Source organism: Corythoichthys intestinalis, chromosome 10 (assembly GCF_030265065.1).
Source record: "Corythoichthys intestinalis isolate RoL2023-P3 chromosome 10, ASM3026506v1, whole genome shotgun sequence".
NCBI lineage: Eukaryota > Metazoa > Chordata > Actinopteri > Syngnathiformes > Syngnathidae > Corythoichthys > Corythoichthys intestinalis.
Window position 1 is genome coordinate 27588794 of NC_080404.1, and position 124961 is coordinate 27713754.

Below are 124961 nucleotides of genomic sequence, written 5' to 3' on the forward strand. Positions count from 1 at the left end.
ATAAGTTATTTCATATGAACATCATTTGCGATTGTGTTTAATTAAAGTGATTTTTTCCCCTTAAAATTTTCAAGTTGACCAATTACATAATTGGGGTATTGCATCAATTGCAGATAATTACTAAACATGGTTTCCATATAACGAACAAAGCATGGACTCAAAATGGTGCTGCACCACGCTACTGGTCTGAAGAATTGTGAGAGGTTCAACCAATGAATATACTAGTAATACACATCTAACAGTGAGACACACAAGTGTGCAGATCATAGAGAAAAAGAAAGTGTACTTTTTGAGGACTTGAACAAGGCACATTCCAATTCCGCTCATCAATGGGGTCCTTTGTATACAGGTCAAAAGATTACACATTCACATAGATCCCCAAGAATATAGATTTTTCCATTAAAGAGGATATTAAGGGAACGTTTTCTCTAAACTTTGGAGTCAGTGGTCGTGCATGAACGGAGGAGGATACTAATTTGCTTGTCCATGTAGTGAGCCACCTATTTGGTTGCAAGTGCAGAGGCAGTCCAGTGGACAAAAGGGGCCTCACAGTGGATTCAAATGAGGGGTGAGGGCTCAGAGGGATGGGTACATGGGGGATTGAATGACAGGGGGAGGGGTGATAGATGATGAGAAAGCATAGAAAACTGGGCGAGGTGAGCAGTTGGCCCGCAACAAAAGTCACGGGAAAGGCGCCACTTTGGGCCATTGTGATGTGTTCAAGTTAAGGATAAAAAAAATCAACTGTCCGGCTCACATCTGGCAAAGTTTGTGTGGCATTCAGATGTAGTCAAATGAGGACAGGAAGGTCGGTGAGCGAATGCAAATGAGCCGCAGGTGAAGCTGCACTTCTAAACGCAAGCCACTTTGAATACACATACTTAATATTTGAACATTTTCAGAAAATAATAAAACAAAATGAATTAGAAAAAAAAGTTAACATTTGCAAATTATGACAGAGAATCTACACAGAGAAAAAACATATTTTTAGCAAGCACATTTGTATTTTTCTTTATTGATATTGTGATAGCAAGTTTAAAGATCACCTTGGCAATTATGCCTGTATGCTCATGATATACAGTATATACACAGTGGTAAGAAACTAATCCTCATTTTATGTTAGTGAAATTTCAGATTTGGTTAAATTCACATATATTCCCTAAAATTTAACAACAGCCAGAGATGAGATTTTTCAGGCTGTAGAAGCCAAACTGATCTGAAAATGGCGAGCATCTGTGCACAGCCTTTCAACCTGATGGATATGCCGTGAAAAGTGCCAAAAGATACAGTACGTTAAGGTATGCCAGGCTCGCATTGTAGTCAAGATAAACAAGATTTGAAGCAGCATTAGGCAAAGGTTGATACTTATGTACATGCCATTGAACAACAACGCCCCCCCAAACTTTCAGGTTTTGTCCGTTAGAACCTGTAGGGGATTTTTGTTTGTTTTTGTTTTGATCTGAGAACAAGATTTAATTTTTAATTTCTACGCAGATTGACGCATTGGACACTTGCTATAAAGTACTGTGTATATATTTATAATTTAGACATAATACAAACTCCGAATATACCGGAAAGCCACACTTGTTTCAGTTATTTAGTTTTCCATGATTTCCAGGCTAAGAGCGCCATCTTGTGTTCCCAATGAAACATTGAAATTATGTCACCATTAAGTCATCTGTCTATAAACGTCTGACATTTTATTAAATGGCAGACATATAACATTTTATCATCAATTAACTCATCTTCCGTTTCGCTTATTCTCATGAAGCCACGGAAGGTGGAGTGCACAGGCCAACTTACCTTTGTGTTGTTTCCTGTAAGTGACTGCCGGCGATCCCCTGCAATATAAGGGTTGAATTCACAAATTACAAACGAAAGTGTATGGCATGTTTTCAACAAATCATAAATAGAATTAAAGATACATAATTTTTCATCATATTTCTGGCCATGGTGAAATTGCCTCGTTTTAGGGATGTAGGCCCTATAGCTCATTCAAGCAGGATCCACATATTGCTAAATCACCCAAAAATATTTACTAATTTAGTGAAGCGGTGTGGCACATGACAAGTCAAAAAAGAATGTTTATCACACCTCAGAAAGAAATCTACTAAAGCCAATTGAGATATGGTAAAGAAAGATTATCAATAGCCGCCTAGCATTAGCTTTACCTAGCAAACTAGCACAGCTGATTCCAAATGATATTTGTTGACCCTCAAAGAGAAATGCCAAATAGCTTTCCGTTCATTTTCCCTGGTAGGCCTACACATGTGTGCCAAATAGCTTTCCGTTCATTTTCCCTGGTAGGCCTACACATGTTTTTATAATAAATAATACATAATTCATACATACATTATAATAGGCAAACCACCGTTTTTGCCTATAGAGTCTACCCACGTACCACGTGTTCGCGTAGGGTTCCGCCCACTTGTCCGTCAAAACATAGTGTTAACCTATTACGGCTACGTACATTTCTCCTATTTACGGCGTGTTTTTCTGCTCCTTAACATTAATAATCAAAATGGTGAAGGCGTGTGTGGCTGTTGGTTGCACTAACAGAGAAGATGGAAGGAGAGACTTGAAATTTTACCGTATTCCGAGGGATCCAAATAGAAGAGCGAAATGGACGGCTGCAATTCGACGTGAAAATTGGACACCAAAAAATCACCACAGACTATGTAGTAGTCATTTTATATCCGGTAAGATGCATTTAATATATATTTAGAGGGTTTTGGCCTGACAACCACAATTAAGATCATTGCTAGGCTAATCGCCGACAACATACGACGTAGTACGACATAGTTTCAAATTCAAGATGTTTGTGACTTCCCTATCTTCCACCATCGTTATTTTTTGAATAATATTTAGCTGGTACCAAGTAAAAGAAACTGGCCTCGTCTACGGGGCTGACAAATAACCACAATTAAGATCATTGCTAGGCTAATCGCCGACAACATACGACGTAGTACGACATAGTTTCAAATTCAAGATGTTTGTGACTTCCCTTTCTTCCACCATCGATATTTTTTGAATAATATTTAGCTGGTACCAAGTGAGGGAAACTGGCCTCGTCTACGGGGCTGACAAATAACCACAATTAAGATCATTGCTAGGCTAATCGCCGACAACATACACGTATGTATGTAGTGCGTGCTATCGCTAAACCATATAAACATTAAAAGCCTTAACTCCATTGACAAACGACATGAAATACATTAGACTTGACAGTGGATGTTAGCAATAACAAAAGAATTCGAATTGAAAATTTCGTAACTCACCTTTCCAAGCACAAGATAGATTCCTGCCAAACGAGGACCTGTTTCACCCAACCAGCAACGAAGTATTTATAAGCGTCCAAGCTCTTGAAGTTTTTCGTGAGAATAGGCTGATTTTGTGTGGACAAGATCATTTTAAATATCAGCGTAGGAGATGTCAGGCAGACAGGGCGAAGACAGTGGGTCGAAAAACATCGATTTGGGCATCAAATATGGATCTGGCGACTGTATAGAACGAAGCTTTTCCTCATAACGCCTTTTATGCAACAGATCCAGTGAGTTTGCGGCATCAGAAAGCACCGGGTCTTCCATGAAATGCATTTTAAATTGCGCCATCAATTGAAATCAATGCAAATACAGAGTCAAAATGACGGACAAGTGGGCGGAACCCTACAGTGAACACGTGGTGCGTGGGTAGACTCTATAGCTACGAAAGGAAGAAGCTGCCCGTCACATTTGAATAACAAATGGAGGCAGTTGAATCAAGTGTGGTTTTACGCTCCACCATGAATTAATTTTTTTTTTTTTTTTTTTTTTTTTTTTTTTGCGTGCGCGACAAATATGGATCAGCGACGTTCCAGGGATTTTGGCAATAAAACTTTAAAATGACATGGATTGTAGTTAGTTTAAGAGGAATTTTGAGATATTGTGATACTTGAAAAACTAATCATAAACTACTAGTCCTTCTAAAAAAAAAATCAGCATATTGTGATAAAGTTCATTATTTTCTGTAATGTACTGATAAACATAAGACTTTCATATATTTTAGATTCATTACACACAACTGAAGTAGTCCAAGCCTTTTATTGTTTTAATACTGATGATTTTGGCAAAAAAGTAAAGAAAAACCAAAAATCCCTTACTCAAGAAATTAGCATATTTCATCCGACCAATACAAAAAAATGTTTTTCAATTAAAAAAATAAATTGTATCAACTATGCACTAAATACTTGGTCGGGAATCCTTTTGCAGAATTGACTGCTTCAATGCGGCGTGGCATGGAGGCAATCAGCCTGTGGCACTGCTTTGGTGTCATGGAGGCCCAGGATGCTTTGATAGCGGCCTTAAGCTCATCCACAGTGTAAGGTCTGGTGTCTCTCAATTTCCTCTTCACAATATCCCACAGATTCTCTATGGGGTTCAGGTGAGGAGAGTTGGCAGGCCAATTGAGAACAGTAATGCCATGGTCAGTTAACCATTTACCAGTGGTTTTGGCACTGTGAGCAGGTGCCAGGTCGTGCTGAAAAATGAAATCTTCATCTCCATAAAGCTTTTCAGCAGATGGAAGCATGAAGTTCTCCAAAATCTCCTGATAGCTAGCTGCATTGACCCTGCCTTTGATAAAACACAGTAAATCAACACCAGCAGCTGACATGGCACCCCAGACCATCACTTACTGCGGGTACTTGACACTGGACTTCAGGCATTTTGGCATTTCCTTCTCCCCAGTCTTCCTCCAAACTCTGGCACCTTGATTTCCGAATGACATGCATTTCATCTGAAAAAAGTACTTTGGACCACTGAGCAACAGTCCAGTGCTGCTTCTCTGTAGCCCAGGTCAGGCGCTTCTGCTGCAGTTTCAGGTTCAAAAGTGGCTTGACCTGGGGAGTGCAGCACCTGTAGCCCATTTCTGGCTCACGCCTGTGCACGGTGACTGTGGATGTTTCTACTCCAGACTCAGTCCACTGTTTCCGCAGGTCCCCCAAGGTCTGGAATCGGCCCTTCTCCACAATCTTTCTCAGGGTGCGGTCACCTCTTCTGGTTGTGCAGCATTTCCTGCCACACTTTTTCCTTCCAACAGACTTCCCACTGAGGTGCCTTGATACAGCACTCTGGGAACAGCCTATTTGCTCAGAAATTTCTTTCTGTGTCTTAGCCTCTTGCTTGTGGGTGTCAATGATGGCCTTCTGGACAGCAGTCAGGTCGGCAGTTTTGCCCATGATTGCGGTTTTGAGTAACGAACCAGGCTGGGAGTTTTTAAAAGCCTCAGGAATCTCTCACAGGGGTTTTGAGTTAATTCGTTGATTCAGATGATTAGGTTAGTAGCTTCTTTAGAGTACCTTTTCACGATATGCAAATTTTTTTTAGATAGGGATTTTTGTTTTTTCTTGATTTTTTTGCCAAAATCATCAATATTAAAGCAATAAAAGGCTTGACACTTCAGTTGTGTGTAATGAATCTAAAATATATGAAAGTAATGTTTATCAGTACATTACAGAAAATAATGAACTTTATCACAATATGCACATTTTTTGAGAAGGACCTGTGTAATCCAAGGAAGATCTTTTGTTTTTTGTTTTTTTTTTGTCACACTTTTGTTACAAATCATTGTCCATGTTATTTCGCCAATCTATTCCATCCATTTTCTCCCGGTTATCCATGGTCAGACTGCAGAGGCAGCAGCTTGAGAAGGGAGGCCGGGATTTTCCTCTCCCCAGGTGTTCCCAGGCCAGCCGGGAAACTAATCTCCCCAACGTGTTTTGGGTCGGCCTTGCGGCCTCCTTTCACCAAGTGGGACGTGCCCGGAGCACCTCACCAGGGAGATGTCCAGGAGGCATCCTAATCAGATGCCTGAGCCACCTCATCTGGCTCCTCTAGATGTGGAAGAGTAGAGACTCTACACTAGGCATGTGCCCGTAGGAGATTCTGATGGTATGACAACTTTAAGCCAAAATATCCCGGTATTGCAATTACAGCTCTAAAGTGTTACTTTAAGATATTTGGGTTTAAAAAAACAAAAAACCTTTTCTCTATTGAACAGGATGTTTATTTTTCAAAACATTAGCAAATTGGAACATAAGTATAATGTTAAAATAGTTTTTAAAAACAAAACAAACATATTGTAAATAAATGCAGTCCTTTAGGTAAGTGTAAACCCACAGCCACAGCTCAACATTCTTACCACATACCTGTCAAGTTGTACTGTTTGGGCGTAATTTATACAAGTGAGCACTGATTTTTAAATGTGTACGCTGTACATTCAAAATCTGTACGTTTTTCGTGCATTACGTTTTTTCTTCGGACTTTGTCACCGTTTCGGCAATGAGACAATACACTGAAAAGGTGTGGGGTACTATGCGTTACCACGTTTGTTGAATGACGCAAGAAAAGTCAGAGACACGAAGCGAGAACAGGAGTGGGAAGGAGGGAAGAGTGTTGTGACGCTGTTGCAAACGCAGTGCTAGGCTAGGTGGCTCCAATATCTCCTGACTGTAGCAGACAGCCTACGATCTGCGCCCACTTGATGCTGCGCTTGATATCACACGCATATAGAACTAGAGGCGAAATGACAGACTCGGCGGCATTAGTAAGCAGCCACCATCTTAAAGCAGTAGACTTCTCAGAAAGGCACTGTTGTAGTTAACCTTCCTATAGCGAACCTAAGTAACTTTTTATCTAAAGTACTCCTAAATTGGCAAAATATTGTCTTGAATCTATCTTTAAATGATGAAACAGTCTTAAAACTTTCAGATGTCGAAAATACAAAGGGGAATTAATGCAAAAACTGGAGCAATTTTAACAACTTTAACGGTTGATTCACAACATTAAATGACTTCCAAGCATAGCAAAGATTACTTTTTTTTTTTTTCTTTGAATGAAAAAAAACATGAAAGGTAACACAAGTTACTTTGCCAAGTAACTAATTACTCTTACATTCAGGTAACTGAGTTACTAACTCAATTACTTTTTGGGAGAAGTTATTTATGTGTAACTGTAATTAATTGCTTTTTTAAAAGTAAGAGTAACAACACTGGTCATAAAGATGCAGTCTGCAGAATGAAAAGCTATGCTGTGACGAAAGCGGAGATTTTATTCTGCCAATTTGTTGCCGAACACAATTTGACTGCAACTACTGCTGATCACTTCGCAGAATTAGCTAAAGAAATGTTCCCTGACTCAAAGATTGCATCGGTAAGTTCATTTTATCAGTTGACCTTTTTAATCTATTATTGGACACACTAATGTACCACCTTCAAGTCAAACTGAATTGAACTGAGCTTAAGTGCTATGAAGTGCAGCCATCAAAAGACATGATAGAAATTGCTAAAAGTGCTACATACAATTATAACAAGTCACTGTTAAATTTTATTAATCATGATGTAGATGTAGATGAAGATATTGATTGTTCTTTGATTGTACCAGGTTATGTGTGACAATATTACCAATAAATTCATGTTATTTTAACAATTGAGTTTTATTTGTTTCATATTGCAATATAAAACAAAAAGCATGTGTGTATATGACTCGTATCATGTTTACATTACACACTCTTTCTCAACACAGTTGCCAGAGAGAAAAAAAAAACATGTTTTACCACCGCTAGACACACTAAACAGTAAACACGCTGGAGTTAACTCTCATAGCTGGTGGGGAACGTTGATGACAGTGCTTACTAACAGTAAACTTTATATAAATGCAAAATCATATTGGAGGTATTGCCTCCTCAGCAGCCAACCTCCACAAACATATTTTACATGTTGGTTGGCCCTCATTCTCTAAGCCGCGGCAGTCTGTAACCTTTCCGTAACCAAAGTTTTCTCATACCAGCAATGTTGTTTTCTTGGATGGGGGGAAAAGTTCAGGAGTTTTACCTCCTCCAGCAATCGTGTCGCACAGCTGAGTCACTGACACTGAGCAACAACCGGTGCGGGAGGGTTGAGCTTTGCAGCTACAAGCGGGGGATTTCTTGGAATTTTTGGGACAGAAAAAATAGCTAATACCGTAGGGATGGTATGACGGAAAATTTTTGCGGTTTTGAAACGTTTGACGTTTTCATACCACGGTATACCTTGAAACAGGTAATCGGCACATGTCTACTGTACACCAAGGATCCTTCCTTTGACTGCCACCCAACTGCCTGTGGACCTGACCTCTATGGCCTCTCCCACAAGTGGTGAGCCCATGAGAAGGGGTGCAGGCAAGGCCACCAAGTACACGCCATCATGCCCCAGGCGTGGCTCCAGAGAGGGGCCACAGTGACCCACGTCCAGGCGAGGGAAAACGAAGTTCATTGTTATTACTCATCATAAGAGGTATTTTGAGCCATTCTTTGTCTGGTCCCTCACCTATACCCATTTGCCATCTAAACAGGTTGTAGGTGAGGGGCCACCAAGGACCTGTTATATTTCATTGTCATTATTATATATTCATTATATTTAATTTGTCATTAAGTATTTGCCAATAACTTAAAAAACTATTGTAATATATATTTTATTATACATATGTGAAACAAAACATGCAGGTTTGGGTTTAATTGTGAATAATTTTTGGTCAATTCATGTAATTGTTCATCAAGACTATCATTACCATTTCCCTCTCAATTCTGTAAGTTGACATAATAAAGTATACTATTATATCAGTATATTATACAGTATTCAGATTTCAAATCAGTGCAACATTATGGTTCTCCACATTTAATTTGTCACTGTAAAGACAAGGCTTTAAATTCAAGATGAGAAGTGTCAAGCTCCAATATGTCTGGCTCCATAAAACAATTTTACAGTAAATCACCCCCCAAAAAAGTGCAATTGTAACAAGAGCGAGTTCAAGAGTTAGACCTGATTCTGTGAGGTGGTTAAAGGGAAACTCACTCATTGAAAAGAAAACATTACAAAAAACAAGATGCATGCATGTTAAAGATTAAAATATACAGTATAAGGCATTGTCTTTGTTTTTTTTTTTTGTTTTTTTTTACTGCAAATAAGTTAAATATCAAAAGATCCCTTTTACCTTTATGTCAAACAAGTGCCACATCCACCTGACTGACAAAATATAACACATTGTTAAAATGGCACGACAGACTCAGGCACAGAGCGTTTTAAAACAGTGAGGGTGAGTTCATGTTAATGGCGCTGGTGTATGCTGATCTTATTGAGGGTCTGGTCCAAATGGCTAATGAGGTTTATAATCCCAGCATGGCAGCAGTTCTGACCGTACAATGTGTAGAAGCCTTCACAAGTCAAGAGTCCAGTCGGGAATTGAAAGAGTCAAGTCAGGTAGGCTGTGTGCGTGAAGATGTGAACAGGATTTTTGCTGGGTCTAAAAGAGCTGGATTATGGACTCTCGAGACTTGCCCACGCCGATCCATTTAACTGCAGGAAAATACAAAGATGACATTTAACATCCAGTGGATTGGTTCCTGGAAACTTACAAAATGGATTCCGGTCTTTGGATGCAAACATATCTACGATAATTTTAATAGAAGTATAACGATACATCGATCTGAATAGATATATTGATCCAATGCTCTTTTTTCAAATTGCGGCAGATCGCCCAGTTGTTCTAAGAATAGACATTGTTTCGTCAGGAAATTGGTGATTAACAACCCTAATTACAACTAGGGGTGTGAATCAATAATTTTGATCTAATAATCTAATCAAACAATCTAATTATATCATTTAAAAAGCTAATCATTGAACAATAACTTCATCAGTTTAATTAAAAAAAAAGGAACTCATTCCAATGAAATGTTTAAGCAACATTACTGTCAAAAACGTCAACAATGCTTTATAGTTTTTTAATGGCTTTTGCCTAATTGCTAATATCATGTAGAAATGATCAGAGACTTGACTTGAATCCAAATCAAATTGTGCACTTTGTAATACTGACAAATATGTTGTCGTCCAAAGTATCGTATTTTATCATCATGAAATTGACGATTACATCACTACAATTAAGCAAATTCATTTTCAAATATTGTCGTCCATAATATGTAAACTAAATGTACCAAAGTAAAATAATTACTTTTCCTTTTTTAAGTTGGATCATATTTTGTTCTATTCTTATAACACGGGTTTGTTTTTATCAAAGTGCAGCTAATTCTCCCAGTACTTTCACATGTCGACTGACAAAAACTGGGCTGATTGCAAATTTAGAATACGGTATTCTAGCCAGCTGCTGGCGGTTGAGCAGCAATAATTCTATTATTTTTTTAAATTTTAATTGAAACAATCATTTTTGCTTTCTGTGCATCCATACCAGGCACACCAACGTGCTCCTCGACGAAGCGCACATATTTCTGGGCGTTCTCTGGGAGTTCATCGAAGCTCCGAGCGGCTGCCGTGTTGCTGTTCCATCCGGGCAGTGTCTCATATTGGACTTCCACCTGCATAAGCACTTCCTGATTGGCTGCACACACATGAATGTAGCTTGATTACCATGTCATCACTTTCATTAGCTTCTTCTAGCATCACTCACCTGGGAAGTGCGGTATCGTTTGGCCATCGATTTTGTACGACACGCCCACTTTGATCTCTGGGAGGATGTCAAGTATGTCCAGTTTGGTAAGTGCTAAACTGTGAAAGTGCAGGGATTTAGCACGTACAGTACAGTATTGCTTTAAATGTGCGTATAGAATTTGGGTAACTTACGCTGTGAAGCCGTTTATCATGTGCGCGTATTTGATGAGTACCAGGTCAAGCCAACCGCAGCGCCGCTTCCTACCCGTGGTCACGCCAACCTCCTTGCCACGGGTCTGCAGTAACTCGCCAATGTCCTGAAGGCACATATAAGAATCCTGAATGTCTACATTCATAGACAGAAGAACTATATATGTAATATAGACCAAAGTCAAAAATGACTGCCATAATCCTAATTTTAAGGCTGCGTGAGGTGCGATTTATAGTTAGGTGGCACATAACGAGAAAAAAAATATACATATAAACGCAATGATGTTTTTCATTTCAACCAATAAGCAAGGTTGACATTAAACAAGGAGTCCCCTATAAAAGAGATACATTAAATAAAATATTCAAAAAATATATTTTACATGTCAAATGCTTGTTATGTATTATGAGAATATGCAAAATACTGTATGATTTTGAGCAGTAACCCACATTGAAATGCAATAATGAAAACAATATGAAATGCTATAAATGACAATAGTTAATGGTGAAAAATATTTAACATTTTCTTTATTGCATTATTAACATTAGATTCAAGGGGGACAATCAACAACAAATGTGATTATAAAGAATTAAACAGGATAACTACTCTTCCTATACAAAAAAATATGGAATAAATGAACATAAAATTTTAAAATAAAAGCTAAATAGAAAATAAGAATTATCAAATACAATAGATAAATATGAATTGAAATACTATTTTAATATAGTAAATTATATAATACTAATGCAATCTTCTGTTTATCGCTGGCTTAACTGATGTAACTGATAGCAGTGCCACCAGACCGCCTCTAGATGGTGGTGTTTGATTGCAAAAGACAAACGATTACAGACGGTTATCGTATCAACTAATACAAAGCCTAGTCTTGAATTGATTGAGCCATTATAAAGTGTATTTCAAACCTCCTAAAGTCAATTCTAGCATAGTGCGGAGTTAATTTTTTAAATCTGCAACGCATGTTATGTTCCACTTAACTTAAAAAAATTCTATTGACGTACATTGTTCTGTTCGGAGGGGAAGGCCCCAATGCCAACCCGGGTGGTGTAGGCCTTAACCACGCCATAAACCTCGCCAACATTCTGCGGCGGCATGCCGAGGCCAGTGCACACCCCACCCACCGTGCAGTTGGACGACGTCACAAATGGATATGTTCCTGAAAACCACATAAGGACATTATTATTAACTTCATGTGTGGTACCCTTGTTTGTTTCACCATGACTGCCAGTCAAACTAGAATAGACATCTAGCGCAGTAAATGGGATTGAAAAATTAGCATTTTTCGTAGTACGACCCATGAAGGGGGAAAAAAACTTATGGTAAAATGAGTTTTTTGTAATGCTTTTGTATTTCGAGGGACTAGTTTTTATATATAGTATATACAGAGTATCACAAAAGTGAGTACACCTCTCACATTTTTTGCAGATAATTAAGTATATCTTTTCATGACACCACTGACAAAATGACACTTTGACACAATGGAAAGTAGTCTGTGTGCAGCTTATAGAGTTAATTTATTTTCCCCTCAAAATAACTCAAAATATATCCATTAATATCTAAACCCCTGGCAACAAAAGTGAGTACACGCCTTAGAAACTACATCGCTAAATGTCCTAATTGAGTACTGCTTGTCATTTTCCCTCCAAAATGTCATGTGACTCGTTAGTGTTACTAGGTCCAGGGGCGCATAGGAAGCAGGTGTGTTCAAATTTGTAGTGCAGCTCTCACACTCTCTCATACTGGTCACTGAAAGTTCCAACATGGCACCACATGGCAAAAAAACTCTCTGAGAATCTTAAAAGACGTATTGTTGCGCTACATGAAGATGGCCAAGGCTACAAGAAGATTGCCAACACCCTCAAACTGAGCTGCAGCACAGTGGCTAAGATCATTCAGCGTTTTAAAAGAGCAGGGTCCAATCAGAACAGGCCTCGGGTTGTTCGTCCAAAGAAGCTGAGCGCACGTGCTGAGTGTCACATCCAAATGCTTTCTTTGAAAGATCATCGCAGGAGTGCTGTCAGCATTGCTGTAGTAATTGAAGAAGTGGGGGGTCAGCATGTTAGTGCTCAGACCATACGCCGCACTCTACATCAAATTGGTGTGCAAGGCTGTCACCCCAGGAGGAAGCCTCTTCTGAAGACGGTACACAAGAAATTCAATTCAATTCAATTTTATTTGTATAGCCCTGGATCACAACAAGGTTGTCTCAAAGGGTTTTGCAGAGGCAATATGATACACAATCAGAAACAGCAAATGAAGCAACAAAGATGAATAAATAAAGTTCAAGTCCTGGGTATCCCCCATCCTTAGACCCTCCATGTCGGCAAGGAAAAACTCCAAAAACTCCAGAGTCTTGGGGAGAAAATGAGAAACCTTGGGGAGTACCACAGTCAGGAGAGATCCACTCCCAGGCCGGATAGACAGGAAGGGCTTCTGTCAGGGCTGCTAATGGGAATTAGCAGGCGAAGTTACAGTCCGTAAAGATGCAGTGGAGTAAAGGAACAGGAAGAGGTCCATCAAGCCAGATGAGACGGGGTAGAAAGCCCGCATACAGTTTGCTGAAGACATGTCAACAAAGCACATGGATTACTGGAACCATGTCCTATGGTCTGATGAGACGAAGATTAATTTGTTTGGTTCTGATGGTCTCAAGCATGTGTGGCGGCGAGGAGTAAAGTGTGTCATGCCTACAGTCAAGCATGGTGGTGGTGGGAATGTCATGGTCTGGGGCTGCATGAGTGCTGCAGGTGTTGGACAGTTACATTCTATTGAGGGATACATGAACTCCAACATGTACTGTGAAATTCTGCAGCAGAGCATGATCCCCTCCCTCTAGAAACTGGGTCGCAGGGCAGTGTTGCAGCATGACAATGACCCCAAACACACCTCCAAGATGACCACTGCTTTAATGAAGAGGCTGAGGGTAAAGGTGATGGACTGGCCAAGCATGTCTTCAGACTTGAACCAATAGAACATCTTTGGGGGCTCCTCAAGCGGAAGGTGGAGGTGCGCAAAGTCTCAAATATCCAGCAGCTCTGCAACGTCGTCATGGAGGAGTGGAAGAGCATTCCAGTGACAACCTGTGAAGCTCTGGTCAACTCCATGCCCAGGAGAGGAAAGGCAGATCTGGATAATAGTGGTGACCACACAAAATATTGACAGTTGACATGTTGTATGTTACTATTGACAACTTTCACTAAGGGGTGTACTCAATTGTTACCAGGGGTTTAGATATTAATGACTATTTGAGTTATTTTGAGGTGAAAATAAATTATTATATAAGCTGCACGCAGACTACTTTTCATTGTGTCAAAGTGTCATTTTGTCAGTGTTGTCCCATGAAAAGATATACTTAAATATCTGCAGAAATGCGAGGGGTGTACTCACTTTTGTGATACGCTGTATATATTGTGTATGTATATTATACATATACACACACACATTTAAAAAATACAATAATGATTATTTCAAAAATAAATTTCAGACCTGTCCATATTTGGAAATGACATTTTGGGTCATGTAGGCCACAGTTGTATACAAAATGTTAATGATTGTATTGTCCACTCACATTGACGTCTTTATGGGGTTAATTTTTTGATTACCAAAACTCGTCACTTGCCCTAATAAGGATTAAGTATATCACTTCCCAACATTAGTAGGGTGCACCCCACGTTAAGAGAACAGACGTTTATTTTAGCGTTTCCTGATATAGTTGGCAGGCCAACTGGGTCGTGTCGTGTGACCGAGAACGGACACTACTCAGAATGCAACGTTCCAAGAAGCCGAGCTACTGCACTATAAAGTCCACAATTATATCAAACATTCCTCATAATGCTCTTGTGACAGTCTCATGTCAGATTACTCTTTATAAGAGAGAAGGTTGCCTATAGAGGACCAAACCTTTACGATCAGTAGTGCAAAAGCCTTTAATTACAGTGGTGTGAAAAAGTATCTGAACCTTTTGGAATTTCTCACATTTCTGAATAAAGTCACTATCAAATGTGATCTGATCTTTGTCAAATTCAGACAGATGTAAAAATAGTGTCTGCTTTAACTAAAACCACCCAAACAGTTATAGGTTTTAATATTTTAATGAGGATAGCATGCAAACAATGACAGAAGGGGGGAAGTAAGTATGTGAACCCTCAGCCTAAGGAGACTTAAAGAGCAATTGGAACCAATTTTTACAAAACAATTCAAGTCAGGTGTGTGCCCAATCACTGATGAGTTGTTTAAAGCTGCCCTGCCCACTATAAAACACACACCTGTAAGAATGGTCTTCATGAGAAGCATTGTCTGATGTGCATTGTGGCTCGGTCAAAAGAGTTGTCTGCAGGACTGCGATCAAGGATTGTTGATTTGTATAAAACTAGAAAAGGATACAAAACAATCTCTAAAAGTCTGGATGTTGATCAATTGACAGTCAGAGAAGTCTACAAATGGAGAGTTTGGCACTGTTGCTTCTCTCCCAAGGAGTGGTCGTCCACCAAAAATGACGCCAAGAGTTCAGCGCAGAATACTCAGAGAGGTAAAAAAAGAACCCTAGAGTGTCTGCTAAAGACTTACAGAAATCACTGGAACAGTGCAATATCTCTGCGCACACATCAACTATATGTAAAACTATGGCCAAGAATGGTGTTCATGGGTGGCTCCATGGAGGAAGCCACTGCTGTCATTGTTGCTCGTTTAATGTTAGCAAAAAGCTATTTGGACGCTCCACAGTTCCACAAGTTTTGGCAAAATATTTTGTGGACTGATGACACCAAAGTTGAATTGTTTGGGAGTAACACACAACATCATGTGTGGAGGAAAAATGGATCAGCTAACCAATATCAACACCGTAAAGCATGGTGGCAGGACCATCATGATTTGGGGCTCTTTTACTGTCTCAGGGCCTGGACAACTTGCAATCATTAATGGAGGAATTAATTCAAAAGTTTATCAGGATGTTTTGCAGGAAAACCTGAGGCCGTCTTTGAGACAGTTGAAGCTAAAAAGAGGATACATGCTGCAACAAGACAATGATCCAAAACACAGAAGTAAATCAACTTCAGAATGGTTTCAGAAGAACACAATACACGTTTTGGAGTGGCCAAGTAGAAGTCCAGACTTGAACCCCATTGAGATGATGTGGCATGACCTAAAGACAGCGATTCATGCCAGACATCCCAAGAATCTGACTGAACTACAGCAGTTTTGTAAAGAAAAGGCCAAGATTAGTCCTGATCGATGTGCCAGACTGTTCTGCAGCTAAAGGGAGGGTCTGGTTGAAGTTATTGCTGCCAAAGGGGGTCATTGTTCGCATACTATCCTCATTAAAATATGAAAACCTATGAATGTTTGGGTGGTTTTAGTTACAACAGACAGTTTTTTTAATCTATGTGATTTTGACAAAGACAAGATCACATTTGATGGTGATTTTATGCAAAAATGTGAGAAACTCCAAAAGGTTCAGATACTTTTTCATACCACTGTAGTTGCCTGAGGAAAAATATCTCAAGATCAGCCATCACGTAAGTACATACAGTGGAAGCTTTATATGGTCAAAAACATTTTTAATAGTACAATCGAATTGGCTTAAAAAGCAATTGTCTTAAATTCAACGAGAAGATGTATTTTAATTTGGAACTCAGTCACTTCTTTAATGTTTTGAAAGTCAAATTTAAACACAGTAAAATTTGACATTTTACGACAGTGTAGTGTTCGAGTTGAAAATGTAAAAAATTTGGGCACACACAGCTAAAGTTTTACATTCTAATTTGCATGCAAATGTAAAAAAGTAATGGTCAAATTAGAAAACAATGAAACGCTCAGTCTTAACTAGGAATGTCCCGATCACATACAGTGCCCTCCATAATTATGAGCACCCCTGAAAAAGATGTGTTTTTTAGCTTCTAATATTTTTTTTTTATTCAGATAATATGGGACCTTAATGGAAAAAAAGAGAAAAATCCAACCTTCAATACAAGTGCATTCATTCAGTGGGGATAAAAATCCCACATAAAAAAAATTATTTGACATCAAATAATGTGTGTTACAATTATTAGCACCCCTGGTGTTAATACTTTGTACAACCCCCTTTTGCCAACAAAACAAGGTCTGGGGACTGAGATGGCCATGTGAGGAGTGGGTATGAGGGTATAAGTTGGGTATAAGCTCAATCTTGGTCTCACACAAAAATACACTCAGTCCCGGGCTTCAACAGGGGCCGTGTGCTTTGGTCAGATGAGACCAAGATTGAGCTTTTTGGCAACCAACACTCTAAGTGGGTCTGGCGTGCCACGAAAGATGCGCGTGCTGAAAAGCACCTCATACCCACTGTGAAGTATTGGGGTGGGTCAGTGATGCTGTAGGGCTGTTTCGCTTCCAAAGGCCTTGAGAACCTTGTCAGGGTGCATGGCATCATGAATGCTTTGAAATATCAGGACATTTTAAATCAAAATCTGTTGCCCTCTGCCCGAAAGCTGAAGATGGGTCATCACTGGGTCTTTCAGCAAGACAATGACCCTAAACATATGGCCAAATCCACACAGAAATGGTTCACCAGACACAAAATCAAGCTCCTCCCATGGCCATCTCAGTCCCCAGACCTTGTTTTGTTGGCAAAAGGGGGTTGTACAAAGTATTAACACCAGGTGTGCTCATAATTGTGACACACATTATTTGATGTCAAATATTTTTTTCTTTTTGAATGTGAATCTTAGTTCCTACTTGTTTTTTTTGTAGTAGGAGGGTTTTATATTGAACACGGGGCCGTGTTGGTTATTATCATAGCAGAGAAGACAGCAGTAAATCAACAAAGACAAGACAACTGTGCCCCGATCTACCACTCAAGAGATCTGATGGACTCAAAAAGTGGGTTACGAATACATATTAGTTTGAAAATCAGCCGGATCTACCGTATTTTTACGCGAGTCACTTCCGGCCCGATCCTAGCTACCGGTAATAGTATTGATGCAGGAGGGCGGCGTCTCGCGTCAAATAATGAACTCTGCCGTTCTTTTCGCATGTGTCGCGTTGAGCCGCATCTGGGACGCATCTAACACGCGGCCGCACTGCGACTGGTGTGCATTGGCTGATTGACGCTAACGCCCGCGTTTCACTGCGTTCTTGCGGCGGCCACGTTGTCGCGCTGTTGACGTTTCCGTATTATACTATCCTACCGTGTTGGTCCTCATTATAGTAGAGAAGACAGAGTAAATATAATCTACACAAAGAAACTGTAACCTGATCGACTCACAGCCTCGAAAAGTAAGGGTTATATTACGTCAGAAACTCGTTCGGTACGCGTCTGTTCCGAACCGAGCACCACGAAGCGAAACGGTACAATACTATTACATGTACCGCTACACCCTTATTGCTCAGTATATTTTTCTGTGCTCAAAACCTATTATTGCTTGCTCAAAATCTATAATTGCTTGATCAAAATCTATTATTGCTTGCTCAAAATTTATTATTGCTTGCTCAATATATTTTTATGTGCTTGCAATCTTTTTCTGTGCTCTTTTTCTACCATTGCTCGCTCAGCATTGTGACACAAATATAACGCCATAAACGCGCTGCCTTCAAAATGTGAATTATTTTTAAACATGAATAACGTACAGAAAATGCTTGTCTTTATGAAATGGTTCTTTGAGTGAGTCCACTCAAATTCACTAACGCTGCAGAGAACAGCCTCTCACTTGAATGAGTTGCCACAGACTGGTGTCAAACAAGCTAAACGACGATTTGTGCCTCGGAACGTAGAACGACCGAGCCTTCTCTCGCTAGGTCAAAGTCACAAACCTGTCAATAATCGTTAACTTTAAGTACCAAACAGCTACATTGTTGACCAAGAAAAAAAACAAGTTTGGCACACTGCTTCGCTATTATGAGGGATGGTGAAACGGTACAAGCATGAAGCAGAAAAACACAAATATTTTTTTAAAAATTAAAAACCCGATCCTTTTCACTTGATTCTGATCCTCTGAAAAATGGCGCGATCGGCCTGATTTCCGCTCATGTGATCGGAACGAGACATCCCTAGTCTTAACTTCAAAGATGAAAAATTGAGTGACACGCAACACAAATGTGATTTCGGTTGAAAATTTGCCTCACACATCTTATTTCCTGCTTCCTCAGGTTCAACAAAAATAAACTGTTCACTTATAATCAGTATTAACCAAGATCAATGACATCAGAATCTGATGTGAACATGCATTCTTATATCATCACGCAATTTTAAAACACATTAAACATTTGTGAAAATTATCAGAAACTAATAAATAAATAAATAAACAGAAATGATAAGGTGTTTATATGTGTGGAAAAAATTTTTCTTTTTATGTCGCTGCAGCAGAGTGACCGTAAACAATGTGTTGACACCTGCATGAGGCGCTGCAAAGTGTTGTGCCATCAAAAGGACACAGACGGGTTCAGTAACCTTAGAGTTCCACCAAAAATGCAGCTTTTGACTCGTCAAGAGCGCATGCATTCGTCGCCCACTGGATATTAATGACAATTAACGCAAAATCACCGCAAGACGTTAAATGATTTCGGGAAGAACAGTTCAATGTATTGACTTCATTTACAGGGTTTACCCTGCCTCCTGCCCATAGAAATCTGGGATAGGCTCCGTGAACCTCGCGAGGATAAACAGTGTGGAAGATGAATGAATTTGGTGTATTCTGGAAAATGTTCATGCTAATTTAATCTAATAACGATGCAGAATTACTTAAGTAAAATTCATAATTAAAAATGTCAGGATAATGGAACGTTGAACCGGAAAAATGTTGTTTATGGAATGTTTAATGAGGAACTCTAATAAGTAAAAAAAATTTCACCAAGTGAAACATTTTTGCCTTTTTCTTGGAAACTGCGATTTTCCTGCTTATTTTCCAAGCCAGGTATTGTATATCAAATCACTTGTCCCTGTTGAAATGTACTAAAATGTAGTTGTCCAATAATATCGTAGGGTATCTACACAACTAGCCATAATATGTTGATTCTACGATCGCTTATACTGGTATCGGTTTGATATTGTTATCCGATTTTTGGAGTGGAACAATATTGGGATATCAATTTTCGGAAAAAAGTCATGATGAGACAACTCTACTAAAACGCCAAAAGTTAGTTGCCCCTCAAAAAAATCCTGTTACCTATTTTTGCTCAACACCACCACATTTTTTAATATTCATATGAAATCATAATTCAAGAGAAAGAAATAGCGTGTTGACTCATGTGGTACATGCACATAGCTAATAGAGAATACATTGTATTCAATTAATGTATGCCTATAATGACCCATATCATTAAATTGTTAAGCAATTTCATATGCAAATGTGTAGTTCAAACAAGCACCTGTAGTAATTTGGTACATGTCTGTTAAAATATTCTACTGAATTAAACAGGTCTACTGAATGCTCAATTTCTTTCATGACAGAAGCTTTTTGCGATTAGGCAATAAAATTTCCTTCCTGCTTGTTCGATAATCAGGAAACATATTGTCATTTTACATTGACTATTGAAGGCATGCAGCCCAGAATTGAATGCTTCGACGACGTAAATGGTTGACAGAAAAATCCACACTGAGTGAACAGCATTATAATGGGAGATTACTGTACATGGTTAGGCATACACAATCATGGCAGACATGCACGTGCTTTCCCATGTGCGTTTGACTACTGACCAAAGTCAATGTCCAGAAGTGCTGCGTTGGCCCCTTCTACCAGGATCTTCTTCGGTGGCCCGTGCAGAGCCTCGTACATGTAGTGCACACCATCCCTCACCATGGGCTTGATCTGTTCCACGTACGCCTGGGAAAAAAAACAACAAACATTTATGATTTTTCTCATTTTTTGGGTGGTAATAATATGCATTCTTTCCAGCCTTTACCTTTAATTTGACCAGCTCCCCCTCCACATCTATTTGCAGACTGGGGTACATGGCCTGGTACTGCTGGGCCAATAATTTATACCTGCACCATTCAATAAGATGGTCTTCCTCAGCCACATAATATTTTACGTATTACATTTTATTAAAAAAATATTTTTGTTGAGTGAAGCACTTTCTGGCAAGTAAAACAATCCAGATAGCGGCATTCACGCTTGTAGAGCAACATCTAGTTGTATAAAACTAAGAACCTAACACTGCAAAAGTAGTTGTGTAGTGCCAGTGTCTTACAACAGACTCTAACATAACCACTATATTGACAAAAGAAGTCATAACAAACCTTAAAGTTGCTTTAGAGGGTTTAATGCAAACACGCTATTCTATTCAGAAGATAATAAAGCCTTGCCAACCTGTCAGAGAAGTGTGTGAAGTCCGCTAGCAGGTCGCATATCCTAAGGCCACTGCGTGCTGCCTTGGTAGAATACACTGGACCAATACCCTTCTTAGTCGTCCCCAGGCTTAGAAACGTGAACACAAAGACAAAATTAACATTGAATCATTAATTTATTTATTTATTACCCGTACACGTTAACCTCATTATGGTCATGGGGCATGCTGCAGTCTATCCCAGCTAACTATGAGCCAGAGCACCCTGAACTGGTTGTAGTATATTTTAAAGCAAATTATTACTTTATTGCTGCAGATTTTTAACAACATTGCATTTTCCCCTTTTAGCTTGCTTGCCACTTATATAGCACTTCTACTATTAAAAGAAAGGGTAAGCATGCGGGCAATTGGCTGGAGTGGACACACACACAAACTATCATTACACCTTATTGGGTTTCATCATTAACCCCAGCACTCAGTGTAACTATCAAAAGCACAGCAAGACAGTTCGCTCTGTCAGCTTAATTAGACATTTTAAATATTTCTATAAAGTAGAACTCTTTAAAAAGTAAACATGCGCCGATCGACCCAGGCCAATTTTATAAATTTGAGGGCATTTGTGTTATTCCGTTCATTAAAAATATAACTGATCTTGTCCGCCGATCACATCTGGCACATTTGTTCACGGGCATTTGTGGTCATTAATGTGAGCATATAAGTGTACTAGTTAGGTATTTTTATACTTTCACAATCCCAAACCTAATGTTCACGATTGTAACGTCTGCCACTCTTTGCTACATTAATAGGGGAAGGAGTGGAACATTTATTAACATCTTTCCTTTGCGAGTGAATTCAGTCAGATAACTTGTTTAGTGAATGTTCACATTTGGCTCAAATTGAAACTCTTCAAGCTTCAAGTTCAAGATACAAAAAAACACACCAAGACTTGATATAACTTAGTAGTTCTCTAAAGAATTAATTTCTAAATTTCCTTTTAAGCATTGCAATTTTCTTTTTGTAAAGCAAAATACAGCTACATTCATTATTTATTTTTGAAAGGAAGCTATATTCCAGTTGCTTTGAAAAAAGGGTTTTAGGTTTTCAATTTTTTTTTTAGAGAACTACTGTATGTGCAGTTAAAACAAACAGTCTTGGTTCACAGGTAATGATCAGTGTTTTATAGTAAAACAAGATTATTAAAGGGGCATTCTATCGGTAATAGAAATCGGGATTCGCAGAAATCAAGACCGGCAGGCCAGGCTTTTCCAAAATCAGGGATAGCGGATTGGCCAGAAAATTGTGATCGGTGCACCTCTACTTAAAAGTGGTAGATTTTGGAGTGCAACTCCAATTTTGTGGAAAAATGTCTATAAAAGCAACGAGTGAGCAAAATTACATAGTGTTTTTCCTGATTATTTAGGTGTTTGTTTTTTCCAGATGTCATGGGGATACCAGTGAAGACAAATGGGAAAAGCGTAATGGTACCCACAGAACAAAAACTTGACGGACTTGGTTAAGATTCTGTAGCGGTTTTCTTTTGATAACATATTGATACTGAGACAACTACAAAAGTAACTTTTTAAAGACGATGAAATATTACACCAACAACAACAACAAAAAAGTACGTAACCCATAGCTTGAGCTGCACTGTACAGTATTTGTTAATAGCAGTTAATATTTGTTTCTTTTAAAACGTTTTATGTGGGAGCTTTGAATGCCCCACAAATGCAGTAGAACTACAACCAAAATAGAACACTCAGTTTTGATTGATAGTGTTGATCATGTTTTCAATATGGATTCAGTTTGCACCCTGTAAATGTAACTGTGTATGCATTTTTATTGCTTCATGTCTGTGTTCGTTAGCAGTTTAAAAGTTCTGGCAATGTGCGACTCATGTTACTTTGAGACATCGGAGCGCTGAAGAATGCCTGGAGATGTTGGAAAGACTCCAGCTCGATGCTTGAGCCATTTACCCGAGCCTTTAAAAGGATTCACTTTCTAACACACAAACACACACACACACACACACTCTGGCAGTGTTCAGGGTTTTAAGGAGACGAGGATAGGACAACTTTCAACAGGAATTTACTGGTGTCTTTCTTCATGCTAATGCTTGGAATGCTCCACAGGCTGACGCTCTTCATTCCCCACATACACTCACCGGCCACTTTATTAGGTACACCATGCTAGTAACGGGTTGGACCCCCTTTGGCCTTCAGAACTGCCTCAATTCTTCGTGGCATAGATTCAACAAGGTGCTGGAAGCATTCCTCAGACAGTTTGGTCCATATTGACATGATGGCATGACACAGTTGGTGCAGATTTGTCGGCTGCACATCCATGATGCGAATCTCCCGTTCCACACCCAAAGATGCTCAATTGGATTGAGATCTGGTGACTGTGGAGGCCATTTGAGTACAGTGAACTCATTGTCATGTTCAAGAAACCAGTCTGAGATGATTCCAACTTTATGACATGGCGCATTATCCTCCTGAAAGTAGCCATCAGAAGTTGGGTACATTGTGGTCATAAAAGGATGGACATGGTCAGCAACAATACTCAGGTAGGCTGTGGCGTTCCAACGATGCTCAATTGGTACCAAGGAGCCCAAAGAGTGCCAAGAAAATATTCCCCACACCATTACACCACCACCCTGAACTGTTGATACAAGGCACGATGGATCCATGGTTTCATGTTGTTGATGCCAAATTCTGACCCTACCATCCGAATGTCGCAGAAATCGAGACTCATCAGACGAGGCAACTTTTTTCCAATCTTCTATTGTCCAATTTCGATGAGCTTGTGCAAATTGTAGCCTCAGTTTCCTGTTCTTAGCTTAAAGGAGTGGCACCTTCCGTGGTCAGCTGCTGCTGTAGCCCATCTGCCTCAAAGTTTGACGTACTGTGCGTTCAGAGATGCTCTTCTGCCTACCTTGGTTGTAACGGGTGGTTATTTGAGTCACTTGCCACGTTTACATGGAGCCAAATATTCCAATTACAATCAGTTTAGATGTTCAAATCGAATAAATGTGTTCCATATAAACGCCTCATTCGGAATGAACAGGCCCAAACCGAATGGAATTTCATTCCAATTCACAGGGGTGGAATATTCCTTTTCCCAAACCGATTATACCGATTAGAAGTAAAATTATATCATGTAAACAGGGAAGCGGAATGGTGTCTGGTTGCGTTCTTTCTGCACATGCTCCGTACTGACGTGGTGACGTAAGTAACGTCACTTGCAACATGGCTTCCAAGCACAGCGCACCTAATTGGAGTCCGGCGGAAAGATTGTATTTAATTCAAACGTTAAAAGAATTGAATATAATTGCTCGAGGAACACGAAGCCGGAATAGACCGGAGCGTTGACCAGATTAGAAATGGTGGAAAACGCTGACAACCGGCTACTACAAGGCAAAAGAGCAAAACAGCAGAAGCGGATATGACCCCACAAACACAACAAGTGGGTTAAAGTTAAAACAGCAGCACTCTGACGGTCGATCTCCACGTTTTGCAACGTGAGGCTTTGTTTTGATTAATCTGCGCATGTCAGACGGCAGTTGTCAAACGTCCTTTCGGAATAAAGGCAGACATGTAAACGCTGGATCGGAATAGATGAAGTGACATGTAAACAGCTGATCTGAAAGTTTTCATTCGGAATGATTTGAATCGGTATGAATAAAAGTCAGCATGTAAACGTGGCTACTGTTGCCTTTCTATCAGCTCAAACCAGTCTGGTCATTCTCCTCTGACCTCTGGCATCAACAAGGCATTTCCGCCCACAGAACTGCCGCTCACTGGATATTTATTCTTTTTCAGACCATTCTCTGTAAACCCTAGAGATGGTTGTGCGTGATAATCCCAGTAGATCAGCAGTTTCTGAAATACTCAGACCAGCCCTTCTGGCACCAACAACAATGCAACGTTCAAAGTCACTCAAATCACCTTTCTTCCCCATACTGATGCTCAGTTTCAACTGCAGGAGATTGTCTTAAATCATGTCTACATGCCGAAATGCACTGAGTTGCTGCCATTTGATTGGCTGATTAGAAATTAAGTGTTAACGAGCGGTTGGACAGGTGTACCTAATAAAGTGGCCGGTGAGTGTAGGTTGTTAACAGTTTTACAATTAATGACAAAGTAGAAGTTATGCTGTGAAAAAACATTTTAGTTCTGCATTCAAGTGCTTGATCCAGAAATTCATACTCTTTTCACCCCTCCAAAATTATATTTTCTGGAGATAGTCAGCATTTTGGGGTACTGTGTGAAAATTATATTTGAAGATATCAGTGTAAAATTAAGGCTTCAAGCTGATGTCCTGCTGACAACACTGAAGTTTGCGTTCTTCATTGATGTTCTTTTTTTTCATTTCTGCAAGGGCTACCTCCAATTAGAACTTCAGTGGGCATAATGCATGCTCTACTAGGTTTAAGTCAAGGGATTGGATTCTTTTGCTCACTTAAACATGCAGTGTTACAAGTACTGCTATTAATATGTGCACTGAATCCACTCAGAGCTCTAATGTGTTTTCTGATCTACATCCAGCTAATTCACTTTTCACATTTAAAAAAAATGGGTAAAAGAAAATGATATAGAAAGAGTGATTTTAAATGTATTACTCTCTTAAGAATATCATTTTTTTTCGTGCATGATGATGTGTGGTAGCCATGGAGGTGCCTTACTTTTTGCCTGCTTGCTCTTGCCTCAGCTGCTCCTGAACACCATCCACGGCTTGGTGGAAGTCAAACACTGCAGAAGAAGGAGGTACGGGATGTAAACACACACTAACACACAACTCAGAGAAGGTCACACAGATAGGACGTACCAATATGTGCCCTGTCTGAAATGATCAACCTTTTCTCCCATCCTTTCAGACCTAAGTCCCAGAATACAGTTTGACACTCAACAGACTGCAGTGGCATCACAACCTGCCAACTCAAACTGAAAACAACTCACTTTTGCCTTTTCGCTCGTTCTTTGCGGCCTCTTCGAACAGGCCCGGGAGGTGGATCACCACACCGTTACCTGGTGTAGAAAAAAAAGAACAGAACGCTTACAGAAGGATAGATACATACTGTATGTACGTAACTACTTAAACTCTTGGAAATGTTCAGGGTTCTAAAGGGAAAAGCATAAAGCGATTAAACTAACCTAAAACACTGTATATGGCTCAAAAACAGGCAATATTAGTTTCATAAAGTCTGTGACAAATCAGAGCTTTAAAACGTGTTTAAAATATCGATATATCGTTCATCTGCACCTAGAGTGCATGCGTGTAAGAGTAACATTGGATCCCCATTAGTTAATGAAGTTACTGCAGATAAATTGACGTTTGGCTACAAGTCAAAATCATTAAGCTGGAGGCAAGTTGAACAAAAAGCACAAGCACTAAAAAGGATGCAAGTAAGTGGTACTAAAGGGCATTGTTTCTGTGGCACTAAAGGGATTGTGTAAGTGGCACTAAAAAGAGCGTTATCAAGGGTACAAAAAACATGGTCATGTAGACAGCACTAAAGGGGTTGAGTATAGGTGGTCCTAAAGTGGTGGGGTGCATGTGACACTAAAGAGGCAGCGTGTAGGTGACACAGAGCGGATGTAACGCACCAATAAAAGCAGTGACATCAGGGTTAATGATGCCACTGGGGAGGAGGTGAAAGTCGTACTCCACTGAGTCAACCACCACAGTGTGTCCTGCGTTGTTGCCGCCCTGAAGAGGAGACACATGCACACACAATATTTTATGTCCTGATGGGAAAGCACAAATACTTTGTCCTGCTGGGAAAGTTCTTAACAATGTTTGGCTGAGCTAGAATGCAGATTTAGAAGATGAAAAGGTAGCATTAACTGAAGTTTGTGAGATCAAAATACTCGTATCTAAATGTATTCAGATATCTGGAGCAGGCGAGCTGCTGTGCAATGTCATTTTGAGAGCAGAACTCTCCATCAAGTTCGAGCATATTGCAAATATATTTCAATAGCTGTAGTGTTCTGGCACTTGTTGGGACAAATTCAGTGTTGAATACTTTCTCAAGAGCGGCTGAACCGCCCCGTGACATGGGTGTGATCCCTTTTACGAAGGAGCCTGAGGTGATAAATGGATCACAGCATGTGCTCTGACCACATAGTAGAGTGGGGGTAATAGAGAAAGCAAATGGTTTGCTTTAAAGGCCACATATTATTTTTTGAAACAAGTTAAATTGGTTTGTTATCATTTAAAGACACTGTCTGTAACTGAATTTGTTCCCAAAACCTCAACAATTTAAAATAGAAGCACCTTCTTTGCTGTTTTGACAGCGTTTTTTTTCTTAAACGGCTCATTTTCTGATTCTACTACCTGGGTGAATGAATGACATACACGTTGGACCAATCAGGTTGTCCAATTCACAAGTCAAAAGATTAACATACGAGGCTAATGAACCACTTGGAAGCGTATTACCTTATAACCACTGAAGCGGTGCTTTTATCCAAGGTAGTAAACATTTTACTAACATTTGCATCCATTTTTGTTGTTGAACGGAAGCTACAACTCCTGCCACAAGTATCACAAAGCCTCCCATCGTAAATAGAATTAATCCATCTCTCACATAGGCTATGCCAAATGAGTTGCATGTAAAGGCAGAAACACACTATAATAGGGTCTAGGCATGTGCTGGTATGAGATTTTGACAGTACCATAACCGTGAGCAAAAATACCACAGTTTCACGGCATTGCAATTATAGCTCCAAAATGTGTTTGTAATATGAGATGTATTACAAAAAAAAAAAAAAAAAAAACTTTTTTCAACTGAACAGTTTTTTTTCAGAACATATTTGCCAATTTGAACATGAATATAATGTTAAATTAAGTATAATTTGCTTATAATTCAATAAATAAGTAAATGAAATCAAAATAACAAATATTTGAAATAAAATTAAAATAAATAGAACAAATAGAGTAGGGTCGTGCAACTTGCGAGACTTTTTGGAATTTCACTACTAAAGCCGATGTCCGACAGCTTTAGCCTGCCTCAAGGGTTCGCATCATTACCCGCTCAGCATACTGTGTCCTTGGCCATAACGGCGCTTATTCAATGCTTGGTAACTAGACAAGTTGGAGGAGGCAATAACTCACCATTTGGTTAGTTTGCCAACCACCATTGACACCCGAAGAAGAAAGACAGAGAATATTTAATAGGGGTGCACAATATCCATTTTTTAAAAACCGATACCGCTAACTTCCTGCTCCTCAAGGCCGATACAGATACGAGAACCGATAATTTATATATAATTTTATAACCCTAACCAGAATTTTCATGATGACATGAACATTGTTATAGTGAACAAAACAAAGACAAGAACAGTTTTGACTTAAAAAAAGGTGGCCATATTTATATTTTCAAAAAATATCATTTGAGTCAATCACAATCAATCAGTCAATATCATTGACGGTGTGTTCCACTGAACAATGAGCACTGAACTAAAACGAATATAAACCAAACAGGTATTGTGCTTTGTCAGGAGATAAAACATTTGGTGCAAATGGAGAGGAAGCCTTTGTGGTCCTGGCCCATGAAACAACTTTCTTAACCTGGCAATTATAGGACAGCAAATGTGTCAATAACCAAAAGGCCTCTCTAAACATAACACTAAAATGCAAAGATTTGCTAATTGCCACAGTAAGGTTTTTCACTCAGTGATGGAAAAATATGGCCTCTAGAAAGGTAACAAAACTCTGTTTCCACTTCTGTTTTGCCAGTGCGCAAACACACACATCCCAATCCACCAACACCGTGCCAAAAATATGACATATTATCGGGCCTATTAATATTGTTATCGGATTTATTGGGATGATGTTATAATTCCTATTATTGGACCCATAATTATCACCCACCTCTAATATCTAACCAATTAGAAGAAAGCAACTACAACCAAAATTCAACATGTGTGGGTGGAGGATGGGTGGGGGTAATGGGTGCACGCAGGTCCGTTGTGTGCATTGCATGTGAAACCCCCCTTCCGATGCCTTCAAGAGAGCATGCTGGCAGCTATAGCTGCTAGCCTGGGCTTTTGGCCTAGTGTTTAGTGCACTCCTGCACTTGGGGCAGGATCTCATCCCCGACCCGGAGAGTGCATGCCACCCTTTTCCAGGTGAGGACCGTGGTCTCGGATTCGGAGGTGCTGACCTTTATCCCAACCGTTTCACACTCGGCTGTGAACCGCTCCAGTGAGAGTTGGAGGTCACGGCTTGATGAAGCCAACAGCAATACATCTTCTGCAAAAAGCAGAGATGCAATTCTGAGGCCACCAAACCGGACCCCCTCAACGCTTCAGCTGCATCTAGAAATTCTGTCCATAAAAATTATGAACAGAATCGGTGACAAAGGGCAGCCTTGGCGGACTCCAACCCTCACTGGGAGCGAATTTGACTTACTGCCGGAAATGCGGACCAAACTCTTACAGGCGGATCAGTGCAGCGTCTGCAGTGAAGCGGACTCTGCAACAGTCCGTCGTGGTGAAGACCGGCGAAGCTCTCGATTTACCAGTCTATCTACGTTCCTACCCACACCTATACTCACAAGCTGTGGTTTGTGACCGAAAGAACAAGATCCATGAAACAAGCGGCCGAAATTAGTTTCCTCCGCAGGGTGTCCGGGCTCTCTCTTAAAGATAGGGTGAGAAGCACGATCATCTGGGAGGGACTCTGTGTCAAGCCGCTACTCCTCCGCGTTGAAAGGAGCACGTTGAGGTGGCTCGAGCATCTAACTCGGATGCCTTCTGGACGCCTCCCTGGAGAGGTGCTCCGGGCATGTCTCATCAGCGGAAGGCCCCGGGGACAACCCAGGACACGCTGGAGAGACCATGTCTCTCGGCTGGCCTGGGAATGCCTTGGGATCCCGCCGGAGGAGCTGGTTGAAGTGGCTGGGGAGAGGGCTTCCCTGATAAAGCTGCTGCCCCCGCGATCCGACCCTGGATGAAGCGGCTGATGGATGGATGGATGGATGGATGGATGGATGGATGGATGGATGGATGGATGGATGGATGGATGGATGGATGGATGGATGGATGGATGGATGGATGGATGGATGGATGGATGGATGGATGGATGGATGGATGGATGGATGGATGGATGGATGGTTAGTGACACTCTCATTTTCATTAGACCATTGTCTTCATGTTTTTACAGCTTCTACAGCGTTCCCCTTTTTTAACAATGCCTTATATATTTAGGTTAAATTATGTGAAAAATTATAGGGCCTTTAAAGACTTTAATGACTCGGCCGAGCACCCCACAAGTCTAGGTGCGCTCACAAAATGTTACAAAGTGTACAGAGACTAGATCTTGCTGATTTTATGATTGTTGATCGAGGAAAAATTGAAGTTGAATTTCGTAATCAGCTGTGACATATTTCATTGTTCCTTCTGCATTTCCACATAATCACTTGTGGAATTTGTGTTAGAAGACTTACAGGTAATTGTCTCCGGTCTTTTAAACTGTCATTACTGACATAACTGTCATTATGTCAAAAATAGCATGCAGCTACACACCGGATATTTTTTTTTCCTGGTGGTGTTTATGCCAGTTTCTTGGCAGCGCTGTAGTGTCATGGAGAACAGATTTAAAGCGACGGCCTTGGCAACTACCTCCTCTTGAAGTATTGTTTGACAAGTGGTTGAGGGCATTTGTCAGGTCAATGTTGGCCTATTATAGCCAAAACATTGTCAGTATGTTCTTTCCGGAGTCTATTGTGTGAAGATGGCAGATTGTCTTTCTAAAGACAGAACTTGGTGTGTAGAATATTAAGTAAAAATAGTTTAGAGTAGGGTGGGGGAGTGGCAGGCTTTTCTGGGTTAACTAGTAATGGGAAAGTGGGCCGGTTTCTGCTCCTCCCAGGTTGCATGAAGGTCTAGGTCCACTTTTACTCTCTAGAGTCCAAAATGGGTTATGTAATTTTGAATAGGTGTAAGAGTAACACATTTTGCGTTAGTGTCAAGGCGTAGAGTGCAGTCAGGTCATGTACATGTATTGTTTACCACTTCTCTTTTTAACTCCACTCAAGCACAGTAGCTGTAGAAGTAGGTGTACAAAGCACAAGGAGTAGCATTAATTTTACTGAATGTAACTCGATCAGTGTCTGGTATGAAAAAAGTTTGAAAAATAGTATTCCAATTTGGTGTATGTGTATATATATATATAAGGAGTATTAAGAATTAAGAAAAAGGGCATGGCTAATAAGTTGCCTTTCCAAAGTGTGAATCCACACAACATTGTTGAGTGATCACTTGGCCAAATCCGTTGTTTTTTTTAAGGAACTCACTTCAGATGTCCTAAACAGTCAACTATTTGGTTGGTAGCTGTCTGTGAAAAATGGAAACTGCTATAAAGTGATCACAAAAGACTATGTGCAGTGCTGTCTTTTTGGTTTTCAATGTGAGTTTTGTATTACTTACTCTCCATTAGAAAACAAGTGCTAATACACAGTCAAACTATGACTCAATTTTTCCTTTGGGAAAAAGTGAACTATATTTGAGAAAGAACTAGTCTTATGGGAATTAAATCAAAATGGCACAATTTAAGGAAATACAATATTTCTGCTACAATTATATTGGATCAAGACGCCAATTCAGTAAGTATTTGCAGAAAATGATTAAATAAATAATTCTCAAATAAGCAAATAACTGAAATATTTATAAGTAGTACAAATAATAAAATAAAAACATGACAAAGATAAAAAAAAAAAAAACATGTTAAATATTGTCTTCTTTGGATAAAGCCAAGTGATCCGTAATAGGCCCTAACAGATTATATCCCTTCAAACAAAGATCAACATAATTTACTGCCATGTTGCCAAAGCTTATCGCTGACCAAAGGCTCAGTTAGCTTCTGTATATTTGTTTATGGAATTAACGTGGCAAGAGCCAAAAGCAGTTACAACTTGTGCCTGTTACGTAACATGAGGTGCAAGAACTTTGTAAAATATTGATATTCTCTGCTCTAGTTCGATTCATACTCTCGAATCTTTTGTCATGAAAAGAAATATAATTACCCTTTGCAGCCAATGTAAACTATTTGTGAACCAGACATGTTGAGTACAATGTTTCCATGGCTCTTGGTGTATCTAACCATCACGATGCAATGACTGCACCGTGACGACCACTGCTCCGTCTCGATTTCTAAACCTACCCCCTCCTTCTCTCCCTTTACTGTTAACGCCATGTGACTTGCAGGTTAGTAATGAACATCACAGAGCAAAGAGTGCTGGCAAAGGCTGTTTTATAAAAAGCTCTTGAAACAACACCTGACACACACCACAGCACTCCAATCCAATCATCTCACGCTGCAATGCAACATGCAGTAGTGGGTTACATACAGCCAGTGCTCCATATGAAAACATTTATTGGTATTTAAAGGGATAGACAACAACTTGACAGAATTTCAGTTTTCCATGTGTAATAGTAGAGCAAAATGCTTCAGACTTTAGCTTTCGGCTTTATGAACAGGACAGATGATAATACAGTAATTCACTGGACATTTTCTTTCGCTCTTTGCATGATGCATGCTGGCTACACACAGTTGGTAACTGTTTAAAAGCCTCAAAAGTTTGTTCGGCACATTTTCTGCCCAACTCTTTTATGGTAGATGACTAGATGTGGATCGGTCATATCAGCCGAAAAACAGGAGCAAAGAAAAGCAACGGCCTAATTTAAGGACGACAGAATTCCATTTCGGCTAAAATGTTAAGCAGCCTTCATCTGCAATCAAAATGAAAAACAGAAAGTATCTATCATCAGAACAGGTGTAGTAACCCTAAAGCGTGTGCGCCTATTTTAGTTTTGCTTTCTTTTTCTTTGTTCGAGTCTGTCAGTTTTGTGCTATGCGCTAAAAGTGGCTGGTAACATTTTATCGTGGAGAGTGCACAAACATCAGAATTAGGAGTGGGAACCTCTTGGTACCTCACGATACGATACGGATTGCGATACAAAGCTCACATTAACGATGATTTGACGATATGGCGATACAACTATTATCGATACACTGGTCAGGAAATCATTCTAGGATATTCTCAAAACAACTAATAAACAGAAAAACAAGCTTCTTCTGTGCATTGGAATGAGTTTATCACTAGTAGACGTTCAATCCGTTTGAAGTGGGAGGGATGACAGCCAGCCTCCCAGTTCAAATGGATTGAACGTCTATGGCTGTCAGTGGCAGCCAACGGTAGGCAATGAGGTAATGCTGGGCCCAGGGGTCGCGTTAACCTAATATTTTCCGTCGTTGACCGTTTTTTTACAACGGTGACGGAAAAAACTGAAGTCCATCTGTCATTTTGACAGGTTGCAATTCACACCCCAGACCACAAGGTGGCGAGTGATCATATTAATTAGCTATTGTCTCTCTTGATGCATGACGTCGTTGGCCTTACTCGGAAAAATGTCAAGGCAACTGAGCGTCCGAAGTTTCTTCAAAAAGCCCCAAAACGACGATGGTGTTGATAAAAGAGGGACTGATGCAGTGAAGGATGACAACGAATCAAGTGAATCGCCGGTTCACTCCTCACTGCGGCGAGCAGTTGAAAACGCCGCCAATAACCAAGAAGGGCAGAATTGGTAACACGATGAAAGCGGCATAAAGCCAAAAAAGCGGACCAGACTAGCCAGAGCCTGAAATTATTTCAAGGAAAATATGGAGGGTGCCACCACTGTGTGTACTCTTTTTGCTAAGCTGAGCTCGCATACCACGGTAGCACGTCGGCTATGAACGAACATTTGACGCGCCGTCACCCAGGTGTATTTCGGAAGACAATAGGAAACAACAAGCTACCAGATTGTAAGTCCATACAACTTTCTTACGATTTTTTAAAAAATTGGAAGTTGCCTTCATGTGCGTCGTATCAACGTGCATTTTTATTTAATAATAATAATAAATAAAATAAAATTTAAAAAAAAAAAAATGGAATTATATAATATTTTATTATTATTAAATGTATTAGGATCATGGAAGGTCCCACTTCGGGGGAATATATATATATATCCTGTATATACATAAAATAATAAAAATATATATGGAAACACAGTACTGGCCTGCTTACTGTAATCCATGACTGCACTGTTAGTTACTTTATATTATAAAGTATTATTGTATTATTGTGTATATACATATAGTGACTGCATCAAGATATAGTCATTTTAAAAATTTAAGTGACGGGTAAAAATAGATTATGACCGGATTTTTATGACCGTCAGTCAAAATGACAGACAACGAAAAAGTCTAGCGCAACCTCTGGCTGGGCCATTTAAGGTCATTTACCTGTTGATTTTCAGTTACTTCCTGTTGATTTTGGGGTATTTTATGGGTCACTTCCTGTTTATTTTGTGTTACAAAACAGGAAGTGAGCTGGAAATCGCCCCAATGAATAGGCAGTGACTCAAACTCAACAGGAAATGACATGGAAATGACCTAAAATGAACAGCAAGTGATCTCTAAATACCCTGAAAATCTGACAGAATGTCTGTGAATGTTATGGTTTCGAATGATTGAATGTTTCTAAATGGATTGGGTGTCGAGCACCGTCGAGGCAGCCTTAGAGTTAACTGAGACACTATTATGGTGGAAGATTATGGTAGCAACTTGTTGGTTCCTTTTTTTTTTTTTTTTTAAATAGACATTGACACCTTTTTAAAACGATATCTCGATTCTTGCAGGAGCATATCGATAACCTTTTGGGATACAAAGTATCATGATATATCACCATTTCGATATTTTGTACTACCCCTAATCAGAATATTTGTCAATATGTAACAGTGTGTAATATGTATGTATGTAAGTGTAATAAAAAAAAATTGTCTCCAAATTGATTTCTTTGAGGCTTTGTTCTGATTGACACGCTGGCTCGGCTCAAACTGTTAGCCGTCAGCCCGTTCTGGCTTTCCAATACATAACTTTACATCGTTCACCCTATCTGAGTTAAGAACTTCATCCACCATCTTATTTTGCTTTGCAGCCCAAAACTGATAAGCCCGCATTCTTCTGTTGTTCAGACATATGGTGTTATGCCTGTCTGGCAGTCCGTAAATTACCTCCAGCATAAAGGAACGTGGGTATAACTGACATCACATTCATCCCACAATGGCAGCATCCCTGAGTTGTGTCATTTTCTGTGTTTAAAGATTATTTTTAATTATCATAGCTATAATACATTTGTGTTTTGCATTATTTAGATTATTTGAGCAACCATCTTTCACATGGAGGTAATTTATAGCTCTTCTAGTTTAAGGCTTGCACTGGTGACTCCTGCTGAGCCCAAAAGGTGCATTCAAAGACCTGCAGCGGAAAGGTGAGCTACATTTGCTAGCAAGACTCCAAGGTGACATTAGCAGTAAAACACACCATATTAACAACTGAATTTCTGGAGTATGGGCAGCAAGCCAGGAAAAAAGGTTATCTTATTGGGGACGTTGAAAAAAAAAATCAAGGAAATGAAGCCAGCAAGGCGGGAATTATTTTCACATTTTCCACGCTAGCCCTGCTTCCTCGACAAGTGAACACAACACCAACCTGACATCTGCACACCATGTCCGCGTCTTGCGCTAGCAGGTCCACAACTTTGCCCTTGCCCTCATCGCCCCACTGCGCGCCCAGCACCACCGTCACTCGGTTGCCCACCGGCGGTCTGCTGGGCCGCGTCGACGGCTCCTGGCTTCCACTTTCCGACATATCTCACCGCTGCTGGAGCTCCGGAGCTGAGTAGCGCTTAATTTGTGACTCGGCAATGGAGCTGAGAGAGGGGTGGCGGCAGCGCCAACCCACTCCCAAGGCAACGTTAGACGCCAGGAAGTAACACGTCTTGCGCATGCGCACAGGTGTCAACAACCAGGAAGTAGGTGAATGTCAAACTATTTGGGGAGGGAAATTATGAATTAACTTTACCCCACCTGAGTATAAAGGTCAACGGAAACATGTTCTTCCAACAAAGATGTGGCCTCACCATAAAATGTGTTTACGTTCCATTTTGGGGGTATGATTGTGTTGCTGTTTTTTTTCAGATTCATACAGCACAAGATGTATGACGTTTGCTCTTAATTCAACAATAAGGCTTTATGATGATGAATATAAAACGTGTCACCTGCTATGTTTTAGAGTGTTATGCACGATTTGTGTTGGAAACACATTGTTTAGGTTTACACTGTACAGTATGGATTTGGAAGTTAAATTATCAAGATTAAAACAAACATCTTATTTCAATAAAAAGTGTTGAACGTATTTGCTCCACGCGTTGTTGTTGTTGTTGTTGTTGTTGTTGTTGTTTTTTTTATTTAATTTTATTTATTTTTTAAAAGAGTTTTTATATTAATTGTATGATGTTTACTCAATAAAACTCATTTTGAGAAGAACGCACGAGCCATACTTAATTTCATGTCAGTTTCCACTATTGCATGCAATTGCAATATGGGGGTCCAATTTAAAACTGAAATATATGGCTTACCTTGATTTATAATATGTATTGTAGCCCGATGTGTGCATTGTATGAATGCACATTCTGTTGCATCTCATGATAACAGAGCGACTGATTACTATATATATATTCTATTTTTTACATTATAACAAGATGTTATTTTTAATGTAAGTAGTTAATACCCTGCATCCAAAATGTCCCCCCTTTACAATTAGTATTACACTTCTTGTCCAAGCAGCTATCTATTGTTGCGACAATTACAGGTTTGTTAAGTAAAGGTGAAATAATGTTGTACTTTTAGAAGATTTGAATTACGGTGATGAGTTAACATGTTGTAATTGTATATGTATGTAGGTATGTATGTATGTATATATGTATGTATGTATGTATGTATCTATGTATGTATGTATGTATGTATGTATGTATGTATGTATGTATGTATGTATGTATGTATGTATGTATGTATGTATGTATGACAATGTTCATTCAGGGAACCACAACCAGAGTAAATCTCTATAATTTGTAACTCATATATATTAATTTGTCATTTACTTTTTCATAAAATGTAAATAATAATCATGATGAATAACAATAACGATTAATATGAAAAAATAGAGAGCAGACTTCTGCCAAGCTCCTTCACTGGCTTCTATGACCTTCGAGCTCATTACCCCAAAATGTAATCACCTCTTCCGTTGTATTTCCAAACATACTGCAAATTTGATAATAATCCCTTTATTCGTTCTTGAGTTATCTTGACACAAACATAGAGACAAACAAACAAATGAACCAGCAGACAAACAAGCATATGGAACTAAATACATAACCTCTGCTTCTGTTGGCTGGTTGGGGTAATAATACAGTATAACTACTGTACAGTGGTATGAAAAAGTATCTGAACCTTGTGGAATTTCTCACATTTCTGCATAAAACCACCATTAAATGTGATCTGATCTTTGTCAAAATCACACAGATGAAAAAAATAGTGTCTTCTTTAAAGGGCAACTGAAGACCTTTCCGGATTTTGGTGTAATTTTACGAATATAAACTTTGGATGAGTTCGTCAAAACAACCATGACATTATCAACACGTAATTGCAAGGATAATTTGCGTTTTTTTTTTTTAGTTTTTTTTGCACTTAAATGTTAAATGTCCCTTCCCAAACCCGGAAGTGTGACGTAAATTCCCCGACGCAATAGAAGACTAGTATCTACAGCTAGCATAGCAGCAACAACTATCAGTGATATTTCCGCCAAAGGTAACCGTTCAGGATCGCTCTTTCGTGACGCTACCGTTGGCAAAGGCTCCCAGGAAAGATGATCTACAATTAATCCCAACATGTTTGAACCTGAGGCGTCAGAGGACGATTTACTTGACACAGCAGATGTCGTCATGACGCCAATTGACAGCTCGACACTTCAAGAACGGGAGAGTGAGTGGTTAGCCTAAGTCCAGCATTGTGATTTTTCTATTTGAGAGAATGCGATTACATGGTTGTATATATTTTCCATGCTCTCCACATAGCTAAAACTGGAAATTAGGTTATGGGACAGCTCCTACCGATCTAAATATGGTAAAGCTTGCCCAAATGTGGCTAAATAAATGATATGTTATTGATTTTTCAAAATAAATGACAAAACGATTTCATTTTCCAGGTGTTGCTGTAAACCTTCAAGTAATTACCCTACCAAGAGTATGCCTGTGTCGTCAGGAGATCCCAGACATGAGAGCCAAACTTGAGGAGGCTGAAGCACTGACAGGGGCATGAATTACATTAAAAAAAATAAAACCATAAATTGTAAACATTGACATATTTTGTTGACTGTTTAATGTATTCTATTGGTATATACAGTAATATATTGTAATTATATTACATTCTGAAACAATTTTTAATAGGCCACAATAATGATACCAGATTTATGTTGAATCAGCATCAGCTTTTGCTGTCAGATTGTGACACAACATAGCAATGGCACACATCAAAGAACATAAATTTAGTAAGCAAAACAAAGTTAGGATAGCAACGGACTAGTGCAACATTGAAAAATGATAATGCAAAAGACTGAGAAGCAGTTTAGAGTGGGAAATATGTATTTACTCTTTTCTGTAGCATTAAGTGTTCTCTATACAAAGATAAATCATTATTATCAAAATATGAAGGTAACTAGATTTTTCTTTTAAAAATGTGTACTGTATATATGACTAGTTTATGATTTCATTTCATCAAAATTTGCTACATTTATTTCTCATCGTCTTATCATCGTCATCTGATGTCGCAGACGGAAGAAATTAAGCATCTGGCAGGCCTCATAGGATGTCTTCAGTCGTCATCGCTGGACTTGCATCACTTGTGTCATCATATGACTAGACCCACTCTCTCTTGATTTTGGGAAACTGGGTGGCGACTGACTTGCAACGCTTTTTTCATCGTGTTGAGGGTTTCTGCCGCTTAGTTTTTTATGTTTGGCTTCCTGGAAAAAAAGGGGAAAAAATCACAGCAGCATGAAAATATTGGATGAATCCTAATTTTAATTTAATAATTTTTAATAATTTCTTGGTGATGAAATAATAATCAAAGCAGCAGCTATTTGATGCTATTGTTCCCTCTTCAAGTAGGCAGACCTTGATGTTGATGTTGTAGTACAATAGTCATTGTTTTATTGAGATGTATTTGGTACATTAGGGCCTGGCAGTTGGATTGTTTTATATTTAGGCTTTATATTTACCCTGTGACAGGCCAAAAAACAACGAGCCAAGGACCTATTTGGTCCTGGGGACATTTGAATTTACATAATGAATGAATGAATGAATGAATGAATGAATGAATGAATGAATTTATTGTCATCGTCATCATCATCATCATCAAAATCATAAATACCTATTGATATAGTAATAAAATCACATGAGTAGACGACCTGTCAACAAACCTATCTACTTATGACAGGCCAACAGCAACAACAAAAAAATGTCGCACTTCAACAAACAGGCAGTAGGAGTCCCCCTGGTTTGTCAAGAAAAGCCAGCAATGGTCTACTTTCGCCTTTGTAAAACCAAGGTTGCATTGTTGTAGGTTTTCAAAGCTGTCGTCGCTGAAATGATGAAAACTGAGCCGATAGGGGACCTGTATGTATGCTCACAAAAACGGTCCAAACCTTTGCAGGAGAAGTTTTTTTGGACCACTCATAGAGTCTCGAGTCTTCCTGTGAGCAATTCATCGCTACACATCGAGATGGCATGACGGATCTCGCGAGTAAAACCCAGAAAATGTTTGCAATATATGGCGAGGATAGCGTGGTGCTATATTTCCGTGTTCAGAGTGGTGGCGAGGCTCCCTGGAAGTTACATCATCAGGTAGCGGTCGGCAGGGCAGCGCGTCCCTCGTTGCTATGGTGTTGCTATAGCCATAACTCAAAAACTACGCGGTCAATTTTTTAATTATTTTTTATGTGACTTTTTGAGACAGCGAATGATGCATTTAATACAATTCAACCGAGTAAAACACTCAAGAACGAAATCCGAAAAGCTCTTCAGTTGCCCTTGAACTAAAACCATCCAAACATTTATAGTTATTTATATTTTAATGAGGATAGTATGCAAACAATGACAGGAGGGGGGAAAATAAGTAAGTGAACCATCACATTTAATATCTTGTGGCTACCCCTCTGGCAGCAATAACTTCAACCAGACACTTCCTGTAGCTGCAGATTAGTCCTGATCGATGTGCCAGACTGATCTTGGCCCATTCTTCTATACAATCTGCTGTAGTTCAGTCAGATTCCTGGGATGTCTGGCATTAATCACTGTCTTTAGGTCATGCCACAGCATCTCAATGGGGTTCAAGTCTGGACTTTGACTTGTTCACTCCCGAACGTGTATTTTGTTCTTCTGAAACTCTTCTGAAGTTGATTTGCTTCTGTGTTTTGGATCATTGTTTTGTTGTAGCATCCATCCTCTTTTTAGCTTCAACTGTCCGACAGATGGCCTCAGGTTTTCCTGCAAAATATCCTGATAAACTTTTGAATTCATTCCTCCATTAATAGCAAGTTGTCCAGGCCCTGAGGAAGCAAAACAGCCCCAAATCATGATGCTCCCTCCACCATGCTTCACGGTGGGGATGAGGTGTTGATGTTGGTGACCTGTTCCAGTTTTCCTCCACATATGACTTGTGTGTTACTCTCAAATAATTAAAACTCTGGTTTCATCAGTCCACAAAATATTTTGCCAGAACTTCTGTGGAGTGTTTAAGTTCCTTTTCGCGAACATTAAACGAGCAACTATTTTTTTTAGACAGCAGTGGCTTCCTCCGTGGAGTCCTCCAATGAACACCATTCTTAGCCATAGTTTACATATAGTTGATGCGTGTTGACACGCTCGGTTTCTTTTTTACCTCTCTGAGTATTCTGCGCTGAACTCTTGGCATCATCTTTGGTGGACGGCCACTCCTTGGGAGAGAAGCAACAGTGGCAAACTGTCTCCATTTGTAGACAACTTTTCTGACTGTCGATTGATGAACATCCAGACTTTTAGAGATTGTTTTGCATCCTTTCCCAGTTTCATAAAAATCAAAAATCCTTGATCTTAGGTCTTCAGACAGCTCTTTTGACCGAGCCATGATGCACATCATACAATGTTTTTCATCACGACAATTCTTACCGGGTGTGTGTTTTATAGTGGGCAGGGCAGCTTTAATCCACTCATCAATGATTGGGCAGACACCTGACTTAAATTGTTTGGTAAAAATTGGATTCAATTGCTCTTAAAGTCTACTTAGACAGAGGGTTCACTTACTTATTTTTCCCCCTTCTGTTTGCATGCTATCCTCATTAAAATATGAAAACCTATAAATGTTTGGGTAGTTTTAGTTAAAGCAGACACTTTTTAAAAAATTTTTTTTTACATCTGTGTGATTTTGTCAAAGATCAGCTCACATTTGATGGTGATTTTATGTAGAAATGTGAGTAATTCCAAAACGTTCAGATACTTTTTCATACCACCGTATAATAATCGAGACCTGACATCCACATATCTGGACATCACATTTTGAGTCATTGTAGGAGACAGTTGTATAGCAAATGTTAATATTTTGGCCGTCATGAATCAAAATGTGATGTCCACATATGTGGAAGCCAGGTCTTTATTTTTTTTTTAATTACGAAAAACAGACACTTGCCTTAAGGGTTTAATGCAGGGGTCCGGCCCGCCTCCACATTTGGTCCGGCCCCCTGAACAATACCAGAGAGCATTTTGATTTTTTTTTTTCTTTCAATAGTGTTATTTATTTCCTGGCTTTTTCTGTGAAGAACCCAGAGAGGGTTATTTGGTTATTATCTATTTAATTAATAGTGTTATTATTATTTATTATTATATTACCGTATTGGCCTGGATATAAGACTGTTTTTTTGCATTGAAATAAGACTGAAAAAGTGGGGGCCATCTTATATTCGCGGTCTAGACATTATACCCTTTCACGACGCTAGATGGCGCCAGATATCATTGAAGCGATGTTCTGTCATGCAAGATCTCAGCTACTCTCAAGTTTGACCAGTTTGCATTATTTTATTGCAATGTTTTTCCTTATTCAGATTTGTTTCAAGACTACAGTTACAGTTAGACTTCACGCTGATGGTTAATGCAGTTATTGCAATTTTGTTGTTTTATCACAATAGATTGGTTTATTTACATTTCAAAAACCAGAAGACATTAATTTACGAATATGATTGCACTTTAGTTTACATATTTAAATGTACAGATATTAAGATTTGAATGAGGCAAAATAACATGCTTTTTCTCTCAAATACATTGTTATAATCATATGTTTCAGATGTACTGTAATTATTTTCTTTATGAAAATTAATTTGGTGTTCAAAAAGTCTTTTTTCAAACTTGAGTCTTGAAAAAGAGGGCGTCGTCTTATAATCAGGGCCGTCTTATATTCGAGCCAATACGGTATATTATATTATATTATATTATATTATATTATATTATATTATATTATATTATATTATATTATATTATATTATATTATATTATAATTTTTATTTGATTTACTTTTGTTCCGTGAAGAATCCAGAAAGGGTTATTTGATTGTGACTTTCTGAAAAACAATAAATTTTTACATTTAGGCACTCCTGCAATCGTCACACTTTTTCTGTTACAAACTGACCCCGCCCCCTCATCAGAGAAGGGAAAAGTTATGTGGCCCTCACAGGAAAAAGTTTGGGGACCCCTGGTTTAATGTGTAAAAATCGGAAAATCCCGTTTTGAAATCCCCAAAAAACATCCATCCAGATGAGGGCAGTAAAAGGCTTGCCAGATGCCTTTTTAAAAAGGAGGTGGTCTGTTTCATCTCGTCGGTTTTTACTTCCGTTCACTACAGCTGAGCTGTATCAGCCTATCGGGAAAAGCCTGGAATGTTTTTGTCAAAACGTGGCCAAAATTAACATTTATCCATAATGTCACAGCTACTGCTTTTCACGACCTACGTGAATAAACGCTTTGCCACTGCCGCTGGAGAGATATTTGATATTTTTTAGCTAATAATTGCAGCGTACGAAAAAGAAGCTTATAGTTTACAGAAGCAAGGAAATAAGATGCCTGCGAGGGGAGCTATTGGATTCTGTGTCATAGCAGAAAACAGGTCAGTTTATTCATAAAGCTTCGCCAATTGACGGTTTTATACCATTTTAATTAATGTTAATGACCAATTATAAGCTAGCAATTTGAAGTAATACTGGCACATTAATGGTAAAATGTCATATTTCGTTGCAGCCTACAAATAATATTAAATGGAAATAAAGAACTACATTTAAATGCATTTACATTAAGAAAATCCCACAAGGGAAAAAGAAATATCTGTTACGAATAAGGTGAGTAAAGGAGAAAATAATGATTAAAATCATTAAATCCAAATTTTGTGAGAAAAATGTAATACCCTGCATTGGTGCCAGTGTGAAAATTGCCAGTTCATTTGGGTAAAGCACCTTTGTGATCCTGGGAATCACAGTACTAAATGTTCTCAAGAAAATTTTTTCTGACTTATTTCTTTCTTCTGCAGAGTACAAGAGAAAAAATTGGAGAAATTCCCTTGAGGCACATTCATGTGAATGGCAGTCAAATAGAACCACTGATCATCTGGATTCAGGGCTGTTTTATATTAAACAGGAAGCCGTCTGGTTCGTTCCACAAGAAGAAAACTGGGTCTGAAATGATTGACCTTGTGTGTGCCTTGGGAGCGAAATGTGCAAGACCGTGACTGTTTTACAGATCTGCAAGACTAAGATGGAGGAAGTGGAAATTGAGTCATTGCCACCCCCCGTTGCCGGAACAGAACAATCGACATTCTTGGATGTAAGACAAGATGCACATAAAACGGAGTAAAACACTTTTTTCCCGCAGGCATCAGTGACGGAGGATTGTTGTTGTCATCTTTGTGACAAATCTTTGTGCCACCATCATCACTTGGTAAATTACGCCTTGCAGATTCATTGGAAGGACTGCGCCGTTAGTGGCAAAGTAGTGGACTCTCCAGAACTTCTTGCTGAGCACCTCCAGTCCCATGGGGGCTCCAAGACATGCTCGACATGTGGCAAGCGCTGCAGCAGTGTGAGTGCGCTGGCTGAAAATATGACCGGACACATGGGTGCCAAACTGCACTGCTGCCACGTGCGAAGCAAGGAGTGCAGCCGCAAGGTAGACCTGAGGATTCACACTGGTGAGAAGTCCTACTTTTGCGCGCACTGCTGCAAGTGCTTCACACGCAGTGGCCATCTCAAGAAGCACCTGTTGATGTGCACAGGCGAGCGGCCGCACACGTGCGATGTGTGCGGGCAAAAATCACTTGCGCTGGCATCTTGAATAACTCGTTCTTCAGGCACACTTTTTTATTTTACTATAATGGTAAGTAACAGAGGAACTCAACAATCAGTTTTGGGACTAACTTTGGGTGTTTAAATTGTTGCTATCTGTCACTATCTTTTTTTATTTCTTTTTTTTTAATGGTAATTTAAGTATAAACAGACCTCGTGGTTCAAACGGATTGGGTTTTCATAGCAGCAATAGAACCGAAACATAATCATACACTGCCAACTCTTACTATTAAATAAATTTGGCGTCCGTTGCTATCAATAATGGCTAATGAGTTAATTTTCTATAGGAATGAGTGTGAACCAATCACTGCCCAAAGTCATTATGCATATGCAGTAGGTCTGTTTAATAACGACCCTAAATAGGACAAGCAGTACCGAAATGAATTGCTTGATTTCTCTTTCCTTTCTGGTGCAATATATGAGATAGCCATATATGACCACTAGGTGGCCCCATGGTATTCCTTAAATTCTTTCATCGACTTCTACCAAAACACGATTTCAGTTGACTCACATATTTGCAGTTAAGGGCAGAGTTCACCAAATGGGGTGTGTGTGTGTTTTAAGTAATTTGAAAATATTATTTGCTTTTCTTTAGGATGAGACAGCCTGTGGAAAATACTTAAAACCACCACACCTCTACAGAAATTTGGGGGATTTTTAATTTGATTGTTTAATATTCAGGGTTTAAGTAATATTTTTTCAGACTTAAAATTTAATCGATTTTGACTGTACACCACCAACTGTGGTTGTGGTACCTCACTTATGAGAAGTTTCTTTGTTTTTTGTTTTTTCTAAACTATTTGACTCAAGGCTCAAGAGTTACTCTGGCCCAAAAGTTGGCTTCCTTTGACAGCGATAGATAGATGTAAAATCTATTTTAACTGGGAGCAAATGATAGTTGCCAGCCCCTCCTAGTTTAAAATGTATTTAGTGTTTATTGCCTCCAATGGCAGTGAATGGAGCAAAGGGATGGTCTGTGGACAAAGTCAGGATTTTCTTCAAGATCTCCTATCTACCAAGTTTCTGTAGTTAATGATGACACTGACACTGAAGGCCCAGAAGTGTTGTAAAAGTGCTGTACCTAAAATAAATAAAGTTGAGTAAGCTAATAATGACATAACCGCTGCATCACTTGACACAGTAGAAACAGAACTCTATTGTAAATCTCCTGTACGGTGCAGCCTGTTTTAAGAATGTCAGATCTGAATGATATTGTGAAAATAAACACCAAAATTAGACTACAGTATTCTACTAGCAAGGTGGCTACTAGTGTGTCCTGGCTTGGGAGCGATCCTAAACCGTGCTGTACTAAAGGAAAGGAAAAGCGGAGACTCATCCAGGATCAGGTGCAAGCTGAGTTGGAAGTAGCCCGCTTCAGCAGAGTAGTTGGCATGTCGAAGCCTGGACCAAGTAGGAGCCTATACTGTAGCAGGCTGCAGGATCACGTGGGCGGACCTCCTGAAGGTGGAGGCACACCATTTCAAGTATCTGGTCCAGTCAGTGTATGAAATCCTGCCAAGCTGTTCACCTGGGCCTGGTAGACTCACCGGCATGCCAATTCTGCCAATAGAGGGGATCTTTAGAGCATATACTCAGCAGCTGCTTAAAGGCCATGGGAGACGGCCCGATGGGTATTATCATTGGTGCCATGACTAGGTCCTGAAGGCAGTAGCAGACATCATCTGCTCTGGCATCAACATCAGCAAGCAGCAACACCCATCCAAGACCACAATTACCTGAGTTTAAGCAGGTGAAAGCCTGAACCATCCTAGAAGACCCAAGGGGTCCTGCTCGTGACATCAAGAGACTGGCAGCTCCTGGTTGATATAGGGAGACAGTTTAGATTTCCAGGCACCATTGCTATTAAATCACTTTGACAGGACATGGTCTTGATGTCCTTAGCAAACAAACAGGTGGTGCTGCTTGAATTTACTGTCCCATAGAATCATCGGGTAGAGGAAGCTCAGAGGAAGAAGGCCAAGTACGCAGACCAGGTGGTGGAGTGCAGGTCAGTCTCTGCACCAGGTCTTGGGGATTTGTGGAGTGCACAAGCAAAGAGCCATCAAAATCATTTTGGAGGCTGCTGAAAAGGCTTCACTGTGGCTATGGGGGGACGTGGCGAAGTACCCTGCCAGCATGGACACAAGTCAGGGCGCCTGATCACCCTCAACTGGGTCTCCCAGGTGAATGTGTCTGATTTAATACCCAAAACACCCTATGGTGTACATCATTGATGATGTGTTCAGGTAGCACAACAAGGTGTATTCACATATCTTGCATTTTTAGCTGACTCCGAGATTTCCTCTAACCAAAGTCTGATTTTTGGATTGCTTGGCAGATAGTTGCAGCTGCTTGGTTCTTTCATAAATGTGTTCTACAATGAATACCTGAACGATTCCTCTGATATTTAACACAGGTGGAACACATAGGACAGTAGTAGCGTTATCCAGATTCTTTGAGAGGTAGCTTCAGTCTAATTAGATTGTAGCTGGTAAACAGATGAGCTAATCAGGTCCCTGTGACACCCCTCCAAAAACAACTGTAATCTTATATAACCCGCTGCTTATGGACTCGTCTACCACTGGGAAGACTTTCCCACGCAGCCCCTCAGCTGGTGAATGTAACCTTATCAAATTTGCTGGTTCTGCTCTATACTGTGGTGATCCTTGTCCATTGCTGTGATGTAACACTGAAAGAACAAATTGACCTAAACTTGTCCGATTAGAAGGAGGCCAAGAGTTTAATCTGGGAAGTCAAATTATGTGAAACGGGCTCAGAAGGAATTTCAGAAAAATTTATATTAATGTGGGTCAGACTTGTATCAGAGCGACCAGGCAGAACAGCCTTGATTCAAAGTGTCAAAGAGCACAAAAAGGCAGACTTGGTTTTGGTTTGCTGTTGAGGAGAATCGCAAATATCTTGGTGTATCTTCACTGGAATGTAAAACACTGCACTGGAAACAAGTACGTGTTCAAGCTCCATGTAATCTCATAGACTGCCATTGATAGCTAGACGTCCAATCCATTTGCATTGGGAGGCCTTGCAGGGAATGAACCACAGTTCAAATGGATTGGCCATCTACAAGTGACGATTTAATTTAAATTTACAGCAGAAAGACGAAAAGAGCCGCATGAATGACGCCGGTTAATCGTCAATGGCACTGAAAGATTTAATATTAATAATGTAATGTATCCATTATTACATATAGTGGCCTAGTGGTTAGCACATCCATCTTACATTTCAGAGGTTCAGGTTTGGGTACTTATTTTGGATGTTACAATTAATTCTGAAGGACATTTATTAATCTACTGTGATAGAAAATGCTGACAAGGAAGGACGAATAAAATAGTGTCATCTAATTAAAATTAACACCTCCCTTTATCATGTTCTGCCCACATCGGATGGGACTAGGCTTAAAAACTTGGCAATTTCACATCGCAGATTCGTCTAATATCATTTGATTTGGTATCTTTTGATTAAATTCCAAGTTGCGGTAAGTCAAGGTATGGGCCCTAGAATTCATGGGATTTAGTTGCTTTAGGACAAACTGGTCGACTTTCAATTGTATTTCAAACATTCACTACGGTTCAAACGTTTGGGGTCGCTTAGACCCCAAAACATTTGAACGGTAGTAGTGTAGGTCTAGTTAGAATAGAAGTGACTACCAAATTTCATATTAGAATGCAAATCAGAACAAATAAAATCTAACTACAAGTTTCCCAATATGCATTATGTAACAATAAGTGATCCAGTTCAGCCTCTGATATGTCATTTAAATTCTGGCTAAGTAGACTTTGGGACAGCTGCAGTAGGCCTGAGTATTAACTGCCATCTACCACACTAGAAATCCACCCAGTGACGAGAAGACAGAAAAAATACCGTAGGCAACAGTGTTGTTTTATGACTCACAAATAATACATTTCGATCATCCGCCTCCCAACAGGTGGCTGTATGGAGGTTGCATTTGGAAGCAGATCAGGTGCTGCTGGTTTAGTGAGAATAATCCCAAAATAAGCAGCTGGCCTATTTTTTAGTAGACACAGCCCCTCCGCCTGACCGTTCTGTGTTACTTCCTCTTTCTCTGTGCCACCTGCATGAATGCAGACGTTTTTGTTGTTTTGTTTTTTTCTTGCAGCTGACCAACACGTGAAAGAAAAATCGAGAGGCCGCAACCACACATGATCATGAATTCCATGTCATACGATGGATCTTGGAAGTAAGTGTGCTCTTCTCATCTTTCTCGTATGCCTCATAGTCTGTTGTCGTCATGATGGAGGCAAGGTCAAACGGCAACAGTGTAGGGTGTCTGCAGTGCACATCACCTCCTTACCTACTAGTATAGTTTGATAGTGCTGGGGTTCTCAAAATTCATTGGCTTGAAAAAGTTAGAAGGGTGAAATTACCACATACAATCTGAATCCAAGGGATTTTTTACCCCTAAGTATTGATGAATTGTTTCATGGGATGGAACTCGGCTGAATTCAGTTTTATGTTAATCAATTTTCGCTGGCTGATGTCCACTGCTTTCACTTACAAATGGGCTTAGAGGGGCTGGGCTGGTTTACACTATAAAAGTCAGTCAAATTCACAAATAGCGATTTAGACAGACACCATTTAACAACTTTTTGTAACCACTGTAAAATGAATTTTTTTTTGTAAAGGCAACTAGTGAGTTACTAGTATAGAAACGTATTATGACAAAGAAAAAAAAGACTAGTATCACTTTTTAACATGCTACCTTTTTAATATGACAGTAATATGTAAAAATCTGATCATTATTATGTTTTAACATGATAGTATGTTTTTACATCATATTGTAACATTGTATAGTACAGTATCACTTTATTACATGATAATAATATCATGTAAAAATGTGATTACTATCATGTAAAAACTTGATTTTGGACTTTTTTTTTTGGTGTGGCAGCGATATGCTTCTATATATTATCCTTTTCACATTGTGGTGTGACACCCATTGAAAGGCAATTATAGTAAGTTGCACTTGCCATGGCAAAACTCAAAATTATATGCATTTCAAAAGCAGAGATTTATCGACCCAAAATATGAGCTTCCAGTATCACTTTACTTGTGACTGTACTTTAGAAAACGACACTAGAGGACTTGGAAAGCTGCTGGCCAGCAGGATGTTTGATTTTTGTAATGCGACACAATCATCAGACTTTTTAATTGAGCTAAAGCTTTGGTAGGACGGATTTACTACTACACCCTAACCACCAAATACTCTCTAAGCTACTGTATTTAAATGACATAACAAAAATAAGGTATTGTAAAATTCTGCATAACAAGTTTGAGAACAACTGCTGTAGTCTACATTAGTCGCATGTTGCGAATCGAGCCAGCAAGCTGGGAAATGCATGTTGTGATAGCTGAGCAGGAAGTTGAAAACTGCCCTGTAGGCCTCTGGAGATGTAGCGTCACAGCAGGTGACCATGTGTCATTGCAAAACCAACATAACGCACGCACAGTGATGGTTACAAATGCACACAGCAAGGGTGCTCATCAAAGACGTGGGAACAGACCCCACTGAGTCAAAAGCAATCACTACTGTATCATTTAAACGAGTATGTATTCCCATGCTCGGACTATGCTCACACAGTCACACCATCATGAGGATTATGAGAGCTTCATAATGGAAAAAAGTAAACTAGTTACATCAAACTTGGCTGTTTTCATGTTGTGTTTTGTAATACAAATAATCTCTCATGCATGTCACTCATGCATGACATGCTTTATCATCTGTCCTGTGAATACAGTGTGATTAACAACATTTCGTGTCACCGATATTTCGGTATATTTTTGTTACATACTATGTGACGAAAAAGCTGAGTAGCACTATGTTGTGATGTCAAGGTCAGTTTGCTGTTCTCCATAAATGTTCTGCATGAGCTGTCCATCATCAGTAAATATATTTCAAATAATTTCCTCCTCCTGTGATTGTTTTCAAAATCATATAACTGAAGCCGGTAAGCACTTGTGCCTGATTTTTGTTGTTATATAATTTTCCTTGGGAGTTTTGAAAGTCTGCATAGCCCCTGAATGTCTCAGAATGTGATTGAATAAGCAGTCGAGGGACACGCCCATGAAGAGAGCAGTTTAGAGGAGGGAGGATCAAATTACACGGCTTTAAAGTACGCACGACAGGATAAAAAAAAGTCTAAAATAGCATTATTATGTGAATTACAGTTAGTATTTTTCCCCGATTGCTAAATAAATTGTATGGTTATGACAAATAAGTCTTGTGCTAAATAGAATATGCAATAATAAAAATGCAATTACGACATGGCAAAATTACTCCATAATGGTCAAAAAAGTCGACTTCACCTTTACTGTTGCACCTCCCGAACGATATTTTATGCCACTGGAGTTAGTCTGGCTTTTGTTATTTCCCTGCCCCGGCTTCGGAGGATGTAAACCAGGCATGTCCAAAGTCCGGCCCGGGGGCCAAATGCGGCCCATGGTCAAATTTCATCCGGCCCCCAGCCTCTGTCATAAAATCAATAACGTCTGGCCCGCACACAGACTTAATAAATTGGTCAGCAGTACTGCTACCAGCATATGAAGTAGCGTACACACTAAATGCTGCTCCTCATTTAACCACTAAAAGGCAGCAGCACTCTAAGCAACATTACCCCGTGTGACCTTTTACTCCCAATTTTCTAAAATGGCGTTAATCAACAAAAAAAAGAAAGTTGACTGCGACGGCTGACGCTTCAAGGATAGGTGGAAATTCAACTATTTCTTCCCTAAAATACGTAACAACTGTGTCTGCCTCATTTGCAAAGAGCCAGTTGCTGTTTATTAGAGTTCAGTGTGAGGCGATATTACCAAACATGACACGCTGACATGTACGACAAGATTACAAGGAAGATATGTAGCGAGAAATTGAAGCAACTTGAAGCTAGTTTCATTTTTCAGCAGCGGTATTTCGCAAGATCCCGAGAGTCGAAAGAGAACGCCACATAGGATGGTTGCGAGATTGTTGAAATTATTAATTAAAAAAAAAAAAAGTAAATGTGACACACATAATGGATTGCTAAAATTTGCTTAAATATATTGTTCTACGTAAAGGAGGTCAGTCAAGGTCGGCCCCCACCATTTTTACCACACCAAATCTGGCCCCCTTTGCTAAAAGTTTGGACACCCCTGATGTAAACAAACCAAGAGGCATGACAGCTAGGTGACATGCTAACCCGAACCGAGTGACGTCTCAGTCTTAAAAATCACAGAAAACTAACCCGGATTATATCACACGGCAGCGTTGTCGATTGCCTTTGCCGATCGGCAACCTGTCCGGCGGCGAGCAAGTTACAGCTCTTACACCTGCTGCGGACAGGAGAGCTCGCCAGGGAAGCAGCTGGAGAATATGGCCGGAAAAACCGGCCAACATTGGAGGAGTGCGCAGCTGCCACATGCTCAACACGAATTTGGCGTAAAATAATGCTTTACTACACAGCGAAGACGTAAACAGTTAGAGAGCGGCGTGCAGTGGTTGTGCAGCTAACATGGCAGGATGTGTCTTAGGAGAACTTTTCTACATGTCCGTCCATGATCGAACATAAGTAAGTAGTCCTTTATTTAAGAAAGTTTGTAGTGTTTACTTTGTAATTGCTGTATTTGGAGCCATTTTTAACACAAAGTTGCAATTTCTGAAGGGGTTTAAAATTTGACAGAACACCTGGCACACGAAGAGGGCAATAAGCCGAGTGTAGAGGGGGGTGTGCAAGCAAGCCGCCAGTCGCCGGCCGAGTGGAATTCTCGGTGGACAATCAGCCACAAAATGCAAGCCACCGCCGTATTAAAACGTGTGCCATGACTCCAGTATTTGACATGATACAAAATACGAGGTTTACCCACTTCCTTGATAGTCCAATGGTCCCACAGTTGTAGGGCTTGTTTTGGCCAATATCCACGGTGAACGGGAACCTTTTGAAACCCAAAAAGGCTCACACGCCTCTCCCTGGTGCAGCAACATTTTTCTGCAGCCGTTTGGCTGGCGTGATGCGAAAAATAAACGAATGAATCCGCAAAATCGACTGAATCCACAGTCCATCTGCATACTATAAAGCAATGCTGTATTGTGAGATGCTGACACGGGTGATGTCACATTCGCATTCATCCGAAACCCGAGACTGAAGCCGGAAGTCACTAATTTTTATGGTGCGAGATCCAAAAATTGAATATATAAAACGATCGCCTCCACAGAATCCAAGCGGTCCATTTAATTCAGGAGCATAAAACACCGCATGAAATATGAAAAATGAGAAAACAATAGATACCAAAATCCTACATGATGACGTCACTAATTAGTCGAGTCAACTGAACTATCATCACATTTTAGTCGACTACAAAAAGATCTAAGATCGTTCAACACCTTATGCACACAGACTGACTGGCGACTAGTTGTAAGGCTTCAAGCTCTACAGAAAATAGATGGATGGTTATGACCAGGGGTCGGCAACCAAAAATCTTGGAAGAGCCATATTGGACAAAAAAAAGAAAATTGTCTTCAGCCGCAAAACATTAAAAGCCTTATATAAGCTGTATAATGAAGGCAACACATACTTATGTATCTACTAGTATATTAGCCTATTATCAAAATGACTACCGGTAAGTTGGCTACAAATACATATTGAGCCTTCATCATTATCGTATTTTTCGCATTATAAGGCGCAACGCATCATAAGGCACACCTTCAATGAATGGCCTATTTTAAAACTTTTTTCATATATAAGGTGCACCTCCTTATAGGGCGTATAGAATAGACACTACAGTAGAGGCCAGGGTTACATTATGCATCTATTAAATGGAGCTGCGCTCCGAGTTGCTGTGAGACCGTTTGCAGCTCAATTTCGATTCATATACTAGTATAAGGTGCACCGGATTATAAGGCGCACTCTCAGCTTTTGAGAATATTTAAGGCTTTTTGGTGCGCCTTAAGGTGCAGAAAATACAGTTTATTTTCCCTGCAGTGCATCCTATAGAGAATGATGCGTGACAACTCTGTTGAATGATGCCGCCTCAACTTCGTTACTGTCACGGAATGCGGGCAGCTGGGTGGTGTGGACCCAAATGCAGGGAAACAAAACGCAGCTAGGCAGGTGGTGGTGAACTAAAAAAACGCTTTAATAATAACTAACAAAAACACAAAGTTCAACCAAAAGGACTGGGGATCAAAAAGGCAATGTTCAAACAAAACATACTCAATCGGAGGGACCGGTACACGTGGGCTTGGACAGGACTTGACATCGACATTGACATTGACAATGACACAACAAGGAGTGAATAGAAACTTGGAGTTTATATACACACAGAGACAAGTGGTAACGAGACAACGAAGAACAGATGGGTGACACAGGAGGATGCAGTTTGGAGGATACACAAAGAGCGGGCACAACAGGTGAAATCAATGGGCAATCACAGGGACACACAAGGAGGGAACCAACACAAAACCTAACAATTACAATATTAATAAATTAGAATCATGTTTGTCCTCCTTCAAAAACCATATAGAAACAAAAAATAGATTTCCCTTGCCCATCTTTTTCCATTTTCGCTCATTTTTTAAAAGCTCCAGGGAGCCACTAGGGCAGCGCTAACGAGCCGCGGGTTGCTTACCTCTGGTTATGGCTGTGTGGTGGTGAGCTTGTCAGCAAGTTCCACAGTTCCAGGGTTTTGGGTTAACTAGTATATATGTACGTAGGAGTATATATAGTATAGTTTGCATTTTTATTCAAGGATCAGTATTTGTAGAGAAATGGGTGACACTTATTATCCAGGAATTAATGTTTTTTTTGATATGGCAGAAACTGGGTCAAAGGTTGAAAAACCCTTTATTTAAATCCCGATTTTCCTTTTCGTAATTTAGCCACCAAAGCCAGTGTCATTTAGTTTAGTATGCCATCTGTCAGGATGGGCCTAAACAGACACATGAAGACTGCCATTTTTGTTTAAAGCGGCAAATATGAGCTAATTTCCTGCAGTCTTTCAAAGAAAAGCTTTTGTCCGATATTGTCTGACTGCTACCAAGTCTACCAAGACAAATGGGCAAAGCTAAAATGTCAGGAATTAAATATTTTGGCCCTTCTTGAATAATTCCACAAATTTAGAGTTGAGGTGTTTTTGATTTATATATATTTGGTTGTTGAATGCTGCAACAACACATCCCTTTTTTTTTTTTTTTTTTTTAAACAATCTACTAATCTGCTGTAATCTGCATGTTTTTCTCTATTTAAACTGAAGGAAGGGGAAATGAAACTAAAAAAAAAAATCTGTTTAGCTTAAAAAGGCACTTCAGACAGACAAATACACAAGGTAACTACTTACAGGAAATTGCATTTGAGTCTCAGGACTTCGTTTTGGGCATGCATGCACTTTTCGGGAGCATGTACTGCCCCAAACACATATGCACACAAACGCTTGTGTATAGCATGGTCAGCTGACTTGACTGCTTTACTTTTTCTCATGCATGTGGTATGTCACGTGTTGCACACTAGTGCGGCAGCCCTACATACCATAACATTCTCAGCAATGTTGTGTTCACTGGCCTCTGTTTGTCTGTTTGCCATATTAAGGCCTTTTTGCACGGGCGCAAGTAATGCGCAACATGCCGTCGAAAAGCCCGCTAGTTAAATTTGTGGTGTAAAGGAGCCATTCTGCGCATACAGAGTCAGGCAGTGTGGCAAGAGTATATTGCGTTAACGGGAGGGTCCTCTGATAGAAACATGTTCTCTTCCAGAGCGGTAATGCTCTGACATCACAAAGGCTAGGTTCATACTACAGGTCTTAATGCACAAATCCGATTTTTTGTCATCCATTTTTTTTGGCGTGCCCGTTCAGAGTGGCTTTGTCCTTTGAGACCATTCAAGTATTACGCATGCGCTCTAATTCGCAGTCCGACACGCGCTGAGCAAGAAGACCCGCATGCGCAGAAGCATCAAAACAAATCACACACATGTCATCCGTCATTCCAGGGATATCATATTTTTCTTTTCAAAAAGAGGACACAAATATCGATAGCATGCACGCAATGTCCATGCATGTCACACACACATACGGGCAGTTTACCCTGACTCTCGGCCGTGTAGGCAATGCTGAAATATTGCTCACATAGAGCAGAGAGAAAACTGATCATTCTCAGGCTTATCCTCAACCCATTTTTATTTTTTTTATGACTGTTGTCAAGCCTGGTCCTTCCCCAAAAGCCGTGTTCACTGCAAGCTAGGCGCTAATAACGCACAGCTGCACCGCTACTGTAGCATCTCTCTCGCTATTTGATGACGTAATTGCTGCATGAATTCCGATTTGGGAGACTGGACAGTACAGACCGCCACAACAGTCAGGAAAAATGTGGCCCAGATCGGATTTGAACCACATACGAAAATGACCGAGATCGGATTTGAAATGGTCCAGTTCTATGCGACTTGTCAGGTTCAGACCGTCAAGTTAATGCCTCACTCAAGTCGGAAAAACACGAAAAAAATTGGTTTCATGCATTAAGACCTGTAGTATGAACCTAGCCAAATAGATGTGTAACGATACATTGAGATGGATTGATTTATCGGTTTATCTCCTTCCCCACAAAAATTGAAAGGAACCATACTGATTTAAAATCACCAAACAGGTGTTTCTAAACTTCTGAAAGGGGCAGACAACACATGCATCTTAGCGAAAAGAATCTTGTTTAATAATTTCCTAAAACACATAATTTAATTTGTCTGGTGTGTAATAGTAGAGAAAGACCTAAATTAAAAAAAAAAAAAAAGACAGGATTTCCAGGAAGTGGCTGCACTTAGTGCGGACAAGCATTTGGTACTATATCCGCCATTCCTTGTAACGTCAGTTAAATTCATTGTAACATTGTTTGAGATTATCAGTTTTTTTGTGCGTTGGCATAAATGACGTCACGTAATGCTTACGCTCGTAAAGGAGTGTCATTTTTTTATATTTACACATCATTTTCTTTCATTATCAGAGGTCTAGGAAATATGTCATTTGCAGACTTACATACTTTGAGCAACTTTTTTTTTTTTACATGAAGGTCATTTCTACTCAATGTTGTCTGTCGATTTAAGCCACGAACACTATCCAGCACCCTGGACAGAGATGATGCACCTCTATCCAGAGCAGCATAAATTCGACTCACTGACCAAAAAGAATATAATAAATTGATAATAATATTTAAAATAGTAAATATTGAAAAATAAAATCTTTCTTAAAGCGACAGCCTTTTTCCAAGCATACTGTCTTTACCATATACTGTAGTTACACTGACCCACCATCTTTAACACATCTAGAGAGGGAAAAAAGACAACAACAAAAAAGAAAATATACAAACCCTCTGTCCTTGGAAAATCCCTCTTTACCCCCCCCCCCCCCCTTCCCCAAAAAACCTGTCTTTTTTCAAGCGACAGTATTGACGCACCCTTATACCCAGCATAGATTAATGCTCTTGCAAGCCTTGTTGATGTGTGAGACCACTGACCTGATTTCAGACTCCAATTGCGGGGTCATGAATATTATGAAAGAACAATCGGAGGTGTTTAGACACGGTCTAGGCGGTGAAGCAGGAGTGGCAAAAGAGTCACACGGCAAAGTGGGAAAACAATCGAATGATGGCCTCCAAATGGGGCAAACAGGATGCACAATGGACAGAGGCACACCATTGAAAACACGTTTCAGGGCAGTACTCCAAAATATTGACGAGAAAAAGACATTTTCATTTGCAGTTGACAGGATGGCTGGCAGCTGCTGATAAGAGAGGAAAAATAAATAGCTCTGAAAGTACTGATTTAGATTTTTTCCCCCTTTCTTTTTATAGTCCAAAAGGTGAAAGATGATTATACAAGAGGAAGGTACTGTATGTATAGATTTTCTGGTGTATATTACCTTTTAAGTTGGTTGCAGTCCACAATCTTTTTTGCAGTAAAAGATCAGTTTCATGTAAAGGCGTATTTTGACAGAACGGCGTAGTTACAAAAAAAACCCAAACAAACAAAAAAACCCTCTGAAGATTTAAAAAAAAAAAAAGAAAGGTCTTTCTAAAATGAGAGTTGTTGCCAAGCTTAACCCTTTATAGGACATGTGAATATTTTAGGTCATTTAAAGACCATAAAGACCCAGCACCCCTGTGACCCTCATGAGGGTAAGCGGTCCTGAGGATGATTTGTTAAGATTAGGGTTGTTCCGATCATGTTTTTTTGTTCCCGATCCGATCCCGATCGTTTTAGTTTGAGTATCTGCCGATCCCGATATTTCCCGATCCGATTGCTTTTTTTTTTGCTCCCGATTCAATTCCAATCATTCCCGATAATTGTTCCCGATCATATACATTTTGGCAATGCATTAAGAAAAAAATGAATAAAACTTGGACGAATATATACATTCAACATACAGTACTTAAGTACTGTATTTGTTTATTATGACAATAAATCCTCAAGATGGCATTTACATTATTAACATTCTTTCTGTGAGAGGGATCCACGGATAGAAAGACTTGTGACTTTGTATATTGTGACTAAATATTGCCATTTAGTGTATTTGTTGAGCTTTCAGTAAATGGTACTGTAGCCATGCCCCAATGCATGATGGGAAGTGGAACCATGACTGTGCGTATTGCTACCAATTGATATATCTTCTCTGCGTTGGGAAATAAAATAAGGTGTTAAGAAAAAGATGAATTGCTACCTTGCTTCCCCACATTGCTTCCCATGATATTTCTAATCTTAGGGAGAGGGATTGTAAGGCTTTAGCCAATTAAAACAAGCCTCCAAAGGCTGCCAAAATTCACTCTACTCATTTTACGCTGCCTTTTATCTCTCTATATAGGTAAAATGGCGCCATTACAGATTGAGCACGACAATGTGTGAGTGGGTCGTGCAACGCATGCATTAATTGCGTTTAATATTTTAACGTGATACATTTTTAAAAAAACGTATTACCGCCGTTATCGGGATAAATTTGATAACCCTACCTTAAGCCTAAACTAAAGACTCTGGATGAGTGTCTTATATTATGTCTGTAACGTTACATACAATTAGAAAATGATTTAATAAAATAAATAAATAAATAAAAAAAGGCATGGCTGATATTTTTTTGCCGATTCCGATACTTTGAAAATGACGTGATCGGACCCGATCGATCGGCATCTCTAGTTAAGATGTTAATAAAACCAAATGAATATGATTAAAAACAGAACTCCACTCTGGTTATGGCCCCAAACGCTCTAAAGTTCACAAATAAATGAAATGGCATTAATAACATAAGATTTTTAAAATTCCTTTTTTGTTTTTGTTTTTAATGAAATATTAAAATTAACATTTTTAATTAAATAAGGAGAATATTTACAGGTTTCTTTACATTTAAGCTACATAAAATTAAAATGAGACAATATATTTTTTTGTCATGGGGTGTTTTAATTTAAAAAAAACAAAAAAAAAACAGTTTTTTTTTTTTCTCCAACAAATAAGGGAATGTTAACCTGTTAACCAATTAACCTGCCTGCCATTGACAACGATAGACCTCTAATTCATTTATACTGGCAGGAATGGCTAAGAATGCTCATCTTTCAGTGCCATTGATGATGCTAAATGTCCAATCAATTTTCTCTGCCAACATCTCCCAGTCAAAATGGGTTGGGTGTCTAGTGCTGTGAATAACACCCAATGAGTGACCTATAAAGGATAAAAAAAAAAAAAGAAGAAAAGGAAGCAATTCTATATATAGTGGGGCAAATAGATATTTAGTCAACCACCAAATGTGCAAGTTTTCCTACTTGAAAAGATTAGAGAGGCCTGTAATTGTCAATATGGGTAAACCTCAACCATGAGGGACAGAATGTGGGAGAAAAACAACAGAAAATCACATTGTTTGATTTTTAAAGAATTTGTTTCCAAATTAGAGTGGAAAATATTTATTTGGTCACCTACAAACAAGCAAGATTTCTGGCTGTCAAAGAGTTCTAACTTCTTCTGACGAGGTCTAACGAAGTCTAACGAGGCTCCACTCGTTACCCGTATTAATGGCACCTGTTTTAACTCATTATCGGTATAAAAGACAACTATCCACATCTCAGTCAGTCACATTCCAAACTCCACTATGGCCAAGAACAAAGAGCTGTCGAAGGACACCAGAGACAAAATTGTAGACCTGCACCAGGCTGGGAAGACTGAATCTGCAATAGGTAAAACGCTTGGTGTAAAGAAATCAACCGTGGGAGCAATTATTAGAAAATGGAAGACATACAAAACCACTGATAATCTCCCTCGATCTGGGGCTCCATGCAAGATCTCACCCTGTGGCGTCAAAATGGTAACAAGAACGGTGAGCAAAAATCCCAGAACCACATGAGGGGACCTAATGAATGACCTACGGAGAGCTGGGACCACAGTAACAAAGGCTACTATCAGTAACACAATGCGACGCCAGGGACTCAAATCCTGCACTGCCAGACTTGTCCCCTTGCTGAAGCCAGTACACGTCCAGGCCCGTCTGCAGTTCACTAGAGAGCATTTGGATGATCCAGAAGAGGACTGGGAGAATGTGTTATGGTCAGATGAAACCAAAATAGAACTGTTTGGTAGAAACACAGGTTCTCAAGTTTGGAGGAGAAAGAATTGCATCCGACGAACACCATACCCACTGGGAAGCATGGGGGTGGAAACATCATGCTTTGCGACTGTTTTTCTGCAGAAGGACCAGGACGACTGACCTGTGTAAAGGAATGAATGAATGGGGCCATGTGTCGAGAGATTTTGAGTGAAAATCTCCTTCCATCAGCAAGGGCATTGAAGATGAGACTTGGCTGGGTCTTTCAGCATGACAATGATCCCAAACACACAGCCAGGGCAACAAAGGAGTGGCTTCGTAAGAAGCATTTCAAGGTCCTGGAGTGGCCTAGCTAGTCTCCAGATCTCAACCCCATAGAAAATTTGTGGAGGGAGTTGAAAGTCCGTGTTGCCCAACAACAGCCCCAAAACGTCACTGCTCTAGAGGAGATCTGCATGGAAGAATGGGTCAAAATACCAGCAACAGTGTGTGAAAAGCTTGTGAAGAGTTACTGAAAAAGTTTGGCCTCCGTTATTGCCAACAAAGGGTACATAACAAAGTATTGAGATGAATTTTTGATATTGACCAAATACTTATTTCCACCATGATCTGCAAATAAATTCTTTAAAAATCAAACAATGTGATTTTCTGTTTTTTTTTCCCCCCACATTCACTCATGGTTGAGGTTTACCCATGTTGACAATTACAGGCCTCTCTAATATTTTCAAGTGGGAGAACTTGCACAATTAGTGGTTGACTAATTACTTATTTGCCCCACTGTACATGTGCTTTTGTTGTATTTCAGGATATATATTGGATAGTTATATGGATATTTTGGAAATTTATTGTTTACCAGTTTGTCGAATTTTTGGCAAAATATTTTTGCATGCTTGCATACGCCTGCTGTATGCCATACTGTGAGTCAATCGTTTGGTGATGTAACAGTGGGTGCAATCCTTGATTTGGAAGCACTTTTCCCCCACCCAGAATGTTCCGGAGTGATTGCATGCACACAACATCCACTTTCTAAAGATTTGCAGCCTAATTAAATTTCCTATCAACTCGGGATGTCTGCTGGCATTTGCAGATAATGATCTGAACATAAAACATTTCACTGAAGATGCTGTACAAAAGCCAAAAGAGACACTAGTTTGCTGACCACTTGAATTATGAGTTTTCATTTTTCTTGCCATCACCATATTGATGAGAAAAATATCATCAGAATGGAAATTAAAAGTAAGAGACATCACCCCTTCTTGACGATGATCTGATGATTGTCGGTTAGGTGTGAAGCGAGAGTTACGTAAACGGTACTTTGGCCCCACGCACCCCCTTCATTTATTTCCTGTGCTCTTATCAAAGTGTTGGATTAATCTTCAACGCTATCAGTGCACTTTTTGACTTTTACCATTAGAACATTAGTCTTGCTCCATGTCACATCCCTTCATTAGGTGTTCTTCAGAAATACCAATGCTCTGTTAGAAAGTCAAATTCTTTTCAAGTATAATAATGTGCCATTTCCTTGGGTATTAATTTTACAGTGTGCATAAAGGTAAGTCATTAAATCGTGTTTCCTGTTGAATTTTTACCTTTGCCTGAAGGTAAAACCTACGGAAGGAGGTTATGTTTTCGGTTGCATTTGTCTGTTTTTCTAAATGTTTGTGTTCAAGATAACTAAACAACAAATAGAGGGCTTAAAATCAAATTTGCCGCTTATGTTTGTCATATGAAACAGAACAGGTGATTAAATTTGGGGGTAATGAGGTCAAAGGTCACAGAGGTCATTAATGGAATTTTTTGATAACGAATGAAAGGAATATTATAAAACTTGCAGGATAGATTTCATACAAAATAGAAGAGGGGATCATATTTTGGGGTATTGAGGTCAAGGGTCACAGAGGTCGAAAAAAGGAATTTCCCACAAACTTGTTTTACATTTGCAGGGAGTGTCCACTTTAACAAATATGGCTACGCTTTGAATTTTGCTGCTTAAGTAAAGATCTGCTGTCTGAGTGTGCCTTAAGTTTTTTAAAAAAAATGTTACATTTTATTCTATTGCTTCCCGTCTAATTTTACTTGATTTATATAATTACATTAAACATTAACGTTGCTTTGCCAAGTGTGAGCACACTTTTACGTGTAATTTCTCATCATTTGAGTCTCTTAAAAGCTAATGAGACCTGAGTAGCGTCATCTCCGTCAGGGTCTTTCTTAGAGAAATATTTCAATAAGCTCATTTGAAAAAAAACTGCCATCAGTCACATAATGACATTAACCTTGGCCTGATGCTATCAATTAGTTTACTCACATTGATGACTGATTAATGACCAAATGAAATAACACTACGGATAAGTTACGGTAATACATTCTGAAAGTCTGTTTAGCCTTTCAAATCTATATTGAGTTATCGCTAATTAATTTATGTGTAATAAATTGCTGCTTTAACCTTGGTTTAGGGCTACAGAAGTATAGACTAACAAACCTTTGACAGTGGCATCTTGTCCGCCATGTTGTTTTGATGTGCTTGAAAAAATTTCAGCAGGTACGCTTGCATCAACAATTACAAAAAGAAAAAAGACATTTTTTTCTATGCTGGCCTTCTACTCCTAAATGAAAGTAAAGGAAACACTGGGATACCTGCCGAGCATTGTTTGAACAAACAGGATATCTGAAATAATCCAGACTATAATAAAGATTTATTTAAACTTATTTGAAAAAGTTAGAATTTGGCTACAGCTGTTTGTCTCATTAAATTGTACAGGTGTGTCTAAAGAACTGGCCAGGGAGTGAATTCCATCGGTAATGAGATGGAAGATGTTTTTTTAGAGTGTTTTTCAGTGTTCCAGAACATAGAATGTAGATGCCACTTATATCAGTGCTGAAGGAGCATTGGAAAATCAAAGCATTTTTTATTCCTGACACCGCACTGAGAGAAATCCATTGCCTGTGGCACATTTCATGCAACGTAACAGGGACTTCGTACGTGCATGTGACCTCTGCAGACCATCCACTAAGTAACAATCTATTGGGAATCTGAGGGTGAAGACAATAGGTGAATCCACTTTCTCAGACCTCCCTGGAGACGGAGTCCTTTTTTGTTTGCTTAATCCCTCGAAATTCTTAATCTCAGGTGGAATTCATACAGCTTCAACCGGGGCTACTTCAGGGTTAAAGAGGTCATCTACTGAAAAATCCTTCTCTGTCTCCTCTTAAATCTCAGCATGTGGTCAAAAGCTCACTTCCAGTCCTTTGGTGCCACGCTTGTGGCACGGCTTGCACAGGATGTTCCAAAATTAGACTTGTAGCATTTTTGTTTACTCCTAGCGGTGCTCCTTAAATATAATTTGCAGATGTTTTTATGGTGATATAACACACTTGGAACAATGCATCAAAAGACAGACCTTAAGTAATGTTATACAGTGAGGAAAATTTATATTTGAACCCCCTGCGATTTTGCAAGTTCTCCCACTTAGAAATGATGGGCAGGTTTGAAATTTTCATGGTAGGTGCATGTCCACTCTGAGAGACAATCTTAAAAAAAAATCCAGAAATCACAGTGTATGATTTTTTAACAATTTATTTGTGTTATACTGCTGCAAATAAGTATTCGAACACCTGTCTATTCGCTAGAATTGTGAGCCTCAAAGACCTGTTAGTCGCCTTTCAAACGTCCACCTCCACTCCTAAATAAGTGGAGTGGAGGTGGACTTTTTTGAGTCTGACTTTTTGATCTGTTTGAGGTGGTTAGCTGCATATAAACACCTGTCCACCCTATACACCCCAAAGAGCTGTCCAAAGACACCAGAGACAGAATTGTAGACCTCTACAAGGCTGGAAAGAGTTAAGGGGCGATTGCCAAGCAGCTTGGTGATATAAAATACACCGTTGGAGCAATTATTAGAAAATGGAAGAATCTCAATCTCCCTTGGACTGGGGCTCCACACAAGATCTACCTCATAGGGTCTCAATGATTCAAGAAATGGTGAGAAATCAGCCAAGAACTATACAGGAGGAGCAGGTCGATGACCTGAAAGGAGCTGGGACGACCATTTACAAGGTTACTGTTGGTAATACACAAAGACTTCATGGTTTAAAATCGTGCATAGCACCGAAGATTCCCCTGCTTAAACCAGCACTTGTCCAGGCCCGTTTTAAGCTTGCTAATGACCATTTGGATGATTCAGAGAAGTCATGGGAGAACGCAATGTGGTCATATGAGATCAAAATGGTCCTTTTTTGTCTTAACTCCTTGCATAGTGTTTGGAGGAAGAAGAATGATGAGTACCATCCCAAGAACACCATCCCTACTGTGTAGCATGGGGATGGTAGCATCATTGCTTTGCTTTGGGGTGTTTTTCTGCACATGGGACTGGACGACTGCACTGTATTAAGGAGAGGATAACCATGGCCATGAATTTTGTGAGATCTTAGGGAATAACCTCCTTCCCTCAGTTAAAACGGGTCGTGACTGGGTCTTCCAACATGACAATGGCCCGAAGCAGACAGCCAGAATAACGAAGGAGTGGCTTGGTAAAAAGCATATTAAGGTTCTGGAGGGGCCTAGCCAGTCTCCAGACCTAAACCCAATAGAAAGTGTTTGGAGGAAGCTCAAACTCTGTGTGACAGTGACAGTCTAGAAACTTGATTGATCTAGGAAAGATCTGTGAGGAGCGGTGGGTCAAAATCCCTGCTGCAGTCTGTGCAAACCTGGTGAAAAGTTATAGGAAACGTTTGACCTCTGTGATTGTAAACAAAGGCTACTGTAGCAAATATTGACATTGATTTTCTCAAGTGTTCAAATACTTATTTGCAGCATTGCAATACATACACTGTGATTTCTGTTTTTTCGTTTTAGATTGTCTCTCAGAGTGGGCAGGCACCTACCATGATAAACTCAAACCCGGTCATCATTTCTAAATGGGAGAACTTGCAAAATCGCACGGTTTTCAAATACTTATTTTCCACACTGTATGTTGGCAATGGCAAAATCCGAGCAACTGATAAATGGCGTGGTTCATTTGGTCAAGTATGAACATTAAACCCTAATGCACACAGAACAACTGAACTCTTCTGTTGATGATTTGTTCGAGAGTAAAGGCTATCACACTATTGATTGATTGAAACAATTGATTGTTTTTACCAAACAACTGAATACAGGTGCTGAACACTTGAGTGTAAATGCGATCATCCAAATCGTTTTACGGTGTGTTTTACTTAATGAGTGTGAACACTTTTATCCTAAACTTACTGTGCTCAAACAACCGATCTTTGGCGTGGTTTGTCTGATCACAACTGAACTCTAAAAGACCCTTTTCAGTTTCCCTCATGCCTGCCCAAAAGAAAAGGAAGCTATTATAGATCAAATTTCACTTCTTGTATGAGGTGTTAAAAAAATACACACATGGTGAGGACAACATTTTGGAAAGTTATGTGCCTTCACAGTAGCATCACAGTCTTCCAGACCCAACCACCAGTCTCTCGTCACAGATGTTGTCTGTCCAAGAAAACCCACAGGCAGGCTTTTTTTAGCGCTGGGTGTGGATGTCTGTGCACTACTGCTACTATTTCATGAGCAAACAGTGGAGGCGGACACACATACTGACCACGTAAAAAAAGAAAATAAGATTTAAGTCACTAGTGGGTGCACATTGCTGTGACGTAACGGTATCTTGGTGTTATTTCTCACAAACACAAAAAAAAACCCTTAAATTTTGAGGCTTAAAAGAAGAACAATTTGCTTTTCACACTCAAATAGCATATTGTCTTGGGCTGAATATGACCCACTTTATTTGGGCTGTTGTCGACATTTGAAGACCTCTCCAACGTGTTTTTTAGTCAAAAAAATATGAGCGACATTGTGCGTTTGCTTCAAAAGTCAACTGTCTGGTGTCTAGAATTTAAAAATACTGTGGTTTCAGTGTGCGCAAATGATGTGACTCACAAGATGACTGCCGTTTTCCCCTCACTTCGTTTTTATATTGAGGGGACTGTTGTTAAGTTAAGCTTGTTTTTGGTCTTCAGGAAACTTACATTTTCGTTGCGAAGTTTATAACACATCTAATGCTCACTTTTAAATGCTTTGTGTGTAAAGAAATGGGGCCTAATTTGAATTTGAACTGATGATTTTGTTTTTATTCATCCCCTTTAGAGTATTTTATTTTAAAATAAACTAGCAACAGATGATAGTAAGCATGATTTATTTCAGAGACAATGACAATCATCTGCACCATTTTAAAGAATTGAGGTAATATATACTTAAATGTGCAGAAAAGTAATGATTCCATTTTTGCCGATCTTGCATTTATCCTACTGACTTAAAGCAACACTTGGTAACTTTTAAGTTTTGGTCGATTTTAGCGACGCTGGTGAACAAAAGCGGTGGTGTTTTGCCTTAAGGAAGACTGTGTTTTCCATGAGGCCCAGCGTTGCATTTCCCATGAGGACCAGCGGACACCCGCAGAGTGTCTTAAAATCATGATCGTCTCCTGCAGATGGATTAAACAACATTTCTGTTTCCAGTGGCTGTGTAAGGGTTGAACAGTAATAAGGTAATGAGCCCAGTTGTGGCTAAACAATAGCATATGAGGGTTAGCAACCATGTGGCTTAGTGTGGCTAACCGCCCCACCCGAACTCGTCAGCGCTGACAAGGCCGTTTGGGGGGGGTGTCACTGCAGCTAGTGAAAGCCGGGCCAATGTTTATTCAGTATGTCCTGGTAGCCTCTTTCTTTTTTCTCCTCAGACAAAACTTTTTGTCTCTTTTGTTGCCCTGCCATCTTGGCAGAATTCACGCAAAAGTGTTAGCATCGACCGCCATCTTTATAACGAATAGGAAAGGGGGAAGTGACTTATGCCGTAAAGCAGTCAGCACATTTGTATTTTTTTTTTTTTTTTTTTTTTTTGTGGCAGGGTTCTTGCCAGCCTCCTCGAAGTTAGTGTCAGTGAAAGCGATACAGACAAGACAAGATACAACAGGTGTCATTCAACTTGTTTTCAGTCGACATATCACAAATGGTTTTTTTTTTTTTTGTTATAAAGGTTGAAAAATTACCTAGTGTTGTTTTTTTTTTGTTATAAAGGTTGAAAAATTACCTAGTGTTGCTGTAATATAGAAAAAAATATGGAAAGCTTAAATTATTATAGAAATAATGGCATTATCTTGATCTTTTAGGGCATTTTAATCACCATCACCTGTATATGTACACATTGGATATACATACATTCATTAAATTATCTTCTAATTAGGTTTGGTAACCTCTGGATATCATACAATTCAATACAATGCAGTTTGTGATATATACAAGGCTTCCGATAACAATTATCACACAATATCGCAATTATCACAACAGCTATCTTTACATGACTCAGGAAATCTCTCTACAGTATTCTGCAATACAGCCATTAGAGAGGAAAAACAAACGTTTTGCCCCCTTGCAGACAATCTGTCAAAAAACATTGTCTTCCTCACAGAGGAGTTCCTGGTTGGGTCGGTGTCCTGATGGCTAAAAACAAGAATTACTCACTGGTTCAAAAAACGAGAGTCAAAAATTGCATAAGGCCTATAGACTGTTTACATGGTAACGATGCGACACCAAGACGCAACAATTGTGTTGCGGAATGGCCTCGCCTTTACATGGTGACCGCGAAAACGGAAGGCGAAGATGCAAACTTTTGATTCCAACCTCCAAAGCGGAAGGATTCCATTGCGGGGATTGCTCCGCAACCATGTGAATGCTCTCCCTCCGATGACGTCAGCACTCGGACACGTCGCTTTGTGCATGCGCAGTCTCAGCTAGTAAACATTTAAAACGGCAAACACGGCGGAACAACGGCTTAAATTGACTGTTTTTATCCTTTAAATTCAAACTAATTTTATTTTCGCGTCTTTGTGGTTTTTGAAGCAAAAGAAGAAAAAAAACGCATGGACGCCATTGCTTCGATTTTTTTTTTCTTAATTGACAACCAATGTTATACAATAATTTAAACTTGTAAAGTACAGCAAATGTACAAAAAATATGAGAGAAAAATTAAATATACCGTATTTTTGGACTATAAGTCGCACCTGAGTATAAGTCGCACCAGCCATAAAATGCCCAATTTTCCAAAGAGGAAAAAAACATATACAAGTCGCACCGGAGAAAAGGTCGCATTTTTGGGGGAAATTCACTTGATAAAATCCAACACATAGAAAGGCAATTTAAAATAAAATAAATAAAATATAACAGAGAACAACATGCTGAATAAGTGTACAGTATGATAATGTTACATGATGCATGAACAACGAAATGCGAATGTGGCTGGTATGTTAACGTAGCATAGCTATTAAGAGTTAATCAGATAACTGTAGCATAAAGAACATGCTAACAAGTTTACCAAACCATCGGTGTCACTCCAAAACACCAAAATAACATGTGAAATGATATAATAATGTGTTAATAATTTCACACATAAGTCGCTCTAGAGTATTAGTCGCATCCCCAGCCAAACTATGAAAAAACTGCGACTTATAGTCCGAAAAATACGGTACGGAAAAACTGCTAAATAAAACGTAGGGAGGAAAAAGGAAAAAGCTTTTTTTAAAAACACCATTGCTTCGAGGGGGCAGGTCTTCTGGGCTTGGGAGGTTATTGTCAAAGAAGGAAGTGCATCATTGGTTGTCACCTTGTAAAACTGCACTGCCCTCTACGGCCCAGCATGAATACTACATCGTTTTCACGCAGAATTGTGACATCGTTTGAATGGAGATGGAACCAAGACGGAACCATGTAAATGCAATTGTGTTTATGTGGAATGCACATGGGTGGTGAGTTCATAATACCATAACTATAATCAGGTGATAAATATCATGTTGTATTTCCTTGTCACAACAAAATCCGTTGAAGCATTTCAGCATTTGGCAAATGTCATATTATTTGTAATTTTTGCCTCATTTTGGCCACTTGGGTTGCAGGTGTATCAATCTACACCTTGTTAACAGAGGCTGCACAGATTGCTAGAATTTTGTCCAAGAACAATCAATAAAGTGGTAAGAACAGACATTCAATCTTCTAGTTGGATAATTTAAGTTTAAAGAAGGCGAGCCACATCATTAACGTACTGTATTGTCTGCTGCTGGTTTTAATTTAATGCGTATGGCCAGGTACATCCACACTGACGCTTTGTAGCTGGTCGGTGATGAAAACATTCCACCTTCAACCATATACATAGGAGCTTCCAGGAGTTCACACAACCATGTATAGCACAGAAAGTCCGGGAGCCTCATCTACGTCGTGCTGAATACATTTTTGTATATTCCATGAGTACTTCTTACTTCAAACGCACTTCATGCTTTTCTGTCTAAACCAGAAGACCGGCGCAGAAAATGTCAAAGATGGCGCTGGCCATGTTTCGCTTGAGAAACTTATGTATATATATACAGTGGGGCAAATAAGTATTTAGTCAACCACCAATTGTGCAAGTTCTCCTACTTGAAAATATTGGAGAGGACTGTAATTGTCAACATGGGTAAACCTCTACCATGAGAGACAGAATGTGGGGAAAAAAACAGAAAATCACATTGTTTGATTTTTTTAAAGAATTTATTTGCAAATCATGGTGGAAAATAAGAATTTGGTCAATACCAAAAGTTCATCTCAATACTTTGTTATGTACCCTTTGTTGGCAATAATTGAGGCCAAACGTTTTCTGTAACTCTTCACAAGCTTTTCACACACTGTTGCTGGTATTTTGACCCATTCTTCCATGCAGATCTCCTCTAGAGCAGTGATGTTTTGAAGCTGTCGTTGGGCAACACGAACTTTCAACTCCCTCCACAGATTTGTTATGGGGTTGAGATCTGGAGACTGGCTAGGCCACTCCAGGACCTTGAAATGCTTCTTACAAAGCCACTCCTTTGTTGCCCTGGCTTTGTGTTTCGGATCATTGTCATGCTGAAAGACCTAGCCACGTCTCATCTGCAATGCCTTTGCTGATGGAAGGAGATTTTCACTCAAAATCTCTCAATACATGGCCACATTCATTCTTTCCTTTACACGGATCAGTCGTCCTGTTCCCTTTGCAGAAAAACAGCCCCAAAGCATGATGTTTCCATCCCCATGCTTCACAGTGGGTATGGTGTTCTTCGGATCAATTCAGTATTCCTTCTCCTCCACGAGACCTGTGTTTCTACCAAAAAGTTCTATTTTGGTTTCATCTGACCATAGCACATTCTCCCAGTCCTCATCTGGATCATCCAAATGCTCTCTAGCGAACCGCAGACGGGCCTGGACGTGTACTTTCTTCAGCAGGGGGACACGTCTGGCAGTGCAGGATTTGAGTCCCTGGCGGCGCATTGTGTTACTGATAGTAGCCTTTGTTACTGTGGTCCCAGCTCTCTGTAGGTCATTCACTAGGTCCCCCCGTGTGGTTCTGGGATTTTTGAACGTTCTTGTTTTCATTTTGACACCACGGGGTAAGATCTTGCATGGAGTCACAGATCGAGGGAGATTATCAGTGGTCTTGTATGTCTTCCATTTTCTAAAAATTGCTCCCACAGTTGATTTCTTTACACCAAGCGTTTTACCTATTGCAGATTCAGTCTTCCCAGCCTGGTGCAGGTCTACAATTTTGTCTCTGGTGTCCATCGACAGCTCTTTGTTCATGGCCATAGTGGAGTTTGGAGTGTGACTGACTGAGGTTGTGGACAGCTGTCTTTTATACCGATAATGAGTTAAAACAGGTGCCATTAATACAGGTAACCAGTGGAGCCTCGTTAGACCTCATTGACAGCCAGAAATTTTGCTTGTTTGTAGGTGACCAAATACTTATTTTAAACTCTAATTTGGAAATAAATTCTTTAAAAATCAAACAATGTGATTTTCTGTTTTTTTCCCCACATTCTGTTTCTCATGGTTGAGGTTTACCCATGTTGGCAATTACATGCCTCTCTAATCTTTTCAAATTGGAGAACTTGCACAATTGGTGGTTGACTAAATACTTATTTGCCCCACTGTACATGCAGAGTGATTACAAAAAGAATGTGGCAAAACCATTGCGATATATATATATATATTTATATATATATATATATATATATATATATATATATATATATATATATATATATATAAAATAACTTGCTGGATACAAGTATTGTATATTACTTCAAGTTTTTATTTAATGCTTTACAAGTGCTCAACGTGACCACCACCAGTGGCACGGACAACATCAAGCCGATCTGACTTTTAATTTGTTAAAATTACTTACTTTTTAAAAAGACTTAATTCTTATTTTAATTCTTATTAAATTATTAATTAGTTTTGATTCATTAATTAATAATTCAGTTGATTTCAATGATTTTAAAATGAATAAATGTATGAGGATTTTGGCACATTCTTTTTACATCACTATGTTTAATTTTTTAAAACGAGATTAATCGCATTCAGATTTATTGCTTGCCAACACTAATTTTTACTAATTTATATATTTTTTTGTAGTGATGTTTAGATACATTTTACATTTTCTCATGTTAGGATGATTAAAACGGCCAGTTAAAATCTTGCTGAATCATTTGCACGTTTTCGTTCATCTTGGGTTTGCAGTCAGACAGCTCTGTCTTGGTAACACTTATTTTTCCAAGGAGTCCCTGAAGGCATCTGCTGCTTCCTCGCCCTCACTAAGGGCACACACACACGCACAACACAAGTGTCCACGCGGTCGCTCCACTGACAAGGTAGGATAACTACATTTTCCTCACTAAAAAACACGATCACTTACTATATCGATCACGACGAATCGGGAGTCTTCTCTCAAGACGAAACCTTTTTTTCCCAGCGAAAACAAACCGTTATACACCCACATAAATGGATTATTTAATATCAAAGCGAATTTTGCGCTATTTGGTTGAAATAAAATGGGTGGATTATTTTGGTGGGTACGGTGTAATGAGACGACATTAATGAAGGAGCAAAAGGACGACAAGGGTACCGAGCGGTCAGCCACTGCGGCGTTTGGCTGACACTCGAGCCGACACGCTGCCTTTGTTGACGGCGAATTAAATTTAGCGCCAAGTGGCATGTATGTGTGGTTACGTTCTTGGCTAATTGCTAGTTGCCTTGCAATATGGATAATGAGTTTTCGTTGGTTACGAATGAACTGACAATGATTACCTATTATGAATGGAGAGTGGTTCAAATTATTTCAACTTGGAAAAAGTGCCCTGGATCAAAAGTACGTTGTGAGTAGCGAAGTACGTATAAGTACCACTTGCAGTGTGCTCTTTATATACCACCATAAAAAATAACAATACGCAAGATACAGTAGTATGTTATACTGTATTTTTGTAGGCGTCTGTAACATTTAACATTTTTAATTTTAAAATTGTGTTAAACATATGAACTCTGGCTGGCATTAAAAGAGCAATCTATTTTAACTAGGAGGGCTGACAGTGATCGAATTATCGCTACCATTCTCTCTGTCACCAAGAATTTGGCGTCAATCGCTGTTAATGAGTGGTTTAAACATTCTTTTCTTCTTTTACTAAAACACATTCTCTGTGAATTTCAAATGTATTACAATCGCAAGACAAGAGACAACACCTAGTGTAAATGACATTCACATAAAAGGCAATTGGTCAATGTATTTCAGGATGCAAATTGTGAATTTGTTAGATCTCCGTTAATGGCAAAATTAATGTTTTAACACAGAAGAATGACATAACTTATGGGTGAATCTATTTTTCGATGTCAGTTATACTCATGTACAGTACATAGAGTAGTATCTCCATACGAAGTTAATTCGTTCCAGGACCTTGTTTGCGAGTAGAAATGGTCGTATGTCGAGCAGGATTTCCCCATAGGAATACATTGTAATTCCATGAATTCGTTCCACTGCCCGAAAACCTACACTAAATCCTTCATAAATGCAGCTGGTACTATTGAAAATAGCAATAACACATAGCAAACCAAGTCAATTATCAATAAAAATTGGACTAATAGTAGGGTTGTTCCGATCATGTTTTTTTGCTCCCGATCCGATCCCAATCGTTTTAGTTTGAGTATCTGCTGATCCCGATATTTCCCGATCCGATTGCTTTTTTTTGCTCCCGATTCAATTCCAATCATTCCCGATAATTTTTCCCGATCATATACATTTTGGCAATGCATTAAGAAAAAAATGACTAAAACTCGGACGAATATATACATTCAACATACAGTACATAAGTACTGTATTTGTTTATTATGACATTAAATCCTCAAGATGGCATTTACATTATTAACATTCTTTCTGTGAGAGGGATCCACGGATAGAAAGACTTGTAATTCTTAAAGGATAAATGTGACTTTGTATATTGTGACTAAATATTGCCATCTAGTGTATTTGTTGAGCTTTCAGTAAATGATACTGTAACCATTTAACTGTTCTGCCCAAATGCATGATGGGAAGTGCAACCATGACTGTGCGTAGTGGCACCAATTGATATATCTTCTCTGCGTTGGGTAATAACATAAGGTGTTAACAAAAAGATCAACTACTACTTTTCTTCCCCACATGGCTTCCCATGATATTTCTAATTGTTGAGAGAGGGATTGTAAGGCTTTAGCCATTTAAAAAAAGGATCCAAAGACTGGCAAAATTCACTCTATTCATTTTACGCTGCCTTATAACTCTATATTTAGGTAAAACGGTGCCATTATAGATTGAACGCGACAATGCGTGAGTGGGTTGTGCAGCGCATGCGTTAATTGCGTTAAATATTTTAATGCGATTAATTAAAAAATTAATTACCGCCGCTGACGCGATAAATTTGATAGCCCTACTTTAAGCCAAAACTAAATACTCTGGATGAGTGTAAGACATTTTGTCTGTAACGTTAAATACAATTAGGAAACGATTTAATTAAAATATATATATTAAAAAAAGGCATGTCCGATATTTTTTTGCCGATTCCAATACTTTGAAAATGACGTGATTGGACCCGATCGATCGGGACATCTTTAACTAATAGTAATAATACCCGTAATAATGAAACAAATTAGGTTCTAATGTGGCGGATGTGTTTTACGTAGTGTACCTGAACGCACCGTGGCTGACTTGACAGAGTGAGAGAGGGACTTTTTACTTTCACTTTGTTCAGTTGCAGCGGACTGTTTTTTTGTAACTGCATAAGTTTAACCGGAGGCTCCGAGATGGACCATTTGCATTTTTCAACGAACATGTATTAAACGGAAAAAAAATTGTCACAAGGTTGGTCAAGTGACAGATAGATTACTTTTCCTGCTGGCAACCACGTGCCCGTGTGTGTGGCTTGATGGTGTGGACAAGTAGTGTGATTTGACCTACTAGAAGTGAGAGATTGCAAACGGATTACTCAGAAAGAAAAGGATGATAACAGGAAGGAAGTGCCTAATGGAGCCAGAGTCTCGTCAGCCATTGTTTTTACTGGGAAAGTGCCATCATGCAAGTTGCGTAAAGAGTAATGTGGGTGGCGGGTGCTTTCCTGGCCAGCTGCCTCATCAAGTGTGCCTTTGCTATTTGTGTTGATCATGCTTGACCTTCCTGGCACAAGGATGAGAAGTCAGAATGGTTGCTTTGTTTTCCCTGGAAGGAACAGCTGATGAGACAGTAGCAGCAGTAGCAGCAAGTCACTGCTGCCACTGCATGAGTTGACTCTTCTTAACTCTTGTTACTGAATTGCTTGACTGCCATTGACGACACTGGACAACCAATACATTTTGACTGGGAGGGCTGGCAGTGATCATTCAATTGCGCTGAAAGATGAGCTTTTAAAGTCAGTCATACCCATGTACATAGAGTAGTACCTCCATATGAAGTTAATTTGTTCCAGGACCTTGTTTGTAAGTAGAAATGGTCGTGTGTCGAGCAGGATTTTCCCATAAGAATACATTATAATTCCATTAATTCGTTCCACAGCCCGAAAACCTACATTAAATCCTTGATAAATGCTGCTGGTACTATTGCAAATAGCACTTACACAGAGCAAAACAAATAAATTATGAATAAAAATTGGACTAATAGTAATAATGAAACGAATTAGGTTCTAATGTGGCGAATGTGTTTTGCGTGGTGTACCTGAACGCACTGTGGCTGACTTGACAGAGTGAGGGAGGGACTTTTTACTTTCACTTTGTTCAGCTGCAGCGGACAGTAGGCATGTTGTGTTGCACAGGTTTTAAATAAATGATTTCAAGTTTAAATAAATTGGAGGTCTAATGTTCCCACTATTATCTTATTTATTTAAAAGAAAACAAAATTAACTTGATTATTATTATTATTTTAAAACTTAATTAGTTTTAGTTTATTAGTTTATTTTCTAAATTTTTAAATAGAAAAATCCATAAGAGAAAAACTGTAAAATTGATTTTGATTCCTTTTATTAAAAAAAAAAATCTTTGAAAGATAAATCTGTAATTATTCTCTATTTGAAATGTTCATTTATACAGTGGGGAGAACAAGTATTTGATACACTGCCAATGGGAAAACCCTTTGGCAGTGTGTCAAATACTTGTTCTCCCCACTGTATATGGCGGAAAACACTCAGGTGACTTGAAGTTCTGCTCTGAGACCCCCAATTTGGCTAACTTTCAAAATTGTCTGATATGCATGTGTGATACATCCTTGGAAAGCTTAAAATCTCAATTTTCTGGGGGAAGAAAAACTTTGAACTGGAGGGGATTAAAAAAAAAAAAAAAAATTTAAACAGCAAAACCCTAACTGGAGGCGAGACACGCGAGAGCAGAATTACAGGCGCCATGATTTTAACGAGATATTATCGTGTACTTACCTTGTTTCGATCCAAAAACTCCATGTAGCATGTATCATGGAGTGTCAAGACACAGATGTGAATGGCCACAGACGGATTTTTGGGGGATTTTATGGGTGAAACACGGTAATAAAACAAGGATCGTGATGCAGAAATGGCAGACATCAAGGATTAGTCGAGATGTTCTTTTTCATATACAGTGATACCTCGGCTCACGAACGCTTAAGCTCACGAACTTTTCGCCTCAAGAACATTAAATTCGCGAGCATACAGTCTCTGCTGACGAACTAGTTTTCGGCGGACGAACCAATTCACGCGGTCGAAAAGCGCCACGAGAAGCTGACGCACGCTCACGGCGTCCCAGTTCGTCCCCTCACTTTCGTTGAGTGCGGACGTGGTTTGTGTTTGATAGAGATTTTGGACCATATTGAGTGTACATTTGCTATTATGGGACCGAAAAAGAGTTACCTACAGTCCTTATGGAAGGTGACTCGTGTTACCAATTCGCCCTCGACTGGTAATTGGCGGTGCTTTCAGCTTCCCACCGTAGTGAGAAGTGGACCGGCGAGTCACGTTGGCTCGTTGTCGTCGGTTGTCTTCGGTTCGCCCGATTTCCTCTCCAGAAAGGTGGCGGCGTGCATACAAACACCCAGAGGCGTCGGATGGCTTTTATTAACAACCAAAAGCATGTGGTGGGCACAGCAGTGGAGTCTACGCTAACTGCGCACTTTGCCGGTAACACTCTCCTTCCAAACAGTAACTCCCTCCCTCCCTCCTCCTCCCACTCCATTCCATCAAGCCATCAACTACCATCACAAAGGTAAATAAAACGACCTTATTATACAGTACAGTTTATTTCTTTAATTATAACACAATAGCACATTTATTATACATAAAATAAGGTATATTTTTGTGTAGTTTTAAGGCTTATTCAGTAGAAAATTATGTTTTATGGGGACCTGGGAACGGATTATTCTCATTTTAATGGTTTCTTATGGGAAATAAATGTTCGGAAGACGAACTTTTCGCCTTACACACGCTTTCTGGGAACCAATTATGTTCGTGAGCTGAGGTATCACTGTATATAGTTACCCTTTTTAACCTTTTTTTCCCAATTTTTCTTTTGTTTGGATCGATTATTTGTCATCTAACATATTGGGGAAAATGCGACAGTAACAAAAAAAATACAATTAATAGATAGTTATGAGGTAAATATCCTTGACTTTTTTATAGACGCCATTTTTTTCCATTGTGACGTAATTTGTTTAAAAGTTTAAAATATGCGTGTGAACAATATTTTAAAGTTGTTTTATTTTTTTAATGAAATATTAGACATCAATTAATGATTCTAAGATAAAAATGACAGACATTTTGATTAATAAATATAATTACTTCTTATTATGGCTGGGTTGAAACAAAAGCGGTTGCGCGACGTCTGAATACGGGAGTTTCCAGGGTAAAAGGGACAAATTAAAAATAGTTCGGGGGCTTAATGCGCCATGAATCTGCTATGGCAGCATATAGACATATTGTTCTATCAAACACAACAGTTCTTTTGGCTGAAAATACAGCAGTTTATTTTAAAGAGGCGTGCAAGAGCAGAAACGGCATTTTCAGTCTTGTCTGTGTTTTCCGCCATCTATTTATTTAATTAAAAACAAGGGGAAAATGTTGTTAATGCTATTTTACTTATAAACTTTAGAGTGATATTGATATTGTTTCTGTTTGATTTATATGAAATAAGTTTTTATTAGCATTTTATTAATTTATAATTTGATTTACTCATAATGTACACAAAATAATGAATGATGTACTATATATAATGAAGACCTAGTGTCAACATATGGATGTCACAATTTTGGTCATGTCAGCCACACTTCTGTTATACTGAATCTTAATATTGTGGCCTACATGACCCAAAATGCGCTACAATATTTCTTAATAACTGTTATTACTAGAGGTGTGCAAAATTTCCGATTCTTAGATTATTCGCGATTCGGCCGTGGAAGATTCGAGAACGATTCACAAACATCCAAATTCCGATTATTGAAATATGCCAAGTAAAGCGGAAGTACAACACACTCAGCGCGCCGCGCGGACTTCGGGACAGAACGGAGCGGGAGTAGCTAAACATTATGCTTCTCATTAACCGGCCCCTCGGGTAATGCCAACGCTCAACTCACGGCTCTAGCTCAACTCATGCCACGAGATAAAAAAACACAACAACATACCTGACTGGTGCCGAAAAGCTGCTACAAGTACAGCTAAGCTACATAATGTTACGGTAGATATCATTTATATAGGACTAGATGGATTGTAGACTTGGTAGCGGTAAGAGCACATCTGCAAAAAGCTAGATGCGGGCGTTAGTAAACGGCCGCCATCTTAAAGCAGTAAACCTCCCTGCAATGCTGTTGTAGCGAACCTTCCAAGCAAACCTAATTAACTTTTTATCTAAAATACTCCTAAATCGGTAAAATATTGACTTGAATCTATCTTTAAAATAGTTTAAAAATTTCACATGTCAAAAGTAGACAAAACAGAAATTATGGAATAACGGGAGCAATTTTAACAACTTTAACGGTTGATTCACAACATTAAATTAATTGAATGTAGTTTAAAGCTGCTGATACAGAATGGGGACTGGAGTTTTTTTATTTAATGTTATTTTTGTATATTTGTTTACTGCTATATGTTAACTTGATACTGAAATAGTAGTTTGGTTTAGCCTGAGTTTTTTTGAACAATTTTGGAACTAATGTACAAAAATTTAAAAAAATAAATAAATAAATAAAATAAAAAAAAGGAGGGGGGTGCATCAATAATCGTTTTATAATCGAATCGGAGCCTCTGAATCGTAATCGTAATCGAATCGTTAGGTGCCCAAAGATTCCCAGCTCTAGTTATTACACTGTTTTTCTACTCATATTTTTTTCCTGCTTGCATGAATCAATAATGAGATCAGTATGAGAAAAACCTACCATGATTAGTGACTTCAATTATGATTAATATTTTAATAACATATTTAAACATAGTATTTGTATTAGCGGGTTGTGCTTTCACATAGGGCTGCAGCTATCGATTGTTTTAGTAGTCGATTAATCGATGAACTAGTTAGTTCGAATAATCGAGTAATCAGATAAGGAACATGAAAAATTAAAATTCCTGAGCCTCAAACTTTTTTTTTTTTTTTTAGAATGCTCTTAACAAATTGTTCAGACACACATTCTCACAAAAAACGGCTATATAGACCAATAAACTATATTACGAATGCATAAAAAAAAAATACACAAACATTAGCTGAAACAAAAACTTTGCTTATGTTGGTGTTAACAGGGAGCAGCTGGATTTAGCCATGTGAAATGAGGCTAACTAGAGGGCATTGTATCCACCCAGATCAATAAAACTCAATGCAAACACTTTCAAAATATACCCATAATACCATTACAACCTCACTTTAATTAAACGAATACTCGAAGCAGCAAAATTTAATTCAAATCTTTTTTTCTCATCGAATATTCGAGTTAAATCGATTAATCGTTGCAGTACTATTTCACATTAATCAATACCCAAGAATTAGCTTTTAGTTTCAAAAAGTTTGGTGACCCCTGCTCCGCAACATGCCCTTGTTCGCTGTATAGGCGTATGAGCATGCAGAGATGAGCATTGATTAGCAGCTATATTAAGTCTAAATCACCCATCAGTGTATTTGATTGTATCAACTTGGTATCAACAGTGATCTGTTTACTCTGCAGTCACATGGAATATCTGACGCACACTTTTGGCATTCAAGGGAGGGTGGTGTATTTGACTTGAGCTATACATTGTAAATTGAGCCTTCAGCTATGTTCACACCGCGGGTTAATTCCGATTTTCTCGCCCATTGCGACACATCTGATATTTTTATGATTAATCACAATCTTTTCACACCCGACTTCGGCGTCTTTCATATATTGATATAAATCCATCCAATGCCTCTGCACTATGATCTGCACACATTCGATCTATACGTCGTCAACTAGTGAACTACGCCACAGCTGTTCAACAAAACAAACAACAGAAGCAAACCAGTAATGGTAGATAAAGGCACAAAAATACCTTTTCCTTCTTGATACCGCACATGAAGGTATTAGGATGAAAAAATCTTTGCTCCGGTTTAGAGCTGAAACGAATACTCGAGCAACTCGAGTAACTCGAGTTTAAAAACTGATCCGAGTAATTTTATTCACCTCGAGTAATCGTTTATTTTGACAGCTCTAAGCATCACGTTTCGCTCGGACTACTTTTAATGCAGGACAATGCGCTGACGTCACGTGCGTAGAGGAAGAAGCAATAAAAAAATATAAAAAACATTTCCGCAGCCGACAGCCGCTCCAAACTACGCCGACGTTGCTAAAAACTAGCCCGCGTGATGTTAAATTGGTAGCAGGTAGCATCTGAGGAGTCTCATAGAGATCACATGTATGTTGAACTAGATGCAATATGATAGACTCGGCCGCGTCTGGGCAGCGTTAATAAACAGCGGCCATCTTAAAGCAGTAGAGCGCTAAGCGCTAATAAAGAGCGCTAAGCGCTAAAAAATAAGATTAACGTTACTGTCTGAGTCACTAGCTCACGTAACGTTAGCCCTGCGGAGGGCTAGGTTTCTATTAATTATGACCACTTTCGATGCATTGCTAACGTGCCTTACATACAGGCTTTAACATAACATAGCTTTGTGGAGTGATAAGGGTGTAAAATAAAAACTCAATAATGCTAACTATCAATTTTAGCTTAGTAGTCATTGCTGGATAAAACACCAAGTAGCACTGGTCCCTAATGTGCTCCAATACAGCCTGTATCATACATTTATCTTGAACACTGCAAAAACACAAAATCCTATCAGGACTTACAGTTTAGAGTAGCGTAAAACTTAACTAGAACTTAAAAATGGCTTGACACAAATAGAAATTCAATTGAAACAGGTGGGAAAAAATCCAAACTTTTAAGTGATGTGTGTTATCAAGCGTAATGGCATTTTTAGGTATAAATATATATAGTGTATATTTTAATAAGATCTAAAGGTTTTTTGAGTGAAAGCAGTGAATTTGTCTTTTTTTTTTTTTTTTTTAAATTCTAGTTACATTTGAGATGCAATTGTTGGCTGTTTTCAACAATATACATCGAAAATAAAGACATTGATTGACTGAAAATGGTTCAAGATTAGATGAAATGTCTTGTTTTCTCATGTATATTTATAATTGCTCTACACCTAAAAATATATTTGTTTTATCCGATTACTCGATTAATCGATAGAATTTTCAGTCGATTACTCGATTACTAAAATATTCGATAGCTGCACCCCTACTCCGGTTGCATAAATCCTCAAAAGTTGCCACCAAAGCATAGTAGCTAAGCCCTTCCATAAACACGTCGACACGCAAGGGCGTAGGTTTGCATAGGGACGGTAGGGACATAACACTACCAACTTTTTAGGATGATCCAATTGGCCCCACCAACTTTTCGGCAACCTTATTTGCATTATATAATGACTTCAGTTATACAGATCATTTTGATTGTCTTTCCATATGCCGTAAGGATAGAACTGACCCTACTATTATTGAGTGAATTATTTTCATTATGTTCAGACTTACATTTACCCCTTTTCACTTGCTGAATGTGCCAGTCCATTTTTTCCCCTCAAACGCATGTTTGATTGGTTGATTACTGATACAACATTTGGACAACATGCCGCCTCCTCCACCCCCTTCAAAGAGGAGGGATATTAGAAGGTTTTTTTTCAGCCAGCAGCACCAGCAGCCACTGTAAGTAATGTAAAAAAGACGTCAATGTTGTGGAGGTGGGCAACACCCCACATATTTTGCTACTGAAAATCCGACCTGCATCAGCGTTAGCTTAACATTAAATTGTGTGAATGTGCTAACCTGACAAACTCGAGTAGGAAGCTGCTTAGAGAGAAGTATCCTCCTATATGGATGTTTTCTCCTTAAACTGTGAGAAATGTTGTGAACCCAGGTTTACTCACTTCTCCCCAATCGTCATTTTTGTTTTATTTATGTGGCCTATTATGTGGCCTGAGAGCAGCCCAAAGGAGCTTTCATTTTATGTTGAGTTTGGCTGTGCTTGCAGACAAAAGCAGTAGTGTTTTGCTCCATTTTTATTTGTTTTCGTTATTCCTGACAAAGAAGTTTTTTCATTTATATGTAATTATTTTATTCAGACAGGCAATGTTGAGTGGTCTTAAGACAAATGTTTAATTTTTTGCATTCCTGGATAGCTAACAGATTATTAACACGTTTGTATTTATTGTGTATGTTAATGTAATTTAAGTTATGTTCAAATATTGCAATTTAAATTTGCTAATAACATCCAGACATTTATGTTTTCAAAATATTTCTTTAGTAGTTTTTGAAAACAAAGGTTTGAATCGAACAGTTTATCACCTGAACCAATACATATGAAAGTTAGCATAAGTCTATACAGACTTATTTTGCATTGATGATTTTTTAGCCTATCAATTAATTAGGTTGATATTCGTGAGAAATGTAGCCCCGACCCCCATTCACCCAATCAGATTGGTCTTATTAATGTCCTGTCTCCAGCAAAAAGTGTACATGCATATTATCCTGTTATGTCGTCCCTATCAATGTTGAGACCAAACCTACGCCCTTGTTGATACGTGATGACGTTTTACAGTGCACATGAGTGTGACACTATGGAAGTGTTCCCTCCACACTGTGAGTCACCGTACGGTGTGAACGTAACGTTAGATAGCCTGGCTACATAGTCCGCATCATGTTCACGTTTACAGTGAAAATTGCAGGAATTAGTATGGTTATGTAATCCTGGACAGAAGAATTTGTAACCTTTATGTCATAAAATACACTCATCTACTTGTACATAAATGAACAATCAGAAAAAAACATTTCTATTTGTGAATTGGCATAGCAAAATGTGTTGGAAATCGTGCAGATTCCTTGCCTGGTATACCAGACTCACCGCTGTTCCAGCAATTGAGTCTGGCGACCGTCCGGCGGATCAAATTCCAAGGGCGGAGCAAGCCACAACAAACAGACAGCGGAGTGGACCAATCAGCAACGGGCAGACGTGACATTGTTAAATCGACAAGTAATTAGCGTGAGCGGAGAATGGAGAAGTTTATTCAACATGGCTAGCGCGAGCCACGTTGACTGTTGTCAATGACTTGTTTCAATGTGTTTTTGGTAATTTAAAACTGGTTTTACCGCGGATTGGAACATATTCTCGGCTCTCCCGTTTGCCATCTGTGTTGTTGTAGACACGACTTTCGGCACGCAAGAGTGACGTTACCCGTTAAGAACACGTCACGCAAATAAACGAATCTGATTGGACGATTGATTTTGTACCTTGCTCGAGAGGCCGTTAAGGGGCTGGGTCCCAGACTATTTCTTACAGTGTTTGAAAAATACAAGGAGAATAGTCTGGCTGTGCAAGGCAAGCAGATTCCCCCCCAAAATGCTTATTTCACTGGGCGAAATTTTGTTTTAATTGGCATTTTTTCATTAAATGTAGCATAAACACTTGTTTTATCAAATGAAAGGTCCACTATCATGAAATAAGTATGATCCAAATAAATATGGTTCTCCGCTGTGAGTCTTAAAGACATCATATCAGACACAAACAGGAATTTGTGAAAAATTATTTCCTGCTCCAAAAAAACTTATATAAACTATAGTTTAATTCCCAATACAACTGTTTGGAAAGTGCTTGAAAAAAAGATCATTGCAAGGATCAAGTAGATCCTCTGTGGGTGGATGGATGTGTTTCTTTCACCAGGTCAACCTCACTTGAACCAACAAACAAGAATAGGCTTTGTCCTCATCTTGTCTGATAGGTGAGAAATTCTTTGGAAGTGTTCAGTGTTGAAGGAGGCATTTAACTCAGAGCTAAGGGAAAAATAAAAATAAATATCGTCATTATAAAATACATTTTCATTTTTTTACGCCAAAAAATGTCACAAAGAAAAAATGATGTGTGGAACTATCTTTTATAAGATCTCCAAGTTTATTTACACTCTAGGATTAGTTGTTTCCCCTCTGATTGTTTTTGGCCATGCTTGTACCAGTAGCGGAAATGGCAGCTTGAAGGGATGACTGTTGACTCTGTAGCTCAGCCTAAAAGAAAAAGTGCACATGACTGCTAAAACAACCAGTCAGGAGAATCGTGTGCGACACAATATGTGGCTCCTGAGCATGGTGTGACACTAATAACAGACTCGGTGGGAAGCAGTATTTAAAATTAATAGGCATTTATCATTGCGCTTTCCTTTTCCAGTGGCAAAATAAATAATAGACGTGTTTGAGTGATGTGGGTGTTAGGATTATACAACACAAGCAGAAGGTTTGATGTATTTATAGAGTGCCATTTGTTAAGCCCTGTATGTCAGTCCCCAAGAGTTTAGGTGACATATTTGCTATAGTGATGTGAATCCTGATAAAGATATGTGTATTTTTATTGTCCCTAATATGAATGATTGGCCTTTTCACGAGGTCATTATTACTGTTCAGTATGTACATGCTTAATAAAGAGCTGACCTTTCGGAAAATAGTTCTTCTATTCCAGACACTCAAAGAACAGACATTAGTGTTCCTGCTGTTCTTGTGCACGTACTACCTAGTGAAATTGCATGATCTATGTTTTCTGTAGGAGTATTGTCCAATTTGAAAGTTACTGATTGTCAGATGCCAAACCAGCGGACTCTTAAGTGTGTGTGCTGCATTTCAACAGCAAGGCGTGATGCCAGCTGGCTTGCATTTAACGACACATTGACCTAAAAGATGGATGCTTAGCAGGATCCTAGGCCATGCGGTGAAGTTATGCCCCTGCAAACAAACCATTCGTTGTTGCTTTGGTTTAGCCACCAAATAGAGACATACAAACTGAATATAGCCTAGGGCTAGCATTCAATGTCATGGGTATTAGTCCTTGATTGTCCGGCTCCCATGCTATAGTGGGACTACTTTTAATGTTTAACTCATTGGCTGCCACTGACTGTGACAGACGTCTACTCCATTAGAAATGGGAGTGATGGCAGTGAAAAATAAAATCTGGATGCTGCAATAATTAGTAACCATAGGCCAATATCAAATATCCACAATCCTTCAGAGAAAGCGTTTAAAAGGGTTGTTTTTTGAGCAAATTTATGCATTTACAATGCTAACCAATCTAACTCATTTCAGTCTGGAGACTACTGATGCCCAGATACATATTTTTTTCTTGATTAAAAAACGTTTTCTTGATAGTGACCCAATTCCTACATTTATAGACTTAAAAATAATGAATTTCTACTAATTGTTCTTATGATGCACGAGCTGCAGTTACACTTTAGGCTGTAGGTGGCAGTCGCAAGTTTAAAAAAAATTCTCAAACGCCGACAAACTTAAATACTGTACCATTCTGCTGCTTGTCAGATTGTGTTTTGTAACAGAGCAGGATGATGGAGTGTTCCCGAGGTTGCACCTGCATCCAATTAGAACTGATCAGCATTGTACCGTATTGGCCCGAATATAAGACGGCCCTGATTATAAGACTCAAGTTTGAAAAAAGACTTTTTGAACACCAAATTAGTTTTTGTACAGAAAATAATTACAGTACATCCGAAACAAATGATTGTAACAATATATTTGAGAGAAAAAGCATGTTATTTTGCCTCATTCAAATCTTAATATCTGAACATTTAAATATGTAAACTAGAGCTGTCCCGACTAGTCGACATAGTCGACGTCATCGATGACGTAAATCCGTCGACGAGCAAAACATCCCGTCGACGGTTAATGAAGGGTTAAAAAAATATATGCGTGGAAAGTTCAGAATGTCGGACGCTCTGTATGCAAGCGGGGAAAGCGGCACAAAGACAAAAAAGCGCACCAGAGTGTCCAAAACATTGACTTATTTCAAAGAAACAAAGGAGGGTACATTGTTTTGTCCTGTCTCTTCAATGCCAAGCTTGGCTGCACGTCGGCCGAGAATGAACACCTAAAGCGCCGTCAACCAGTTTGTAAGTCCATCTAACTAACTAACGACATGTTTTGTTGAAGTTGCTAAGCCTGTCACGATATGCAATGAGTCCAATTATCGCACGGCAAACAAAAATTAGTCCGGTAATTTTCACGGCTGCCTTTTATCGCTGCGTGCGTGCGTGCATACGTTGGTGCGTGCGTGCTGATGGCTCCAGTTCCTTTCTCTTATCAACACGCTGTAGAATTAAAGTTCAGACATACAAAATAAGAACACACATCCATATTAAACACTGTAACATTAGCACTGCTACACTGAGGTGAATGGGGGAAAAAGGCAACTTACTTTAGCCTGTTAAAAAACATTGGCAGTTGTCTCGTGAAAGCAAACTTGCGGTTAAAAGGTGACACTTCAAACAGGAAAAATGGCTGGTTAACAACATTTGCAAACGAAAAAAATGACCCCCAAAAAATCTATTACTGACACTACTTGCAATTACAAAAAGTGCTTTTTTTGCTGAGTGTAAAGCTGAAGTTAGCGGTTTAGCGAACGTACTTCCGGTAAACATTTCAAAATAAAAGCATGTCATGTTCTTCATATAAATAGCGATTTCTGGAGTTAATCCCACAAACTTCAAAATTCAGCTTCTACACTAAGAATACCTTTAAAATGACACTCTTTATGAAAAATCAGAATGGCAATGAATAATTATTATAATACTATTATATATAGTACTATAATATTAATGCGAGGTGTTTTTTTTAAGAATTTTTTTGAATCATGTTGGAAAAGAAGTTGTTCTGAATCTGTTTACATTCCATTCTTTTGCACTAGTTAATTCTATCAGCATTTGAACTTGTTTATTTTTTTATTTATTTTTGTTATTTACGTGTTTATTTGTACTTAAATAAATAATTTACGTGTTCCAATATGTTTTTTGAATTGATAAGCGTCAACAAAAATTTCATTGCTACATTAGTAAAAAACATTTTTTAAAAATGTTAATTATAAGATTAGTCGACTAATCGTAAAAATAGTCGGCTGACTAATCGGGAGAAAATTAGTCGTTTGGGACAGCCCTAATGTAAACTAAAGTGCAATCACATTCGTAATTTAATGGCTTCTGGTTTTTGAAATGTAAATAAACCAATCTATTGTGATAAAACAACAAAGTTGCAATAATTGCATTAAGCATCAAAGTGAAGTCTAACTGTAAAGCCTGAGTTATACTCCCGCGTTGCGGTGACGGCGCAGCGACATTCAACATTCGATAGTTCTGCGGTGAGGGAACGCGTTGCTCTGTAATTCACCGTCAAGCATCTAGATGGGTGTGGCGTTATGTTTGTACGGTTTTGGGGCATGCTTGTTGACTTCCGCTAGTCTAGTTTAACGGAGAAAACATAAACAATGCAAGATGGAACTCTTGAATGTAAATCTTCTGCTCATCAACATTAAATAAATGTTGAACATACAAATGTTGAGGGGCAGGCGACGCAGAAGACGGTCTCGAGGCGGTCTGGCTGACTTTTGATGCCGCACAGAGAGTTCTACACTCGGGTGGAGAGAGCTAGCTGTGGCGGCTAGCTTCAAACTGGCGTCGAGCACTGCGTCCAAGGTCTGCAAAGCCCTCCAGCCCGATTTGTTTGCCGTGTCCTACAACCAGCCAGTGGGAAGCCATAGCAGATTTCTGGCGTCTATGGAACTTCCCAAACTGCGTTGGGAGCCTTGATTTTAACGTTATCATGAAAAGCACCGAGGCACTCTCAATCAGTGATGATGTATCGTGTGTGAACTGTCTGTTATTGAAAATTAAAGATCAAAACAACTCTTTTGACACCAAATCTGTGCTTTATTCTTCATATAAATAAGTCACAGACTCACAGCAAACATATGTACACAATAATAAATGATGAAGTGCACCAACCAAAAATACGACATAAAGTGATAAAAAGTTGGCAGTTTTTGGCCGACTGAGTCACCGCTTCGTGTGGCCACTCGATTCCGAACACACACGTCTCGGTGGTTCTTCCATTTTTTTTTTTTTCAATTGCCGACCTTGCCATTTGTCATAATGTCTTGACGAGACTTGCTCTTCGATGATACTCCCGTCGGCTTGGTCCATTTTTGTGTGTTGAAAAATAATGTTAGATTCTATTCTACAATGGTGGTGATTTCCAGAAACCACAGTCTGAGCGGACCAATCACAGTCCGTTTTCGCCACGTCATACGCGTCTACGCGACGCGAAGGTTAGAAAATTCGACAGGAGCGCGTCAGGCTACGGTGCAGGGTCGTAACTCAGGTTCCTTGACGGTGCAGGTCTGACGCGGAAGTATAACTCGGCCTTAACTGTAGTCTTGAAACAAATCTGAATAAGGAAAAACATTGCAATAAAATAATGCAAACTGGTTAAACTAAAAAGAGTAGCTGAGATCTGTCATGACAGATCATCGCTTCAATGATATCTGGCGCCATCTAGCGTCGTGAATGGGGAGAGTAGCTGAGATCTGTCATGACAGAACATCGGCTCATTGATATCTGGCGCCATCCAGTGTCATGAATGGGTATAATGTCTAGACCGCGAATATAAGACGACCCCCTCTTTTTCCGTGTTATTTCAATGCAAAAAACACCATCTTATATTTGGTCCAATACGATGTTTATGTCCAGGCGATCCTGGGCTAGGCTGACGAGATATTGACTTGCTGGTCGCCACTTGACACCTAGTCGCCACTTGACACATTATACTCTTGAGTCACGTTGCATTTTGCCAGTTTCGCCCCTCCCTTGTTTTTTTTTTTCTTGTTTTTTTTTTTTTTGTCTGACGGTCTCGTTTTGAAATCAACTACCCTGTGCAGATAAGTGTTATTTTGTTATCTTATTGGCTCACTGCCTACCGCCTTGACTTACCTAGGCCTAGAGTTAGAATTATTTATCCCCTTGGACTCTTCATGATCGCATGTTTTTTTTTTTTGTTCGTATTTAATAAACCCTTGAACGCATCGCTAAGTTGTTGTCTGCATTGGGGTCCAACTTTGTTTCGGCATTGGCGGACCCTAACAAATTCAAATCTAATCTATTTTCAAAGTTATCAGAAAATAGTCATGATTGGTGTCAAATCGATTAGGAATGACCTTAGAATAAACCAATACAGTTTACGGAACGATACCGCAATCTAATGAGTATCACATGCAAACTGGTTACAGCCTTCAGCTTGTAGTATCACATTAGTTCCTTTTATTATTTTGTGTTTTTTTTTTTTCATATTTCAATTTCATATTTTAATCAACTGTTTTTATTGGGTTTAATTGCCTTTCTGCCTCTATTGTGTATAGAAAGCACTTTCAAATACCTTGTGTTGAATTGGCCAATATAAATAAACCCTCAGAATGATATGCCTAATTGCAATTTGATGTATTATTTTTTTAAGGCACCCAATTAACTAGTTGTTAACCCATCACCATGGGTGAGGGCATGGTTAAGGCTTCTTAAAGCTATTTTGATATCAAGCGAGTAGACCCTGGGGTATAGGTCGACTTCACACATGACTTAGAATACGTCATTGCTCAACAGTGTGGTTTCTGTTCTTCTGAAGCTGTCATAAAGTGTCCAAAAATAGAGTGGGGAAAAAAAGAAATGTTTGCTAGTTTTCACCTCAGTAGAGATGCATCATCTTCTATCTCAGCTACTTAAAGATTTCACAGTATTAAAAACTGTTCGCTTTGCTATATTTTCCCCAGCTAATATTGTGCAACCCTACATTGAATGATACATGATTCATTTTCCTGCTGTAGAGCTTTGTGCCATTCAAATACTCTCTATCAAAGCTCTTTCCAATTAAAAGGTATTATATCCAGTAGAGGCTTCATGTAGTTGCTTGTTCATAGTGGGGGGGGGGGCACCTTGGAGGACGCTGCAAGGGTGACACATAAGCGGGAAATGTGCTGCTTAATGGAGGGAGAAATTGAAAAGAAGTGGAGTGGAAACAATGACTGTCGGGCAAACGAACCCCAATCTGATGGTCTTTTCATTTAACAATATGACAAAATTTTCCAAAAATGGGTTGGGAAATGTAATGAGAACTGCATGATATTAGAAAAAGCTATGATATTCCTAATGGGTGTTGAATATAACAATCTCGATATTATTGTGATCTTTAGCATGCCACTATAAAAAAAGAAAACAATGATCATGTTTTAGCCATTAGAGCAGCAAATGAATAGTTATAGTTGAGGATAAACTACTATGTGGCGTAAACATTTAAACTAACAGATGTTACCACAAGCCTGCTATGAGGGAGGAAAAGGGCATTCCTCTTAATCAGTTATTGTATTCATGCTTTGTCTTGTGCAAGTTGCATCCATGGAATCGCTCAAGCCAGAACTGTATCTAGGAAGGCGTATGGCAAATAAATAAAGGTTGGTGTAATACGTCATAGTGGTCAAGAAAGCATACAACACATGAAGTATTTGCGATATATATTGCACAATAGGGTTTCTGGCTGGCCGCCAGGCTTTTCTTGTAATATACTGTAATTCCTTCATCATTGCAGTTAATTTATAAAAACAGCAGCCTTGAGTGTGTGCGCATCTTGGCTATGGGGTGGCATCACTACGTAGAGAAGCGCCTAGCAATATTACAAATAGTGGAAGAATGCTTTCCTGAGGTGTGTGCCCCCCCCCCCAATTGTTGACATAACTTGTTTTTGGCCGTGTACAAATAGCGTATGCCTTGCCAGATATGACCAGAAATGCAGTGTTGTTTGTTCGTGTTAATATTTTTTCTGTTGAGAGTTAAGCTACGGGAATCAATGCGAATTTATGTTAGCATATGAATGGCGTACTCCATTGGTTTTTAGTAGGGGTGTGCCATCTTAGGCACCCCACGATTCGATTCGATTACGATTCAGGGTGCTATGATTCGATTGTTGAATGATGATGACGGTATTGGTGATGATCACGATTTTCACGATTATCGATGCATCGTACCTTACTAATTAATAAAGTAGCCAATCAAATTTATGTCCATTATGTATTTAAAATATCCTAATGATTCAATAGGAACAATGGAAACATGCCTATACAACATAGCTGCCCTTAAGCTGCTTTTTGATTTTCTTTTTACAAGAAAGTGCAAAAACATTAACCATTTTAAAGGCAGTACTTATTTCTCTCAACAATACAATAAAATTTACACAGGTGGAATTCTGGAAGAAAGTGTCTTAAGAAATAAGACTTTTACCAACATAAACCAATATAGTTTGTTTTCACAGATTTCTGTACTATTTCACATGTTTGTAGTGTTACCGCTGTACTTATTCATGGTTTTACAAGTTCTGCATATGAAATACAAGTGTTGGGAGAAATATTTTGTATTCATAAATCAGTTGATGTTGAAATAATGTTCCTATTGCTTGTTATTATTGACAAATTATCTTTTCGCCACAAGATGGCAGGATGGGACTTAATTGTCCAAAGTGCTACTTTTATTACTTCTTTGTGTTTGACTTTGATTACTTTGATTTGTGGAATTGCCTGTGAAAACAGCAATGAGAGAGAATGTATCCGCATGTCGATGGAAATGAAACACGCCGAGTTTTGGCTGAAAGACAACTTATTCTCCGTCAATTCTTCCTACGACTCGAAATAGAGACCCAGATACTCGAGCAGATACACCCTTCCTTAAAATTGGTACACTCAGATCTTGCGGGTTCTCTAACTCCAGAATCGATTGATGGTTAGAAATATGTGCAGTTATTCACAGATGATTACTCTGGTGCATTTTTCACATATTTCCTGAAAAAGAAAAGTGACACTGTTCTAGCAACAGAAAAATTTCTCGCAGATATAGCTCCTTATGGGAAAGTAAGGTGCATCCGATGTGATAACGGGACTGAATATACTTGCAATGAGTTCTAAACATTGTTGAGAAAAAGTGAAATAAGAAACGAAACATCAGCGCCGTATTCCCCACATCAGAACGGGACAGCTGAAAGAGGATGGGGTACACTATTTGAAATGTGTAGGTGCATGCTAGTTGAAAGTGGGCTACCCAAATACCTATGGCACTATGCAGTACAAACTGCAGCAATGGTTCGCAACAGATGTTATAATAGACGTACAGGGCAAACTCCTTACCAGATGTTGACAAACAAGAAACCAAATATTTCCAGATTGCAAAAATTTGGGTCTGTATGTTACACATACAAACAAGACAAGGGAAAATTGGATTCTAAGTGTGGCCAAGGACAGTTTGTTGGTTATGACAAAAATAGTCCAGCATATCTAGTCTACTGTCCAGACACAAAGAGTACAAAAACATAGGCTGGTAAAGTTTGTGAATAAGGAAGTCATAGAAAAACAGACACAGACATGTGACATGGATCAAGATGAAGAATACAACATGATGGGGTTGCCAAGGGCTGATCGAGCAAGTGTAGAGGTCAAAAACAGAAATGAAGATCCTGTAGAACCAAGTGCACATAGTGAGAGTCCAAAGGAAGTGACAAAATGTGAACTTGAGAGTAGAAGGTATCCCTCAAGAGAGAGGAGAAAACTGAGTCATTTAGAAACCTTCATAACAGAAGTCAGAGATAGTGATGGAGTTTATACCACTGCAGACTACTGCTACAGGATGGTAGTTGGTATACCTCAAACATACCAGGAGGCCATGAGTTCAAATAATTCAAAAGATTGGTCAAAAGCCATGGATGAAGAAATTCAGTCACTAAATGAAAATAAAACATTTACCCTGACAACACTGCCAAAAGGCAAGAAAACAGTGGGGGGTAAACGGGATTATGCACTCAAAAAGGATGAAGATGGAAGAGACAAGTACAAAGCATGATTTGTGGCTAAAGGATTTAACCAGAAAATGGGAATAGCTATGGTTGGCACAAGACCAGACTTGAGCTATGTGGTAAGCAGGTTATCACAGTACTTTAGTGAACCCACACAGGAGCAGTCGACTACTGTGAAACATGTCTTCCGATACCTAAAAGGCCCTTCTGAAAAGAGCCATAGTTTCAAAAGAGACGACAATGCAAAACTTGGTATACAGGCACATAGTGATGCTGATTGGGCAGCTGATACTAGCGACAGGCGCAGTACTTCAGGGTACTATGTTTTCTTGAGCAAGAATAGTTCTCCAATTTCTTGGAAAACAAAGAAACAACCTAAAGTCGCACTATCTACCTGTGAAGCTGAATATATGGCACTGGCTTCAACCATACAAGAATGTCTATATTTAGAGCAACTACTAGGTAGCATTGATCATTATCAGTACACTCCAACAACTGTACACGATGACAACCAGGGGACAATCGCTCTTGCCAAAAATCCTGTTAACAGACAGAGATGCAAGCACGTAGACATAAAATATCATTTTATTAGATCTACTGTGAATCAGGGAAGAGTCACATTGACGTATTGTCCAAAGGATGACATGATAGCTGACATCATGGCAAAACCTGCAACAAAGTTGAAATTGAAGAAGTTTGACAGTTAATTTTGTAATTTGAAATGTAAAAGTTCATTTGTTTGTTAAAAAGGCCATCAACATGAGAACAAGTGGGGGTGTTGAGAGAAATGTTGGGAGAAATATTTTGTATTCATAAATGTGTCCTCAGTTGATGTTGAAATAATGTTCCTATTGCTTGTTATTATTGACATATTATCTTTTCGCCACAAGATGGCAGGATGGGACTTAATTGTCTAAAGTGCTACTTTTATTACTTCTTTGTGTTTGACTTTGAGTACTTTGATTAGTGGAATTGCCTGTGAAGACAGCAGTGAGAGAGGATGTATCCGCATGTCGATGGAAATTAAACACGCCGAGTTTTGGCTGTAAGACAACTTATTCTCCGTCAATTCTTCCTACGAATGCAACGTTGAGCTGCAACCACCTCAACATCAAGTTAGTGAATTAGCTAATTAGCTTAGCGCTCGGCGCTAACTGTTAACATCTCAAAAACAATGACAATAAAGGCTAAACATTACAAGAGGGTTTGTGTACTCACCTTTTATAGACTCAAAAGAGTTCTTAGCAACACGCTTAGGACATTTTTCAATTGACATGACTTGAAACTACTGCTATACATCTGAAAGACAGGGAGCAATGAACTATGTCTCTTCCCCTCTCGCTCTAAAATATAACTTGCGCACAGAAACGCGACCGCCGGGTCCCCGCCTGTCTCATACAAACATTTATTTTCTAGTCTTTTGAAAAGGAGTAAGTCTCTCGCTCAACCAGCAGCATCCATCATAACGTCCGTGCGTCCGTTAAAGATGTCTGGGCGGCAGACGTGTCTTGAATTTCGTTCTGCTACGAGCGCTTTCATAAAGTTATAGGGAAAAATCATCATTTTTGAACCTTTATGAATCGTAATCGAATCGTCAAGATTCGAATTGTGATAAATATAAAAATCAATTTTTTGGAACTCCCTTAGTTACTAGCATTATGGAAGCATGCGTGTTGGCAAAACTAAATGTACTTTGCATTTCAATTCTCAGTATGTGTAATTTTCTTTACATATTTAGTGTTACATTTTACCTCAACTGGAGTATAATAAATATCTTTAAAACCATCAACATTGCACTCTTTTGGAGGAACTGTTCGTGGTCACCAGTAGGTAGATGGTGAGATAGTGTAAAGCGCTTTGAGCGCCTTGAAAGGTGGAAAAGCGCTATATAAGTATAACACCATCTACAATCTTCCAAACTTGTCTGTTTCCATTAGCACCATGTTATGTTAAAAAAAAAAACGAGGTTCATTCATTAAATAAGGTGAATTTTAGTATAAGGACATCTAATATATATAGAAGCTTACTTTTCATTCAACGTAGCGTCCCAGTCACTTTCCCCATCTGTCCACAAGCTTCCCTATTCCCTCAGCGTAAAATCTTTGGACTGATGTTTCAGCCAGTCACGCACAACACATTTGACTTCATCGTCACTTTCAAACTTCGTGCTATTTTTTCAGATGTTTTTTCAACTAAAACGTGGCATCATACACAGATGATATTCTCCTATGAAATTCAATGGGTTTGTACTCTTCAGCAAAACTTGATCACCGTTCAATCCTAGTGCTTGCTTCTTGGTTGGCCATCTTTGTTAATCGTTCCCCTTTTTTTTTTTAAAATCTGAAATCAAATCCATGGGAAAAAGAAGGAAAACTGAAAAAAAGTAAGCTTCTCTGTGTATTCTCGCAGTCGGCGAGATGTCACGATGACGTCATCTCGCATAGCAACGTGTCGCCATTTTGAGAGGGGGGGCACGCACAGGTAAACATCAGTAGACAAACGTCTGAAATTCATAAATTTTAGTTGTGTTTTGCGTTTTTTTTTTTTTTTTTTTTAAATAAAAACGTCTTAAACATGACTTATTATTATCACGAGTCACTGCCGACAGACGCGAGGAGGCAATACAACTTAAATTTAGCGTGTATTGGCATGAAAATCTGCCCATACAAAGTCGCAGCTGATAGCTGGATAAACAATCCAAAGGAATTGCCTGCAGTGGAGTTCGGAAACATCTACAAATACCTCATAAAGTCACCCAGTAAGTTGACCTTTATCAATTACGTGGAATATGTACTGTGTGGAGCTAAGAAAACTGGTAGTATATACGGATTGATTATTTCTGCCGTAACCGGTAATTCGCCTCCAAGCGTTATTTAGCCGTGAACACGTCACGGCAAAATAACCAATTCCCACCAGGCCATTAATATTATAATATAGATTGACCGATCAGAGCAGTTCACGGCAAAAGAAAAATAACTTTTGTCGTTGTGTCAAACAATTAAAATTTTTAATCGAGTTAATTACAGCAGGCGGCACGGTGGCTGAGTGGTTAGCACATCTGCCTCACAGTTCTGAGATGAAGGGTTCAATCCCGGGCTTCGGCCTTCCTGTGTGGAGTTTGCATGTTCTCCCCGTGCCTGCGTGGGTTTCCTCCGGGAACTCCGGTTTCCTCCCACATCCCAAAAACATGCATGGTAGGCTGATTGAACACTCTAAATTGTCCGTAGGTATGAGTGTGTTAGTGAATGGTTGTATGTCTCCTTGTGCCCTGCGATTGGCTGGCAACCGGTTCAGGGTGTCCCCTGCCTACTGCCCGTAGTTAGCTGGGATAGGCTCCAGCACCTCCGTGACCCTCATGAGGATAAAGCGGCATGGAAAATGAATGAAAGAATGAATAATTACAGCTTAAAAATTAATTAATCATAATTAATTACAATTAATCGCAATTCAAACCGTCTGTAAAATATGCCATATTTTACTGTAAATTATTTTTGCAATGGAAAGATGAGACACAAGATGGATACATACATTCAACATACGGTACATAAGTACTGTATTTGTTTATTATAACAATAAATCAACAAGATGGCATTACCAATATTAACATTCTGTTAAAGCGATCCATGGATAGAAAGACTTGTAGTTCTTAAAAGATAAATGTTAGTACAAGTTATAGAAATTTTATATTAAAACCCTTCTTAATGTTTTCGTTTTAATAAAATTTGTAAAATTTTCAATCAAAAAATAAACTAGTAGCACGCCATTGTTGATGCCAATAATTACTTACACAATGCTCATGGGTGCTGAAGCCTATAAAATCAGTCGCACTCAAGCGCCAGCAGAGGGCGACAAAACTCCGAAAAACACAACAAGTACACATTTCACTGTGTGTGCTGTCATTTTAATGTTTGAGCGGGGCATGTGCGTTAATTGCGTCAAATATTTTAACGTGATTAATCAAAAAAATTAATTACCGCCCGTTAACGCGATAATTTTGACAGTTCTAAAAATAACGATTTGCGAGTTGTCTGCTCCGGTAATAATAACCACTGCCTAGTCTATTGAATGCTAGCAGCTAATTGGGGCAAAAAAAAAAAAAAAAAAAAAACGATTAAAGTTTACCCACCAGTACAAACGTACTGTAAATGTGCCTGGTCCACGGAATTGTCTTCTTTTACTGTTCCTCGATTGATTGCTTTCAGCCAATTTCTTGTCCTTTTCTTCTCACGAGGAAGAATGAAGAACTTGAAATGCGGCTCCAAACTCTTCCTTGTGTTACAACCCGCAACACGGCAACTTTTAGTCATTCCGAAGGAAAAAAAGGTCGCAAATAAGACAAAAGTTCAACGTGTTTGTACTACAATGCACGACAGAGCAACTGCTTGTGACTCATGTTTTGCTCCCATTTCAATATGGGGACACTTTGTTGTGGCTGGTGACGCCATTAATGCCCGGATGTCCGACTGCGAGAATTAGAAGTCTATACCGAAAAATTCACATTTTTCAATGAATTACCCTTTTATGTAAGTGCTGATTACTGAGAAAAAAATTTCGATCTGCAATATCAATCTCAAAATTGCCCAGCCTTAGTGCAACCCTAGTTGTAGTTGATCCACTTGGTTAAAACAATCCACCAATTCGTTAGTGGGACAAAATTTCGAGCGGTTTTCTAGGTCAACAGAAAAGTCATGGTGATGTTTCAAACTCTGTAATTTGTGCTAAAAACCCAATTTATAAAAGTGCAGATGTAACATTACAGCATATGTGAGAAGAGTGTGTGGGAAAGATTGGTCATGTACTTTTAGCAGTCAATTCTTGTGATTTTTTTTTTTTTTTTTTTTTTTAAATCTGTTTTTTTTTTCCTTCTGTAAATTCCGAAAAGATAGCAGTTACTTGTCGCATTGCGGTTTTAATGTTCGTGGCACTCTCCTGCTAGGAATGTTAAAAGGAGTTGTGAGGATTTTGTGGAGAAGGGAGGGGGGGAAACAGGGGCAGGTCCAAAAATGAGAGACAGTACTGTGTCCACCTTTGAGAGCAAAGCATCACATGCTCTTGAAGATGAGCAGTATAGAAGACATCTCCTTCAAAAATATTATTTCTTTAAAGGGGTATTTACAAGAGGACGTTATTTGTGATTCCACATGAAAGGTTGTCTCGTGCTGTAATTACGTAAGTTTGACTTTATCGCGGCATTTCTTTGGTTAAAAATGGAAACACCACAATGTGTTTGTTTTTTGCTTGTCCAATTTGAACTTTGGCCATTTATCTAGCACACATTTTTGAGCATGCTTGTATGTCTGGCCACAGATGATAAAAAGTGTTTTTGTATGTTTGTCGCCACACGTTTAAGGTTATCTTTATTTTTCAGAGCCGCAGTGCCCTCCTGATCAAAATCTCTGACGCCGCATAGCAGACGTGCGCTTGGGACACAAAGTGCAACCATGACTGCCATCAACTCACCTAGAGACAAGTAAGCCAGAAGCTGAAATTCTTTGATCAACACTTCATTTTGACTATTTGCCAATTATGAGCTACAGAATAATTTCCATTTATATATTAGCGCTAGAGCCATACTGAAATATTTTTACTGTAATATAAGTGCAATTGTAAAGTTTTTGCCTGCAAGTAAAAGTGTCAATAATGGTCACCTAGCAGTGGGAGTTCATTGTACTGTAGATGAAATGAAAGTGCAGTGAAAAGAAAAAAATAAAACTGAGTTACTCTGCCCTAATCTAAACTCTTAAAACACGTTCTTTCAAAAATTATCATTAGGACAATTCTTAAATCTTAACTATTCTGATTCTGATAAAATTGAAATCCTAGTGGTAAAATTTACTCAGCGATGGGTCTTATTAATCGGATCAAAGTGGACACAAATATGTAGTAAAATATATTAAAGTACCGGCTTATAAACTCTGATTTCATTGAATGTGACTTGAATTCATATGTTTGTCAGATACAATGCCGTTTGGATTATCTTTTTCATCCTGGGCTTGGGAACCCTCCTGCCGTGGAACTTCTTCATGACCGCCACTATGGTATGCCAAAAGCCAGTGACAGCTAATGCTTTTAAGCCACACAAACACACACAAACTCGTAAGTGATAGTTTGGTACAGCCCCTATGCCTTTGGGTGGTCTGGTCTAGTTTGTGTCACGTTTACCTCCAAATCCACCTCATTTCACTCACCAGTGTTTGTCCTGTGGTGGCATTCCCATCCTAATTCGCATGTCCTCTGAGGTTAAAGTGAGTTAAACATCTTAATTGGTGAAATTTCAGCTTCATTATCTATAAACGGGAGTTAAACAGACACAAGGAGAGAACACAGAGCCTTTTCTTGTCATGATCTTTGGGCACAAAAGGCATCTTTTTAGAGAAATGCTAATGCATGTATTATGTATATACTGTACACTGTATATACAAACAGTGGTACCTCTACTTAAGAACGTCTCTACATACAGATTTTTAAGCTTAAGACATACCTCAATAAAATATTGCTTCTTGTTACAAAATAAATTTCAGGAGGAATTACAGTACGGCTGGTACTCACAGCTCCCAGAGTTAACTATTGCCCAGCATTCCTGGCATCCAGTTGGCTAAAAGAGACCCCTACTGTATGTGTATATTTGTATCCCAGCGTTCTTTTCACTCGCTCGTCGTATCTGACAGCTTTACATGAGTGTATTACCTTTAATTCTTTACCATATCCTTTGTTTTTTACATTATGCACAACTCGGATTTTATGTTTATTTTGCAATAATCTAATTGTAACATATATTTGCTACATGTTTTGGTGCATTTTTATGCATTTTAAAATACTTATGTTTGAATTTTGTGGGGCTTGGAACGGATTAAGGCATTGAGATAGAAAACACGTCTCTACTTACAGAATTTTCAAGACATGAAACTACTTCCAGAAACAATTAATTTCCTTAGTAGTAGGCATGTGCCGGTATGAGATTTTGAAGGTATGATCACCTTTAGCAAAAATGCTGCGGTATCACGGTATTGCAATTATCGCTCTAAAATGTTATTTTGAGATTTATAGGTAAAAAAAAAAAAAAAAACTTTTTTCCATTGAATGGGATTTTTTTTCACAACATATTTGCAGATTGGAACATCAACATGAATATGTTAAAATAAATAAATAACAAAAAATAAAAAACTGAAATATTTTAAAATAAATTGAAATAAATTGAATTTATAAAGTAAACCCACAGCTCACGTTGCTCGAACAAGAACCCCCCCAAAAATTATCCATCCATCCATCCATCCATCCATTATCTTCCGCTTATTCCGGGGTCGGGTCGCGGGGGCAGCAGCTTCAGCAGGGAAGCCCAAACTTCCCTCTCCCCAGCCACTTCAGCCTGCTCCTCCGGCGGGATTCCCAGACGTTCCCAGGCCAGCCGAGCGACATAGTCTCTCCAGCGTGTCCTGGGTCGACCCCGGGGCCTCCCGCTGGTGGGACATGCCCGGAACACCTCTCCAGGGAGGCGTCCAGGAGGCATCCGAACCAGATGCCCGAGCCACCTCAACTGGCTCCTCTCAACGCGGAGGAGTAGCGGCTCGACACCAAGCCCCTCCCGGATGACCGAGCTTCTCACCTGATCTCTAAGGGAGAGCCCAGACACCCTGCGGAGGAAACTCATTTCGGCCGCTTGTATCCGGGATCTTGTTCTTTCGGTCATGACCCACAGCTCGTGACCATAGGTGAGGGTAGGAACGTAGATCGACCGGTAAATCGAGAGCTTCGCCTTTTGGCTCAGCTCCTTCTTCACCACAACGGACCGGTGCAGAGTCCGCATCACTGCAGACGCTGCACCGATCCGCCTGTCAATCTCCCGCTCCCTCCTACCCTCACTCGTGAACAAGACCCCAAGATACTTAAACTCCTCCACTTGGGGCAGGATCTCATCCCCGACCCGGAGAGGGCATGCCACCCTTTTCCGGCTGAGGACCATGGTCTCGGATTTGGAGGTGCTGATCTTCATCCCAACCGCTTCACACTCGGCTGCAAACCGCCCCAGTGAGAGTTGGAGGTCACGGCTTGATGAAGCCAACAGCACCACATCATCTGCAAAAAGCAGAGATGAGATGCTGAGGCCACCAAACCGGACCCCCTCAACGCTTCGGCTGCGCCTAGAAATTCTGTCCATAAAAATTATGAACAAAATCGGTGACAAAGGGCAGCCTTGGCGGAGTCCAACCCTCACTGGGAACGAATTCGACTTACTGCCGGCAATGCGGACCAGACTCTGACACCGGTCGTACAGGGACCGAACAGCCCTTACCAAGGGGCTCGGTACCCCGTACTCCCGGAGCACCCTCCACAGGACTCCCCTAGGCACACGGTCGAACGCCTTCTCTAAATCGACAAAACACATGTAGACTGGTTGAGCGAACTCCCATGCACCCTCGAGGACCCTGCCGAGGGTGTAGAGCTGGTCCACTGTTCCACGGCCGGGACGAAAACCATACTGCTCCTCCTGAATCCGAGATTCGACTTCCCGACGGATCCTCCTCTCCAGCACCCCTGAATAGACTTTACCGGGGAGGCTGAGGAGTGTGATCCCTCTATAATTGGAACACACCCTCCGGTCCCCCTTTTTAAAAAGGGGGACCACCACCCCGGTCTGCCAATCCAGAGGCACTGTCCCCGATGTCCACGCGATGTTGTAGAGGCGTGTCAGCCATGACAGCCCTACAACATCCAGAGCCTTTAGGAACTCTGGGCGGATCTCATCTACCCCCGGGGCCTTGCCACCGAGGAGCTTACCAACCACCTCAGTGACTTCAACCCCAGAGATTGAAGAGCCCACCTCAGAGTCCCCAGACTCTGCTTCCTCAAAGGAAGGCGTGTCGGTGGAATTGAGGAGGGCTTCGAAGTATTCTCCCCACCGACTCACGACGTCCCGAGTCGAGGTCAGCAGTACACCATCTTCACTATACACAGTGTTAATGGTGCACTGCTTTCCTCTCCTCAGACGCCGGATGGTGGACCAGAATTTCCTCGAAGCCGTCCGGAAGTCGTTTTCCATGGCCTCACCGAACTCCTCCCATGTCCGAGTTTTTGCCTCGGCGACCGCCGAAGCCGCAGTCCGCTTGGTCAGCCGGTACCTGTCAGCTGCCTCCGGAGTCCCACAGGCCAAAAAGGCCCGATAGGCCTCCTTCTTCAGCTTGACGGCATCCCTTACCCCAGGTGTCCACCAGCGGGTTCGGGGATTGCCGCCACGACAGGCACCAACCACCTTATGGCCACAGCTCCGATCGGCCGCCTCAACAATGGAGGTGCGGAACATGGTCCACTCGGACTCAATGTCCCCCACCTCCCCCGGGACAAGGGAGAAGTTCTGCCGGAGGTGGGTGTTGAAGACCTTTCTGACAGGGGATTCTGCCAGACGTTCCCAGCAGACCCTCACAATACGTTTGGGCCTGCCAGGTCTGACCAGCATCTTCCCCCACCATCGGAGCCAACACACCACCAGGTGGTGATCAGTTGACAGCTCCGCCCCTCTCTTCACCCGAGTGTCCAAAACATGCGGCCGCAAGTCAGATGACACGATCACAAAGTCGATCATCGAACTGCGGCCTAGGGTGTCCTGGTGCCAAGTGCACATATGGACACCCTTATGTTTGAACATGGTGTTCGTTATGGACAATCGGTGACGAGCACAGAAGTCCAATAACAGAACACCGCTCGGGTTCTGATCGGGGGGGCCGTTCCTCCCAATCACGCCCCTCCAGGTCTCACTGTCATTGCCCACGTGAGCGTTGAAGTCCCCCAGCAGAACGAGGGAGTCCCCAGAGGGGGCACTCTCCAGCACACCCTCCAAGGACTCCAAAAAGGGTGGGTACTCTGAACTGCTGTTTGGTGCATAAGCACAAACAACAGTCAGGACCCGTCCCCCCACCCGAAGGCAGAGGGAGGCTACCCTCTCGTCTACTGGGGTAAACCCCAGCGTACAGGCACCAAGCCGGGGGGCAATAAGTATGCCCACACCTGCTCGGCGCCTCTCACCGTGAGCAACTCCAGAGTGGAAGAGGGTCCAACCCCTCTCGAGAGGACTGGTATCGGAACCCAAACTGTGTGTGGAGGAGAGTCCAACTATATCTAGTTGGAACTTCTCTGCCTCACACACCAGCTCGGGCTCCTTCCCCGCCAGAGAGGTGACATTCCATGTCCCAAGAGTTAGCTTCTGTAGAAGGGGGTCGGACCGCCAAGGCCCCCGTCTTTGGCTGCCGCCCAAATTGCTACGCACCCGACCCCTTTGGCCCTTCCCACAGGTGGTGAGCCCATGGGAAGGCGGACCCACGTTGCCTTTTCGGGCTGTGCCCGGCCGGACCCCATGGGAAATGGCCCGGGCACCAGACGCTCGCCTTTGAGCCCCACCCCCAGGCCTGGCTCCAGAGGAGGGCCCCGGTAACCCGCGTCGGGGCAAGGGATCCTGTAATTTTCTCCATCATAAGGTGTCTTGTGAGCCATTCTTTGTCTGGCCCCTCACCTAGGACCTGTTTGCCATGGGTGACCCTGCCAGGGGCTTAAAGCCCCCAGACAACATAGCTCCTAGGATCATTGGGACACGCAAACCCCTCCACCACGATAAGGTGATGACTCAAGGACTCAAAAATTAACTGGACTTAAACAATATATGTTCAAATTAATTTTATGAAAATCACATACCACTACCACTATTATTATAAGTTGAATATTAATGGAGAACGAGAGTTAGAGACAGAGCGTGTGTTTATGACTCGTGTCATTATTTACACATTATATACACACACCCACCCTCTCTCAACACAGAAAGTTGCCAGAGAGAAAAAAAACACCACATACTTTATTATGAAAATGTTATTTTGACCCGATGTTTACAATGGCGGAAGACTTTACAAAAGTAGGCTAATGGTAGTGCGGAAACTACTTAGCCGTCTTGGCATGCTAACTAGTCATGTTCGCTGACTCGTTAATTAACAAGCTTACATTATAGTATTTGTTTTACCATTGCTAGCAAACTAAACATGTCGGAGTGAACTGTCGTAGCTGGTAGGAAACGTTCATGACAGGGTTTACTTAGCTTAAATTTTGTGTAAAGTGACGGATGATGGTCAAGTAAATGTGAAATCATGTTGGAGGTGTTGCTTCCCCCTGGCAACCACCCTCCGCAAGCATGTCTCGCACGTCGGCTGTCCTTCCTCCTCTAAGCTGTGGCCGTCTGTTTCTTTTCGGTAGCCAAAGTACTCCCATACTAGCAACTTTGTTTTCTTTGACGGGGGGAAAAAGCTTACGTATAGTGTCACTGACATACACTGGACAGAGCAACAACTGGAGGGGCAGGGGTGAGTGCTGCCGCTCCAAGCCACGGATGTCACACTGCATTTTTTGGGACATAAAAAATAGCTAATACCATGCTACGTTATGATGGAAAATTTTTGTGGTTTTAGAACCATGACGTTTTCATACCACATGCCTAGTAAGTTTAGGTAACATTGTGTGTACATATATATATATATATATATATATATATATATATATATATATATATATATATACAGTATATATGTTAAACTTCTATTTTAGTTTCCTTGTTAATTGTATTTTGTATTATATTTCATTTGAACATCACTACGCCCAAAAACCTAGGGGGAAAAAAAAACCTCTTCCCCCTGCCATCTGACATTACTTGGACTGATAAAATCAAATTAGGGTGGACATGTCTGTCACAAGATGCATGGAGACACTGAAAGCACCCAAGCTAGATGTTGAAAAGGAAGTTGCCAATTTTGTTAAGAAGCAGATATTTTTAGCCAATGGCAGAACTCATACTTGGGAAAATTTACGAACCACCCTGTATTGGTTAAAAAAAAATAATGTGCCATTTCTCACCAGTACTTCACCAGCAGACTGAAGGACCCGCCCAGCGGACCCTCCACAAATCAGACTGGCAACAGCACGTTAGACGGCGGTGACTCCCGCAATGTCCTAGAGTCAAAGTTCAACAATGTGATGACACTTTGCGCTATGGTGCCTCTGCTCATCTTCACCTGCCTCAACTCCTTCATTCATCAGAGGTAACCTCACCAACATGTGTATCATTGTAAGCTATATGCATTTAAATGTTTTGGCCACCACCCTCCATTTTGACCTAGAGAAGAGTAGTAGTAGGATCCATATAGCTTTACAATTAGCGAGGGAGCTGGGGATGAACCTGGTATTTCTTGGTGAGGCTCTGAATAAATATACAAAACAAAATCTGAGTTGAGTCACTATGGTTCTAATGGAACAGTCTGACCTCTTAAGAATTACATTGGCACTACCTATATTTTGTCATCTTACTTCAATTATGGAGCCTGGTCTTGGTAAATAATAGATAGAAAGAATTGTTAAGGGACCCTTATAAATAATGTGTTTATGTAGTTTTACTACATAAGGGTAATTTAACAAATTAAAATGTGTAGAAATGAGTATTTTCCGTTTCATTGGTAGATTATTAAATTATGATGATTTATTTTTTCTTGAATTTTTCAAACTAGAAAAAACTTCTTTAGAGGTAAGGACTTTTCCACATTTAAATTGGTATGAAAAATTATCTGAACCTTTTGGAATTTGTCACATTTCTGCATAAAATCTCCATCAAATGTGATCTGATCTTTGTCAAAATCACACAGATCAAAAAAGTGTCTGCTTTTACTAAAACCACCCAAATATTTAATTTAATATTTAATATCACATTTTAATGAGGATAGTATGCAAACAATGACAGACAGGGGAAAAATAAGTAAGTGAACCATCACATTTAATATTTTGTGGCCCTCCCTTTGGCAGCAATAACTTCAACCAGACGCTTCCTGTAGCTGCAGATCAGTCTGGCACATAGATCAGGACTAATCTTGGCCCATTCTTCTCTACAAAACTGCTGTTCAGGGAGATTCCTGGGATGTCTGGCATGAATCACTGTCTTTAGGTCATGCCACAGCATCTCAATGGGGTTCAAGTCTGGACTTTGACTTGGCCACTCCAGAAGGTGTATTTTGTTCTTCTGAAAGCATTCTAAAGTTGATTTACTGTGTGTTTTGGATCTTGTTGCATCATCCATCCTCTTTTTAGCTTCAACTGTATGACAGACGGCCTCAGGTTTTCCTGCAAAACATCCTGATAATCTTTTGAATTCATTCTTCAATTAAAGATTGCAAGTTGTCCAGGCCCTGAGGTAGCAAAACAGCCCCAAATCATGGTGCTCTCTCCACCATGCTTCATGGTGTTGATGTTGGTGAGCTGTTCCATTTTTCCTCCAGACACGATGTCATGTGTTACTCCCAAACAATTCAACTTCAGTTTCATCAGTCCACAAAATATTTTGCCAAAATGGCTGTGGAGTGTCTTTTTTTTTTACCTCTCTGAGTATTCTGCGCTGAACTCTTGGCGTCCTCTTTGGTGGACGGCCACGGCCACTCCTTGAGAGAGAAGCAACAGAGGCAAACTCTCTTCATTTGTAGACAACTTCTTGACTGTCGATTAATGAACATCCAGACTTTTAAAGATGGATTTGTATCCTTTCCAAGCTTTATACAAACCAACAATCCTTGATCGCAGGTCTTCAGACAGCTCTTTTGACCGAGCCATGATGCACATCAGACAATGCTTCTCATCAAGACAATTCTTACCAGGTGTGCGTTATGTAGTGGGCAGGGCAGCTTTAAACCACTCATCAGTGATTGGGCACACACCTGACTTAAAATGTTGTTTAAAAATGGGTTTGAATTGCTCTAAGTCTCCTTAGGCAGAAGGTTCACTTATCACTTACTTATTTTTCCCCCTTCTGTCATTGTTGCATGCTATCTTCATTAAAATATGAAAACCAATTAATGTTTGGGTGGTTTTCGTTAAAGCAGAAACTGTTTTTACATCTGTGTGGTTTTGACAAAGATCAGATCACATTTGATGATTTTATGCAGAAATGTGAGAAATTCCTAAAGGTTCAGATACTTTGTCATACCTCTGTACATGATTAATACTTCCATTAGTAATTTTATGTTTGATCATAAATGTAAGAATTCAAAATTTAAGAAATCACTTATTAATTTAATGGTTATTTTTTGCTGTTTATTGAGTTTACACATCTAAATATTAATTTAAACATGATTAGACAATTAATTACTGTAAGAAATATTTAAATTTAGATGAATCCAGAGATCAGGTTTAACAGCATGTCCTCCGATAATTAAATGAAAGATATTTTTCCCGTTGTTAATTTTACAATAAAATATTTAATATTAATTAATATATTATTGATATTCATATTAAATATATAAAGTATTTACATTTGCGGATTACATTAATTGTGAGGAAATGGATGAAGGGATGCATTTTTTTGGTTCGTGGCCACGGTTATGGCAATTAGGTCTAATGTGAGCCGGTCTAGTATATCTTTGGCCAAAGAAGTTAACTCACTGGCTGCCTTTGACAGCGCTCAACATCAAATCCATTTTGACTGGGTGGTGCGAATCGTGACATTAGTGGCACTGGAAGGTGAGCATTCGCAGCCAGTCCTTGTATAAGTGAATTGGACGTCTGTCGTTGTCAACGGCAGGCAATTGCATCACTTCCATGTAATTTTAAGATACTTGCGGGTCACTTCCTGTAAATTTGGGATCATTTCCAGTTGATTTTTTAGGCCCTTCCTGTTGATTTTAGGGTCTTAGCAGGTTACATCCTGTTGATTTGGCGTCACTTCGGCTAAGTACATACTGCAGATCTTAATGCACGAATCCGATTTTTTCGTGTTTTTCCGACTCGAGTGAGGCATTAACTTGAGGGTCTGAACGGGACAAGTCGCATAGAAGTGGACCATTTCAAATCCGATCTGGGTCACTTTCGTATCTGGATTAAATCCGATCCGGGCCACATTTTTCCAGAATGTGGCGGCGGTCTAAACTGTCAAGTCTCCCAAATCAGAATTCATGCAGCAATTACATCAGCAAACGGCGCAAGCGGCGCACAAGACGGTAGCGATGTAGCTGTTCATTAGCGTTAGCGCCAAGCTTGAACTCTGCTTTTACCAGGTAGAAGGCGGGCTTGACCACAGTCATAAAAAAATACAATGAAGAAAAGGATAAGCCTAATAATGCTCGGTTTCTTACCGTACGCCAAATGAACAATATTTCAGTATTGCTTACATGGCCGAGTCGGGGCAAACTGACACACACACATAAGGCTTATGTGTGTGCGTCATGCACCGACAGTTCGTAGCTATTTGTTTTGATGCTTCTGCGCATGCGGGACAGTTTGCTCAGCGTGGGTCAGACTGCGAATTAGTGCACATGCGTAATACTTGAACGGGCTCAATGGACAAAGGCAGTGTGAACGGGCACGGCAAAAGACAGATATACAAAAAATCGGAATTGTGCATTAAGACCTGCAATATGAACCTCACCTACCTGTTGGTTTTGGGGCATTTTTGCGTCACTTCCTTGTTAACTAATTGGCTGTCATTGACAGTGCTAGATGTACAATAAATGGGAGGGGCAAATGAACGAATGTAATTGCGGACACGAAAGTCAGCTAAGTGCAGAAGTGCACGCCCTCGATCACAGAAATCTAGTTTTACTGTGCCAATGTCAAAATAGAAGCATGTGATTTTGTATGTACAGTATGACTGAGGTACAACGTGCCTGTCAGGCAGAACAACCCCGCGTAGGCCGTTCCCGGCCTGAGAGCTGTACATTTGATATATGTTGTATATTTATTCATTTTTTTGCTATTTGTCAAATGGCTTAACCGGCCAGCAACTTGTGGGAAATTACTGTAGTTTTTTTCACTCACTCTCCTCCACATTGCTATAGGTGAAGTTGTGTGTGTTTGGAATGTTTTGCTTTAATTTTAGTTGGATTAGGAGGAGGTCTACGCTTGTTTCTGTAAGCAAACACACCCTGGAATTTCATTTATGTTCACTCTGACTGCCCTTTGTGCTATGCTGTTGTTGAAAATATAAATGCTAGGATTTTGCTTTTCTTTTTGTTGTCACTTGAGCTCAGGATTCCTCAGAAGCTGCGCATCTCTGGTAGCCTGTCAGTCATCCTGGTGGTCTTCCTCCTGACTGCACTGTTGGTAAAGGTGGATGTGGCCCCCTTGCCCTTCTTCACCATCACTATGATCAAGATCATCTTCATCAACTGTGAGTCCACAGTGGCATTTACATGTCCAGTTGAATAGCGATTTGACTTCCTTTGCTACCCCAAACAGCAGCACTACAGTCTTTCATATGAGTGAAATTGGTAAAACCTCATGTTGTTTTAACAAAAGATCATGGATTAGCAAATCTCAATAGAACATTGAGATGATAATCACTCTGGCATACTAGTCCTTCTAAAAAAATTAGCATATTGTGATAAAGTGCATTATTTTCTGTAATGTACTGATAAACATTAGACTTTCATACTGTATATTTTAGATTCATTACACACAACTGAAGTAGTTCAACCCTTTTATTGTTTTAATATTGTTGATTTTGGTAAAAAAGTCAAGAAAAAACAAAGATCCCTATCCAAAAAAATGAGCATATTTCATCCGACCAATACAAAAAAGTGTTTTTTAATACAAAAAGAGTCAACCTTCAATTAATTATATCAGCTATGCATTCAATACTTGGTCGGGAATCCTTTTGCAGAAATGACTGCTTCAATGTGGCGTGGCATGGAGGTGTTATGGAGGCCCAGGATGCTTCGATAGCGGCCTTAAGCACATCCACAGTGTTGAGTCTGGTGTCTCTCAACTTCCTCTTCCCAATATCCCACAGATTCTCAATGGGGTTCAGGTCAGGAGAGTTGGCAGGCCAATTTAGCACAGTAATGCCATGGTCAGTAAACCATTTACCAGTGGTTTTGGCACTGTGAGCATGTGCCAGGTCGTGCTGAAAAATGAAATCTTCATCTCCATAAAGCTTTTTAGTAGATGGAAGCATGAAGTGCTCCAAACTCTCCTGATAGCTAGCTGCATTGACCCTGCCCTTGATAAAACACAGTAGACCAACACCAGCAGCTGACATGGCACCCCATACCATCACTGACTGTGGGTACTTGATACTGGACTTCAGGCATTTTGGCATTTCCTTCTCCCCAGTCTTCCTCCAAACTCTGGCACTTTGATTTCCAAATGACATGCAAAATTTGCTCTCATCTGAAAAAAGTACTTTGGACCACTGAGCAACAGTCCAGTGCTGCTTCTCCGTAGCCTAGGTCAGGCGCTTCTGCTGCTGTTTCAGGTTCAAAAGTGGCTTGACCTGGGGAACGCGGCCCCTGTAGCCCATTTCCAGCACACGCCTGTGCATGGTGGCTCTGGAAGTTTCTACTCCAGACTCAGTCCACTGTTTCTGCAGGTCCCCCAAGGTCTGGAATCGGCCCTTTTTGGTCGTGCAGCGTTTCCTGCCACACTTTTTCCTTCAACACAGACTTTCCACTGAGGTGCCTTGATACAGTACTCTGGGACCAGCCTATTCGCTCAGAAATTTCTTTCTGTGTCTTAGCCTCTTGCTTGAGGGTGTCAATGATGACCTTCTGGACAGCAGTCAGGTCGGCAGTCTTGCACATGATTGCGGTTTTGAGTAATGAACCAGACTGGGAGTTTTTAAAAGCTTCAGGAATTTTTTGCAGGGGTTTTGAGTTAATTCGTTGATTTAGATGATTAGGTTAGTAGCTTCTTTAGAGTACCTTTTCATAATATGCTAATTTTTTTAGATAGGGATTTTTGTTTTTTCTTGACTTTTTTGCCAAAATCATCAATATTAAAACAATAAAAGGCTTGAATTGCTTCAGTTGTGTGTAATGAATCAAAAATATATGAAAGTCTCATGTTTATCAGTACATTACAAAAATAATGAACTTCATCACAATATGCTAATTTTTTTAGAAGGACCAGTATATTCGCTCCATAATGTGTCTGAGCAGCTCTGCAATTTTTTTTCGTTTATCAGTTCATGCAGCTTCACTTTATTTTATTTAAAAAGTAATCTTTATTAGTAGTTTGGCACACAACTCAATATTATCTTGCCAAGTTGCTATATGTTAGTAAACCAACTGCTAAAATCAATTCTATTTTAAAAATAATATACTGGATTACTTCAAGATCAGATAGAACAGCCCTCTGCAAACTGACAGTTCTTTGTACCCAAGGTATTTTTTCAATCTAATTCAAATCTAATTTTCATTAGGAAGTTTACTAGTTTAATATCATTACACAATGTTCAAATAAAGTCATCCACTCTATTGCAGATGATTAAATGAAGCATCGGGTTCCGACGGACGGAATTTTAATGAAAATATGTACATTACATTGTTAAAACTTTAACATAATTATTCTATGAGAATCAATCCTGGCTTCATTATTTTTCCCCATAGTCTTTCCACTTCCTCATTTCGCTGCTACAAATGATGACTTCCACATGTTCTGAGGCCCAGTGAAAACAACGAGCTCAGCATCACTGGGTTTCTTGCATAGTGTGCAATCTCACGCCGCGTATTTGTTTATAAGGAGCAGCGCGGGGAGCAAACTGCAGAACCGCCATGTTTGATCTAGATGAGCAGGAGGCCGTGGCCTTGTGGTTTTGATATGAAGACTTGCACATTCCCGCTGTTTTGATGTTGACATTCAATCACTCGACAGCAACTTTTCTTCTCGATGTCTTCCCACCTCAGCATTTGGGGCAATTCTACAGGGCAGCCTGTTTGGACTGGCAGGAATTCTGCCCGCCTCGTACACCACACCCATCATGAGCGGACAGGGCCTCGCCGGGACGTTTGCTGCCTTCTCCATGATCTGCGCCTTGGCCTGTATGATGCACACGATACCAAACGCACAACATAATATTACGCACCGCCAAAAGAATAAAACCAAAAAGTGGATCGGGATCTTTTTGCAGCCGGCTCGGCTCTGCGGGACAGCGCCTTTGGCTACTTCATCACGGCCTGCTTTGTTATTCTTGTCGCCATCGTCTCCTACCTCACCCTGCCCAAGATGGTAAGGCCTCATATCTGTCTCGTTTTGATCTCTTTTACTATTGTGCCTGTTATTGTGGTCGTCAGGAATTTTTCCAGCACTACATGGACAGCAATGGATCCAGGTCATCTGCTGACGAAGAGAACAAGATGGACCTTCTCAAACAAGGTGAAGTCCTGTCAGTGCGCTTGCCTCTGCATATGTATGAAAGATGTTTCTTTGTCCCTCAGAGAATGCAGAGAAGGTTCCGGTGGTGAGTCTGACGGAAGAAGACGGCACAGGGGGCGTGTCTGTGTTGAAAATTTTTCGCAAGGTGAATTATCAACATTTTGTTCTCGTTGTCTTTTGCAATATAAATTGAATGTGAGGCTGTAGGGCTTTGTTCCTCCTTAATGACTCAAAACACGTTACTTCTGCTATGCTTGACATAAATTTTGAAAAGATTTCTTCTGTTTGGGTTTTGTGGTGATTTGACTTGTCATGTGATTGCCAAGCTCCATTTGAACATAAAATGGAGACAGTAGTTGCTAGATTGGATTAGTGAAACTGAGTCGTTTAACAGCACCTGAGGCAGAGAACTCTCTCTGGGAAACCAAACCAAATAGATTATACAACAGCAATAATAGATGGCAACTTAATGTAATGTGTTGTGGCTTATTGCAAAAATTGTGTTTAGTTTTAACTAAAATAATTGAGTAAAGATAAAACATATATTGTATGAAAACTACTCTTATGCAATTCATCTTAAAAGATACTGAAGTGTAATTGAGGGCATATAATGTGTTACTACTCCCCTCTGTTAAACACATTTGATTTATAGCGCAAGTGACTATTTTTGGTAATTGAAAAAAATTAACCCAAAAAAGACCTAGTGTCCACATACGTACGTGGACATCACATTTTGGGTCATATAGGCCAGGGCTGTCAAACTCATTTTGATTCTCTGGTCACATTTATGCTAGTTAGGTCTCATGTGGGCCAGATTTGTTTATTTTTGGCCAAATACAAAAAGTCACTGACTGGGACTGACCAATCCATTTCAGTCAAAATGGATTGGACGTCTAGCGCCGTCAGTGGCACCAAAAGAAGAGCAAGTGGCACCAAAAGAAGAGCATTCAGAGTCAGTCCTTTCAGCTGAAGTGAATTGGACATCTATCGTTGTCAGTGCCAGGCAATGAGTTAATTTTGCGTCACTTCCTTGTAATTTTAAGCTACTCTCGGTTCACTTCCAATGAATCTTGGCTCATTTCCCCTTCATATTTCGGAAATTTCTGGGATGCTGCCTGTTGATTTTTTACCTTTTCAGGTTACTTCCTGTTGATTTGGTGTCATGTTGGTTTTGGGGCATTTTTGGGTCACTTCCTTGTTAACTCATTGGCTGCCATTGACAGTACAAGACATCCAATCCATTTTGACTGGGATGGTTCATTCTAGTGCTGCAACGATTATCGATTAACTCGAGTAATTCGATTAGAAAAAAAAACTTTGAATCTAATTTTGCTGCTTCGAGGATTCGTTTAATCAGTGGCGTTGTGATGGGTGTTTTGAAGTGTTTGCATGTTGTTTTATTTATTCGGGTCAGTACACTCCGTCTAGTGGCAACAGTGACTATGACATAACTCATGTAACGTGGCTGGATCCAGCTGCTCCCTTTTGTTTTTGTTTACGCTAATATGATTATGCATTCATAATTTAGTTTAACGGTATTTTTAGCAGTTTATTTTATTTTATTTTTTGTGGGAATATGTGTTTTAACGATTTGTTAAGAGAATTATATATAAAAAAAAAAAAAAAAAGTTGGCATTTTATAGCATTTAAGCTAGTGGACTTTTGCTATGCAAGTTAGCCAATTGATCCTTTGTTGCACTTCGATCCTCATTTATGATTTTTTTTTAATACTGTTTGAGGCTATGCTCAGGTATTTTTAAGTTAGTTTTAATTGCATTTATTGCTCTGTTAAAATGAAAGTGCAATTCTGCATAGTTAAATAAAATTCCGAGGTTTTTTTTCTATTTGCATTTAATGCTCTTTTGATAGTGCAATATAAGCAAGCCTTTGTTTTACATTGGAATTTTATTTTGTATTTGCATTCAATGCTCTTTTGATAGTGCAATCTCATCAAGCCTTTGTTTTACAACTCTTAAAATTTATTCTGCAACGCATTAAATGACCCTAATCCGATTACTCGATTATTTGAACTAACTGTTTGATAGATTAATTGATTACTTAAATGAGCAATAGCAGCAGCCCTTGTTCATTCGCCCCTCCCAGTCAAAATGTATTGGACGTCTAGCAATATACTGTATATATACGTATATATACGTATCTATCTATCTATCTATCTATCTATCTATCTATCTATCTATCTATCTATCTATCTATCTATCTATCTATCTATCTATCTATCTATCTATCTATCTATCTATCTATCTATCTATCTATCTATCTATCTATCTATCTATCTATCTATCTATCTGTGTGTATGTATGTATGTATGTATATTAGGGCTGTCAAACGATTAAAATTTTTAATCGAGTTAATTACAGCTTAAAAATTAATCGTAATTTATCCAAATTAATCGCAATTCAAACCTTCTATAAAATATGCCATATTTTTCTGTAAATTATTGTTGGAATGAAAAGATAAGACACAAGATGGATATATACATTCAACATACGGTACATAAGTACTGTATTTCTTTATTATAACAATAAATCAACAAGATGGCATTACCATTATTAACATTCTTGGATAAAAAGACTTGTAGTTCTTAAAAGATATATTAAAACCCCTCTTCATGTTTTCATTTTAATAAAATTTGTAAAATTTTCAATCAAAAAAATAAACTAGTAGCCCGCTATTGTTGATGTCAATACTTACTTACACAATGCTCATGGGTGCTGAAGCCTATAAAATCAGCCGCACCCAAGCGCCAGCAGAGGGCGGCAAAACTCCGAAAAACACAACAAGTACACCTTTCACTCTGCTGTCATTTTAATCTGTTTGAGCGGGGCATTTGTGCGTTAATTGCGTCAAATATTTTAACGGGATTAATTAAAAAAAATAATTAACGCTCGTTAACGCGATAATTTTGACAGCCCTAATATATATATATAATATATATATATATATATATATATATATATTATATATATATATATATATATATATAATATATATAATATATACATACACACTAATATAAAAGCATTTTTTAAAAATATTATTCATTGTATTTTTAATATTTTTATAGTTACAAATACATTTATAAATAGTGTAAATAAAAATTAAATAAATGAAATTAAAATCATTAAAAACAGAAAAACACAAAAGTTAAGGCCCCAAGTAACACAGAAGTTTTTTTTTTTTCATAGTATGTAACTCATTGCATGCCACTGACGGCAATAGATGTCCATTCATCAATTCATTTCCACTGGGAAGACTGACTGAAGACTGACTGAATGCTTATGTTTATATGCGATTGACGATGCCAGGCGCCCAATCCATTTCCACTGGGAGGGACAAATGAACGAACATACATTCAAGGACAACCAATGAATTAAATGAGTGCCATCTAACAGTTTAGAAAAAAATATATATATATATATGATTTGTGCATGAAAGAGTTAACGAGTGAATATATTTTGATCATCTCTAAACTTCTGAGTGCACATCCAACTCTTCAATGTTCTTATACTTTTGCGTCCCGAACAAGAAGTTGATAGCAGTCATGTAATGTTTACTGTTGTGGTTGAAGATCTGGGTGATGGCTCTGTCCGTGTGCTTCATCTTCACCGTCACCATCGGGACATTCCCAGCCGTCACCGTCGAGGTCAAGTCTACAGTCGCCAACGGAGGCAGCTGGGGTTAGTCTCAATGAGTCCAAAAACTGCTGTAATCGTAAAAATCTTCAAGTGTGCTATCAGAGGAGTGAGTAGTTGTGTCATCCTCAAACCTCATAAGTTTACTTCCTCTTTTTTTTCCCCTCCAGAAATGTATTTCATCCCCGTATCCTGTTTCCTCCTCTTCAACGTGATGGACTGGGGTGGCCGCAGTCTAACAGCCTTCTCTATGTGGGTCAGTATTGAACATTGGTCAGACACAATCAAACGTCATTGTGACATCCTTCAGAACTGAAAGGTATACATGATTTACAAGTGGTCCAACTTGAGCTTTTTTGGTGGTCCAACTTGAGCTTTTTGGTAGGTTTTCTCCTATTGACATCAAATAAATGTAACTATATGAAATCCAGGCATGAAAATCACTCACCTTTCGGCGAAATTCGCCGTTTTGAAGTCAAAAAGGGGTGACCTACATGAATTGTGTAGATCTGAGGAGAAAATTTTTAGGGGGGGTCGTAAATCCATCTAACTAACTAACTAACGATATGTTTTATTGAAGTTGCTAAGCCTGTCGCGGTATGTAATGAATCCATTTATCGCAAGGTAAATAAAAATGAGGGCGGTAATTTTCACGGCTGCGTTTTATCACCACGTGTGTGCATACATTTGTGCGTGCGTGCAAATGACATATGAGACTCCAGTTGTTGTGTCCAGATGTTTATTGGTCAACAACACGCCGTAGAATTAGAGTTCACCCATACAAAATAAGGAAACACATCTATATATTAAACACTGTAAATGTTAGCATTGCTACACTGAGACTAATGGGGAAAAAAGACAATTTACGTTAGCGTGCTATAAAGCATAGTCTTTTCCAAAACGCAAACTTGCGGTTAAAAGGTGACACTTCAAACATGAAAAATCGCTGGTTAACAGCATTTGCAAACGAAAAAATGACCAAAAAAATCTATTGGTGACACCACAAGCAATGACGAAAAGTGCTTTTTGCGGAGTGTAAAGTTGTTAGCAGTTTAGCGAACGTACTTCTGGTGGACATTTCATAATAAAGGCACGTCACGTTTGTCATAAATAACGATTTCTGGAGTTAATCCCACTTACATCAGAATTAATACTATAATATGTAAATACTATAATACTACAGAATTCAGATTTTACACTAAGAATATTTTAAAAATGACACCCTTCTTAAAAATTATGATTGGCAATTAATATAATTATTATAATACTATTATACAGTATATAGTAGTATACTATAATAATAATGCGAGACATTTTTTTTATAAGAATTGTTTTGACTAATGTTGGAAAGGCGAAGTCAGTGTTCTGAATCTATTTACATACCATTTTTTTGCACTAGTAAATTCTATCAACTAAGCCTGCACAATATATCGTTTGAACATCGCCATCGCAATGTGCGCATGCGGAATAGTCACATCGCAGGACGTGCAAACTTTCTTTTTTTCAACATTTAAACTTTTGTTTTACTTCATGAGCGCAGCAAGTGTGCAGATCTTGGATTAATAGGAGTTATAAAAATTAGGACCGATGGCACCATTTTTCAGAGTGTCGGAATTTAAAAACAACATACATTCATGTTTTTTTGCTTTATGCTCATACAGCACCACAGTGTCTCACTCTCCCTCCTGCTAGGCAGCGCGACCAAACAGTTTTTCTTCGTCAACAGTGCAGCTGTCCCGAACGGAGCTATTCAAATTATTTGGTTAAAATTTTGTCGTTTTAATATCGCAACATAATATCGCAAACTCCCCAAAAATTGCAATGATACTTTTTTCCAATATCGTTCAGGCCAACTATTAGCATTTGACCTCAGTGTTCATGTGTGATTAATTATTGTTATTTACATGTTTATTTGTACTTAAATAAAGAATTTGATTGTTCCAAAATGTTTTTGTGAATTAATAAGCGTCAACAAAAATTTCATCGCTAAATTAGTTTAAAAAAAAAAAAAAAAAAAAAATATATATATATATATATATATATATATATATATATATATGTATATATATAGATAGATAGACAGTGGGGCAAATAAGTATTTAGTCAACCACCAATTGTGCAAGTTCTCCTACTTGAAAAGATTAGAGAGGCCTGTAATTGTCAACATGGGTAAACCTCAACCATGAGAGAATGTGGAAAAAAAAAAAAACAGAAAATCACATTGTTTGATTTTCAATGAATTTATTTCCAAATTGGAGTGGAAAATAAGTATTTGGTCACCTACAAACAAGCAAGATTTCTGGCTATCAAAGAGGTCTAACTTCTTCTAACGAGGTCTAACGAGGCTCCACTCGTTACCTGTATTAATGGCACCTCTTTTAGCTCATTATCGGTATAAAAGACATCAGTCCACAAACTCAGTCAGTCACACGCCAAACTCCACTATGGCCAAGACCAAAGAGCTGTCGAAGGACACCAGAGCCAAAATTGTAGACCTGCACCAGGCTGGGAAGACTGAATCTGCAATAGGTAAAAAATGGTGTAAAGAAATCAACTGTGGAAGCAATTATTAGAAAATAGAAGACATACAATACCACTGATAATCTCCCTCGATCTGGGGCTCCATGCAAGATCTCACCCCGTGGCGTCAAAATGATAACAAGAACGGTGAGCAAAAATCCCAGAACCACACGGGAAGACCTAGTGAATGACCTACAGAGAGCTGGGACCACAGTAACAAAGGCTACTATCAGTAACACAATGCGCCGCCAGGGACTCAAATCCTGCACTGCCAGCCGTGTCCCCCTGCTGAAGCCAGTACACGTCCAGGCCCGTCTGCGGTTCGCTAGAGGGCATTTGGATGATCCAGAAAAGGACTGGGAAAATGTGTTATGGTCAGATGAAACCAAAATAAAACTTTTTGGTAGAAACACAGGTTCTCATGTTTGGAGGAGAAAGAATACTGCTGTGCATCCGAAGAACACCGTACCCACCCACTGTGAAGCACGGGGGTGGAAACATCATGCTTTGGAGCTGTTTTTCTGCAAAGGGACCAGGACGACAGATCTGTGTAAAGGAAAGAATGAATGGGGCCATGTATCGAGAGATTTTGAATGAAAATCTTCCATCCATCAGCAAAGGCATTGAAGATTAGACGTGGCTGAGTCTTTCAGCATGACAATGATCCCAAACCCACAGCCAGGAGTGGCTTTGTAAGAAGCATTTCAAGGTCCTGTAGTGGCCTAGCCAGTCTCCAGATTTCAACCTCATAGAAAATCTGTGGAGGGAGTTGAAAGCCCGTGTTGCCGAACGACAGCCCCAAAACATCACTGCTCTAGAGGAGATCTGCATGGAGGAATGGGCCAAAATACCAGCAACAGTGTGTGAAAAGCTTGTGAAGAGTTACAGAAAATGTTTGGCCTCCGTTATTGCCAACAAAGGGTACATAACAAAGTATTAAGATGAACTTTTGGTATTGACCAAATAATCATTTTCCACCATGATTTGCAAATAAATTCTTTAAAAATCAAACAATGTGATTTTTCTGTTTTTTCCTCCACATTCTGTCTCTCATGGTTGAGGTTTACCCATGTTGAAAATTACAGGCCTCGCTAATATTTTCAAGTGGGAGAACTTGCACAATTAGTGGTTGACTAAATACTTATTTGCCCCACTGTATATATATGTTAGTCGACTAATTGTAACAATAGTCAGCTGACTGATCGGGAGAAAATTAGTCGTTTGGGACAGCCCTACCAGAACATATTTCCTCCACACCCTTCTCACCTTTTTAACCCCTGACCCATTCTCATGCCTGAATCTAATAACGATTTATTTTCCACTTTGCTATTTAACATTTACATTTTAAAAAGCAAATACTGTGAAATAGAATTTTTAAGTCAGTTTTTTTTTTTCTCAAAAGTGGAAAACAAAATTGAAAGAACATTGGGAAACAAAATTTGCTATTAAGAAACGGGGTTTTGAAAAAAATTAGGTCAACAATTCCAAAATGCTTAATCGACTATAAATATAGTCGATTAATCTCATAACACTGGCCAACAATCTATTTTTGATTTTCTGCTGCATGTTTTTTTTTAACTGATTCTATATCAATTTTGGTTGCTGATCTTAAATCTGCCATTAATTTTATTCTCTGTATGCTTTAGTTTTCATGTCATTGGCATTATTTTCTTATATTTGTAGTATTTTATACAGATTCTTGATATTAGTTGATTAATCGTGGCAGCCCTGGTGACGTGCAATCAACAAATTCACTGCCATTAACGGACAAAGACGTCCAATCCTTTTGAAATGGGAGAGGCTGGCAGTTTTAAAAAAAACACTTGCTCGTTCTTCAGTTTTGGATGATTTTAGCGACGCCGGTGGACAAAAGCGGTACTGTTTTGCTTTAAGGACGACTGCATGGAGGACCAGCGCACGCTGCAAAGTGTCGTAAAATCATCAATAAATCAAAAATCAATCTCTCAGTCGCCTGCAGATGGATTAAACAACATTCCTGTTACTAGCGGCTGTGTGAAGGATGAATAGTAATAAGGTAATGAATCCAGTTTTGGCTAACAATAGCATACGAGTTATGTAGCGTATGAGATTTTTTTCCTCCTCAGACCAACTTTTTTTGTCTCTTTTGTTGCTCTGCCATCTTTGCAGAATTCGTGCGAAAGCATTCGCATCGACTTACGTCTTTATAATAGATGTGGAAAGGGGGAAGTGACGTATGCCGTAAAGCAGTAGGCACATTCGTACTTGTAATTTAGGTTGGCAGGGTTCCTGCCACCCTCCTCAAGGTTCATTAGTGCCGGTGAAAGCGATACAGACCCCCTCAAGATATAAAAAAGGTGTCATTCAACTAGTTGTTAGTCGACATATTATCACAAATGTTATGAAAATATTTTATAAATGTTGAAAACTTTCCGAGTGTTGCTTTAAGGTACATTCATGTTCTTGTTGAACTGTTTTTGTTTGTGTGTTAGCCTGGCAAAGACAGCCGGTGGCTCCCAGCTCTGGTGGTCGCACGGGTGGTGTTTGTGCCGCTGTTCATGCTGTGTAACGTGCAGCCTCGCTACTACCTGCCCGTGCTGTTCTCGCACGACGCCTGGTATATCGTCTTCATGGTCCTTTTCTCCTTCTCCAACGGCTACCTGGCCAGCCTCTGCATGTGTTTTGGACCCAAGTGAGTGAAATGCCACGAGTGGGCGCATCAGTAAACAGTTTTGTATATTTGCTAATATAAATTGTTTGAGCTTCATGAAATGTTATGTGTGAACAGGAAAGTGTCGCAGCACGAGGCGGAGACGGCGGGGGCCATCATGGCCTTTTTCTTGTCCTTGGGTTTGGCGCTAGGGGCCGCCATCTCCTTTCTCTTCCGAGCCATTATCTAAAATGGACACCGTCGCATAGATACAACGCACGCGCACACATCAGTATTCTCATCCTCTTTTACATCCTGTGATGGCAGAAGAAGACCTCGCCCTCACCATGGCAACCATATAAGCTAAAAAAGCGACTGACACCTCTCAGTTGACTGGTTGGTTCCCAGCATGCAACATGATTACCATCGTTGACTTTTTTTTTTTTTTTTAAATAATGACCGACAACTGACGAGTTACACCAGAAGAGCCTTCTTTGTATTTTTTTCGACACATTTTTATGGATGAGGCTTTAAGGTTAATTATTATTTTTTAGACTTTTTTTATTATTACATTTTTTACGCCAAAGACTTGTTCAAAGGAGTGATTCAAGGCCACCTTCAGGAGAATCAAAATATTTGCAAACATGTTTTGTAACTCTACAAAAAGGCACAATTTCCTGAGAATGCAGTAGTAATATTAATAGACAACTGTGAGAATGAAGTGATACAGTGGGGAGAACAAGTATTTGATACACTGCCGATTATGCTGGTTTTCCCACTTGCAAGCCATGTAGAGGTCTGTAATTTGTATCATAAGTTCTCTTCAACTGTGAAGGATGGAATCTAATACAAAAATCCAGAAAATCACATTGTATAATTTTTAAATAATAAATTTGTATTTAACTGCATGAAATAAGTATTTAATACATTACCAACTAGTAAATATTTCGGCTCTTAGTTCTTTTTTAAGAACCCCTCCTGTTCTCCACTCATTACCGGAAGTAACTGCACCTGTTTGAACTTGTTACCTATATAAAAGACACCTGTTCACATGCTCAAACAAACAAACTCCAACCTCTCCACAATGGCCAAGACCAAAGAGCTGTGTAAGGATATAAGTATAACACCACCACCACATCAGGGATACAATAATAGACCTGCACAAGGCTGGGATGGGCTACAGGAAAATAAGCAAGCAGCTTGGTGAGAAGGTAACAACTGTTGGAGCGTTTATTAGAAAATGGAAGAAGTTCAAGTTGACGGTCAATCTGCCTCGTTCTGGGGCCTCGCGGGGCACCTCGCGGGGCATCACTGATCATGAGGAAGGTGAGGGATCAGCCCAGAACTACACGGCAGGACCTGGTCAATGACCTGAAGAGAGCTGGAACCACAGTCTCGAAGAAAACCATCAGAAACACATTACGCCATCATGGATTAAAATCCTACAGCGCATGCAAGGTCCCACTGCTGAAGCCAGTGCATGTCCAGACACGTCTGAAGTCTGCCACTGACCATCTGGATGATCCAGAGGAGCAATGGGAGAAGGTCATGTGGTCGGATGACACCAAAATTGAACTTTTTGGTGTAAACTCGGCTCGTCGTGTTTGGAGGAAAAAGAAGGATGAGTACAACCCCAAGAACGCCATCCCAACTGTGAAACATGGAGGAGGAAACATCATTTTTTGGGGCTGCTTCTCTGCCAAGGGTACAGGACGACTGCACCGTATTGAGGGGAGGATGGATGGGGCTATGTATCGCCAGATCTTTGCTGACAACCTCCCTCCTTCAGTGAGAGCCCTGAAGATGGGTCGTGGCTGGGTCTTCCAGCATGACAACGACCCAAAGCACACAGCCAAGGCAACTAAAGAGTGGCTCCGTAAGAAGCATCTTAAGGTCCTAGAGTGGCCTAGCCAGTCACCAGATCTGAACCCGATAGAAAATCTATGGAGGGAGCTGAAAGTCCGTGTTGCCCGGCAGCAGCCCCGAAACCTGAAGGCTCTGGAGAAGATCTGCATGGAGGAGTGGGCCAAAATCCCTGCTGCAGTGTGTGCAAACCTTGTCAAGGACTACAGGAAACGTTTGGTATCTGTAATAGCAAACAAAGGTTTCTGTACCAAATATTAAGTTCGATTTTTGTGAGGTATCAAATACTTATTTTGTGCAATTAAATGAAAATTTATTATTTAAAAATCATACAACGTGATTTTGTTTTTTTTTTGTATTGGATTCCGTCCCTCACAGTTGAAGAGAATTTATGATACAAATTACAGACCTCTACATGCTTTGCAAGTGGGAAACCCAGCAAAATCGGCAGTGTATCAAATACTTGTTCTCGCCACTGTATAGCTCTCGTCCAAAAAAAAAAAAAAAAAAAAAAATCTTAAGATTTTTACCATAATTTAGTTTTCTATTTGATTTGGACATCACAAAAACACTATAGGCAAACCTGCTTGTGATATTAGGACTTTCCAAAATTGTTTCTAAGATCCCAGATAGCAGACCGACATTGAATAAACATTGATTTTCTGCCAAAATCATCAGTATGGTTGACGTCGAAATCAAGTGACATTGAAACAACGTTGTTCTTCGGCAGGGGTGCCAAAGTCCAGTCCTCGAGAGCCCCTATCCAGCTTATTGCCATGTGGAAATATGATTGAAAAGTAATTGAATTATGGATGAGCGGGCGTTATGGTCGAAAACATAACATTGATTCAGCGTTGTTCCAATATTATTAATAATCGAAATGACATTTGAGTTATGTAAGGATTTACAACTTTGAGGGTGCAAAAGTGACATTGATTCAACGATATTAGATCGACAGCGGATTGTTAAACGTCTGTCTGCTATCTGGGATGGTATGAGCTATTCCAGAAAACTTCTTATCGGACGATCTGTTATTTATAATGAGAAAAATCTTAACTTCCTGATTTTATTCTTGCAAAAAAATACCCCATCCCTTACACATTTTATAACTTCGATATCTTTCTTTTGCGCCCTACTGCATTGTTTCTTTCAATGTTACATTTAGATTCTGAACGTTTCCTGTATTTACCAACTTCAGCCTGCTCTTGCTTATTCTCGACATATTAACCTTTTATAGGGCACTCATTGGTTACCATTGACGGTGCTAGATATCCAATCCATTTACTAGATAATTTTTGGAATTTTTTTTTTTTTTTAATCCAGTCAAAATAAAACTTTGTGCCCTGTCACTAGCGGCCAACGAGACAATTAAAACTGAATGCCTTTCAGTCAATTGATTGTTTAACTTACTGGCAGCCATTGATGTCCAATGTTTTAGATGTTTATTTATAAAATATTTTAAAAAAAAAAAAGACCTGGTGTCCACATTATGGGACATGTAGGGTAGGCTGCACTTGTATTATGGGGCGCCGTTTGTAAAGCAGCACATGCTCAAAATTACGACATTTTCTCACATTTAGCGCCAGACTGTTTGAAACGTGGTTTGAAATTTTTAGAGTCACTTTTTTTTTTTTGCACACCTACAACATTATTTAGCAACTTAAATATTTATTTTTAAATAAGAAGTTTTGTACCTGATTGTTTAAATCCAGAACTAAATAATTTAAATCCTAAATTTATATCCTAAATGCTAAATCTGGAAACGGTTGGAACTAAATATTTAGCTTAATATGCAAATTCACATGACTGGAGACCGGAAGTAACAAAACAAAAGCTGGAGCACACAAAATACTCTTTAAATAGTTTCTCCTAAATATGTATTTCACCTGTATATTGTTATTATTACAGGGACTCATGTCCGAGAGCAGACTGTCACCGTCGAGTAGGTTTTATTCATTTTAAAGCAACGAAAACAGACGGTCTTGAGCTGCTCCACCAGCTTTTATTTTGTTACTTCTGGTCTCCAGTCATGTGAATTTGCATCTTAAGCTAAATATTTAGTTCCGACAGTTTCCTGATTTAACATTTAGGATATAGGATATAAGTTTAAGATTTCAATTAAATATTTAGTTTGGAATTTAAACAATCAGGTCCAAAACTCTAAAAATAAATATTTAAGTTGCTAAATAATGTTGTAAATGTTCGGAAAAAAAAGTTACTAAAAATTTCACAGCATTTTAAACAGTTTGTAGCGCTTAATGTGAGAAAATGCAATTTTGAGCATGTGCTGCTTTACAAACGGCGCCCCATATTGTATAGGGCTTTTGGCCGACATGATCCAAATTCTGATGTCCATGTAACACCAGATCTTTGCTTTTGGTTTTGTTAAATGTTTGACATGAAATGTTCCGACTTGCTAAGAATGACATTGCTGCCATTTTCTCATCCAGTGTTTTTTTGTAAATTTGTATCAAGTTGCCGAATTTATTTTTATATCGTTGTCAGTAGCATAGACAATGTTTTAATGGCGTGGCCTGCATTTTGTAGTCACTTGTAGTACATTCATAAAAGCACAAGATGGCTTTGTGTACAGGAGTTACATTCACATGTTCCAAGTACGTGAGGGGAAAATAAATGTATTTTTAAGAATTTGGCTCCACACTGTGGTCATTGGTAGTACTGCAGCTTAACGCGCATGAGCCTTGTCCCTTCTTTTCTTGCATACAAAAAACGAGTCTTGAGATTTATTCTTAAGGTAAACACTTTATTCAAAAATAAATTACCATAAATGTGTTGTC

General features: G+C 39.4%; 2 protein-coding genes across 8 annotated transcripts; one reads left to right on the top strand and one right to left on the bottom strand.

The window, feature by feature from the left end:
* Window positions 1-7269: 7269 nt before the first annotated feature.
* adss2 (adenylosuccinate synthase 2) lies at window positions 7270-35749 on the bottom strand. Of its 3 annotated transcripts, none has more exons than XM_057849143.1 (13): window positions 31957-32004; window positions 26537-26639; window positions 25889-25957; window positions 25758-25808; window positions 25615-25681; window positions 20957-21064; window positions 20550-20631; window positions 20344-20470; window positions 11678-11832; window positions 10646-10770; window positions 10473-10570; window positions 10254-10403; window positions 7270-9367 (listed from the first exon to the last, which is right to left on the bottom strand). In XM_057849143.1, the coding sequence occupies exons 7-13, from the start codon at window positions 20598-20600 to the stop codon at window positions 9315-9317; spliced, it is 759 nt and encodes a 252-aa protein (XP_057705126.1). In that variant the 5' UTR covers window positions 20601-20631; window positions 20957-21064; window positions 25615-25681; window positions 25758-25808; window positions 25889-25957; window positions 26537-26639; window positions 31957-32004; the 3' UTR covers window positions 7270-9314. The 3 variants fall into 3 exon arrangements, with proteins under 3 accessions (XP_057705126.1, XP_057705125.1, XP_057705124.1); XM_057849141.1 differs by lacking the exon at window positions 31957-32004 and adding an exon at window positions 35466-35749 and having other exon boundaries at window positions 7275-9367; XM_057849142.1 differs by lacking the exons at window positions 26537-26639; window positions 31957-32004 and adding an exon at window positions 35466-35610 and having other exon boundaries at window positions 7271-9367.
* A 6974-nt stretch (window positions 35750-42723) lies between these two features.
* On the top strand, window positions 42724-121079 carry LOC130922834 (equilibrative nucleoside transporter 1-like). 5 transcript variants are annotated; one of them, XM_057847987.1, is made up of 15 exons: window positions 42724-43000; window positions 43418-44259; window positions 48364-48444; window positions 97712-97813; window positions 98300-98381; window positions 104230-104411; window positions 108375-108514; window positions 111030-111164; window positions 111254-111351; window positions 111417-111498; window positions 111561-111643; window positions 115088-115196; window positions 115322-115407; window positions 120143-120342; window positions 120439-121079. In XM_057847987.1, the coding sequence occupies exons 4-15, from the start codon at window positions 97785-97787 to the stop codon at window positions 120548-120550; spliced, it is 1338 nt and encodes a 445-aa protein (XP_057703970.1). In that variant the 5' UTR covers window positions 42724-43000; window positions 43418-44259; window positions 48364-48444; window positions 97712-97784; the 3' UTR covers window positions 120551-121079. The 5 variants fall into 5 exon arrangements, with proteins under 5 accessions (XP_057703970.1, XP_057703972.1, XP_057703971.1 ...); XM_057847989.1 differs by lacking the exons at window positions 42724-43000; window positions 43418-44259; window positions 48364-48444 and adding an exon at window positions 71385-71500; XM_057847988.1 differs by lacking the exons at window positions 42724-43000; window positions 43418-44259; window positions 48364-48444 and adding an exon at window positions 93296-93458.
* The last annotated feature ends 3882 nt before the right edge of the window (window positions 121080-124961 follow it).

What these genes read in the sequence shown, in the direction of transcription:
- adss2 (XM_057849141.1), bottom strand. Translation starts at nt 35,624, where the DNA reads ATGTCGGAAAGTGGAAGCCAGGAGCCGTCGACGCGGCCCAGCAGACCG. An exon ending in ACATGGTGTGCAGATGTCAG is followed by an intron (nt 26,640 to 35,465) that starts GTTGGTGTTGTG and finishes TCTCCTCTTCAG; the next exon opens with GGCGGCAACAACGCAGGACA. An exon ending in ATGATAAACGGCTTCACAGC is followed by an intron (nt 10,571 to 10,645) that starts GTAAGTTACCCA and finishes GCACTTTCACAG; the next exon opens with TTTAGCACTTACCAAACTGG.
- LOC130922834 (XM_057847987.1), top strand. Translation starts at nt 97,785, where the DNA reads ATGACTGCCATCAACTCACCTAGAGACAA. An exon ending in GATGGACCTTCTCAAACAAG is followed by an intron (nt 111,499 to 111,560) that starts GTGAAGTCCTGT and finishes TTTGTCCCTCAG; the next exon opens with AGAATGCAGAGAAGGTTCCG. An exon ending in TAACAGCCTTCTCTATGTGG is followed by an intron (nt 115,408 to 120,142) that starts GTCAGTATTGAA and finishes TTTGTGTGTTAG; the next exon opens with CCTGGCAAAGACAGCCGGTG.